We start from the raw sequence: 105,044 nt of genomic DNA, 5'->3' as shown, positions 1-105,044 counted from the left end.
ACACCATTAGAGTCTGGAGTTAGCACCTGAAAATCTTTAGCAAGGATCTAGCTGAATGTATTCTTATATTTGCACACAAGTTCAGTTTCTGGAATGTCACAGCCATGCCTCTATTTTGCTATAGCTAAGTATAATTCTCTAAATCCAGGAAAGTATACTGATGGGAAAAAAATTTTTTTAACAGACATTGGTTTGTCCGAGGAACATAGGATGAATTAAAGGAGGAAGATCCTGGAGATGAGAATCTCCAAGGTAGCTTGTTTAAAATCCTAGGCACCTAGATTGCATAGATGGTTGATGGTTTGGACTCTTTATCAGCAGCTGCAAAGATCCATGTACATATTTCTAATTTTGATGAGGCAGAACTTTAAAACTCCCACCTTAGAGGCTAGTGTGCAAGAGAATGTCATCCAGCTTGAATATAAGCCCAGCCAACCCCTAGGAGTTTCTGTTCAATATGACCTTGATATTCTCTACTGTTTGTGTTTATGTATCTTATAGGGACAATATTATGCTATCCTTGTATTTCAGAATTACTCATCAGTGGACCTATTCTTCATAAATGCCAAAAGTTGGAATTTGGGTATGTAGCCTGTATAGTGAAACATCCAAATAGAAATGACCCATGGTTGAAAACATTAGATCAAGAGGGGAGGGTAGAGCTGGAGAAATTGAAACCTTGTAGATAAATGAGGACTTTGAGGAAGGAAGAATATAGACAGAACAGAGGCCCTCACTGTCCCATCTCAGCCCTTTAGCTTACTACCCTGACTGACTAGTTTCTCTGAGCCACAAACCTGCTGCTTCACCTCTGAGTCTAGGATTGTCTGCCCACTCCTGGCATTTCATCTTCTGAGATTCCTCAGCCTGCCCTGAGCCAGTGCTAGTTCAATTAGGGAATCATCCCAATCTCTTGGTTCCCTCCCTAGAGGCTTGAACTCTGGGCTTCCATCCAAGATTTTCCCCTCTATTTCACTGTCAAAGGCTCAAGATTCAAGTTTTCACCTCAGCAGAATTACAGTCATTACCTGTGATTGAACTTTCAGGTAGCAAAGAAATAGTGAAATGTTAAATTCCAGTATCAGTACAGTACGTCAGTGGTCTGAACCCTATAGCCCCCAGTTCAGTTCAGTCACTCAATCATGTTCGACTCTTTGCGACCACATGGACTGCAGCAGGCCAGGCTTCCCTGTTCATCACCAACTCCCGGAGCTTACTCAGACTCATGTCCATCGAGTCAGCGATGCCATCCAATCACCTCATCCTCTGCTGTCCCCTTCTCCTCCCACCTTCAATCTTTCCCGGCATCGGGGTCTTTTCAAATGAGTCAGTTTTTCACATCAGGTGACCAAAGTATTGGAGTTTATAGCCTCTAAGCTCAGTTTTAAGAAAAATCTAAAGATAGGATAAAATGATCTGCACTTTTCAAAGGTTCATCACAAATGCTCCCTGAAATAGCAAAGATAATTAGTACAGCCCTAAAGAATTCAATTTACAAAAAAGAAAAAAAAAAAAGGTAGAGGACAAGCATGTGCAGAACTTTTAGAAAACACTACTGCAAGGCCCCACATCTTGTAGTTAGGAAGGTGCCGGGGGCAGAGGTAAGACCCTCGGGGCAGCAGAGGGTCCTGGGAGCCAAGGCCCATGGACCACAAACAAACACAAGAGCCCAGAGAGGCAGAAGTGGGACAGTGGTCGGCAGCACCGAGCCAGAGCAGAATGAGAATGAGATTGGGAGGCAGAAGCAGTTGGGGAACAAGGAAGGCCTGTGAGCTGCGCTTGGGGCAGGGTGTCTGTATGTATTGGGCTATCTTGAAGGACTAACAAAGGCAGCAGTGGTTATTGTGTTTGCCTACAACACTGCCACTCTTATTTTCTTTCAGAGCAAAGTGACTGAAACTGGCTTGAATAAAAAAGAAAAGAGTTATTTTAAGCATTTCGTCCTTACTGATGACTTCTTTTTTGTTTTGTTTTGATGACTTCTTTGTATTTTATAGTTTTCTTTTGTTGATTTCTGACACAGATCTTTTTCCTTGCTTTCTTTCAAGTTTTTACTGGGTTATAACATATGGACGTTACCTGTATAGGGCTTGGGAAATTTTCACTAACTGACCACATCCTTGTAACCAGCACTCTGATCAAGAAACAAAACATGGTCCTTGGCTAAGAGGAGACTCTGCCTTGGGCCCGCCGGTGTAATAAACTGCACTCCACTATCTGCATTGTCCTTCTGAGTGAGTCTGTTTCCCGGAAAGCGTGGCTATAACATTTGGTGCATGGGCCGGGAAACTCTTCACTTTGAGGAGACAGGTCTCATTTGAGGCCACCCCGAGGCTTTGTGGCTTGAATCTCCTAGAAGGGGGAAGGCGCCTCGCCCCTCTGGAAGAATTCAGCCTTTCAAAGTCCGGTTTCTTCGCTTTGGCAGGTAGTGGACGGCAGCAGGGGAACTGAGCGCTCAGAGCGAAGAAGGCATACCACGCTGACCCGGAAGACGCTGAGTGGACCACCCAGAAGGACCCCACCGACCCACGGGGAACCAAGATCATTCTGAAGAGGAAGAAGAGAAAGAGATCCCGGACGAGCCCTCTACAGGATGGAGCTGGGTAAACGACTCCTGCTGCTCGGCCTCTTCAACGCAATTCTGAACCTGACCAGTGTTCCTGCACAGGACAACGTCTTCATCTCGTGGGCACATTCTTACGCGAACTTCCACAACTCCTCCAACTGTTGGGTATGTGGGGCCATGCCCCTGTCAGTAATGGACGGACTCCCCTTGTGGGTATCGCCACTCCGTTATGGGGACTTTATACCACTGTGTTCCTTCTTAGAGCAACAGAAAGGAACTTTTCTCTCTCTCACCAACCATAACCTTTCTTTGCTCTCCTGGTGTAAAAAGAAGCCATCAATGGGCCAGGGACATAGGGTTACATTTAACATGAACACCAGCCTTATGGAGATAACAAAGGCTTATACCTCATATATGAAAATTAAAGAGGAAAAGGGCTCCCTTAACAAAAGGGGGACAGGCCTCCCGGTACCTTGAGCAATACTACCAGGTCTGGGATGAATATTTCTGGATGACTCCTGAGAAAGGACAGTTGATTACCCCTGCTACTATTTGCTGGGAACAAAAAGAACAGAAACTTGTATTTGGAGACCACCCCCTAGACCCAAAAGAATTAAAATATATGGGTTATTTGCCCCCTGAACAATGTAAACAAATCTTGGAAATTACCTATCACCCCAATCAGTCTGTTCAGTGGCCCGGTTCCGACTGGAAATATAATCCTGGAATCCGCTGGGTAGCCCCCAATGGGACCCAGTGGCTCTGTGGGCTTAACTTATGGCCATGGTTACCAGTTGGCTGGGTGGGGCATTGCACATTAGGATTTGCTTTCGCCCATGACAGTATTAAGCCTAGCCTACACCAGCCTCCAGTAAACCTGCCTTATCTGCATGCAAGATGGACACGATCTGTGTTCCAATGGTATGACTATCTTGCTGCCTTGTTTATACCCTCTGTAGGGACAACGGATATCATGGTTAAGGTAGAGGCCTTAACTAATTTCATTAAACAGGCCCTCTTAGACAGTACTAAAGCCACTCAAGCTTTGAACGAAGAACAGATTCAGATGAGGAAGGCAGTAATTCAAAATAGGATGGCATTAGACATACTCACAGCAGCCCAAGGAGGGACTTTGGCAAATGGTGTGTACATCCCTGACCTGTCTGAAGATGTATCTGCTGCCTTGGAGGATATGCAAAATCAAGTGAAAGCCATGTCTAATGAATTGTTGTTATAGTAATCTTGATCATACTGCTTTGTGGACCCTGCTTCCTACAGTGCCTTGTGAATTTTGTAACCCAGAGGTTGATAGCATTCTCTCATGTGGGTGGCAGGAGGGCTAAGGTACACTATATCTCAATAAATGATGCTCGTTATGGAAACTAAGAGCATCAAGAGGGGGGAATGAAGAAGGAATTCATAGGGCCTGGACTCCATCTCAGGCCTGTCTGTGCTGATCATGCGTGGCCACCTCTCCAGTGGACTCTGAACTCTGTGCTTAGCGCCTGTGGGAATGACAATGGAAGGATAAGACCCCCCTCTGGGCAGGGGAATCTTGAAGAACAGACACTAATCACCCCTGCCTCCGGACACTATCTATCAGAATGTAAGCACAGGCTTATCAGTTATTAACTATTTGGAATGTAACTGCGGGCTTATTGATTATTGACTGTTTAAACACATAACACGTGAATGATGGGGTTATTGTAGTTGTATTTACCCTTCCTTTGTTTATGTAAGTCTCAAGGGAATTGGGGTAGTGGGTTTGGACACATGGGGTATAAAAGATTTTCACAAATGCTGGTCGGGGTCCTTGGCTAAGAGGAGACTCTGCCTTGGGCCCGCCGGTGTAATAAACTGCACTCCACTAAAAAAAAATAAAATAAAATAAAAAAAAAAAAAAAAGAAACAAAACATAACTAGGACCGGAGCTGACCTCCAGTCTCTACCTGCCTCAATATAACTGGTGTGGATCTTCCACTGTGTAAAAAAAGAAAAAAGAAACAAGGAGTTTACCCCGAAAGCTAAAGGGGGAATAAGAGCTAACTCACAGATAACCAGGAATTTAATCCACCTACATTGTAACTCAAAAGCCAACTATAAAAATTGGAGGGGAAGGAGACAAAAGGATTTTATTGAGTGGACAAATGCACACAACATTCAGTTTCCAGCTTGACCAGATATACCATTTGTGGATTTTTGTGGGTTTTACCCTTTCATTTAAAATTAAAGAGAGACCTTCTAGACATTCAAACTCTCTTGACTACGTTTCCTTATTTAGCTGTCTCTAAAAAGTCTCTAATTGGGTGGCTCCTGGAATTAACGACAGGGCAGCGCTTTGATTTCAACTCCAGTGAGGAATTAGAAGGGAGAGAAGCTCCTCAGGTTCCCTGTGAAGTGACCTCCAGCTCACCTACATACCAGAACCCTGGAGACTTATTTAAAACACAGATGCCAGGCTAACTGCTCTCCTGAAAGTAGCTTCTTTGGGGGGACCAGAGGAGTGAACACAGGTATGCCATTATTATCTGATTCTCTCCCTCAGACCAGCTGAGATCTGGAGGTTGGGTTCTGCAGGCCCTGCCAGAGGACCTAGGCAGCATTTTAGGAGAAAATGCTTCTTACATGTTCCTCTTTGCGTGATGATAAAGTTATCAGAAATAGCATCCTAAAGGAATGTTAGACAAAGGTCATAAGGAGAGTCAGACTTCTCAGCTGAGCCTGGAAAAGTACAGAGCCCAAGGAGATGGGAACAGGGGAGATAAAATGAGACAGGAGATTTGAGGCAGAACCTGGAATAGCTACAGAGCTTCAGGGCAAATAGTTAGAATCAAGTTTTAGCGATAAGGACCACAGCTTCATCTACTAAGGATTCTTGCCCCTCAAATTGAAACTTAACCTCATTCTCTATGATGCAGTTACTGATTTGCAGGGATGGAAAAATAATGAGGTGTGGGGTTGCAACTGGTAATATTTGGAACATGGGAGAATCTATGAGTGACCAGGTATTTGCAATTACAAGGAAGGAGGTAGGTGGAGAGTAGACAGAGAACCCATAAGACATCTGAGACAAATGAAACTAATCACAGCATGTGGGTGTTATTTAGATCATAATTCAACCTACTTTAAAAATTATAAAAACTAAAAGTGTTTAAATACAATTGTGGGACAATTGGAAGATGGAATATTGAACAGATATTTGAAGATAATCAAGAATAAGAGTTTAAAACTGTATTGGATGATAATTATCTTTTAAAAGATTCAGTCTTTAAGGGTATGCATCAGAATCACCTGGAGGACTTGTGAAAATGCAGATTACTGTGTCTAACCCCCAAAAGTTCCTAATTCTGTAGAACTTTCCTGGGGCCTGAAAATTTCCATTTCTAACAAGCTGGATAATGAATGCACGAGAGTTCTTTATTCCTGTTATCTCTACTCTTGTTATGTGTGTAATTTCTATTTTAAAAAGGGTTTTTTTAAGATAAAGGAAAAGAAAAAAATTGAAAAAGTGTTGACAATATCCAATATCCATTTCTGATTTTTAAAAAAAATCTCTCAATGAACTAGAGAATACAAGGGAGCTTCCTCAACTTAATAACAATCTATAAAAAAAACTTCAGGTAATGTCATACCTGATGAAAGACTGAATACTTGCTCTCTAAGATCAGGAACAAGACAAGGATATCTGCTCTCACCATTTCTATCCAACACTGTACTGGAGGTTCTAGCTGGCACAATGAGGGAAGAAAAGGAAAAAGAATCCAAATTGAAAAAAAATAAATAAAACCATCTTTTTTCTTTTTTTAACAAGTGGAAAGAGGTTTATTATGTACCTAGAAACAAGACCATGTGACACTGTTGAATGGATAGATACGGATCAATGGAACAGAAGATGTATGACTTTGTTGTTATTTGTTTAATTTCCAAAGTCAGCTTTAGTACAAGAGACTTAATTAGCATTTCCCCAACAGTAGCTGGATCTTTCTAGGTAAAGTGCCGAGAAGCATTTCATCTAACAAGTCACTGCAATCATCTTGGAGATTTCAGCAGTCCTTTCTTTGTCCATCACTTTTTTGTTGTTGTTCCTGAAGATTCTGTTTTTTAGCTACCTTTCTGATAACTTCAACCTACTCCAGATATTTCCTTCTTGATAATTTCACTGTTATCTGTATGGCTCTACTTAATTGTATTACAATTATTATATGTAAGTTTTTTCACCTTAGATTGCAAACTCATTGAGTTTGGGGACCATGACTTAGAGAGTAAAACCATCTTTACTTACAGACAACTTGATAACCTATGTAGAAAATTCTATGAGGACTATAAAATAGCTACTAGAACTAATGAGAAAGTTCTGGAATACTGTGGCCAAGGACAGACACTACAGTTGGATAGGAGCTGAATGGCTGTGACGAGGGGCTTTCTATCTTTATTTTCTGAAGCCCCTAGGAGCTTTGGTTCCTTCTGAACTTGCATCCTATTACAACCTGGGGGCATTTCCTGACTAATGTTGACACTGAATGCTTGTTCCTTACCTAATCATATTTCTCCAAGGAGAGACTTCTTACAGCAGCAGTTCTCAAGCTTGCCTGAACATTGGAATCACCTGAGGAGCTTCAAAAACTCCTGATGCCTGGGTTCTACCTCCACAGAGTGTGATTTAATTATGGACTCATGGATTCCTTGTTTATTTAATGAATTATGATCTATTACTGTCATTGTCTTTTTGAAACCAGCTCCTGTATTGTTTCCATATGTCCCCATTAGTTTTGAAATGATGTCTTTATTTTCTGCTACAAGATATTTTAAGCTCATCAAATATATTTGCTTCTCCAGACCCAGAGTTGACCATTTCTCCAAGGAGCACCTATTGCCTTTCATTGGAAATGGTATTTATTATGCCTTTTCTCTTTGATACAAACAGTGAATTTTTTTTAATCTTTGTCTGCCTGACTCTTGCATCTATTTCCAGTTTTCGTCTAGACTCAAGCAGGTTAAAAATAGGTGCTATTATTAACCCCTCTACCCCTCAATGTCTGACCTAGGGTCATATAGAATAGGCTCACAATTTATCACTCACATTACTATATTGAGTCAACAGATATTTTTCGAATGCTTACACTGTGCTAAGCACCCAGGATTAAAATTTGAAGCAAGACAAACAGAGTCATGGCCTTCCTGTGTTACAGTCTAGTGGAGAAGGCACATATGAATCAGAAGATTATATAAACATTTAATTAAAAACACTATAAGTGCTCTAAAAATAGGCACCATGAGTTCTAGGCATACATCAGGGAGTCTGATATATTCTGGGTTGGGAAAGGTTCCCTTAAAATAGGAACGGAGAGGGGCTTCCCCAGCCGTCCAACGGTTAAGACTCTGCTTCCCCTGCAGGGGGCATGAGTTTGACCCCTGGTTGCAGAACTAAGATCCCACATGGTGTGATGCCGACAAAAAAAAAAAAGACAAAAAATAGGAGTTACTCAGTTCAAAGGAAAGAGGATTTTGTGTGTGTTGAGGGCAGTGGTGGTGGGGGCAGAGGGTATGGGAGTAGTGGATCTAGCAGACTTTATAAAGTCTTTCCAGACTTTATCTCTTTATCCAGAGATAAAGAGAGGAACTTGGAATATCTGAGAAACTAAAAAATTGCTGAAGTCTTTGTTCAGTCATTGTTGTTTTTCAGTCGCTAAGTTTTGTTCTACTATTTGCAGCCCCATGGACCATAGCACGCCAGGCTTCCCTGTCCTTCACTGTTTCCTGGAGTTTGCTCAAACCCATGTCCATCAAGTTGGTGATGCCATCCAACCATCTCATCCTCTGTTGCTCCCTTCTCCTCCAGCCTTCAATCTTTCCAAGCATTGGTCTTTTTTAATGACTCGGCTAGGGTAAGGAGCTGTAGGGTAGCTGGTCAGCTGGGCAGACGCTGACTTTGCAGGACCTTGAAAGCATGTTCAGGGTTTCACTTTTTATCTTCCAGGTAACTGAAAGCCACTGAAGGGCTCAAGCAGGAAAGAGACATAACTCGATCTATATTTTAAAATGAATATTGACAAATGCAAAAAAGACTGGCTGAGTCAAGGGCACATATCAGCACTCCAGCTGAGAGGCTCTTTGCAATCATGCAGAGAGCTGACAACTACCATGTACCAGGGTGGTGGCCGTGAAACATCACTGGCACTCCCTTTCCCTAAACCTAGCACATGCCCATTTTGTGGCCCATTTTAAGGATTTCGACAGACAACAAGAAATCGAGTTAATGAGCTCCTCCTTGAGCCCACCCCAACCCTGCTTTGCAGCCCCCACTCTATCTGTTCCCCTTTTTTCTTTGATAAGGGAAAACAGAACTTTCTCCTTTATTTGAGAAGGGAAACACAGAAGTGAAATTGGAGTTGATAATGGTGGGAGTTTAGGAACACATAGATACACGAAGCCAATAAACAAACATTCTCTAAAAGCCTACAAGGCAGGGTAGAGGTCTCTGGAGGAAGGGAAAGAGAAGGATAACAGCTGGAAGCTTGTTTGACTGTTTTGCTAGGAGGAGGAAAAGATGGGTGAGAGGGTAAGGGAGGGAAGTGTCTGAGCACAGGGCTGAACTTCACCATTTCCTTACTCTGAAGGATCTGCCTTTTTGCCCTCATAAATGTAGCACTGCTAAAAACCTGATGTGTCCCAGCCACAGAGAGATGGAGATTTTTACAGTGATCGCTGAAAGGAAGAGAGTTCAGAGAATAACCTGAATGATTCCTTAAAGCTATGTATAATTTGTGAGGCATGTGGAGGTACTCTAAATTTTTTTTTTAAGCTTTCCAACTCCTTCTACAATGTTAGCAGAACTGACAGCAAATCTGATTGACATAGTAATGTAAAGAGGAAGGGGTAACATAATGTTACCATATTAATCATTTTCAAGTCTAGGTTCAAGTAGTGTTAAGTATTATCATTGTTGTGGAACCAATCTCCAGAACTAATTCTGGTGAAATTGAAACTCTGTACCCATTAAACTCCCTACTCCTCTCTTCCCCCAGCCCCTGGCAACCACCTCTACTTTCATCTCTATGAAGTTGACTACTCTATGTACCTCATGTAAGTGGAATCATGCAGTATTTGTCTTTTTGTGTCTGGCTTATTTTACTCATCAAAATGTCTTTAAAGTTGTACCGTGCCTACAGAATTTCCTTCTCCCCCCCCCGCCCCCCCGCCAACTGCATTGCATGGCATGTGGGATCTTAGTTCAATCTTACTTCTCCAACCACAGATTAACTCCTACCCCTTGCATTGGAAGCACAGAGTCTTAACCACTTGACCACCAGGGAAGTTTAAGAAGTCTTCCTTTTTAAGGCTGAATAATATTCCATTGCATGTATATGCCACAGTTTGCTTACCCATTCATGAGTTGCTTCTGTTAGGTAGTTAGAATAGGAAAAAGGAGTCCAAAATGGCAGTGGCTAAAAGACAAAGAAAGAGAAAAGCCCATGAAAAAGGAACAAAAGAAAATCTGCAGACCAGAGTGAGAACTTCAGGCGAAACAAACACACCCCCGTTCTTGGCTAGCCCAATTTGCATAGCGCAGGCTCAGGGGGAGGAGACAAAAATGTATAAAAAGAGGAAGCCAAGACGGATTGAGGCCTCTCCTTTGGGCTTGGCCCACACTCATGCCTCTAGGGTGTATTTTGCTTGTGGAATAAAACTCTGAGCTGTAACAGAGCTGTAACACTGGTCCACCATTTCAAATCTTGGCTGTGGCGAAACAAACCCGAGGAAATTACACACTCCCCTGAAGCTTCTGTCTTTCAGCAAGTGTAAAGAATGCTCTAAAAGAGAACTGACTGTGGTTGCCAAAGTGGAATGAATTGGGGGAGGGATGAAGTGGGATGATGGGGTTTGCAGATGTAAGCCTTTATATATAGAATGGATAAACAACAAGGCCTTACTGTGTAGCAAAGGGACTATATCCAACTTCCTGGAATAAATCATAATGGAAAAGAATATAAAAATCAATGTATATATATATCTAACTGAGTCACTGTGCTGTATAGCAGAAATTAACACAACATGGCAAATAAACTATACTTCAATCAGTCAATAATATGGGAATTAAAAAAAGATTACTATGAACATGAGTATACAAACACCTCTTAGAGACCATGCTTTCAATTCTTCGTGTATATACCCAAAGGTAGAATTGCTGGGTCATGTGGCAAGATCAAACCAGTCAGTCCTAAAGGAAATCAACCCTGAATATTCGTTGAAAGGACTGGTGCTGAAGCTGAAGTTCCAATACTTTGGCCACCTGATGCAAAGAGCTGACTCATTAGAAAAGACCCTGAAGCTGGGAAAAACTGAGGGCAAGAGGAGAAGAGGGTGACAGAGGACAGGATGGTTAGATGCACACGAGCTTGATCAGAATCTGGGAGATAGTGAAGAACAGGGAAACCTGGTGTGCTGCTGTTCACGGGGCGGTAAATAGTTGTACACTACTTAGCTACTGAACAACACCAACAATGGTAATTCTATTTTTAATCTTTTGAGGAACTACCAAACTTTTCTCCATTTCAGCTGCAAAAGGATTTCAATGTCTCTGATTTACCAAACTTTGTTATTTCCTGTTTGTTTTTTTAAAATTAGTGAGGGTGTGTTTATTTAAGTATACATATTTATTGCAGAAATTAGAGATATAGAAAAACATAAATGAAAGAAAAAACAAAAATGCTTTAAAATGTTCCATTTTAAAATGAGGACATATAGGATTGCTATGTAAACAGCTGCTTTAAAAAATGCAAAGAGATTAGAGAACAGAAAGGTGAGCAAAGGACAGGCACAGGAACGTGGCCAGGGATGAAACAGAAGTAGCCAACGTGAAATGTGAAAGGGTTGGTATCTGGTATTGCGGAGACAAGGGCAGGAGCCTGCATGGTTCACTGGCTACTTCTACCTGATGAGGACACAGCTGAAGGGGCTTCATTCAGCTACTACAGGTGGAGGGGGGTCAAAGACACTCTTCTCTCCTGCACAGACTGTAACCCCGACTTGTTTATCCATTGAACACAGGAAAATGGAAGCTAGACAGCCAAAGCAAACACTGCCTTCCCCAACTCTGAAACTAATGATGTATTTGGAATGCTCCACAGAAGATACAGAAATGAACCGAGCCCTTAAAAAGCTCTAAAAACACAAATGATATGGTTAAAGCACACACTTTGTTTTAGAGATAAGAATGCTGGGAAACAATTTTGGAAAAGCGAGAATATAAAGCACTCTGTCCATACTGCGATGCCAGAAAATAGTCTACGCTGCATTCCTTGTCGGTTATCATGCTATCAGCAAAGCACCTCATTGGGGAAAGCTGAAGGTGCAGGGGTTCCTACGGAATCCGAAGCTATGTGGTAGTTTGGAAACAAGCCCTCAAATGCATTGAAGCACCTCCCATAAAGAGGCAGGTTGTCTGTTTCCCTGATGAATCCAGGGGGCTTGTGACTGTTTCAGCAGAGAGAGTATGACAGAAGTGATTCTATATGGCTTCTGGAACTGGGTCCTAAAAGGCCACTCAGTTCCCCTCAGTTTTCTTGGACCACTCGCTCTACAGAAGTTCTTTTACTGGGTCCTCACTCCAGAAACCCAGCCTCCATGCTGTGAAAAGCCAAGCTTGGGAGAGGCTAAGTGTTGGTGCTGGTTGACAGCACAGCTGAGTCCAGCCTTGGGGGCATCTCAGCCCAGGAGCCAGAAGTGTGGCTAAAAAAGCCTCCATGTGATTTCAGCCCTCAGCCTTTCAAGGCATTCCTCACCCTCTGAATCTTCAGAACAAGCGGCCCCAGTCACCATGGAAGGGAGATGAACAAAACATGCTGTGTCCTGCCTAAATTCCTGATCCAAAGAACCTGTGGACTTCTGTCTTTCAATGCCATTGTCACTGTCTTTGGGATTATTTGTTGTGGAACAGTAGATAACCCAACCAACCAGTTAAATTATAGTGCTACAAAGAAAATAATTTGAACTACTGGATGACTATCGATTCACCTGTATCTAATAGAAAAATTAGTGTAGTTATAGATGCCTAAAAATCAGAGAGCACAGACTCTTCAGCTAGCAGTCACTTTCTAGGAATGCTGTCCTCATTCCACAGAGAGATTATCCTTATGGGGGAAAACCCTGATAGGCTGTAGAGATCGGTTATTTTTGGTCTAACGGGTGAGTTTCCCATCAGTGGAAATACCCTATGTCTATGGGATCTTTACAATAATGTTAGATGACAAAGAGGATGTCCTATATGATTCTCCATGTGGGAAAAAGGAGATTTCGTCCAAGTGGCTGTGAGTTTCCCAGAACCTCAGTCTAGAAGAGAGTGTGATGAGCCAGCCCCTCACTGAGGACTTACTTCTTAAATGCAGAAGTGGACAAAGCTAGGTGGGATTAGTGTAGAGTGCCCTTCTGGTCAGACCCCAGGAGTCCTCTTGGGGTTTAACAGAAGAATGGAATGGCTGGTTATAATGCTTATAAGCCCTGGGAATCTATAGAAAATACATAAGATGACAGATGGCCTATAAGTAAAAAAACAGTAGAACTGCTTTGAATTTGATTTGATTATTCCTCCCAGGGGGCAGGAGAGAGAGTGGTGATCCTGGTATATTCATTATTAAGATATTTTCCAGTTTTATCTGGATCTATTTTTGAAAACACACTGAATCAAACAAACACAACAAGTCTGGAGTGTCAATAAAAATTGATGGACCTTTGGAAGGATCTTAAGATCAATTGTTGACCATTACAGGATCATAAGTTAGACACACAGTATTTGCTATAAAGGAATAATAATAATAATATGGTATGCAGGCTTAAAGGATTGGTATTAAAGAATTTTCTAATAGTAAAAACAGTATTTGGATACAAATTTAACTCCTTATTATGTAAAAAATTTAACATATGACTGAATGGAGAGAATAGTATAGCAAACCCAGTTTCAATAATTAGCAACTTACAGCCAGTGCTGTTTCATCTGTAGCCCTACCCACTCTTTATCAGCCTAGCTTATACCCTCTTCATATCATTTTACTGAAAAATTTTAGTGCTGTGTCTTAAGCTGGGGCCCAAAATAAGTCATATGAGATGGATTCAGCCCAGACCTGATGTGTATAGCCCAGCCTAACTGAGTCTAGGCAAAATCAACCCAACCAACCCACAGACCCATGAATTGCAAAATAAATATTAGTTGTTGTAAACCACTGAGATGTTGAGGTTGTTTACGCAGCATTATTTGCCAGTACTTATCCAAAATGTATATAAAAGTGTTAACAGTGGATCTCTTTGGATGGAGGGGAATATAAGTAGATTTTTCATTTTATAATTGTACTTTTTGTGTTTTCCACATTTTCTACTTATTGCTTATACTATTTTTTAAATTAGACTGGGAAAAACAATGTATTTGAAATGAAGAATTAGGAGGGAAAAAAACAATGGAAATAACCAAGCTGTTTCTTCTTTCTAATTCTGTACTTAAACTAGAATAAAATTATTTAATTTCTACAGGAACTGCAAGGGTACAATCAATTAAACATTGAAGTTTCATATTGTAAACATTGTAAAAAAAAATGACATCTTAACAATCAAATCATTATGGACTTGTCCTTGTGCTCTTCTCCTTGAAAGCTTCCCAGTTACAGATACATAGACCCTTCTTTCCGCCACTGCCTCTAAACACATAAACCACACATTTATGTCTTATTTTAACAATCTTTTCCATTTTTCAAGCAATTATAAAAATAAGGAAAGGAGAAACTGAAGAATCAATATGTAATTCAATTACCAACTAATTAGGGGGAAAGATCTGACATGTAGGTTTTACAGTATTGAAGAATCCACCATCTATTTATAAGCCATGGTAACACTGCTACATTTCTTACCTCAGTTATCAGAGCAAACAGTTATTTATCAATGCAGTCCATATCTTTTTCATATCCAAGATTATCTTCAGTTATTAAAAATTGTGTTGAGGTGGGGGGTGGGTCAGAGGGAGGTTCAAGAGAAAGGTTTGAGAGTTATATATGTGGTTATGACTGATTCTCATCATACAACAAACCAATATAACATTGTAAAGCAATTATCCTGCAATTAAAATAAATAAATAAATTAAAAAAAAAAAAACTGTGTCATGTATATTTGCCAGCTGGGAATGTAGGGCCACAAAAACATATCCCTTACAAGGACACATTTGAAAAAATTAGTGACTACATAAATGAGCATGGAAGATATTATGTTAAGTGAAATAAACCAGACTCAAAGTCAAATACTGCATGCTTCCACTAATATGAGGTATCTAAAGTAGCCAAACTCATAGAAGCAGAGAATAGAATGGGGGATGCTTGGGGCTAGTTGGGAGGGGAAAACGGGGAGATACTGGCAAAGAGCACAAAGCTTCAGCTACACATGATGAAAAAGTTCCGGATATCTAAAGTACTATGTGGTAACTACAGTTAGCAACACTGTTATTAAATACTTGATATTTGCTAAAAGAGTAGGTCTTCAATGCTCTTACCAGAAAAAAAGCAAGAAAGAAGGAAGGAAGGAAGGAAAGAGGAAAGAAGAAAATGGCAACTATATAAAGTAATGAATATGTTAATTAGATTGATTATGGTAATCATTTCACAATGTATTGAAAACATCAAGTTGCATACCTTAAATATATACAATTCCTATTTGTTAATTATATCTGAATAAAGCTGAAAACAAAGAAAGAAAACTATGCAGGCATACAACAATGAATTAGGCAAAGATCAAGTTCATTGCAGTACAGGTGTCACAACCCTGAAGTGTTAGAACTTTTAACAAATGGCAAGAAAGACTACTGTACAAAAATGACAATGTGATAGTGAAACACAGATAAAATATTCTAAAAATAATAGCAACATTCACTTTGGGGATTCATGTGTTTGACCCTAGGAGCGAAGACCAACAAGAATCTGTGTAATTAGTCTATGGTAGTCAATAGTAGTCCAGAAAAAAAGAAGTTGGAAAAGTCATGGAAGTGTCAAAGGAAGCCACTAGATATTAAAAACAATCACACATCACAAACTCCATCACCAGCACCACCACCATTACCATCACCCAGCACAATGAATACCACTCCACTATCACCACCATACCACCACACCACCACCACCATCACCACCATCACCACCACACCACTACCACCACCATCACCACCATCACCACCACACCACCAGCACCACCACCATTACCATCACCCAGCACCACGAATACCACTCCACTATCACCACCATCACCACCACACCACTACCACCACCACCACACCACCACCACCATCACCAACGCCCAGACCACCATCACCACCATCACCACCACCACCACCATCACCACGAATACCACTCCACTATCACCACCACACCACCTTCATCACCACCACCACCACACCACCACCACACCACTACCACCACCACCATCACCATCACCAACGCCCAGACTACCATCACCACCATCACCACCAACCAGCAGCAACAGATGCCCCAGAAGAAAAGAAATTAGAAAAAGAAAAATTAGATGTTACTCCTTTAAAGTAACTCTTTTTGATTCAACAAAAAGATGACAAAATATATTGCACTTTTATGCAAAAGTGCTCTCCAGTGAAAGAAGTAAATAATGGCAAAGGAAATAGATTTTAAATGAAGAATTGCCACACTAGGCTAGTTTGTCTATAGGTATGAAATTGATTTATATTCTTAAAAGTCACAGTCTTAGAGCTTCTCTCTTGGGAACTGTGATTAATCTTACAAGGGTAAGAGAATTGTAGAAAGCATTTATCTGGTTTCATTTTGAAAAATGGCACAAAGAAGGAAGCTGGAGAGTTACACAGTATACAAGTGCGGAAAATATACGGAACAGAACCATAATGTAAACAATCAGACCACATGATGCCACATGGATGTCTACTAATGGAAAACAGAAACTGCATAGATCTGTGAATCCGTACTCAGGTTTGGATGCTGATTCAAGGACATCTAAGATGTGAGACCTTAGGCAGTTTATTTCAGTAACATGAATATACACCTCTGTGAGGACTAGAAGTAACTTTTCCTCTTTATATCAGGTATGATTCTTAGCCCCCAAACTCATGACTTCAAGAAATAGAACCTTTTCTGTTTTTTTTATAGTCCAACTTAATTTCTAACCCTGACTATTATTATTACTTGTTTGGTTCTATCTAACAGATAGAAATATACCCTCAGTTCTTTCCACGATTTTCTCAAGGTATGGGTAGGTTGGGTGGGGGAGAATAATTTTTGTCATCTGATCTTAGAGATGGCTCTTGTGATGCCCACTGACCTTCCCTCCCTCTCCCCAAGGATTCAGTAGCTCCTTTCTACATTAGGATCAGCCTCACATCCCAGAAATCTTTACTGGGCTCTCTCTGGAGCTGTCTGATGTCCTGGAGCCATTTCTTTCCAGAGATACTATCAAAGGAAGGTGAAGGTTTCCCCTGCTCTCAGAAGCCTAACGTATCTCTCAGCCTCTTCAGATCCATTTCCTCCCCCACCCCTGTCCCTCAATTTAAATAATGCCACTCCACTGAGGATTACTAAATGTAACCTTGGATGTTTTTGAGGAGAATATGTGGTACATGTGCAGTATATCATTTAACATCGCAGTACAGTTTTGTGCAGCACTACATAATCAAACACATCCATATATCTGCAGTAAAATATATAAATATTCATCCTGTGCGGATGAATAAAAAGATGGTTTCTCATTGCCCAAGTCAGGTTTAGCCACCAAATACATTTACTGCAAACTGTAAAGCTTGTGTTTCATAATCACAGGTAAAGACTGGGGATCTGCAGCCAAATGTGACCAAGTTAGATACAAGTATGATGTCACTCCATTTAGTGCAATGGAAAGTCAAATGAGGAAGGTGTTGATAAGGGCTCATAACGTTTGTAAAGATTTCACAGATGAGAAAGCACTTGAATGAAGGCTGGATAATGTGTGGAAATTTTCAAAAATCAGAAAATAGAAGGCATTCCACATGAGGAATAAAAAGAAATTGATTATACCAAATATTACCTGGGACTGCAAGAGATCCAACCAGTCAATCCTAAAGGAAATCAACCCTGAATATTCATTGGAAGGACTGATGCTGAAGCGGAAGCTCCAATACTTTGGCCACCTAATGCAAAGAACTGACTCATTGGAAAAGACCCTGATGCTGAGAAAGACTGAAGGGAGGAGGAGAAGGGGACGATAGAGGATGAGATGGTTGGATTGCATCACTGATTCGATGGACGTGAGTTTGAGCAAGTTCCGGGAGCTGGTGATGGACAGGGAAGCCTGGCTTGCTGCAGTCCATGGAATCACAAAGAGTTGGACACAACTAAGTGACTGAACTGAACTGAAATATTACCCATCATAAGGAAAGTGGAAATGAACAACTCTGAGATAGCACTATATACTTATTAGACTGTCTAAAACTCAAAAATCTGCAACTATCAAATTCTGAAGAGAATGTGGAACCATAGGAACTCTCATTCATTGCTGGTGGGAATGCAAAGTGGTACAGCCACTTTGGAAGAACTTTTGGCAGTTCTTTTTACAAAGCAACATATGATCTTACTATATAATTGTGCTCTTAGGCATTCACTCACATGATTCAAAAGCCTACATCCTCACAAAAATCAGCATATGAATGTTTATAGCAGCTTTACTCATAATCTTCCCACACTGGAACCAATAAAGATGCCCTTCAACAGGTGAATGAATAAAGAAATGTGGTACATTCAGACAATAAATTATTACTGAGTAATAAAAAGGAACGAGCTCTCAAACCACACAAAGACATGGAGGTATCTTAAATGCATATTTTTAACTTCTATGCAGAGTACATCATGAGAAATGCTGGGCTGGAGGAAGCACAAGCTGGAATCAAGATTGCTGGGAGAAATATCAATAACCTCAGATATGCAGATGACACCACTCTTATGGCAGAAAGTGAAGAGGAACTAAAAAGCCTCTTGATGAAAGTGAAAGAGGAGAATGAAAAAGTTGGCTTCAATCTCAACATTCAGAAAACTAAGATCATGGCATCTGGTCCCATCACTTCATGGCAAATAGATGGGGAAACAGTGGAAACAGTGGTAGGCTTTATTTTTGGGGGCTCCAAAATCACTGCAGATGGTGATCGCAGCCATGAAATTAAAAGATGCTTACTCCTTGGAAGAAAAGTTATGGCCAACCTAGACAGCATATTAAAAAGCAGAGACATTACTTTGCCAACAAAGGTCCGTCTAGTCAAGATTATGGTTTTTCCAGTGGTCATGTATGGATGTGAGAGTTGGACTATAAAGAAAGCTGAGTGCCGAAGAATTTATGCTTTTGAACTGTGGTGTTGGAGAAGACTCTTGAGAGTCCCTTGGACTGCAAGGAGATCCAACCAGTCCATCCTAAAGGAGATCAGTCCTGGGTGTTCATTGGAAGGACTGATGTTGAAGCTGAAACTCCAATACTTTGGCCACCTAATGTGAAGAGCTGACTCATTGGAAAAGACCCTGATGCTGGGAAAGACTGAGGGCAGGAGGAGAAAGTGACGACAGAGGATAAGATGGTTGAATGGCATCACCGATTCAATGGACATGGGTTGGGGTGGATTCCGGAAGTTGGTGATGGACAGGGAGGCCTGGCCGTGCTGCAACTCATGGGGTTGCAGAGTCGGACACGACTGAGTGACTGAACTGAACTGAAGTGAAACTATCTAATCTGGAAAAGGCTACATACTACATGATTGTATTCATATGACATTTTGAAAACAGCAAAGGTATAGAGATGGTAAATAGATTAGTGAATATTAAGGATTCGAAGTGAGGAAAGGTTGAACTGGCAAAACACAGAGGATTTTTTAGGACAACGAAACTATGCTGCATGATAATGGTGGATATTTGACACCACACATTTGTCACAACTCAAAAGAGTTTTGAAGCACAAAGAGTCAACCTAAAAGGATGCAAAACATTTTTAAAATTGTTTAGAAGGTGAGAGGGTTCCAAGATAGAAGGTAGAATGTGACAAAATAATCTAACTGTACTACAAATATATGAAACAGCCTCATCGAAGAGGATGAGGGGCAAAGCTACTGATCTAAGCAATTGTGGAAATGAATGGAGTCTCTAAATTAAAGAGAAAAGGAACTCTAGTTGATTAAGTGGGATGTGGGTTAACAGTTTTGAAACTGTTACATATGTATACTAGAACTGAACTATTAAGTAAATGCATGGTAGATACTGGGGCCAGGTTTCTCATGGAGTTACAGACAAGCAAGGGGCAACGCTAGAATGATCCATTTAGTAATGGATTAGAATTGATGATATTAATATAAACTTATGCTTATCTTAATATAGATACAGATGTTACATATAGAAACATTTATAGACATATGCATATAAATTGGTTAGTGTACACCTATACTTCCTTGCTTTGTCAGCTGGGAGGGTCTAGAAGCAATGACATCCCAGTAGTAATGAGCACACCTGGTGCTTCATCTTGATTTCTAATACCATTCTCCAGCCAAAGAAACCAGGGCCCGTGGAGAATTGGCAGATTCTAGGACTGGGGCAGAAAATACGCAAGATAAGTTTGGAGCATCTTGCAGTGCCAGAAAGTAAGGTAGTAGAGGTATGTCCAAGTGACACAGGAGCCACCTGGGAGAGCTCCCAGTGGCCAAAGCTGGAAGAATTTGAGCAACAAATTAAGTGAGGTAGTATTAGATTAAAACCCGAAGTATACAATAGATATTCATGAATCCACACGATTACGAATAAATGAGAGAATGAATAAATGGGGGAAAATAGGCAACTTACTCAAGCAGAATAATTCCAGATAATTTATGCAGAAGCTTAGCTCTCAAGGGGGTATTGTCAAGTGCTACTATACATAATGACTCTCTTCCAAACAATAAAGTATAAAACGATGAAGAGTAACATTACCTCAATCACGAACGTGATCAGGGTTAATATCAACAGTGAAAAGTCATGTTGATAGTATGTACCCTTGATATGAACGATAATTTACCTCTGTCTTCCTTTTAAAAACTAATAAAACATCTAATCATGAGAAAAACATCAGACAAATTCCAAAGGAGAAAAATTCTAGAAAATACCTGACCAGTACTCTTCAAACTGTCAAGGTCATCAAAAAACAAAGAAAGTCTGAGAAACTATCACAGCCAAGAGGAGCTGAACATAAGGAGACATGACAACTAAATGTAGTGGTATCTTAGATGCAATCCTGGAAGAGAAAAGAACATTAGGTAAAAACTAAGTAAATCTGTATGGATAAAGTGTGGACTGAATAATAATGTATTATTATTGACTCATTAGTTGTAACAAATGTACGTACTTAATACCATGTTAATGATGGGAAAAACTGGGTAAGCATTTATGGGATTCTCTATGCTAACTTGGTGATTTTTCTGTAAGTCTAAAACTATACTAAAGTTTATTTAAAAAAATAACCTAATACAGGTGCATCCCAGATTTTGAGGCTTTTATCACTTTGCTTTTGTCATGGTTGTCATTTATTTTCTTCTTGCCCTTACACCCCTATTCAGAGCTCTTTGACATTTGACTAAACACGGTGCCAAGATTCATCATCCTGAGGCTCTTAGCATTCACGTGGACAACCCATCCAGCGCCATGCCCGACACCTCTTCATCTGTTCCGTTCCAATAACCATCATACACTTCGTGTCACCTCTCACTTCCAGAGCCACACAGTGCTATCTCCACACTGAATTTCTTACTACAGCATATGTCTTCCAACATCCCCACTCACCTTCTTCCATAGTCATAAGATCCCTGGTTTTCACCCCTTTTTTAAAAAAAGTTTTTAAGCTTTTTTAGTTTTCATTTTTTGTGCAGTATGTAGGATCTTAGTTCTCCAGTCAGGAATTGAACCCACGCTCCCTGCAATGGAAGCGTTGAGCCTTAACCACTAGACTGCCAGGGAAGTCCCTAGAATGCCTGGTTTTATCTTGATACAGAGTCACCTAAAATTAATACTACACCTCCCAGATTTCTTTCTGCTACATGTAACCCCTATGACTAAATTCTGGCCAGTGAGTTGTCAGTTTTGTTATGTGTCCTTAAATGGATAGATCAAGTCCTTCTCTTATCCTCTTCCTCCTTCATACTGGCTGAAACATGTATGTATTAATAACGGCTGGAATTCCAACACCCATTTTGGATCATGAGATAACTATGGGAATGGAAGTGACATATGATAGAGCCACCAGACAGAAAGTTTCTAGGTCTCTGATACTCAACTGCAACCAACTCAACTCTGACTGCATATGGCTGGAACTTTACATGAGAAAGAATTTCTATCTTGTTTAAGTAACTGTTATTTTGGGTTTTCGCCATTCCCAGTTGAACTTGCAAATCAGTTCACTCCTTTATTCCATCAACCCCTCCTTGCCCTATAGCACAATGATTAAGAGTAAGAGTAAGAAATCAGATTTGGTTTGATACCAGCTTTATCACTTTATGGGCTTCCCTGGTGGCACAGTGACCAATGCAGGAGATGCAAGAAACACAGATTTGATTCCTGGGTCAGAAAGATTCTCTGGAGTAGGAAAATGGCAATCTGCTCCAGTATTCTTGCCTGGAAAATTCCATGGACAGAGGAGCCTGGCATCAGGAGCCTGGCAGGCTACTACTGTCCATGTGACTGCAGAGTCGGACCTGACTGAGCATGCAGGCATGCTACCACTTAATAACCGCCTGATCTTGGGCAATTTACCTAAATGTTGTAAGTGCTAATTTCTTTATCTGTATTTTCCTTACTGTACCTATCTTGTAGGGATGTTCTGAGGATTTTATTGCATGAGACACATAAGGAACTTAGTAAGCATCACTGTCATTTGAGAGTCCTGATTTCAGCTCCATCACTTCATCTGCTCTTACCGGCATTCTCAATATCCTCCTTTCCTTGTTCTGCTGCATCTTTCTTGCAAACCTCTACCTTGGTCAATGCAAGCCTCTCTGTGCCCACACGATCATGGGCAAACACAATTATGTGCATCAGTACCACTACAAATGTATGCTCTCCAGACTCTGCACAGCCCTGCTAGAGGCTGGGGATTATTTGAAATCTGTCTCTGTCCCTGGGTGCATCCATTCCCCACTGTGTTTATGCAACTTTTCACTCTTCTTCTCAAGCCATCCCTAGAGGAAATAAACATGTGTATGCTTCTTCTTTAAAAAAAATATCCCTCAATCCCACATTTCTTTAGCTACCACCCTTTATTCTTCTCTCCTCACCTCAGTGCCTAGAAAGAATAGTCATCACACTAGTGCCTGAGGGAAAGATTAGATGGAGGGATGCCCCTCAAACCCCACATGTCCAAAATCAACTCACCACATGTTCCTCCTTCCTGCATCCCAATCAGTCTTGGGCCTGGGTCTGCACCCTTGAAGCTGAAACACTGCATTCCCCTTACACATTTCCCTTAAGCTCATGCCAGGCCGTTTCTTTCCTTTTCTCACCTGGAATTGCCTGTTGGGCATACTCTCATCTTCATTTTCTCTTTGACAAACAGCCTCTCATCTTTCATAAGTCAGCTGATACCACTTCTTTCAATCCTTTTCTGAAGTCCTGCCCTCTACCAGGGAGAATTTTCCCTCCTTTGTGTCACTACATCATGCAGATTAAAAATCACTTTCAGCTGGGATACTTGACTTGTTTGCCTACTTGTCTCTCTCTACCCAAGTGTGAATTTCTGTGGGGATTGCTATCATCTGACTTGTTTTTCATACTCAGTGTTCAGCACAGAATCTGATACATACTAGGTGTTTAACAAACTGTTGGATGAATGAATAAGTCAGTAAAAGAATGAGCAGAGGAAGAGGACTTCATATTTTTTGAGCTCCTGTCATATGCCCAGCATTGTTCTAGGAACTTGCAGTGAACAAAACAGACAAAAATGTCTGCCCTCAAGGTTATTTTCTAATGAGCAAGACATTCTAAAAAACAATATAAATGGGGGCTTCCCTGGTGGCTCAGATGGTAAAGAATCTATCTGCAATGCAGGAGACCCAGGTTCAGTTTCTTGGGTTAGGAAGATCCCCTGGAGAAAAGAATGGCTACCCACTTCAGTATTCTTGCCTGGAGAATTCCATAGACAAAGGAGCCCAGCAGGCTACAGTCCATGGGGTTGCAAAGAGTTGGACACAGCTGAGCGACTAACACTTTCATGTTTCACCCTCAAACAATATAAATAATAACTAAGCACGTCGTAGGGCATGTTAGAAGGTAGTAAGAGTTGTATGGAACAAAGAAAGTGCAAGGCAAAGGGAGGTGCTGGTTGCAGTAGTAAATAGGGTAGACCGGGTCTGCCTCATTGAGAAAGCGCCACCTGAGCAAAGATTGGAGGTAGCTGAGGGGTTTAGCCAGGAAGTGACCCTGAGGCAGAGGCAAAAGCTAAACCTTGGGGGCCTAAGATGGGACTGTGCTTAGCACAGGCCAGTGAACACAAGGAAGCCAGTAAGGCTGGGCCAGAGGAAGCCGAGTAGGGAGTCATAGGAGGTGAGGACAGAGCGGCAGCGGCAGTGGAGACAGACCGTGGAAGGCCTTGTAGACCATTGTGAAGACTTTGGCTTTATCTCTGGGTGAAATCATAGGCCATTGCTGGGTTTTGAATAAAAGTGTGATATGCGTCAATTTGCTAATAGATGATTTTGGGTGCTATGTAGACAATGTGTTGTATAGAGACAAGAGCCGAAGCAGTGAGTCAGAGAGGAAGCTATTTGAGAAATCCAGGCCAAGATAACGAGGGTCCAGAAGCGGTCAAATTCTGGTACTACTTGAAGAGGAAGCCTTTGCTGTTGGGTGAGAGGAGTCGTGGATGACTTTGAAGTTTGGGGCCTGAAGTGGAAAGTAGGTGCTGCCCTAAAAGCTTTCCCTGTATTAACTTATCTAGTCTCCACACTGAACTGATGAAGGAAGTAATGCCAAGGCTCCTATTTTTAATGGAGACACTAAGACACAGAGAGGTCACCCAGGTCACACAGCTTGTAAGTATCAGAGCCAAGATCTGACCCGGAGGCTGGCTCCAGACTCAGTGGTCTCAGCTCCTACCCCAAGCTGCCCTCCATGACAGTGGCTTAATTGAATACAAGGTTCTTTTTTTTTTTTCCATTTATTTTTATTAGTTGGAGGCTAATTACTTTACAATATTGTAGTGGTTTTTGTCATACATTGACATGAATCAGCCATGAATTTACATGGAATACGAGGTTCTTATGATGGGTAAAAATGCAAAAAGACCAAGGATAATTCTCTCATCTGGGCAAAACTATCTGGGCCCAAAGTAGGATATTTGGCACGAGAATAAAAAGAAACAGATTCATGAACAAGATAATGAAAAGCAAGTGGAAGACATGCTGGCAAAGGTTCATTCAGCTTTTAAGATAGAAGACAGCAGCTCTGCACCCAGGGCTCACACGCTCAGGTAGTCAGACACACACATCAGGCCTACTGAAGTTGTAAGTCCCCTTGAGCAACCTGGGCACAGAATGTCCCCTTGGGCGGCCTGGACACTTGTAGCCAATAATACCTTGTACCAAACCTTCTGTCTTTAGTAACCAGGCTGTTCCTAAATGAACTGAATCCTGCTGACTTTAGAATATATGCAAAGTACGGTGATGTTTTCAAAATGCTGCAGCTTGAATATAGGTGCTCACTTAGATGATAAGAGTGGTGCTGTTGGTTGGATCATATATGCATGTGCAGCCTGACCTGATGACAGCTGTCAGTGAAAGCCATGACCACACCCAATTAGCCACTAAAAGAAAGACTCCTCTGGTTTCTCTGGGGCAGCCTGGTATAACAGGAAGTGTTGTGAGCCTATTTCATTGTGATTTCATCTGCTGGAAATGTCTAGAGAAACTTCTGTCCTCACCTCCCACCCATTCATCTCCTCTCTAGTCAACAATACACTTACCTCCTGGAGTGGAAGTATCATAACTCTTGGAAGTATCATAACCCAAGGGTCCTTAACCTCTTGGGTAAGGACCCACCTTCTTTTTCTCCCCACTCACATGTGGTAAGTCTTATATTTTCTGTGTTTATGCTATTTCATATTCTCACCAGTTACTCAGTTCAGTTCAGCTCAGTCATTCATTTGTGTCCAACTCTTTGCAACCACATGGACTGCAGCAGGCCAGGCTTCCCTGTCCATCACCAACTCCTGGAGCTTACTCAGACTCATGTCCATTGAGTCAGTGATGCCATCCAACCATCTCAACCTGTTGCCCCTTCTTCTCCCGCCTTCAATCTTTCCCAGCATCAGGGTCTTTTCAAATGAATCAGTTCTTCACATCAGGTGGCCAAAGTACTGGAGTTCCAGCTTCAGCATCAGACCTTCCAATGCATACTCAGGACTGATTTTCTTTAGGATTGACTGGTTGGATCTCCTGTTGTCCAAGGAACTCTCAAGAGTCTTCTCCAACACCACAGTTCAAAAGCATCAATTCTTCAGCACTCAGCTTTCTTTATAGTCCAACTCTCACATCCATACATGACTACTGGAAAAACCACAGCCTTAACTACATGGACCTTTGTTGACAAAGTAATGTCTCTGATTTTTAATATGCTGTCTAGGTTGGTCATAACTTTCCTTCCAAGGAGTAAGCATCTTTTAATTTCACGGCTGCAGTCACCATCTGCAGTGATTTTGGAGCCCCAAAAAATAAAGTCTGACACTGTTTCCACTGTTTCCCCATCTATTTGCCATGAAGTTATGGGACCGGATGTCATGATCTTAGTTTTCTGAATGTTGAGGTTTAAGCCAACTTTTTCACTCTCCTCTTTCACTTTCATCAAGAAGCTCTTTAGTTCTTCTTCACTTTCTGCCATAAGGGTGGTGTCATCTGCATATCTGAGGATGCCTTGCTCTAATTTGGTCTCCTGGCCATTTCCTACACTTTCCTACCTCTGGGCCCCCTTGATTTGTTATATCTTTTTACCTAGAACACCTTTCCCACTAACCCACTTCCCATTTTGATAATCTGTACATGACCCACATTTATATACCTTCATGGAGCCTTCCCTGCTACTAAGTGCCAGAACCTTTACTCATATGACACCAACCATATACTTCCCTGTAACACAATCTCCTCTGACAGCCTGCAAGCTCCAGGGGGTACCAACTATGTGGTAGGCATCTTTGATTTTCGTTTTTCAAGCTGTGCTGTGCAGCATGTGGGATCTTCGTTCCCCAACCAAGGATTGAACCTATGCCCCCATGCAATGGAAGTGTGGAGTCTTAACCACTGGGCCATCCAGAAAGTCCCATGTGGTAGGTAGGCATCTTTGTATTTTGTAACACTCTAACGTCCAGGACTTCCCTGGTGGCTCAGACAATAAAATGTCTGCCTACAATGCGGGAGACCCGGGCTTGATCCTGGAGTCGGGAAGTTCCCATGGAGAAGGAAATGGCAACCCACTCCAGTACTTGTGCTTGGAAAATCCCATGGACAGAGGAGCCTGGTAGGCTACAGTTCATGGGGTGGCAAAGGGTCGGACACGACTGAGCGACTTCACTTTCACTTTCAATGTCCAGCACAGGGCTCTAAACATAGCAAAGGTAGAACAAGTGTGTGAAATGATTTGATTAAATGAATATTTGGATTACAACACCATCTTTCCATGCAAACATATGTAGTTAGATTCCAAAATGAAAAACACACACACATAGACATGCAACACCACGAATTTATTATTATATTTCACACACTGAAAATCAGACCTGAACTTTGACAATTTTCACGGAGTTTTCCACAGTCTTTAAAGTAGTTAACAGAAATAAGGGATAATTGAAGAAATGCAACTTCATAATCTTATAATTTATGTAACAATGCAGTCTGCTCAATTAAGATTGTAAAATGGCAATGTCCCACAGATATTTAAAATTTTATATTTGTATTTATCTATAATGTAGGTATAGGTTCTAAAGAATTCATAGAGCTTTGTATCATAAGCCAGGTTTTGTAGCTGGCCTTTTTATTTGTCAGGTAAGCAAAGCACACCCAAAGGCAAGGAAGTCTTGAAAAGTGGGATGACAGTCCAGCAGAAACTTTATGTGACCCACAGAGCCATTTAATAAAACAATACCCACCCAGTCCTGCATCCAGTGGCACTGATCTGCTGATGTTCATTCATATGGAGGTTGCCTCTGCCAGCTGTGATTTCTTTTCATGTAACATTCTAGCTCTCTACTCCTATTTATAGTGTAGAGTGTGATTCCATCACATGTTGCTATTAGTTCATAAGCACCTCAATCATTTTAACAGCTACAGGAAGAGGAGGGGAGGTTGTACAGTACAAGGCAGAAAGTATGCAAAGATACCAAGTGAGTGAAAGTTGTTCAGTCGTGTCCGACTCTTTGTGACCCCATGGATTATAGCCCACTAGGCTCTTCTCTGTCCATGGGATTCTCCAGGCAAGAACATTGGAGTGGGTTGCCATTCCCTTCTCCAGGGGATCTTCCCAAACCAGGAATCAAACCCAGCTCTCCTGTTTTATCTTCTTTTAGTTTTGCTTCCTTTTGGTCTTTACCCTACTGGGGTCTTTGGGAACTGTGCATATGTGTAACAGCATCTACCATACCTCTTCACTTTAGCTTAGGTTGGATTTGAAGAGCCAAAACAGGAAAACACTTAAGGAGACCTGAGACTCTCATAGAGAGATAAATTAGAGCTGCTGTTTCATTTACCTTTGCGTTCCTGTTCTTTATTATTTATTTTTTTAAAAAAGGTAATCTCTCCTTTTATCAACCTTCATCATTTTATACTGTAAGAAAGTGAAATCACTAAAGGCAAATAACTATGAACCTGCTGAATGTGAAAAGAAAAGACCGTGGTATAGATGAATGGATTAAGAGAGAGACACCTAACTCCAGGGGTTTACAGTTGGTAGAAACTCAGGCTTTGTTGTACAATAAGTATCATTATGTGTTACACAATGACTGGGTACCGATTGCTTGCAGTGACACAAACATAAGCAACCCTTCAAAATCAAGTATAACAGTAAAAAAGCTATACGGAAAAACTCAGAAATATCCAACTATTGTTATTTCTTGGGTGAAACTCTACTGATCAGTAGTTGGGTTCCCTGACAAAATGTGAAAAGAGGATTTTAGAAAGCAGCAATTTTAAAGAAATGAAAGCTATGCAAAATGCATTGCAGTCCTTCATTATATAGTTCATAAATATGAAAAAAAAGAATTCTAGGCTGTTATTTAATTCATAATTCTGGAAAATATTTTTCCATGCAGTGAATTTATAACAATAACTGCTACACAGTCTCTCTCCGTCGCTCTCTTTATGAGAGACCCCTATCACCAAGTCTTCCCTGGATAGTTTCTGTGACACCATTTGCTTCCAGTTGCTTCCAAGCCACTCTTAACCCACCCCTGGAAAACTATGTATAAAGTCATTTAATGTGTGCTAATGATATGAGCATTTACACATCTAACCAATATATATTTAACCAAGAGAATCCTTTAAACCATGATTATATGAGAAAGTGACATTACATCAATACTATAGACAACTATTTATTTTTTCCTTGGACAAATTCACCTCTTCCCAGAAATATGCAAAGTTCAATGCAAAAGAGTTACAGTAAAGTGTTCATTAAGCCATCAGAACAAACCACCTTGTTTTCAAAATATTAACTCCACCTTAGTTTCAAGTGCATTAATGTACTAACATAAAGGATTGTTACCTTTTAAACAGTTTACCAAGCAAAAGTGTTGGGAGGAAGTCTTATAAGCAAAACCGGGGCTGGCTATTTAAGAGATTCATTAAAAATGACTTAGTGATTTTAAATGATAACTTATCAAAAATCATGTTAGCTCTTTAGAATGGGAATTTAAGTTTAAATACAGTGTCTTCTGAATATAGTCAACAAGCAACAAAGCCAGAGCCCATAGTTAAAGGTTTTCAGACTCTGCAGAAGGAATCTACTGTACTGCATGGATCTCTACCCATGCTCAAAATATCAAACGATATTTTTCATGTATAACTGGATTTCTTTGTAGACTACTGTACTGTTTCACATCCTTCTTTCAATCTAAAAAATGTGTTAAATAAGATCTTTAGGTTTAAAAGCAGCTGAAAAACTGGCTACTTTAGGCTCTAATTATCAGAAGACTGTTCTCTGAGAGCTTTGGGCTCTCAAATACTAGCAACCCCAATAACTTATCATAAAAATACAAGCTCTTGGTTTTGAAAAATATACAAAATGCACTGCACATGGAAATATCTCTTGATTGTCAAGGAAGACAAGATATCAATCTTTTTCATAGACCTATGTTGTGCTTGAACTTTAGTGATCTTTGTTTTTGCAGATTCCATGTTTCACAGTTTTGGGTAGCCTCTGACCTTTGGTGTAAGCACGGTACCAAAAATGGAGAAAGAGCAGCAGGAAGATGAAGCCGTAACTCATAATGATGTATAGAAAGACTGGAAACTGGTACTTGCAATCCTCCATGAAAAAGAACTGGCCGATGTGGACGGTGACAAGAACGAACTGGATCTAACAGATGGAAGAATGAAAAGTACTGTTAAGCTACCAAGAGTCACAATGGAGCAATTATTGAACGCATTCTTTGTCTGCTTATATGTAAACACTCTCCAACCACATCTAAGCTACTGTTGAACAGGGAACTTTATCTTTCAATCTAGCCTCCATGGGAGTCAGAGTAGGTGGAACAATGTCAAAATGCAGATGGGAATTTGGAACCACTGTTCAGTGGGGCCAAAGCACACGGCTCCAGGGAGTGCTATGTCAATTCCCTGGAGCTGTGCAGTCACAGTCCAAGGATCCTGACGAGTCCGACACAGCGGAGCACGCACGCGGGCAGCACGCTGCGGCAGCCCTTTAACACGCAGAGAACCATCAGTCTCAACTTGAGCTCTTGTCTGAAGAAATACACTCAGGACCACTACCTTATGGCCTAATTTTCTATGACAGTTTGATTTCAAACATTCCGTCCTGCTGTTAACCTGGATATTTCAGTTCAGTGGGGAGGGGAATAAAAACATTCTAATTAGAGCCCCCTTTACATTACTGGAGCCACACCATCACTGAGTCTTCATATTTGCCAGCAGTCCTCCACTGTCATAGACAAAAATATATCCTATCTGCCAACTATAGCAGAGAATCTTCAAGCAGTAAGAGAGCACTGGTGACCCCCCTCGTATGCCCAAGTGTTCTGTGTTCCAGAACGTTCTACACAGTCTTAAAAGAACGTATTACATGTTCTGGGCTAATGTCCACATTTTTTGGATATCTTTTTTCTCATGACTAAAAGGTAATACGTGTTCTGTGGAAATTTTGGGAAAGTAAAAATCTACATATAAAAATAAATATGATTACCCATAATCTATTCAACCATAGTTAAGATTTTTACATCATTCTTGCTATTATCATCATCAACTTTCCTTGCATTATCTCAAGGAACTTTTAGGACGTTTCTGTGCGGTAGCTACAATTATTCCTCTCATTTTGCAGATGAGAAAATGAAACTTTAGAAAGTCAAAGTAGCATCCTCTGCATTCTATGCAGGTGTGTTTGTGTAAATATTATTAACACACTTGAAAAAATAATGAACAGCATGTATTTTCTCTATATAAGTATTTTTCCATATTATTAAAAAGATTTTTACAACACTTAAGAGTAAGTTAAGTGAAAAAAAAAAGCCTAAGATAAATTCTGTATGCATCATAGATGTTCTAATTTCTCTACAATAAACATATACTACTTTCCATTTATATAAAATGCTTAAAAAGAAAGGACTTGTGAATAATTTTCAGAACTTTGTAATATTTCCAGGCAGGAATTAAAATAATTTGCTTCTCCATTTCATTACGTTTGTTTATTTAGGGTGCTCTCACTTTTGTCAATGTGTATTTTACAGCACCACTCTACTACACCTTTCATTCCCACAGGACTTTTACGAGTTGGAGGAAAGATAAACTTATAAATGTCAGGACTAGGCAGGCAGGCACACAGGAAGGCTCATAATTCTCTGAAAGTTACCTTCCCTCAAGGTCATTTACATCTAGCATATGGAATTTCTAATTTAATATTATGTCTAATGAGGTTCACATAATTTTGAGATTATTTTGATCATAAATATATTTATTTTATATAAATGCATGTTGTGTATGTGTTAGTTGCTCAGTTGTGTCCAACTCTTTGCAACCTGTTTACTGTAATCTGCCAGGCTCCTCTGTCCACGGAATTCTCCAGGCAAGAATATCGCAGTGGGTTACCATTTCCTCCTCATATAAATGCATAAAATAATATAAAGATGGTGTAAAGATACACATGCTAGTTTAACTGTCTGAGCCTCTTGGCTACCAAATATACTTTGTTTTCAATAAAGTTCCTGACAAAAGTTCACAGAAGATATAAAGAGTGATGGTATGCCATGCGTGTGTGTGTGCTCCGTCATGTCTGACTCTGCGATCCCATGGACTGTAGCCTGCCGGGTTCCACTATCCATGGGATTTCCCTGGCAAGAATACTGGAGTGGGTTGCCATTTCCTACTCCAGGGGATCTTGCCTACTCGGGGATGGAACCCGTGTCTCTTGCATCTTCTGCATTGGCAGGTGGATTCTTTACCACTGCGCCACCCGGATGCCTTAGAGGCCAGGCAATTTATATTCCTATGTTTTGTAAACTTTGCTCTTTCGTTAGTATCCTCATTCATAATGAAGTCAAGCGACTCCCAGTTTAGTTTCATATCTGCTTTTAAAGAAAATTAACTACTCACAAGTTGTAATGATGTCAAATACTTTTTCCACCACAAATACTTCTGGTAATCTGGTCCCAATGCACACAGTCCATAGTAGGAATACATGACTACATGTACAGCTGTATTTACAAGGGCGTGGAAGGTTCCCAAACCACCTGGAAAAAAAATATCATAAAATAGGGGCACTGTTCCTTAAGATGAGATATATTTTGGTCTAAACTTTTAGTATATTTCTTTAATTTTAGCGGGAAGAAAAATAAATATGAAATATCATTATTATTAAACATCTATAAAATTAGAGGGATCTGGATACATTTTGTAAAATGCAAAATAACATCTTGGAAAATAAATGAACACAACTTTATTTATTCTATCTTAACATTAAGATTTTCCTGTGATTTGGACTTACCTTAACAAACTAAGTGGAATTACCTTTTAAATATAATCTATTGCTAAATAATAGTAATCAAATTCATTTTTAGTAAGAATTAATATTTATAAAGCACACAAAGTACACTAATCTTAAGTGTACAACTTGATGATTTTTTACATATGTTACCACCACCAAATTCAAGATAGAAGACATTTCTGATGCCACATAAAGTTCCTATGTGCCCCTTCTAATGAATATACTCCTTCCAATGTAACTTTTATTCTGACTTCCATCATCAACTGTTAGTTTTGCCTGTTATAAAACTTCATATAAATAGAATTATACAGGATGTATTCTTTGTGGCTACCTTTTTTTAGTCAACACACTGTTTTTAAGATTCATCCACATAGATTGCCTTTTTATTTCTGTGTAGTATTACCTGATATGAATTCATCACAATGTATTTATCCACCCTCCAATCAAAAGATGTTTGAGTTGTTTCCAATTTGAGGTATTATGAATTAAGCCATTAAGAATCTATATATATATTTCTTACATATTATTGTGTAAAATCTAGTTAACTTTTTTCACTCTTAATAGTTTTCAATAAATACTTTTAGTGCCACAAAATTTTAGCAGTAGAACCACTGGCTTTCATAAGTAAGCTATGTTAAGTTTGCTTTAATCAATCATTGTTTTTCCAAAATAAACATTTATTAATTGTTAGACCATTTTGATGCTGTTTCCATTTGACTATTATCAATTGTGCCTTCCTATCTTGGTTTCCTCTTCTAATCCCACCACATCTCCCACTGATCACCTTCAATTTAGGATAGAAGAAAAGGACCCTGGAGTAAATATAACCCTAGATTCTTTCAATTGTCTTTAACTAAATCAGTGAAATGAAGTGAAAGTGGCTCGGTCATGTCTGACTCTTCACAACCCCATTGGACTATACCCCATTGGAATTCTCTAGCCCAGAATAGTGGAGTGGGTAGCCTTTCCCTTCTCTAGGGGATCTTCCCAAACCAGGGATCAAACCCAGGTCTCTCACATTGCAGGCAGATTCTTTACCAGCTGACCCACCAGGGAAGCCCTAACTGAATCAGTAGTACAGTGGAAAGGGAAAACAAAGTGATTAGCAGATGGTGGGGAAAAAAACCAAAACTCTTCCCCAGTGTCTTTTTCCTAAGATGAACAATTTAGAAGAATCTTCATTCTTTATATAGAGCCTGAATCAGCTTAGTAATGTTGACTTGGAATTTAAATTTTTCTAAAAATATTCTATTTTATTTACTCTAATAATCTTTAATTTCAGAAATAAAATCTCACAAATTTGCCTAATTACATTAGAGAGAGGACTGAATTCATGAACACTGTGATTTATAGAAAGTTTAAAGCAAAACTGAAATTTATTACTTTGACTACAATCTTCTAAGGACAGATGTCATAAAAGCTGCTTCATAGCAGAAATACTTTTTAAAAAATCATCCACAATTGCAACAATGCTAGATACTTCTAAATGTTACCATTGCCAAAGTACTCCTTAAAATAACCTGCTTTAAATAATATTTAAAATTACTTAAAAGTAATTAAGTAGTTTTAAAATAAATATTTGAAAAATTTCATATTTAAATATGAAAAGTCTTTTTCATGCTATACTATATTTCATAAACTTTCCTCTCCTGAATAGAATAAATCAAATTTCAGCTAATCCTTTCATTATCACAAATTTCAAGTAAGAAGAAACTGACCTAATGAAACTTATTAACAAACTCCCAGCTTCTATTATTTACATTTGGATTAGTCTTTTTCCCAAAAGAAATATAAATAAATAAATTAGTGTGGTGTAAAAACACCTTTTCTAGGATAATTTAAAAATAGTATAGTTTATGAGTTAAGCTACTTAAATGGGGACAAGTCAGCTACCTCTCAAATCCACTGTCTCACAATTACAAATACACAGGAAATCTATTTCATGCTTGATATGAATCAGACCAAGCCTTTCTCACTAAGACACCTCTTCCATTTTTTGGTAGAAGAATTCTATTTTCCATTCAGAAACTTTCACCATTTGAATGTCCTAAAATGAGGCTCCTATGGACAGGAATTTAACACGGCAGTAAGTAGCTAAGAGTGTTTATAGTTAGGGTTACTGATTAAAATAAGCTATCAAATCAAATTAGCTTGCTTATTTCCTCTAGTAGTGATTGTTTTCTGATGAGTTACTTTAATGTTTGTTCACAGAACAATCACATTTTAATTAGTAATACTTCTCATATCTCCTTTGGAAGACTTTTCTTATAAAGTACTTTGTAAGCTTGCTTTCTTCTTTACAATAGTTCTGCAAAGAATGAATTATAATTAGTACATCACATTTTACTTCTTTGGTTTGGAAAAAATATAAAGGAACCACCTGGGTAATTATCACAATTCTCCGTATCTCTGAAAGGGAGTATACACATAATTAATATAAAAACCTGCCACAGAAATATTTTTCATCACATTCAAAAGAAAAGCTGGATTGCTGTTATCCCGGGGAGGAGTACAATAGGCAAACAGGAAATTAAATACTAGATAGAGATCAGCTGTGCTCTGGTTTTTGAAAGGACAGATAAAACTGGACAGTTTTATTCTAGGAATGAAAGCCAACACCACACCACATTTCTGGAAACACCCTTGCTCTTGTTGCTACATTTGTCACTGAACAGATATCAGGTATGCTGTTCAAGTGTTTGCTAGTCCACTATAGAATCAACAGATATTCAAACAAGAAAATTTAGAAAATGCAGAGATGGATAAAGAAGGAAAGGGAGACCCCTTGTGTCAATATCTCTTAATCACTGTATTTGGGGGTACTGCTTTCCTATTTATTTTTAATTTATATTTATTCTTCAGTGTTGGAATAGAATCATCTGGTCTTTTGGAAGACATCTGAATAAATAAGTTCTAAGAGTGTGAAAACACCTTGTCTAGCATACTTTAAAAATAGAATAGTAAGAATAGTTATCTATTTCTGATAAATTTAGGAGCCAAGCTGCTTAACAGGAGTTGAAGCTACATGTCTCTCAAAATCATTTGCATTTCACAGTTATAAACACAAGACATCACAACCATTCAATTACTGGATGTTTAGGTATTTTCTAATTTCCGCCAAAAGAAATAGTGTCGAGAAATATCACTGTAAAAAGAACTGAGAGGCGCAATATACGTGCAAGAGAAAACAAAAGCATGGAAAGCAAAGTAAAACAATGGAGATTAAATAATGTAACTACCATCGATTTGTGAAATGGACACAGATGAGACCATCTTGTTATGATGTGAGTTAAATTTTTAAATTCACATATATACATTATAAGAAAAACAACTACATTTCCTTAAAAAAAAATCTTCAACAGATAAATGCCAATTTTTGGCAAGGAGCTACTTTACATACTGGAAAATCGGATACCCTTGGGCCAAAGTAAGGCCAGCCCTTCCAGCTCCCCTAGGTTCTGGCATCCTATTCTAGCCACTGGCTTATCTATGTCCCTTCATGCTCTGAGACATGCAGACTTCCACCCCCTGCCCCCGTTCCCATGTCTAGAGAGTCTAAAACTCAAACAAGAGTTCCTCAATTATAGTTTCTCTTTCCTTTAGTCTTAAAAAGTCAGAATGCCCAAAAGAGGTGAGCTGTTCACAGAAATGTTAAAGCTTTGCCTAGAATGGGCTGCAAGCCTACAGGAAGACTTCTTTTTTTTTTCAGTGAAAATGTTTAATTTGGAGAAATCTCTGTTTTCTCACAGAATCGATACCGATGGAGAAAATAGATTATTCAAAGGATCTTTAGAGTTGCTTCTTAAATTGAAGAAACTAGAACAAATAAATCCCCCAGACAACTTTTGCTAATAAAACTATATCCTTGAGGATATCACTTATTTAAAACTTTATGATAGGTAAAATTACTTACCTTCCTGTTCTCTCATATTCTAGATGTTCAGAAGCCTAAAATCAAAACCAACTAAAGAATCTATTTGCCAAGCTTTTGAGTTAAACTATTTTTGATGTTAAAAAACAATCAAAGCATTCTTTAATATGGTAGGATGTTTAGGGAAGGCGGGACAATTGTAATCTGACACATCTTTAAAGAGTTCTTGGTGTATCAGCTTTTGGAACTTTGAAAGCAAAGAAGACATGGAACTAGAGATAAGCATTCTAACTTCCTGGAAACATATAAGCAATAGTTATCTAATTATATTCCTATAAAATCAAGGATTTTACCATTTTATCATTTATTACTTATTTTAAAATATTTATAGAATTGTATAGGAAAAGAATAAAATCCAAGCAAAACAACTAAAGGATGAGTAGAAGACTATACCAAAGGTCATACATACTAAAGAGTATTGGGGAGTGGGGGAAGATCTAGTTAGGAGTCCTGTGTTTATGTTTCAGATAATTAATGAAAGTCAGAAGTTTGATCAAAGTGATTCTTTGATGTTTTAGGATTCTTTTAAGTCACACTTAAAGATAGAGTTTATGCTTAGAGCATACAGAAATGTCACCAATTATAGCACATAATCCCAACTCTCCCTTGGCTACCTGCAGCAAATTTGACTCCAAACCACCAGGTCCATGGCATGATGGTATGATGGAAGACATGCAGGAAAGTCACTTGACTATTTTTCTTACGCAGAATAAAAAAGATCTGAAATAATTTAAAGAAAATCAAGTTCATATAAAATCATGCAATAATTTTCTAATGTTACAAAAATATCGGCCAAGTGCAAACTATTACTATTCCATTTTGTAATGTGCTTTGAAAGAGTTGCCTTATAGAATCTAAAGAAGCAGCTGATTCTCCAAGAGGCAGCTCAAAAGATAATTAGCATGAGAGAACTTAGGTATGATGCCTAGTCACGGAAGAATCAATAAAAAGGTGAAAAGATACTGAATGCCATATTTAAAAATAAAAAATATAAAGTGAAGGATATGACCAAAAATTATTGAAAAAATGTTACTGGTTCAAAAAAAAAGATAAAAAACACCATGCGAACTTTGAAATATATAGAAAAGCAGACTTTGAAGTCCTAGCACTGAAATTCTACACTGCTCCCTAACATATTCTACCAATTTAGATAAAGGATCAAGCAAATTGAAAAAAGACTTGCAGCAAATCAGAAGTTAGCAAATTATCATTAAAGAAAGATGAAAAGGGAGATAATTGAAGAATTAATTAGGGAAGTAAGGTGGAAACAAGCAAAGCAGCTTAGGAAAAGTGAGAAGGGTGTCAAAGCCCTCATCCAGATTGAACGTATCTAGTCAGAAACGCTATCATTTCTCTAGTAAACAAAGAGGTAGAATAAGAAAGCTGGGGGCAGGGGGATTGGATTTTTTTCTCAAAAAAAATATTCAAAAGCAGAATTAAATGTTCAAAAATATTCAAAACGCAGAAAACCAGAGCTAAGTTAGACTTCTAAGTACAGGACTAAACAGAGTGGCAGAAACAAAAGCATCCCTAAGAGTATTTGAGAAATGTGGTTCAGGGAAGGACACAGAGAAGCAAGTTTCCCATGGAAGCCAAAACTGAGAACATGCAAAGCAGGAACAATGACGTCAAAACACATTTCCTTACGCACATAGAGGAAGGCAACACAGGGCAACAGAAAAAGCCATAAACGAGCAATCTGGGGTCCTAGTCCCAGTCAGTAGCGGCATTTCTCTGGCTAAGTCTTATAACTGTCTGGCTTCCATTTCTTTTCAGATTAAGTGCTCTGGGCTAGATCAATGGTTCTCAACCCTGTCTGCATCTTACAATGTCCAAGAAGGTTTGTCTTTTGTTTTTAAATAACCATGCCTGGTCTCTAACTCCAGACCATCTTGACACCACATCTCTAGAGGTGGGGCCCAGGTTTTTGTTTTCTAAGGCAGTTAGGTCTATAGGGCCATAGGGTTGAGAACCAGTGGACGACAGCCGGGGTTCTTAAAGTGTGGACCCTGGACCAACAGCAGTAACTTCACTTGGGAACTTGATGGAAATGCAAATTCTTAAGCTCCATCTAAGACCCACTGAATTAGAAATTCTGAGGGTGGGGTTGAAGCATGTGTGTTTTCAACGAGTTCTCCAGGTGATTCTGTGCATGGGTACATGCTCAGTCGTGTCCGACTCTTTGCGACCCCATGGATTATAGCCCAGCAGGCTTCCCCGTCTGTGGAATTTACCAGGCAAGAATACTGGAGTGGGTTGCCATTCCCTCCTCCAGAGGATTTTCCCCACCCAGGGATCAAAACCCACATCTCTGATATCCTGCATTGGCAGGTGGATTCTTTACCACTAGGACTACTTGGGAAGCCCAGACAGGTGATTCTAATGCATGCTAAAATTTGAGAACCCCTGGATTCTATGCTTACTAAGTTCTCCTTTCTATTAATAATTCAGGGCTTCCCTGGTGGCTCAGACGGCAAAGAATCTGCCTGCAATGGGGGAGACAGGGTTTGATTCCTGGGTGGGGAAGATCCCCTGGAGAAGGAAATGGTAACCTACTCCAGTATTCCTTCCTGGAGAATTCCATGAACAGAGGAGCCTGCTAAACTACAGTCCATGGGGTCACAAAGAGTCAGACACAACTGAGCGACTAACACACACATCAATAATTCTAACATTACGTGTAGCCAGCTGAGAAGGTAAAGCATGTTTAGATTTGCTACTAGAAATGTAGTGGAATATATTCTGAAGAAAACACATTTGGCAGTCTTAGGCCAGAATGGATTCCAGATAAATAAGGTCCACATGCCACAAAGATACAATAATGGCCAGCTTTCTGTTGTTTCTGGAAACAAAGGTACAAGGTTTTCTCCTCTCATCATGGATCCTAATCCATGGCACTTGCTTTTCACAGGAGCCAGTCAGAGTTCATCCTCAGGAAGGGAGAAGACCCAATAAGACAGATTTCAGAAAGGTGGCTGGAAATAGTTTTGATATTACTGATATCCCAGAGATAACAACATTCTAGTGTGACTTTATGAATTTTGAAGCATTTGTCCTCTTAAAGGAGTATGGATGACACACTGCTTTGATATAAAGAATCAGAGGTAACATATTCTCTGTTCTTTGCTTCCTGAACTTACTTCACAAAACAACCGTCATCCATCTAGATAAAGATGCTCAGTTTTATAGTATATGTGACAGTTACATTTTTATCTTAACCAGATGATAGATACACAAAAAATCTTTTGGCATTTGCAAAAGACTGAAAAATAAGTTTATGCTATCTATTCTCTAAAATAACTGATAATAAAAAATAATAGATAATAGGAGTCTTCCTGAGGAAGAGAGATAACCAAAGTTATCAGACAACTGAACCCTCACAGTTTATCACTTTCATTGAAACATCAAACATTTACCAAATGTGGTGATGATATACTCACAGTATCTAATAGCTCAATAAATTTGGAGAAGTAATAAAGCCAGCAGGTGCGTACCATCTGCAGAAACACACATAGATAGGAATTTATTATTTTTTTTACATGGGAAAAAACTTTATATTTTCTAAATTTGGCAAAGTTTACATTTCATAAAATTTACCATCTTCACCATTTTAAAGTGTATAGTTTGGTGGCATTAAGTATCTTCACATTCTTGTACAACTATCCATAAAGCTCTTCCTCTGACAGGACTGACTCTCTACCCATTAAACAGTAAGTCCCCACCTGGGAATCCAGCCACCGACAACTACCATTTTACTTCCTGTTTCTGAATTTGACTATTCTGTGTACCTCATAAAACAGAATCATACAATATTTCTTTGTCCCTTTGTGCCTAGATTATTTCACTTAGCATAATGTCCTCAAGGTTCAATCACATTGTATCAGGTGTCAGAATTTCCTTCCTGTTAAGGCTGAAAAATATTCCATTGTATGTATATACCACTGTTTATCCATTCATCTGTTGATGGACATGTGTGTTGACTTCCGTCTTTTGGCTAATGTGAAGAATGCTGTGAACACTGGTGTACAAATATCTTTTTTTTTTAATTTGAGTATAATTGCTTTACAATGTGTTAATTTCTGCCGTACAATGAAGTCAGTCAGCTATATGTGTACACGCATATCTTTTCTCTCTTGGACCTCCCTCTCACCACACCCTCATCCCAGCCATCTAGGTCTTCACAGAGTACCGAGCTGGGCTCCCTGCCCTATACAACAACTTCCCACTAGTTATCTATTTCACACATGTATATGTGTCAATTGAATCCTTGCTTTCAATTCTTCTAGGTATACACCCAGAATGGAATTGTTGAAACATATGGTAATTCCATTTTTGAGGAACCAGATACAAATTTACTTTTAAATCCAAGAAATTCAAAAAGAAAAGCACCAATTTGCATTTTACAGAAAACCCAACACCTGAATTTGATTTTTTTCTAGTAATTTTTAGCTTTTTTCACTCAACGTATATGTGATAATTGAGTCATTTACTCCTTCTGATTTCACAGTCAGTATTTAAAAATAGAATCTACAAAGTTTTAACACTGACTTCGAGTTATAAGTTTTTTCTGAAAAGAAACTTACCCTCAGTGCTGTAGGCGACTGTGAATAGTCAACAATATCACATCGAAATGAATACCCTGTACCCCAGCCAGACATTATAAACTGTAAGAGAGCACATGCATATTACAGAAGGAAGTACTTGCTCAAGAGCTACAACAAAGGTAGTTTTGACCATGTCTCTTCATTGCATTTTCAGCTAACTCGGCAGTCAGTGCAGAGGGAAAAGTGGACTAGAACAATTACAAACCAGGAGCTCACTTCATATCAACGCACCAAGAGTTTTAAAAGTTGTAAAGTCACATTTATATAAACTGTGTGCTAATTAAAATGACTATTTCTTGGAATGATTATTCTAATAAACTGGAGAACAAAATACCAGGAATGCTTTGTTTAAACAGCAAATACTGGTAAGTATTTGACCTTATTTATATACATCTCTATGTGCCTGTGCATATGTTTGTGTATTCTCAAAGCGGTGACTGAGTCTGAAATCAGCCTTTTCTGATGATTTCAAATCTTTGCAGTTAGTCAACAAATAAATGAGCAAACCAACCTTCTCAGTGTACTCATCCAATGTCTATAACAGCTAGATTTTTCTTGTTTCAGTTAGTGGATGTAATAGGAAGTGATAGTTCATGGCTTTTAAATTAAGATAGACCAAACACAACACTCACACATTAGTTTTGCTTTGAATTCACATAACAAGTAAGAGACAAAAATATTAACAAGAGAACACAATCTGGCAAGCCTTAATTCCAACACACCCACAAAGTGACTTTAGGCCAGTGGTGAGAAGAAAAGGCCTATTGTTAAGTCTGGACCATAACTCAAAGATTACATTGATATGCTTTCAGTCTAGTGGTAGGAAGGTCTCCTTTTAAAACAGTATCTGAAAATTAAAAGCTAAAGGCTCTAATTTTAAATTAATATCTATATTAAGTGGTTGGCTTAAGTTAGGGCTCTAACAATATGACCAGTTTCTTCTCTGGCATCCTGTTCTCACACAAGCCAGCATCTTCCCTAAGAAAGATGACTTCCTTCCCAGCATAAGGATTATACCATTTTCTATTCCATTACATTTTAAGTCTGTACTTTTAAATACTATTAAAGCTGAAATGACAACTTTACAGTAAGTTAACTTCTACAGGCAAAAGTTTAGGAGGCAATCAGAATGACATTTTAATGGTGAAAAGAAATGAAGGAGAAAGAAAAACCACTTAGACCATAGGATTTAAAAACACTATCCTTTTTTGATAACTAGCTCCTAGCTTGACTTGCAATATAATCACACTATCAACTTGGTAAATTATGAAATCTTAAAAATTAAGATTCAGAAAAGCATAAAAACAGATTTTATGGATGAAAAAATATCTTACAAAGACATGTCAATAAATTTTCTCAAATGAACAAAGCAATGAAGTACTGAAATAGTTAAATCTGTTTTACAAAGTCCTGATCTGTCAGTGAGAGTCTTCATACTCTCTCGCACTCACTTCTGACTGATTCAGGTAACGTGCTAACTCCATTCATTTAGATGGGGTTGACTGATTCGCTACTCCAAACAAGCACTGCGATGAACAGGAGAAGCTCTGTGATGTGACCATCTGTGGGGCCTTTGCTGGTCTCTCTTTATTACTCAACTTTTGCCAAGTAATTAGCACATTCAAGCCATCACTATAAAATGAGGCATGTGGGTTCCTTTAGTCTGATGTACTTCCTTTCACCTTGTTCATATTTGCCCTAACATCCTTCGTGGAGGATGTAGACCAAATGCAATTGTGCTCCACCCAATAAACCATGTGTGTGGATGTGTCCTGGAGCTGACAAACTGCTCAACTGTCAAAACAGAAAGCAGAACTCAATGCTTTCCTGACATTAACTTTAAGAACATCCCAAAAGTCTGCAGAGCTTTTGACATATATGTCTATATTTTAGGCTTCCACAAGGGAAGAGTAACCATTTATATTTGGTAGGTAATAAATCTCCAAACTGGCATAAGTTACTCAGGTATTACTGGTTAACAGGGGATAGAAACTCTCAGATTCAGACATTCTCAGACCTTTTATGTTGTAATTTCTAAAGCTGAAACCAAAACTTACTGGTTATAATTGGATTCCTTCCAGAGAAATATATCTGGACACAATTAGAAACCAGAGCATATAAGGATCTGAGAGACAAGGTAAATCCTGACTCTATATAATGAGAGAACTGAGGCCCACAGAACTTAAATGATTAGTTCAAAATCAGGTAGCTAGTTAGTAGTATAACTGGGACTAACTAGTCCCTGGTCTCCTGGCTTCCAGGTCTGTTCTTAGTACTTCTGGGTATGTCCTATAGTAGGTTATATTCTATCTCTAATAACTTGCCAAAAGCATGTATTTTTCTGCCCCCCCTCCACCCACATCTCTATTCCATTACTCCCTCCCTTTCAGTTGCTTATGCTCCAGAAAGAACAGTAAGATGACCTGTGAGTTAATTCTGGAAATAAAGTAGAAGGCAGCGAAGTAAGTTCAGACTTCAGAAAGGCCTGTGAGAAATGACGCCAGAGCAGATTTAAGGTGAGCTAGTCAGGTCAATCCACAGCAAGAATCAGGCTGGAGAAATGCATGTGCACCCACTGCAACATTGTGAAGTAATTAGCCTCCAACTAATTAAAAAAAAAAAAAAAGAAATGCATGTGCAGAGGCCATGATGTCTGCAGAGGATGGAGAGGCAAGCTAGGTCCTCCTGGGTCCTGGGAATGAGGAAGCACAGGCTGTGCTGCAGAGAAAGTGGATAAGGAGTAGAAGATGAGGAAGCCAGACAGCATTGAAAGAGAAGCAAGGAATCCCAAAAAAGCAGAGAAGGGAGCGTGGCTGAAATTTGCAATTAGCAGAAGGAAGAAAGAGAGAATTCATGAGTCTGCTTTTGGTCCTGGAAATTCCCCACCTCTCTTATTGACAGGGAAGGGACAGCTTGCCTCACCTACTGCCTTGTAGGAGTCTAAGTTCTCTGTCCCCCACGAAACCCAGCTAAACCAAACCAGTCTATCACCTAACAGGTCATCAGGGTGTGTATACATTCTGAATCCCAAATTCCTACCATGATGATGACAACTCATTAGAATCAGAATGAGCTCTGCTGTCAGACAGACCTGGACTCAAATATCAGCCCTCCACTTACCAGCTACACTATCTTTGTTGTTGTTGTTGTTTAGTCACTAAGTTGTGTCCGACTCTCTTGTGACCCCCTGGCCTGTAGCCTGCCAGGCTCCTCTATCCATGGAGTTTTCCAGGCAATACACTATCTTGACTGTATCTAATTTCTCCAATGATGAGTTTCCTTAAAGTTGAACATTTATGGATTCAATCATCTTTTATGGCTAATTGCATGTGAGTCCCTGGACTTAATGTTAATTTTTTTCACTATCTGCGAGGTAGCCTATACCAAGATCCTTTAAAGAGTTCAATATCTGGTCTATAGAAAACAATATTTTTGGGGAGGGTGAAAATACCTGCTCTAGTGAGCTAAGTTTCTGAAATTTCTTAAATCTTGGAGAGTTACCCTTAAAGTCATATCAAGAAACATCATGACAGACAAACATAAAGACTCAGGTAAAATTCTCCCATTAGGAATACTGAAGATACTTGCCTCATAAAACATATACACAGAAAAGAGTACTAGGAAAAAATTGTACGTTATCATCGTTTTCTTGAGTTCAAAAGGCTTTCGATTCTCCATGAGCTTTGGTCCCAGGGACGTGACAAAATAGACATAGAATCCTAGGATGATGGTTTGTGGCAGAGGTGAGGACATGAGGAGCCAGTCTTCAACTCTAGGATCTAAGAGAAAAACAAGATGTAAGCACACAGCCATTTAGCTACGTGGTAACTGACAGTAACTGGCATTTTAATGAGCACCTAGATCCTAATGCTGTCAGGGAACTGTTTGGTCAGTGATGACTACTATCTCCAGGATGTGTCAAGGGAAATCACGAGGGACTGGGACGGAGCTATAAACAGTGAGGCTCGAGGGGCAAAGGGAGGTAGTGGTCACCAGAGCTCAGGAGAGGGTCACATGGAGAAGCCCTTCTGCTGAGGAGCCATGTCCTGCAGTGGAGGGATTCAGCAATCCTGCAAATAAGGGGTCAGGGAAATCAATACTCTAGCCTCACCCTCCTCCCTATCTATTAGCTGAACCCAACCAGAAGCCACAGGGCAGGGGAGCAAGTCCATGGAAAAATCGTTATCATCCATCTATAACCACTAGTAACACAGTAGAGTTTCTCCACCCAGACATTCTTTCATATATATAAATATGTTTGGGTTTGCTGTTTGTTAACTTTCTCCATTCCCCCAAGAAAATGGGAAAAGTTTTCTGTGTACTGTATTATTCAATTGAAAGGGACTTTAGCATCATTTAAGTATCTGAACTGTGGGTTCTAGGTGTCCAGAATGTGGGCTAACCCATCCGATATTTTAAACAGAAAAACAGAAAAGTATTAGCTTCACAATCATGTAAAGAAGAAATTCACATGATTACTGCTAGTTCCAGGCTATGAGAATTAGATTAATTAAAAAGCTGCAACTCAAGATGAAATGTGATTAATTCCATAATCTTAAGTAGTTTGGGTGTAATTTTACAAAATTGCTTCATGAAGCCAGAATATTACAAAGGAAAATATGTGTGGACAAATTCCCAAGTGTGTCTGATTCAAAATTGAGTCTTTAACACTAGGTTGCTAAATACCACTTTTGTTAATTGGAAAGGACGGGTGGGGGGAACACAGCCCTTGCCCATTGAAACTGCTGATGGTGTAGCTAATTACCAAAAAAAGTTGACTATCCCTTCAAGTCTGACTTCTTACCCAATGCAAAAATTTCTTCAATGGACTCCATGATTGATGACTCACTCGGCCTCAGTTTTATTGCTGGAAGGCTCACATTTGATACTCAGATATACTGGGGCATGTCTGTAGTAATTAAAGATGATTTATTCTACACTCAAATGGGCTTCCTTCAGAAAAACTGACAGATGCCTTATCTCAAAATAATAAGCTAAAAGTCAGCTCTAAGATGGACCTCAGATAGTTAGGAATTTAATATACGATAAAGAAAGCCACGTAAGCAAGAAGAAAGGGAGAGATAATTCATTAAAAAGGAAAACTGACTACTTGGGAGAAAAATGAGTTTGTGCCTTACCTTGTATCCTACCGAAGCATGTCCCAAACTATGAAATACAAGCAAGATATTAAAGAATTCTTTAAATTCAGCGGTAAAGAAATTGCCTGCAATGCAGACATTCGGGTTTGATTCCTGGGTCAGGAAGATCTCCTGGAGCAGGAATTGGCAAGCCACTCTAGTACTCTTGCCTGAGAAATCCCATGGACAGAACAGCCTGGCAGGCTACAGTCCATGGGGTTACAACATGACTTAGCGACTAAACTACCACCCCAAAAAGTAGGAAAAGTCTACTAGAAATGCTAAGTTAAGCAAACAAAATACTTTTCAGCAGAATTTCTTAATGGTTCATGTTTGTTTTGAATTGCCAAGATGAGAATGGTGGTAGGCAGCATTCCTCAAACTTACTTGGCCATGGAGCCCTGATTTTTTGCATCAATAGGATACTATTTAACATCTTGTGGAATCAACACTGTGTGGAACACCATTTAGGAAAGACAGCCCTTTGTGAAAATGAATTCATAAGTGAAACTACTAAAAATTAGGTAGTAATAGGAGAATATCAATAGGATCAATCATTTTGACATATAGTAAGGAGGTAGAAAACATAAAATTTCATAAATCATTTAATCATGGGGAATGAGAGGTGGAAGTGAAGAAAAACATTTGAGTTTTTTGTTGTTGTTGCTCAGATACTGGCTTAGGAAAAGTGAGCAGAGTAAGTAGAGCAAGTGGCCAAAGTCAGACTCTGGAGGACTCAACATTCAAAGGAGGAGAGGACTGAGAAGGAGCAGGCAAAAAGGGAGAAGGAAAACCCCAAGAGTGTGATATCCTGAAGCCAGAGGAAGAGTGAACTTCTGGAAGGAATCAAGGTAACAAACGCGACAGGCAAGGAAAGTAAAATGTGGGCTTAACAGTACCCCTGGATTGATGCTCTTAGTAGGAACAATTTCAGTGAAGTATCGTGTGCAAAACAAACGTTCAACAAACGTTGCCCAAAGACATTCAAAAGAACACAAAAAACATAAAGTTCTCAAAATAAAAAAAATTTTTTTTCATAGTAAGATGTCACCATTTTAAATCAGGAAAAGCTGTGAAATCAGCGATGCAGTTAGCACACATCCCTGTGTACTTCAATTTATTCCCTGCCTTTCCTATAACAAGTTTCCCAGGATATCTGGGTGCTATATGCAATTAAAAAGGCTATAAGGAATGCCAGCCACAGTCTAGCAACTCACCAGGAAAGTTTCAGTAAGGAAAATTGTCATAGAACTGGGGACCAAAGGACAGAACTGGAACAGATCACACTTTTTTTAAAAACACAACTTTTAAAGGTTAAGGTCCATCTACAATTACTACAAAATACTGGCCACACTCCCTGCACCCTACATCTTTGTCGTTGATCTTACACTGAGTAATTTGTACCTCTGACTCTCCCACCCCATGTTCCCCCTCTCCCTCCTCTTCACTGGCAACCACCAGTTTGTTCTCTGTATCTGTGAATCTGCTTCTTTTTTGTTATACTCACTAGTTTGTTGTATTTTTTGATTCCACATATGCTATATCATACAGTATTTGTCTTTCTCTGACATTTCATTTATCATAATGCCTTTAAAGTTCACCCATGTTACTGCAAATGGCAAAAATGTGATTTTTTTTTAATAGCTGAGTAGTATTCCAGTGTGTGTGCGTGTATATGTGTGTGTGTACATACCACATCTTCTTTATCCATTCATCTGTTGATGAGCACTTATGTTATTTCCATAACTTGGCAATTATAAATAATCCTGCTGTGAACATGTACCTTTTTGAATTAAGTGTTTTTGTTTTTTTTTTTTTCCCAGATATATACCCAGGAGTAGAATTGCTGGGTCAAATAGTAATTCTATTTTTAGGTTTTGGAAAACCTCCATACTGTTTTCCGTAGTGGCTGCATTTACACTCCCTCCAACTATGCATGAGGGTTCCCTTTTCTCCACATTCTCGCCAACATTTGTTACTTTTGTTCTTTTTTATGAGTTCCATTCTGACAAGTGTGAGATGATATCTCATTGTGGTTTTAGAAATGATCAAAACTTTGATGGATTTTTTTTTCCATCAGTGAGTAATCTAAACCTTAAATATATGAATATAAACCATATTAATATGTCTAGCTTTTATCTCCAATGAAATAAACACATAAAACCAGCACGAAAAGAAGGCTTCTAGAAGAATGTTAACATTATTACTTTTGGATGGTGACAACACGGGTGATTTTTATTTTTCTTTTTAAGAAATTTTAAATGTTTCTGTTATGAATGGACATCATAGGCATGGTTGAAAACTAGTTTTTTGATTTTTGTTTTTGTCAGTAAAGGAATTTCTGAATTAGAGATATTTTATTTCATCCTTTTATTAGTTCAGTGACAGTAGGGTGATGGTGAAGGTAGTGAGATGGGGGTATCAAATGATACCATATTTCTGTTCTTCCGCTGGTAGCAGTAGGAAAAACAAAAAGCCAGGAAAAGCATGCTGGGCTGGCTCAGGAAGCAGAAGGAAATAATATTTAAATAAATCATGTTTCCTGCAATTTAACATTATAAGCATGTACTTTAAAAAAAAAAAAAAAATCCTGAATGTGCCTTTCAAGTTCTGCAGATTTTTAAAAAAATCTTATCTTTGAGGAAAAGCTAGTTCATTTAATTTCATACTATTTTCAAAGCAAACAACAGAACAAACCACCCAGCTTTTCAATCCTTTCTCAGCCTGCACTGATCCTGGCCCTCCAATGGACTCATTGTGTGACCTGGGGTCACTGACTTCACTTCTCTGTGCTTAGTTTCCTCATCTGTGAACTGGGTGCAAAACAACATGTGTCTCAGAGAGGATTCAGTGAGTTACTACAAATATGGAGCGTGGTACAACTTAAATGCTCAGTAAGCATTGCTACTATTATTTCAGCAGATCTCGGTTGTGTACCCCTGCAGTGGAATCAGAGTCCTAACCACTGGACCTCCAAAGGAATTCCCCAGGCATTCATATTTTGAAACAAGCTGCTGAGATGACCATGATGAACGTTCCATCAATGTTATAAACCAAGAGTTCAATGCTTCCTTCAGCAACACTAAGGCCCTCAGTACCCCACTGCTAGGTGCTCTGTGGTAATTTCATGGGGTTTCTTTGTCTCCTGATCCAGTCTGCCACCATCTTATCTTCTATATAACTACCAAATTTACTTTCTAGAAGTAAAGCTTTGCTCAGATTATTCCTTTGCTTAAATTAGCTCTCCCTACTAAGCAAATAGTCTTTAATATGTCCATGACTCTGATGACTGCTCATTTTTCCTGCCTTCTCTCTTGGCAGATACCTTTCCAAATAGGGAGCCCACTTTCATGTTGAGGCAGGGGGCTCCCACTGATGAGACATCTAGAAGTCAGATGGGGCTGGTGGCTCGATAAAGGGGTGTAGAGAGAGCTGCTAGACAATATTTAAAGGTAATTCTGCCTCAGTCTATGATCTCACAAGTTGCAAAAGGTTCTGGGGTGAAGTGTGTTCTATTTTCTTTAGAGACAAACGGCGGATAAGGGAGGGAGAATTTCATGTACCTTCTATTTAGCATCAGAGTTGGGTTTAAGTACTATCAACAGATAAAGGCAGAGGATGGAGGGGCAGGCTGTCTGAGAGTCCATACCTCAGTTCTGAAGTTCTGACTTATTCCTAGCCCGGTAATGCTTTTCTAAGAGCCTTCTGGAGAGTGAGTACCGGGGAGTACAAGGGTCACATACATAGAATATTAATGAGCTTTTCCATCAACCACTTTTAAGAGTGTGTTCTCTTCTTAAGTAGCAGTACTAGCTCAAAGGGTACACCCTTTAAAATTCTAAGTGCCAATAAGATGAAGAAGCTGGAAGGAGAAGCAAACATGTACCTCTGGTACTTTGTGAAGTACTAGAGATTCAGAGTGGCAGCAGATTTTCTGTCTTCTTGCAAAAAGATCACTCTGAGTCTGAAAGGTCATCATCATTACTATTCAAACACAAGGAAAGTTGCCTTTTAAACATCAAAACATTATAAATCCTCTTGTAGCTTAAGTATTCATTAAAGCATTTTAAAATTCTGTAGCTGTGGAATTTTCCACATGAAATAACTATGCCTGCCTCCTACTTCTCGAACAATCAGAAAGCCAACGAGTATCAGTAAGTTTCCCGAAGTCTATTCAGAATTAGGGCCAAAGCCAAGAATACACTTGAAATTCTTGGCACTTGATCATGGCCTTAGGCCTTTGAAGGGTAGGCAAAGTAAAACAGAACTAAGATGGCCAAAAATGATTCCTAATGGTTCTCAGAGATCAATACCACACTACACAGAGCAAAAAAAAACCCCTCTTGTTATACCCAATAGTGTTCTCATAAAGTTATACATCTCAACACAAACCATTTTAAACCTTCTAGATTTCGACAGGAAAAAGAATGAAAAAACTTAAAAAAAAAAAAAGATATGCTATATTAAAAGTATTTGAACAAGGAAATGCACTATAAGTCATCAACCACCACCACTGTTTCTGTTGGGATACTTCCTAAATAACATAGCACTTTCATGCATATTGGGGAATGGCAATCTACCCTAGCATTATTGCCTAGACAATTCCATGGACAGAGGAACCTGGCAGGCTACAGAGTCACAAAGAGTCAGACTGAGTGACTAACACTTTCATGTGTATTACCTGGTAGCCTGCGGACACTAGTCTCAACTCTCTTTTGCTAACAAGGAAACTGAGGCTCACAGACAGTAAATAATTTGTGTAAGATCACCAAGCTGGTTCACAATAGTGGCAGAACTTAAATCTAGGTCTCCATACGTTCCCTCCTCTCTCAAGACTTTAAATTAGCATAGCTTCAGATCAGTAGCATCACCTGCCTCTTCCTCTCATCCTCCTCGCACTGTTTGCAACACTGCTTCCATGCCTTGCCTTGTCTATCCCAAACCACTTCTCACCTTTCTCATTCCCTTTTCTGAACTAATACTACTGATATTTTCAATGTAAGTATTCATAATAAAAATAAAGAGTTGACCCATGAATAAAATTGGAAGTGGAATTCAGAAGTAGTTCATCTTAAAACATTTTATACTTTGAGCACTATATAGATATTCATCATCACCTAAATCTATTTGGCTCTTGAATTAGGATATTGATTAATTGAATCTCTTGGGTTCTTTTTTTTTTTTTTCTTGGGTTCTTACAATGGGGATAATGAGTAGCAAGAGTTGGATAGCAAGTGATCTGTTCTTCCAAACATGTCTATTTCAAAACATTACCCAAATCTACTTGGTTCCCAAGGTTAAATCATGAGAGTTCAGGTAGCAAGTTACACATCTACCTTGAAAATAAATTAAAATATTCATATTTTTAAATAAATAAATAAAACCCATTACAATAGACAAAAATAGTATTTAAATTAAATACTGAATTTATGAGAACTACTGTAAATCTTCAGAGAAAGATGATCTTTAAAAAAATCTATTCTCTGTATCATTACATAAGCTGAAAAATAAGAAAAAATTAAATATATATATAAAAATTCCCTTCACTCTCCATTCACCAGAGTGAAACTTCTCTATTTATGGGATCCTTTATAGTTAGGTCCTTTGCATTCTTCAGGGGCAAAACTATAGGACCTTTTTCAGTGAAATGAGATTGGTTTTTAGTAATCTACTGAGAAAGATTTGTTGTTGTTGAATTGCTAAGTTGTGCCTGACTCTTAAGACCCCAAGGACTGTAGCCTGCCCATCTCTTCTTTCAGTGGGATTTCCCAGGCAAGAATACTGGAGTGGGTTGCTACTTCCTTCTCCAGGGGACTTTCCCAACCCAGGGATCAAACCTGGGTCTCCGGCATTACTGGTGGGTTCTTCACCACTGAATCATTTAGGAAGCCCACTGAGAAAGATAGCAACCATGAAACACTGTATCTTTGCTGATACAACAGAAATATAATTTCAACTGTGCTAGGTAGCAAGAAGTGATACTTTTTCCTCCTGAATTTTGTGAATATGTGACTTCTAAGTGATAGGTAACAAAGTAATCTAAAGTGGTGATGGTGGTGAATATGTGGAAAGGAATTCAAATGTGAAATACCGGAGCACCAATCATAACCAGAAAAATGTATGTTCTGATCTTTCTGCCGACAAATGATCATAATGTTGGGAAGGTCCATACAGCCAAAGCTATGGTTTTTCCAGTAGTCATGTGCAGATGTGAGAGTTGGACCACAAAGAAGGCTGAGTGCTGAAGAACTGATAATTTCAAACTATGGTGTTGGAGAAGACTCTTGAGAGTCCCTTGGACAGCAAGGAGATCAAACCAGTCAATCCTAAAGGAAATCAACCCTGAATATTCATTGGAAGGACTGATGCTGAAGTCGAAGCTCCAATACTTTGGCCACCTGATGCAAAGAGCTGACTCATTTGAAAAGACCCTGATGCTGGGAGGGATTGGGGGCAGGAGGAGAAGGAGCAACAGAGGATGAGATGGTTGGATGGCGTCACTGACTCAATGGACATGAGTTTGAGCAAATTCTGGGAGTTAGTGAAGGACAGGGAAGCCTAGCTTGCTCCAGTTTATGGGGTCACTGAGCAACAACAACATAAGGAGGTAGCTTTGATGATATCTAAGTCCATTTCAGCTCTGAAATGTTCTGATTCTTTGTCTATTCTTTTAAAAATGCTACGTTTAAAACATTTTATAACAGCTATAAAAGCAACACATATTGATGTGGTTTAAAAACATCTAGACAGGGACTTCCCTTGCAGTCTAGTGGTTAAGACTTCACACTTGCACTGCAGAAGGCGAGGGTTCAATTCCTGGTCTGAGAACTAAGATCCCTCATACTGCACACTGTGGCCAAACAAACAAAAGACAAAACAAGAAACCCCCAAACATCTAGTAGACAGACACAGAAAAGTAAACAGAAATTACCCATAATCCTACCACACAAATGGAATAGGAAATGGCAATCCATTCCAGTATGTTTGCCTGGAAAAGTCCATGGACAGAGGAACCTGGCAGGCTACAGTCCACGGGGTTGAAAAAGAGTTGGACATGACTGAGCCACTGAGTATGCACACATGAAATACAGGTAGTCTTTTATAACCTGCTTGCATTTAATAATTTTAAACCACTCACTATGGCATTAAATGTCTTTCAATAACATTGATTTTTTTATTTAATGGGCAATGGGAGAAGATGGGCATTTCAGAATTACTCAGGGGTTACCCCAGCAAGTGCCCCCTCTTTCTGATACACTCCTGGGGGCTGTGGCCCTTCCCACTCAAGAGTTATTACTGGACAGAGAGTCACTATTGGTGATAACTGTTATTTCCCTTAAGAGCATTAGGGCAGAATCAAGCCTAAGAGCATAGTACCTCCAAAATCACTTCTAATGGCTACTGAGTTGCAATGATGTACCACCATGTATTGACTAATTCCTTTCCCTGGATATAAAGCTATTTTCACAATTACAAACATCATATTATAACATCATCTATGTATTAATACCTCTATCTTTATACTCATCTTCAATGAAATTTTTGATACTTCTTCACTAATTAAAATGAAAATCAGGGGGATTTCCCTGGTGGTCCAGTGGCTAAGACTCCTCATTCCCAATGTGGGTGCCCGGGTTCAATTGCTGGTCAGAGATCTAGATCCCACACGCCACAACTAAGACCCAGTGTGGCCAAATAAATAAAAATTTGAAAAAATCAATATATGGGGTGTCTGTAAGGGAGTGTTAAGTTGCAAAGTCTCTCATTCTGTTTCAGTGAAATCCTACTAAGTACGAGAATCTGACCAAAAGAGGAAGGATGAGCCACAGTTAGGAAATCTGGTTACTTACCAGCATCTTTGATCCAGTTATCATAAAGACGCACGGTCCTCGATGTAAGATCACTGAAGGCCATTTTCCACAGGATTTACTGACAAACAACAACAAAAAAAATGGGTTTATGATCTATGGATGCAAATAAAGCCAAGTTTCTAGTAATATAATATTAAATATGCTAAAAATTTAATAGGAATAACTGGCGAAACAACAAACCTACTGAGGGTAAATGCATTAGTGAACCACATTAAACCCTGATGCAGCTGCAATCACTTAAGACTTTTCATCATAAAGACAATGCTTAATTCACTTAAAAAGGCTGATATTCTATGTACCAGATGATACAAAAGGAGTAAGCGATTCTAAGAACTGTCATAGAAGCATCCATCTTCCTTTTATGGCAGCAAAATAGGTCAGGAATGGACTGTGCCTCCCATGGCAATGTTGAAGTAAAAACCCAGAACAAAGTCAAGAAGATAAACTTTCAGGAAAGATACCCTGATCCAGACTTTTAGCTGATCTTCAGGTGTAAGAAGTTCTTCTGCATTCAAGTTTATGTAATTTACATGAAACAGAGGTACATAGAGGGAGGAAAAGAAGATCTACAAGAACCAAAGAGAAGGTGCCTAGTTTATCTGGACAGATAGACAAAAACAGTTGGAAAAGGATGTCTTCTGAAAAAGAAGACCAGTGAGGGAAAACTAGCTCTATTGTGTATTTAAAGATACTTTGAATCTTCAGTAATTAAAATAGTGTGACATTAGTACATGAAGAGGCAAACCAGTGGCACAGAATATAACGTCTAAGAAACATACCAAAAACGTTTGGGAATTTAGTACCACATTTCATAAATTCTAAGATATACACTTTCCCAAACTTTAACATCTCTGAAAACAGCATACACCGTACAAAGGAATGGGGCATCATAAAATGACCAGTATGTTTGATTTCAAGTCATATGGTGGGAAGATGAAAAAGTTCTGAAGGTAGATGGTGGTGATGGTTGCACAAAACATGCAAATATACTTAATGCCACTGAACTTTATATGGTTTAAGTTAAAAATGGTTAAAATGGTAAATTTCACATTATGTATATTTTACAAAAAAAAAATAAATCCTCTAGGTCTGCAACAGAAAAATTTAGACTTTATTCTGGTATTCTAAGATAAAGCCATTCTATATTATATATATAATATATATGTATATTTTTAAAGACATTTTGTATATGATATATGTGCACCTCAAACCAGTAGGCACTTGAATTACCAGCAGTTGTTGAGTAAATGGTGTGGTACAACTAGAGAGTCATCTGAAAATAAAAAGTTGGATACAAAAATTATACTATAAACCAAGATAAACTCCAAGTATTAATAGATCAAAGATTTAAATAAAATTTTGAAAGAACCATGAAAGTACTGGATGACAACAGGGAGGACACTTTTATAATCTTGGAGTAGGAAAAAACTTTTTAAATTTGACTTAAAAGTTCATAAGACATAAAAGAAGACTAATAAATTTAAGCATATGAAAATCAAGAAGAAAAAAGGAAAAAGGCAAATGACAAAGAGAAAGAAATATGTTCAATTCATAATACAAACAAGTGCTACTCTCCCTAATATATTAAGGATGCTTAGAAACTGATAAGAAAAACACCTATAAGCCAAGAATAAAGCAGACAAATTTCACAGAAATGTAAGTGCAAACGGCTCTTAAGCATATAGAAAGTGCTTAACTTTAACCATAGTAAGAAAAATCTATAATACTGCATTTTATTGCATTGGATGGGTTAAAGTCCAAACATTTTATCAGTCAGATTAGCCAAAGTTTGCACCACCACCAGCAATGTATGAGTTTTCCACAGTTCAAAAATGTGTTCCCTCTGTTGGAAGGATTGTGGAAAACTCACATATTGCTGGTGGCCGAGCAAATTAGTATTACCCTTGGTGAGGGCAATTTGGCATTATCGGTAAAAAAAAAATATATATATATATATATATACATATATATATATAAACCCATATTTTTAAGGCAAAAATCCTATTTCTAGAAACTTCTCCTATAGAGATATATGCACATATGCACAACGACATATATTCAAGCTTATTCATTGTATCAGTCAGTAAGAGGAAAAGACTGGAAACAAGCCAAATGTCTATTAAAGAGGGCATGCTAAGTTGCTTCAGTTGTGTCCAACTCTTTGCAACCCTGTGGACTGCAGCCAGCCAGGCTCTTCTGTCCGTGGGATTCTCCAGGCAAGAGTACTGGAGTGGGTTGCCATTTCCTCCTCCAGGGCATCTTCCCTGACTCAGGGACCGAACCTGTGTTTCCTGCCTTGTCAGGTGGATTCTTTACCCTTGTGCCACCTGGGAAGCCCACTTCAGAGGAGCTCTCCAAATGCAGGATGGTATCTCAGCATGACCTCTGATCTGATACATCCTCTGTCCTCAAGCTGAGTTCAGACCCAAGATTGGCTGTGGGGATGCCAGGATTTTGCCAGAGTCAGCCTGGACTGTGTTCCTGTGGATTGTTTCTATACTAAAGGTATGATATAGGAGTAGGAGCAGAAACTTTGGGATCACAAAGACCTTGGTTTGAATCTCACCACTGACTAGCTGTGTGACCTGGGCAAAATTAAAGTTCAACTTCCTTATCTGAAAAATGGCAATTTACAACCTACCAAGATTTTTTTAAAAAAGGAAAAAAAAAACTCATAGAATTGTTTGGAAGAATTTATGAGATAATATATAAAATTTATGAAATTTATATGATAATATATATGAAATTTAGAGCACAGAATCTGATAAGGAATGAACATTCAATCAAAGTCAGATATTATCGTTTGTAGAGATAAGTTGTACCGATTTAAATGGAAAGCATCTGGCCAAGCTGAATGGCAGTGTATGGAACAAATCTAGAGAAAACGCTACTGCTTTCATTTTTAGAGCTGGTATGTCACAAATTATACATGATTCTTCCCTTGATGTTTTTCAGTGGTTTTGATAGAAATGTTTTAGACACTGATAAAAGCTCCTTTCCCGCTCACCTTAACCACTGATGTAACAGACCTCGACCCACTGTTCTCCTAATTAAACTGCCAAAATAACGCTGTTTAAATTATTCAGAATCAGAGTGAAAGATTCTAATTTTATAGGGCATATGGTGGACTTACATTTCAAAGTATTAAGCTGTTTTTCTGGGCAAGCCCTGCCTCCTCTTCTTCCCCTACTCACTCCACACAGGCCATCTTCCTCTCCCCAGCGCTCATTAAAGCATGAAGCCTCAAAGAGACCACAGCAGCCTAATGCAGGTCAGTAATACTCACAGGCAGCAAACGGAGCTGGTTTCTCTAATCTAAAAGACAATGCAAGATTGAGATGGAGGAAGAGGGAGAAGGTCATCAGAGGAGTAACTCACACTGGAAAGGTCTGTGAGGGGGAATTTGCAGAAGTAGATACCCACCACCAAGTGAGGGAGGACCGGAGAGACAGAAAAGGGACCTGGTGGCTCAAGCTCACCGCAGTGGAACTCTCTCACTGATCCTTTGCTTGGAGATAACCTGCTATCCAACAGTCCTTAACCCTTGTGGACTCACCAGACGAAAAGGAACGTGGATCATTGTATAAAAATGGGGCATGAAAAGAAAACCTGATCCCTTTAGCCTGTTGGAACTAAATAAACTGCTGAGAATTTCCTTTTAAGCTGACACAGTGATGGACTTGGTGCTAATATTACATTGTGGGGTCTAGTCTAGAAAGTTATTAGTAAATGAATTGGGGGCAGCCTGAGTTGTCCTGTAAATACAGTGCAACCCCCAGACTAGAGCCAAGCATACCTTCCCCCTCTTAACCCAGACACCCTCCTCACCCGCCCTTTAATACAGACTTTTGATTTTTAGTGAATGTACCATTCAGATGGGGAGAAACGTATTCTATGTGGTGAAGGTATAGCTGATAGCAGATCTAGGGCCTTAATAACTGATTTAAAATACTCAGTGGCATAAAATTTCAGGTCTAGAGACGCTAGAATAGTCAGGGTTCTCATGCATGTAAAGCAGAGACTTAAAACTCAGAAACAATAGACAGATGACCACACCTCCATAATAGGTGGAAAAGACAGGCAGGTGCTATCAGGGAAGAGAAAAAGCCTCCTTGCCAGAGCTCAGCCCTTCTCCAAAGGCCTTGGATATGTGTGTCAGGATGAGAGTAAACAGGAGCTCACTGATAGGGAACTGGTGCTTCTATTTCATTGGCCAGCACCTGCAACAAACCGTAAATTTCACTCTTTGTTGTGGACAGTATCACTTCATGACTGGATCATTTGGTGAAGTAAAGATTTAATCTGCCTAGACTAGCTCCTTTGTTGTCGTTTAGTCACTAAGTCCTGTCTGACTCTGCAACCCCAGGGACTGCAGCACGCCAGGCCTCCCTGTCCTTCACTATGCCCTGGAGCTTGTTCAAACTCATGTCCATTGAGTCGGTGGTGCCACCCAACCATCTCATCCTCTGTCATCCCCTTCTCCTCCTGCCTTCAATCTTTCCCAGCATCGGGGTCTTTTCTAATGAGTTGGCTCTTCACATCAGGTGGCCAAAGTATCAGAGCGTCAACTTCAGCATCAGTTCTTCCAATGAACAGTTAGGGTTGATTTCCTTTAGGATTAATAGGTTTGATCTCTGTGCTGTCCAAGGGACTCTTAAGAGTCTTCTCTAGCACCACAATTCGAAAACATCAGTTTTCCTCACAGCCAATCCCTCCCATCATGAAGCTTACACAACTCTCTTATCCTCATGCACCAGAGGGCAGAGAGAAGAAGTAAGGACTACAATCCCACAGTCTTGAGAATGAAAACCACAATCACAGAAAACTAACTAAAATGATCACACAGATCACAGCCTTGTGTAACTCAATGAAGCTATGAGCCATGCCGTGCAGGGCCACCCAAGACAATGTGTCACGGTGGAGATTTCTGACAAAACAGTGGTCTGCTGGAGAAGGGAAAGGCAAACCACTTCAGTATTCTTGCCTTGAGAACCCCATGAACAGTATGAAAAGGCAAAAAGACTAGCCTCTTTAGACCTGAAGTTAAAGATTTCAAGTTCAAATGTGATATATGTACCTGCTGCCAAGAGCTTACCTGGAGACTCTTTGAAGCCACATAAATATGAACACCAGGGCACATAATGAATTTGAGGGATCTGATCACTTTGCGATCTGCCAATAGGACTCACAAGGCAGCACTCTGCTGAGGACTTCTTTCTGAAATTCACTTAGATGGGGCTGTGACCTTAGGGTTGCCTATGGTGGGAAGCACCTGGCAGGAGTCCAGAAATTGAAAACCTTTGCCAACCACTTCCAGGTGAACCTGAATGTATAGGGATTTATCCAAACCTTGCAAAATATATTGGGACATTCTCCCTGAGGGAAAGGAGGGTGAAGTCAGCATCTGGCTTTCCCAGGGCACGCTTGTCATCCCAGAAAGGATATATGGTTTTCCCTTTCTCTTTTGATATTTGGGAGGTACTGGGCTCCCCACTGATCTCTGCTTTAGAAGTCAGACATCAGGGACAAACCTGCAGGAACAGATCTGGCTAGCTGCAGACCCTGCTCAGGGACACATAAACTGAAATGACCTGTAGGAAGGTACAAGCAGAGAGATGGTCTGTAATAGAAATAGGGCAGCAGGGTGAAAACAAAACATCTGACCTGCCTGAGGCTGGGGTAAGGGGATCAGAAACTTTTAAGTGTATTAAAATGTGAGAAAGACTATAAAGTTATCATTTGTTTCTTTAAACCAGGTTTTTCAACCTCAGCTTTATTGACATTTTTGCCAAACAAGTTATGGGGAGCTGTCCTGAGCAATGAAGGATCCTCAGCATCAACCCTGGCCTCCACTCACCAAATGCCAAGAACACTCCTTCTCTAGCTGAGACAATCAAAAGGTTTCCAGAAGTTATCAAATGTCCCCGAGCGTGTAAAGTCATCTGACTGGTTTAAAGTAAACTACCAAAAAAAAAAATAAATAAAGTAAACTACCAATATTTTTTCATTGAAATAAAATGCTTCAGGGTAATCACTTCAGCAATTATATATTCATTTCAGTGATACTGCTGTTCAAAGCAGCTTTTGAGCTTTTCTTTACAATTCATGGGGTTGCAAAGAGTCAGACACGACTGAGCGACTGAACTGAACTGAACTGAACTGAACTTACAAATCAACATCAGAGTTTTTCAGAATTTCATTTAATTGGCTTTAAAAGAAAAAAGTCATTGTCTACTGCTTTAAAAATCATGCCCAAAACTAATCATAAGTTAAGAATGGTTTCAAAAGTCAGTGGATTAAGCTGAGGTACGTCTTGATAAGTGGAGTTAGAATGGGGGAAGTGGAGGTGGGATTAATCATAATTTACTAACATTTTCAACTTATAGTTTGTAAACTGCAAAGGAATAAATCCAAAATGTTTAGGACTATGGTAATATTAGTGGAATATATGTATAGTAGCCTGAGGTGACTATGTGGGATGTGTATTTTCCAGCATATATTTTTTTAAGATTGATTGATTTATTTATTTTTGCCTGGGCTAGGCCTTTGATGGTGCATGTGGGTTTTGTCTAGTTGCAGCAAGCTAGGGCTACTCTTTGTTGTGGTGCCTGGGCTCTGCATGGCAATGGCTTCTCTTGTTGCAGAGCATGGGTTCTAGGTACGTAGGCTTCAGTAGTTGCAGTACACAGGCTGAGCAGTTGTGGCAGCACACGGGCTTACTTGCTCCACGGCATGTGGGAACTTCCTGGACCAGGGATCAAACCCTTGGCCCCTGCATTGGGGAATCCCAGATTCTTAACCACTGGACCATCAGGAAAGCCCCCAGCGTATTATTTTAAATCCTTTTTCTCTTCGTCATCTATTATGAATTCAAATTTAAATAAAGTAAATTGAGAATGTGAACAGACTCAGTGAAAAATTATTTCAAAGGATAGATTTTCAATTTTGCTAATTACTATATATGTGTGTGTACTGCAATTATACGTATATACACACACACACATGGAGCAGAAGCAAAAAGCACATCATACTCCTTACGCTTACCATACAGGGTTTGTTTTTTATTTTAATGTTTCATATATAGATTTGTGTTTCTCTTTGGCATTTCCTTAATCAGCTAGATTATGCAAATTGCCTTGGGAATGAAACACAACAGAGAAGGCAAAAAACCAGAAAGTTTAATCCTAGATTCTGAGTTATAAAATCTTAGATACATAGCCATACAGAAGAACTCAAGGGCCTAAACAAGAGATTTGGAAGGAAACCTTGGGAGTTTCCATGCCTCCTAGCACAGAAAGAGCATGTTTCAGGCTTGGGAAAGGGGAGAGTCAGAGGGAAAGCAATTCATGCAGATCTCAGGGGAAAAGGCAATAAGCCCTGGTGAGATGCCAAGTAGGATTAAAGAAACAGAGGTGAGGGATCAGGCTCAGCTGCCTGGGGAGAGAGGGAACAGGTAGGTGGCTGACATGGCCTTAGGCAGCTATGGAGAGTGTCTTCTGTGTGGTGAAAGGGCAGCATAAAGTCTTCTGAGTGCCCTCAGTGGACGTGGAAGTGTTGCAGAAGAGTTGGAGAAAATGACAGAGTCGTGTTAGCTAGCAACAACGCAGATCTACACGGACTAGTGCTCAAAGACCTGAAGGACCCTGGACATCTCAGGAGATGGCCATGTAGACAAAGGATACGGAGACCAAAGGACTCCTTCTTCCAACTCGCTTGATATACAAGTTTTCTATAACTTGCTGAGAGATTTTGTTCTTACATGGCTGTCTTTGTCAAAAGAGATTTGAAACCATTTATGTATGGGATCAGGTCAGTACAAACTTCCTCTCTTCTCTACCCCTTAAAGTAGCGGTTGCCAGACCTGGTTGATTGTCATAATTACCTAGAGAAAGATTAGTATGTCTGGGGAGACGCTGAAGATGGGCCAGGTTTGGGAACATTTTTTTTCCTTTTATTTCTTTTTAATTGAAAGATAATTGCTTTATACTACTGTGTTGGTTTCTTCCATACATCAACATGAATCAGCCATAGATATACATATCTCCCTTTCTCTTGAATTTCCCTCCCACCAAGAACTCCTTTTTTTTTTGTAAAGAGCTTCTTCTTTATACTGCATAAACCATTCTCTGACATGACAATATCCACAGTATGAGAAATACATGATTCACCATAAAAGATTCAATAATGAATGTCACTTGGATATGATAATATATCTGGGTCAAGAAGGGCAGGAACAGGAAGCGCAATCAACAATGGAAACAATTTCTCTGATGATTCAAAATAATTGCGACAGATGTGAAATCTGAAACATCTTACAGTCAGCATATACACCCAAAATGTAAGGTGTTTAAACTATGTCAAGGATGAAATAAGTTTCTTAAGCATTTGTGTAAAGAGAAATTATTGCTACATCTTAGGTCTTAGTAACTTACAGAAAATTAGAATATAAGCCTTGTCTTTTAGGCAAACAAAACTGATCAACACAAATACCAAATATACTAAGCACCTAATTTCTGTTTTTCAAATGGGAATGTTATAGTATCAAGGATCATGCTTTCACTTGGAAATAACACAACTCGAAGTGCTAAGCAGTAAGAGCTGTTACATAGAAACATAGAAAAAGAAGTCCAAAGGTAAGAAAATTTCTTCTGACTTAGTTCATTTCTACTTTGTCATTTTTGTGGAAAAAGATGGTGATTGTCCTTCCAAATATCACATTCTCATACACCTTCTTCCAGAGTAGTAGAAGAGTCTTTTCTTTGTGTCTCTTTAGGAGATTTAAAAGCTTTCCCAATGCTCTCAGAGGCCCCTTAAACACCTCCTCCCAGAACTGTATCACATTTCCATATTTAAATAAAGCATTGAAAAAGGTTTGGGTGTGTAGTGGTTTCTAAAGGGTAATTGATATTGTTTATCCTGACCCTGCACATTTGGGGAAGCACATGGCTGTCTCCTCTGAAACCTGTATGCAGGTCAAGAATCAACAGTCAGAACTGGACATGGAACAATGCACTGATGCAAAATTGGGGAAGGAGCACGGCAAGGCTGTATATTGTTATCCTGTTGATTTAACTTATATGCAGAGTACATCATGTGAAATACCAGGCTAGATGAATCCCAAGCTGGAATCAAGATTGCTGGGAGAAGTATCATCAACCTCAGATATACAGATGACACCACTCTAACGGTAGAGAGAGAAGAGGAACTAAAGAGCCTCTTGATGAGGGGCAAAGAGGAAAGTGAAAAAGCTGGCTTAAAACTCAATGTTCAAAACACTTAGATCATGGCATCTGGTCTCGTCACTTGATGTCAAGTTGATGGGGAAAAAGTGGAAGCAGTGACAGATTTTATTTTCTTGGGCTCTAAAATCACTCTGGGTGGTAACTGTAGCCATGATATTAAGATGCTTGCTCCTTGGAAGGAAAGCTATGACAAGCCTAGACAGCTTATTAAACAGCAAAGACATCATTTTGCCAACAAAGGTCTGTATAGTAAAGCTATGGTTTTTTCAGTAGTCATGAATGGATGTGAGAGTTGGACCATAAAGAAGGCTGAATACCAAAGAATTGATGCCTTTGAGTTATGGTGCTGGAGAAGACTCAAGAGTCCCTAGTACAGAAAGTGAAGGACTGATGCTGAAGCTGAAGCTCCAATACTGTGGCCACCTGATGTGAAGAGTTGACTCATTGGAAAAGACTCTGATGCTGGGAAAGATTGAGGGCAGGAGAAGAGGGGACAACAGAGGATGAAATGGTTGGGAAGGACAGGGAGCCTGGCGTGCTGCAGTCCATGGCGTCACAAAGAGTTGGACATGACTAAGTGACTGAACAACAATGGCTTGAGGGAGGAAGGATGAGGCTGAAAAAGGCAAAAGACTTGTTAACCTACAAGGAAAAAAGAGGGGTTAGCTTTGAGAAACAATATCTGCTGAAATTGTGACTTGAAGAGGTCACTCTTCAGTGGCATTTCAAGTAGGAACCGAAGCTCCAACAGGGAGCCCATCCATCGAAGTGCCCTCTGCTCATCCTGGTGTTCAGGATAGACTAATCTTGATTTTTTATTTGTTTTTTTAAGCAAACATGATTGATAAGTTAAGCATGTTTTCCAACACCATATAAGACTTTCTAGTGACTCTTACATGTCTGCTATTTGGGGCTATCTTCTGCCACAGTCTGATGATACAGATAACACACTATAAATCCATAAATATAGACAGTATAGAGCTGGACACACACTTGTTATTTTTATGATTGCAAAGAGTCAAATACAACTGAGTGATAACACTTTATACATTATTACTCAGCTGGATCCATTGTGGAATTATCCAGATTATATGCACTCCTACAGCACAGTATACATAACCAATACTGATATTTGACTCTGGTGCATTGGGATAGCCAGGTCAGTTTTCATGGGTGGTTTTCTGTCTGGTAGACTGGACATTCATGCTTCACTGTTGTCAGTTATTCTGCTTCTCAATCTTGCTTGTACTGTACCTCTATATTTGGTAGTTATCACACTACATTTTATCTGTAGACATGTATTGCATCACTTAAAACTCTAGCAAGTTCTCGTGGAGTAGTGAGAGGGGTGTCATGTACAAATTTACATCTCACACAGAACTAAACCAGGGGAGGGAAGGCAAGAAATAAATGTCCATGGTATGAATCAATCAATCAATCAATCAAGTAAATGATCACAGCTAATGTTGACACTTTGTTGCACTGGCTAGCAGGAAGGTCCAGGGTTCTTAACTTCAAATTAAGTTCAATTATAAGGAAATGAGGCATATTTATCTGTAAATAACTCACATGACAAGGTCAACTTCTCAGTTACTTACAGTTTAATTGGATTTACTTGTGCCTTTTGCCTTTTTCTGAGAGGTTATACTTGATCTTTCAAAAGATTTCCTTTAATGGAATTTGATTCTGAAAAACTTGAGGAATGTTATTTTCATTAAAGGTCAATTGTACTTTTTTTTCTCTTTTTAACTCTAGAAATAAGATTACTTGTATTTCACTCATTTGAATTGTGACCATTTAATGAAATTCTCATGGCTTAAAGGAAGACAGGAACATTTAAATTATAGTATAATATATATGTATATATTCTATATTTATATTATATATGTTTAAAAATATTATTATTTGGGCTTCCCAGGTGGCTCAGTGGTAAAGAATCCACCTGCAATGCAGGAACGCGGGTTTGATCCCTGGGTCAGGAAGATCCCCTGGAGAAGGAAATAGCAACCCACTCCAGTATTCTTGCCTAGGAAATCCATGGACAAAGCAGCCTGGCAGGCTATAGTCCATGGGGTCACACACAACTGAGCAATTAAACAACAATAATATTATGTATTGTATAGTATGTATATTTAGTATATATACAATATGCTAAATTAGCTTTAGCTAATTTTGAGGTGGAGAGTTTGTGATTCCTCCAAATAAAATTTAGGAATATAACCTTAACTTATGTAAGAGCAACCCACTCCAGTGTTCTTGCCTGGAGAATCCCAGGGACGGGGGAGCTTGGTGGCTGCCGTCTATGGGGTCGCACAGAATCAGACATGACTGAAGCGACTTAGCAGCAGCAGCAGCAGCATGTAAGATCAAGTGTGTTGATCTTACATCTCAGTCAAACCTCATTCATGGAGTTCTTGGAAAGCTGAGGACAGTAACAATGCAGTCTCTTTTCATTAGTCTGAAAATCCCTTCCCAGTCATGACTGTCATCCTACCCTTTGAACGACCCTAGCTCTCCTTTACTCTCTTCTGGTTATGCTTCTCTATTTAACTAATCTCAATATTAATCTCACACAAGTTCTAGAAAAAAGGAAAAATGAGAAATATAAACAATAAAAACTTGAAAGGGAGGAGCACAGAGAAGCAAAATGAGCCTTGCCACTAAGTTTGACAATACAGCCAAACTTATTATCTGGTATACATTTAATTTTCATCATAAGACATGTGTTGTGATTTAACTGGTTGAAGCCTCTGTTGGTAAATCAATAACCACAGCAACAAGCCCCTGGCCATGCTGGACCATAAGCCAAATGGAAAAAATAAGGGCTGGGTATATGATAAGAAAGAGGGACTGTTCCTGAGTAGATCTGACATACTGTAATTCATCATGGTGAAGATTCTGGATCCTACTGTCTCTAAAGGGTGCTTCATGGACTAAAGGATGTGACTATCCTCAGTTAACTGTCCCTCTTGCTTAAAGGTGTCCTCACTCACAGGTGCAATGCAAAAAGGTAAGAGAGTCCCCTTTTGCTAAACCCAAAGGCTTTTCATGAGTTCTTACCTATACTCATTTCCTTGCCATCCCACAATTCTGGCTTCTTCCTGAAACCCTGACCTTGGTTTTCAGAACACAGCATGCCTTTCTACCGCCTCATGCCTTTCTACCAGTCAGTTCTTTTTCATTTGGTTCTGCAGGTTCCTTTCTTTACATTCCTGCAGTGGGGCAATCTGTCTTGTTTTCCACCTGCTCTTCTTCCTACTGTAAGTCATTTGGTAATGACTTCCAAATCTACATTCTGCTCTAACCTTTCACGCATGCCAGGAGCCACTATTTTGCAACTGCCCATAAACATTATAACTTGGACGTTCCACTGTGTTAACTAATCCCAAAAGAAACTCACCTTGTCCAACTTCTATGTTCTACCAATTGGCTTCTTTATCCAATGTTAATGTTAATGGCTTGATTTTTCTCTGGTATAAAACACCAGACTCATCTTTGACTGTGTTCTTTCACCTCTAACTTGCAAACTGCTACAGGTTACTGTGAGTTTTCTTTTTAGATGAAAGCTTTCTCCGCCTTTTTCACACTAATAACCCAAACTCCACTTCACCTTGTGTTACTGCAGTTGTGTGAGGACAACTCCTGCCTCCACTTTTAATTCCTTTAGATTCATGTTTAGGGTAGAATTAGTACCAGAAAAAAAAATCAGCCTATTATTGATATATTTTCTCCCTTCTGAAGAACCTATAGTGACTCCTCATTATAAATCATATCAAGTCCCACGTTCTCAGCTCCATTATCTGATTCCGCCCTCCCCATTCAAATTCACTTCTCATCACTCCCTACTACTCTAAAGGTTAAAATCTCTCTCTTTCTCTCTCTCTTTCCAGAAAGCTATTTTCCACCTGTCCTCTCTCCTCCCTCTTAACCTCAGAAGTGGTCAACTGTTTGGTTTTGCTCCTATCACATGTTTTCTGCTAACAGAAATGCGGACTTAGAAACTTAGCGGATGCTTGTTAAAAGACCATTAGTCTAGGTGTACAGCACACAAGGATTTGTAAAGTGGGGGAAGAGGCAGATACAACTTGACAAAGTTAGGACTTCCCTGGTGATCCGGTGGTTAAGAATGCACCTTGCAATGCAAGGGACACTAGTTTGACCCTTTGTCCAGGAAGACCCCACACACTGTGGAGCAGCTGAGCCCAAGTGCCACAGCTACTGAGCCTGCACCCTGGCGTCCGTGAGCCGCAGCCGCTGAGCCCGCGCGCCCCATCACTGAAGCCCGCGTGCCCTAGAGCTGTGATCTGCAACGATAGAAGACACCGCGGTAAGAAGCCCAGGCACCACAGCTGGAGAGTAGTCCCAGCTCATCACACCTAGAGAAAGCTCCATGTGCAACAAAGAAGACCCAGTGCAGCCAAAATAAACAAACAAATGAAAAAAAAAAACTTAAATGCCTGGACAGATTGAGGCTGAATAATGAATATCCTTAAGGGCAAGTGTGTCACATTTACTTACTGTACAGACTTACTCTCAGGTGAAAACACTGAACCAATCATGAAATCACCATAAAGCACAAACAAGTAAGACAAAATACCAAGGTCTCCCTTGTAACCACTAAGTATGAGATTTGTAAGGACAAACGCTTCCTGCCGAGTGAACTCTGCCACGGAGCGTCTCAGATGAAAGCAGTTCCTTTGCTTTCATAAATTAACCTAGAGGTTCAGAAGCAAGGTGGCAACAAGTTCTGTTAAAACAACTTCTCTGACAAAGGTCAGAAACACTTTTGTCCTAATCAACTCATGCCAAACTGGAATCCTCATTATCAGGGATTTTTGCAATTAAAAAGCTGCTTTTATTAAAGTTTTTAAAACCGGTGCTTCTGAAAGGAATGCCCTTTTAACAATGAGTTGATAGAAGCAAGCAAATCTAGAAATGGGTCGGTTAAAGATTAAGGAGAAATTCCCAAGGAAGAAGCAAAACCACAAATGACAATCAACTATCTCATCAGACCTCAGTTGTTTTTGCTCAAAAACTGAAGAAGTGTTAACAGATTCTGAGAGTAGATTTGTAGGGAGTTTTTAATAAAGAAGGGGAGCTGACCCAGCTTACCACTAGCAGTACAATTAGGTGTATCTGAAATCAACTGTTGCTTCTATTTCTTGAGGCACAGGAGTAGGGTAAGCTGCTACCCATGTTATCCAAGAGAATAACAATTGCCCACTTATCAAGGGCTCTGGGTCAAGTCCTATGCTAGGTATCTCACTCACATTATCTATTCAATACTTAACCCTCATATCAACTCTAGGGAAAAGGTATCATTATCTAAACGGGGAGGCAGAGAGTGAGATGGCTAGAAAGCATCACCAACCCAATGGTGAATTTAAGCAAATTCGTAAATCACCGACGAATTTAAGCAAACTCCAGGAGAGAGTGAAGGACAGAGAAACGTGGTGGGCTACAGTGCGCAGGGTCACAAAGAGTTGGACATGACTTAGGGACTGGACAACAACAGCAATCTTAATGTCACAGATAAGGAAACTGAGGCTTAAGAGACTTGTCCCTAATCACACAGTTATTATGTTACAGAGCAGGTATTCAAAGTTCAACAGGACTCTGGTCTGTGCCTATTCACCGCAGCACACAGCTTTCCAGTGTCGTAAGAGACACAAGATGTCAAAACAAACTTAGCCAGTCAACCAACATTTACTAAGACCATAAGCAGGTCCAGGATTATCCTGGGGATACATAAGTGGACCAGAGAATCACTTTATAGCCACTAGGATGGCGGTCATCAAAAAGACCAACAATAACCAGGGAAGAAGAGGAATGATCATACATTGTTGCTGGAATTGTAAAACGGTGCAGCTACTGTGGAAAAAAGTCTAGCAGTTCATCAAAATACAGGTATACCTTGTCACATCATCATAAATTCTATCTTGCTTCACAGATATTGTGTTTTTCACAAAAAGTTTTGTGGCAATCCTGCATTAAGCAAGTCTGTTGGTGCCATTTTTCCAACAGTGTTGGTTCACTCTGTGTCTCTATGCCACTTTTGGCAATTCTTGCAATATTTCAAATTTTTGAGTTATTATTGTATTTTTTTTTACAGTGATCTGAGATCAGTGATCTATGATGTTACCTAATTTTTATATATACTGGGAAACAAAAATATTTATGTGACTTATTTCCATACTCACTTTATTGGGGTAGTCTGGATCCAAACCTTTGATATCTCCAAAGTATGTATGCCTGAAGGTTGTGATAGTTCTGTTTAAATTAGTGAAGGTGATGTAAAACTGAATGCAAACTGAACAACAGAGGTACCCTCAAAGTCTCAACAACACAGTTGGTAAAGCATTCACTAGGTTTCTCAGCCCTACAAAGAAGGGTCTTGTGAATGAAGGATTTAAAAGAAAGAATCATCTCTAGAGAGGAGAATGGAATCGGACATATTTGCTCTAATTCTAGCAATCTTCTCACGTAGACCTGGATCTCCTGAGCAGGATTATCCACTTGCACATTTACTCAATATTGGTTTTGTCTATATATATGACCAATTTTAAATGAATGACTTGGAATTCTAGTTTATGAACCAGTTTCTTAGGTATGGCTAGCCTTGGGTATGGCTCACTAGACCCTAAGAATATACTCTCCACTACCAAACACATGAAATGACTTCTGTATCTAGATATCAAAATTAGCCAGCGTGAGGACCATCCATAGAGCCCACACACAGACACGACTTCGAAGAGAACTGGGCCGTTCTGGAAGTTCTCATCATCTGGAAGACCTTACTTTGCTACAGTGATAATTCTTAACAGTAGGAGGAAAATTCAGAGCTGGAGACTCACCTGCTTTACCTCTCCTTAAAGCTCTATCCCATGGAAAGCATCTCAAGCATTACACTGAAACTAACAGAAATTTTAAGTGGACCATATAGGGTGTGTGAATTGATAACTTTGAACTCAAAGCACATAGAGAATTTTAAGTGGTGGCCTTTTAAAAGTTGGCTTGAAACTCCAACATTAAAAAACTAAGATCAAGGCATCCGGTCCCAGCACTTCATGGCAAATAGAGGGGGGAAAAGTGGAAGCAGTGACAGATTTCCTTTTCTTGGGTTCCAAAATCACTGCGGATGGTGACTGCAGCCATGAAATTAAAAGATGCTTGCTTCTTGGAAGGAAAGCTTTGACAAACCTGTACCGTGCCAAGTCGCTTCAGTCATGTCCGACTGTGTGCGACCCAGTGAACTACAGCCCACCGGGCTCCTCTGTCCACGGTATTCTCCAGGCAAGAATACTGGAATGAACTGCTATTTCCTTCTCCAGGGATCTTCCCGACCGAGGGATCAAACCTATGTGTTTTATGTCTAATCTGTATTGGCAGGCAGGTTCTTTACCTGCGAAGCCAAAGTATATTAAAAAGCAGAGACATCACTTTGCCAACAAAGGTCCACATAGTCAAAGCTATGGTTTTTCCAGTAGTCATGTACAGATGTGAGAGTTGGACCATAAAGAAGACTGAATGCCAAAGAATTGATGCTTTCAAAAGTGGTGCCAGAGAAGACACTTGAGAGTCCCTTGGACAGCAAGGAGATCAAATCAGTCAATCCTAAAGGAAACCCATCCTCAATATTCATTGGAAGGACAGTTGCTGATGCTGAAGCTCCAATATTTTGGCCAACTTATTCAAAGAGCCAACTCATAGGAAAAGATCCTGAACCTGGGCAAGATTGAAGGCAAAAGGAAAAAGGGCAATAGAGGATGAGATGGTTAGATAGCATCACTGACTCAATGGACATGAATGTGAGCAAATTCCAGGAGATAGTAGAGGGCATAGGAGACTGGCGTGCTACCGTCCATGAGGTTCCAACGAGTCAGACATAACTTAGCAACTGAACAACTTAAAATATATCCTGGCAAGCTAATGTAATGAACTGAAATCAAGACTGCTATTGGAGAAGGAAATGGCAACCCACTCCAGTATTCTTGCCTGGAGAATCCTTAGGACAAAGGAGACTGGTAGGCTGACGTCTATGGGGTCGCACAGAGTCGGACATGACTGAAGCAACTTAGCAGCAGTAGCAGCAGCAGCAGCATTATATTACACAATAATCAGCCTATGGGACTTCCCCTAACAGACGTGATTTTAATCAGATTAAAGAATTTCTAGCATGTTTTGCCTCTAAATAACCCACATATAAATACTTGTCATTCTTTAAATGCTTTTGTTCACTCTCTCCTATATAGGCACATAAAACTATGGAAAACAAGTAGCAAGATAAAAAACATATATCTAGAATCACAGAACTGGGAAATAATTTAAGAATTATCTAAATCTACTCCTTAAATTCAGATAACTCAATAAGCAGATGAGTATTTTGTTTTTCCTTTAGCATTGTTCAGAGTGAAACCAGAAAAACCTTGGAAAAGTTATCTGTCTTTGCTTAGCCTTTTCATTGGAAAGCAAGAACTAAAAATGGTGACTTAGGTTTGCTAAGGTAAGAGGGAACAATGGAATTATGTTGCAGCCTAGAAGTGATGTCAGTTTTGTTTTTTTTTTTATTAGTTGGAGGCTAATTACTTCACAACATTTCAGTGGGTTTTGTCATACACTGATATGAATCAGCCATAGAGTTACACGTATTCCCCATCCCGATCCCCCCTCCCACCTCCCTCTCCACCCGATTCCTCTGGGTCTTCCCAGTGCACCAGGCCCAAGCACTTGTCTCATGCATCCCACCTGGGCTGGTCATCTGTTTCACTATAGATAATATACATGCTGTTCTTTCAAAACATCCCACCCTCACCTTCTCCCACAGAGTTCAAAAGTCTGTTCTGTACTTCTGTGTCTCTTTTTCTGTTTTGCATATAGGGTTATCGTTACCATCATTCTAAATTCCATATATATGTGTTAGTATGCTGTAATGTTCTTTATCTTTCTGGCTTACTTCACTCTATATAATGGGCCCCAGTTTCATCCATCTCATTAGAACTGATTCAAATGAATTCTTTTTAACGGCTGAGTAAAATTCCATGGTGTATATGTACCACAGCTTCCTTATCCATTCATCTGCTGATGGGCATCTAGGTTGCTTCCATGTCCTGGCTATTATAAACAGTGCTGCAATGAACATTGGGGTGCACGTGTCTCTTTCAGATCTGGTTTCCTCAGTGTATATGCCCAGAAGTGGGATTGCTGGGTCATATGGCAGTTCTATTTCCAGTTTTTTAAGGAATCTCCACACTGTTCTCCATAGTGGCTGGACTAGTTTGCATTCCCACCAACAGTGTAAGAGGGTTCCCTTTTCTCCACACCCTCTCCAGCATTTATTGCTTGTAGACTTTTGGATAGCAGCCATCCTGACTGGCGTGTAATGGTACCTCATTGTGGTTTTGATTTGCATTTCTCTAATAATGAGTGATGTTGAGCATCTTTTCATGTGTTTGTTAGCCATCTGTATGTCTTCTTTGGAGAAATGTCTGTTTAGTTCTTTGGCCCATTTTTTGATTGGGTCATTTATTTTTCTGGAATTGAGCTTCAGGAGTTGCTTGTATATTTTTGAGATTAATCCTTTGTCTGTTTCTTCATTTGCTGTTATTTTCTCCCAATCTGAGGGCTGTCTTGTCACCTTACTTATAGTTTCCTATGTAGTGCAAAAGCTTTTAAGTTTCATTAGGTCCTATTTGTTTAGTTTTGCTTTTATTTCCAATATTCTGGGAGGTGGGTCATAGAGGATCTTGCTGTGATTTATGTCGGAGAGTGTTTTGCCTATGTTCTCCTCTAGGAGTTTTATAGTTTCTGGTCTTACATTTAGATCTTTAATCCATTTTGAATTTATTTTTGTGTATGGTGTTAGAAAGTGTTCTAGTTTCATTCTTTTACAAGTGGTTGACCAGTTTTCCCAGCACCACTTGTTAAAGAGGTTGTCTTTTTTCCATTGTATATCCTTGCCTCCTTTGTCAAAGATAAGGTGTCCATAGATTCGTGGATTTATCTCTGGGCTTTCTATTCTGTTCCATTGATCTATATTTCTGTCTTTGTGCCAGTACCATACTGTCTTGATGACTGTGGCTTTGTAGTAGAGTCTGAAGTCAGGCAGGTTGATTCCTCCAGTTCCATTCTTCTTTCTCAAGATTACTTTGGCTATTCGAGGTTTTTTGTATTTCCATACAAATTGTGAAATTATTTGTTCTAGTTCTGTGAAAAACACCGTTGGTAGCTTGATAGGGATTGATTGAATCTATAGATTGCTTTGGGTAGAATAGCCATTTTGACAATATTGATTCTTCCAATCCATGAACACGGTATGTTTCTCCATCTGTTTGTGTCCTCTTTGATTTCTTTCATCAGTGTTTTATAGTTTTCTATGTATAGGTCTTTTGTTTCTTTAGGTAGACATACTCCTAAGTATTTTATTCTTTTTGTTGCAGTGGTGAATGGTATTGTTTCCTTAATTTCTCTTTCTGTTTTCTCATTGTTAGTATATAGGAATGCAAGGGATTTCTGTGTGTTAATTTTATATCCTGCAACTTTACTAAATTCATTGATTAGCTCTCGCAATACTCATATCAGATAAAATAGACTTTCAAATAAAGGATGTGAAAAGAGACAAAGAAGGACACTACATAATGATCAAAGGGTCAATCCAAGAAGAAGATATAACAATTATAAATATATATGCACCCAACATAGGAGCACCGCAATATGTACGGCAAACGCTAACGAGTGTGAAAAAGGAAATTAATAATAACACAATAATAGTGGGAGACTTTAATACCCCACTCACAACTATGGATAGATCAACTAAACAGAAAATTAACAAGGAAATACAAACCTTAAATGACACAATGGACCAGCTAGACCTAATTGATATCTATAGGACATTTCACCCCAAAACAATCAACTTCACCTTTTTCTCAAGTGCACACGGAACATTCTCCAGAATAGATCACATCCTGGGCCATAAATCTGGTCTTGGAAAATTCAAAAAAATTGAAATCATTCCAGTCATCTTTTCTAACCACAGTGCAGTAAGATTAGATCTCAATTACAGGAAAAAAATTGTTAAAACTTCAAACATATGGAGGCTAAATAACACGCTTCTGAATAACCAACAAATCATAAAAGAAATCAAAAAAGAAATCAAAATATGTATAGAAATGAGTGAAAATGAAAACACAACAACCCAAAACCTATGGGACACTGTAAAAGCAGTGCTAAGGGGAAGGTTCATAGCATTACAAGCTTACATCAAGAAACAAGAAAAAAGCCAAATAAATAACCTAACTCTACACCTAAAGCAATTAGAGAAGGAAGAAATGAAGAATCCCAGAGTGAGCAGAAGGAAAGAAATCTTAAAAATTAGGGCAGAAATAAATGCAAAAGAAACTAAAGAGACCATAGCAAAAATCAACAAAGCTAAAAGCTGGTTTTTTGAAAAAATAAACAAAATTGACAAACCATTAGCAAGACTCATTAAGAAACAAAGAGAGAAGAACCAAATTAACAAAATTAGAAATGAAAATGGAGAGATCACAACAGACAACACTGAAATACAAAGGATCATAAGAGACTACTACCAGCAGCTCTATGCCAATAAAATGGACAACTTGGATGAAGTGGACAAATTCTTAGAAAAGTATAACTTTCCAAAACTGAACCAGGAAGAAATAGAAGATCTTAACAGACCCATCACAAGCAAGGAAATCGAAACTGTCATCAAAAATCTTCCAGCAAACAAAAGCCCATGACCAGATGGCTTCACAGCTGAATTCTACCAAAAATTTAGAGAAGAGCTAACACTTATCTTACTCAAACTCTTCCAGAAAATTGCAGATGAAGGTAAACTTCCAAACTCATTCTATGAGGCCACCATCACCTTAATTCCAAAACCAGACAAAGATGCCACAAGAAAAGAAAACTACAGGCCAATATCACTGATGAACATAGATGCAAAAATCCTTAACAAAATTCTAGCAAACAGAATCCAACAACATATTAAAAAAATCATACACCATGACCAAGTGGGCTTTATCCCAGGAATGCAAGGATTCTTTAATATCCGCAAATCAATCAGTGTAATACACCACATTAACAAATTGAAAGATAAAAACCATATGATTATCTCAATAGATGCAGAGAAAGCCTTTGACAAAATTCAACACTCATTTATGATTAAAACTCTCCGGAAAGCAGGAATAGAAGGAACATACCTCAACATAATAAAAGCTATATATGACAAACCCACAGCAAGCATCACCCTCAATGGTGAAAAATTGAAAGCATTTCCCCTGAAATCAGGAACAAGACAAGGGTGCCCACTCTCACCACTACTATTCAACATAGTGTTGGAAGTTTTGGCCACGGCAATCAGAGCAGAAAAAGAAGTAAAAGGAATCCAGATAGGAAAAGAAGAAGTAAAACTCTCACTGTTTGCAGATGACATGATCCTCTATATAGAAAACCCTAAAGACTCTACCAGAAAATTACTAGAGCTAATCAATGAATATAGTAAAGTTGCAGGATATAAAATTAACACACAGAAATCCCTTGCATTCCTATACACTAACAATGAGAAAACAGAAAGAGAAATTAAGGAAACAATACCATTCACCACTGCAACAAAAAGAATAAAATACTTAGGAGTATATCTACCTAAAGAAACAAAAGACCTATACATAGAAAACTATAAAACACTGATGAAAGAAATCAAAGAGGACACAAACAGATGGAGAAACATACCGTGTTCATGGATTGGAAGAATCAATATTGTCAAAATGGCTATTCTACCCAAAGCAATCTATAGATTCAATCAATCCCTATCAAGCTACCAACGGTGTTTTTCACAGAACTAGAACAAATAATTTCACAATTTGTATGGAAATACAAAAAACCTCGAATAGCCAAAGTAATCTTGAGAAAGAAGAATGGAACTGGAGGAATCAACCTGCCTGACTTCAGACTCTACTACAAAGCCACAGTCATCAAGACAGTATGGTACTGGCACAAAGACAGAAATATAGATCAATGGAACAGAATAGAAAGCCCAGAGATAAATCCACGAATCTATGGACACCTTATCTTTGACAAAGGAGGCAAGGATATACAATGGAAAAAAGACAACCTCTTTAACAAGTGGTGCTGGGAAAACTGGTCAACCACTTGTAAAAGAATGAAACTAGAACACTTTCTAACACCATACACAAAAATAAATTCAAAATGGATTAAAGATCTAAATGTAAGACCAGAAACTATAAAACTCCTAGAGGAGAACATAGGCAAAACACTCTCCGACATAAATCACAGCAAGATCCTCTATGACCCACCTCCCAGAATATTGGAAATAAAAGCAAAACTAAACAAATAGGACCTAATGAAACTTAAAAGCTTTTGCACTACATAGGAAACTATAAGTAAGGTGACAAGACAGCCCTCAGATTGGGAGAAAATAACAGCAAATGAAGAAACAGACAAAGGATTAATCTCAAAAATATACAAGCAACTCCTGAAGCTCAATTCCAGAAAAATAAATGACCCAATCAAAAAATGGGCCAAAGAACTAAACAGACATTTCTCCAAAGAAGACATACAGATGGCTAACAAACACATGAAAAGATGCTCAACATCACTCATTATTAGAGAAATGCAAATCAAAACCACAATGAGGTACCATTACACGCCAGTCAGGATGGCTGCTATCCAAAAGTCTACAAGCAATAAATGCTGGAGAGGGTGTGGAGAAAAGGGAACCCTCTTACACTGTTGGTGGGAATGCAAACTAGTCCAGCCACTATGGAGAACAGTGTGGAGATTCCTTAAAAAACTGGAAATAGAACTGCCATATGACCCAGCAATCCCACTTCTGGGCATATACACTGAGGAAACCAGATCTGAAAGAGACACGTGCACCCCAATGTTCATTGCAGCACTGTTTATAATAGCCAGGACATGGAAGCAACCTAGATGCCCATCAGCAGATGAATGGATAAGGAAGCTGTGGTACATATACACCATGGAATTTTACTCAGCCGTTAAAAAGAATTCATTTGAATCAGTTCTAATGAGATGGATGAAACTGGGGCCCATTATATAGAGTGAAGTAAGCCAGAAAGATAAAGAACATTACAGCATACTAACACATATATATGGAATTTAGAATGATGGTAACGATAACCCTATATGCAAAACAGAAAAAGAGACACAGAAGTACAGAACAGACTTTTGAACTCTGTGGGAGAAGGTGAGGGTGGGATGTTTTGAAAGAACAGCATGTATATTATCTATAGTGAAACAGATGACCAGCCCAGGTGGGATGCATGAGACAAGTGCTTGGGCCTGGTGCACTGGGAAGACCCAGAGGAATCGGGTGGAGAGGGAGGTGGGAGGGGGGATCGGGATGGGGAATACGTGTAACTCTATGGCTGATTCATATCAGTGTATGACAAAACCCACTGAAATGTTGTGAAGTAATTAGCCTCCAACTAATAAAAAAAAAAAAAAATTAAAAAAAAAAAAGCATCAATTCTTTGGCACTCAACTTTCTTCACAGTCCAACTCTCACATCCATTCATGACCACTGGAAAAACCATAGCCTTGACCAGACGGACCTTAGTTGGCAAAGTAATGTCTCTGCTTTTTAATATGCTATCTAGGTTGGTCATCACTTTCATTCCAAGGAGTGAGCGTCTTTTAATTTCATGGCTGCAATCACCATCTGCAGTGATTTTGGAGCCCAAAAAAATAAAGTCTGACCCTGTTTCCACTGTCTCCCCATCTATTTCCCATGAGGTGATGGGACCAGATGCCATGATCTTAGTTTTCTGAATGTTGAGCTTTAAGCCAACTTTTTCACTCTCCTCTTTCACTTTCATCAAGAGGCTTTTCAGTTCCTCTTCACTCTCTGCCATAAGGGCGGTGTCATCTGCATATCTGAGGTTATTGATACTTCTCCCAGCAATCTTGATTCCGGCCTGTGCTTCTTCCAGCCCAGCGTTTCTCATGATGTACTCTGCATATAGTTAAATAAGCAGGGTGACAATATACAGCCTTGACGTACTCCTTTTCCTATTTGGAACCAGTCTGTTGTTCCATGTCCAATTCTGACTGTTGCTTCCTGACCTGCATACAGGTTTCTCAAGAGGCAGGTCAGGTGGTCTGGTATTCCCATCTCTTTCAGAATTTTCCACAGTTTATTGTGATCCACACAGTTGAAGGCTTTGGCTTAGTCAATAATGCAGAAATAGATGTTTTTCTGGAACTCTCTTGCTTTTCCGATGATCCAGCGGATATTGGCAATTTGATCTCTGGTTCCTTCCGCCTTTTCTAAAACCAGCTTGAATATCTGGAAGTTCTCGGTTCACCTATTGCTGAAGCCTGGCTTGGAGAATTTTGAGCATTACTTTACTAGTGTGTGAGATGAGTGCAATTGTGCGGTAGTTTGAGCATTCTTTGGGATTGCCTTTCTCTACTTAGCACTCCTCTAATCCCTTCCCCTTCCTCTGTATCCACAGTTCAGTTCAGTCGCTCAGTGGTGTCCAACTCTTTGTGATCCCGTGGACTGCAGCACAGCAGGCCTCCCTGTCCATCACCAACTCCCGGAGTTTTATTGAAAGTCATGTCCATTGAGTCGGGGATGCCATTCAACCATCTCAACCTCTGTCGGACCCTTTTCCTCCCACCTTCAATCTTTGCCAGCATCAGGGTCTTTTCAAATGAGTCAGTTCTTTGCATGAGGTGGCCAAAGTATTGGAGTTTCAGCTTCAACATCAGTCCTTCCAATGAATACTCAGGACTGATTTTCTTTAGGATGGACTGGTTGGATCTCCTTGCAGTCCAAGGGACTCTCAAGAGTCTTCTCCAACACCACAGTTCAAAAGCATCAATTCATCAGCACTCAGCTTTCTTTATGGTCCAACTCTCACATCCATACATGACTACTGGAAAAACCATCGCTTTGACTAGACGGACCTGTGTTGGAAAAGTAATGTTGCTGCTTTTTAATATGCTGTCTAGGTTGGCCATAACTTTTCTTCCAAGGAGCAAGCGTCTTTTAATTTCATGGCTGCAGTCACCATCTGCAGTGATTTTGGAGCCCCCAAAAATAAAGTCTGTCACTGTTTCCACTGTTTCCCCATCTATTTGCCATGAAGTGATGGGACCAGATTCCATGATCTTAGTTTTCTGAATGTTGAGTTTTAAGCAATTTTTTCACTCTCCTCTTTCACTTTCATCAAGAGGCTCTTTAGTTCTTCTTCACTTTCTGCCATAAGGGTGGTATCATCTGCATATCTGAGGTTATTGATATTTTCCCCAGCAATCTTGATTCCAGCTTGTGCTTCATTGTACCCTCTTCCAATGAATTCATTGGATCATCAGCCTTAATCATCTGGCTTCCCTAGTGGCCAGCAGTAAAGAAACTGCCTGCCAATGCAAGAGACCCAGGTTTGATCCCTGGGTCAGGAAAAACCCTGGAGAAGGAAATGGAAACCCACTCTAATATTCTTGTCTGGTAAATCCCATGGACAGAGGAGCCTTACGGTTACAGTCCACGGGGTCGCAAAAGAGTGGGACATGATTCAGCGACTGAACAGCAACCTAATCATCAGAAACTGAAAGTCATCCTAAACTCCACTGACCCTTCAAGACCTCTAATTTATATCACCCCAGTGATTTTTCTCCTAAAAGTCTCTTTCCCTCACCTTCATTTCTTCCCCAAACCACTGACTGCTACTTTCTGATCTTTATCATCTCTTCTCTCAATTACTGTAATCACCTCTAAACTTTGCCAATTCATTAGCTATCCATTTCCCCAAATCCATTTTTTTCAATTCACCAGGGTTGTTTTCCCAAGGATTAAATTGAGCATGCCACGTTCCAGCTCAAAACGTTTCAAAGACTGCTTGCAGTTAAAGCAAGCAAAGAGTCTTCTCCAGCACCATAATTCAAAAGCATCAGTTCTTTGACATTCAGCCTTCTCTGTGGTCCACCTCTCATATCCGTACATGACTACTGGTAAAACCATAGATTTGACTAGATGGACCTTTGTCCGCAAAGTGATGTCTCTGCTTTTAAATACTCTGTCTAGGTTTGTCATAGCTTTCCTTCCAAGGAGCAAACGTCTTTTAATTTCATGGCTGCAGCCACTGTCTACAGTGATTTTGGAGCCCAAAAAAAGAAAATCTGTCACTGTTTCCACCTTTTCCCCTTTTATTTGCCATGAAGTGATGGGACAAGATGCCATGATCTTAGTTTTTTGAATGTTGTTTTAAGCCAGCTTTTCCACCCTCATCAAGAAGATCTTTAGTTCCTCTTCACTTTCTGCCATTAGAGTGATATCATCTGCATATCTAAGGTTGTTGACATTTCTTGCGCCAATCTTCATTCCAGCTTGTGCTTCATCCAGCCTGGCATTTCACATGATATACTCTGCATGTAAGTTAAATAAGCAGGGTGACAACACACAGTCTTGTCATACTCCTTTCCCAATTTGGAACCAATAAGTTGTTTCATGTCTGGTTCTAACTGGTGTCCTTAACCTGCATACAAGTTTCTCAGGGGAGAGGTAAAGTGGTCAGGTACTCTCATTTCTGTAAGAATTTTCCACAGTTTGTTGTGATCCACACAGTCAAAGGCTTTAGTCAATGAAGCAGAAGTAGATGCTTTTCTGGAATTCCCTTGCCTTCTCTGTGATCCAATAGACGTTGGCAATTTTGATCTCTGCTTCCACTGCTTTTTCTAAACCTAGTTTTTACACCTGGAAGTTCTCGGTTCACATACTGCTGAATCCTAGCTTGATGGATTTTCAGCATAAACTTACCAGCATGTGAAATGAGTACAACTGTACAGTGGTTTGAACATTCTTTGGCATTGCCCTTCTTTGGAATTGAAATGAAAACTGACCTTTTCCAGTCCTACGGCTACTGCTGAGTTTTCCAAATTTGCTGATATGTTGAGTGCAGCACTTTATCAGCATCATTGGATAGGGGAGGCTGTTGTGCTGCAGTCCACAGTGTTGCAAAGAGTCAGATAGGACTTAGCAACTGAACAAAAACAACAATCCTAGTCTTTGTAGTCCCAGCCTACTCCACCTTCCCTTTCTCTATGCTCCAATTTCTCCTTGTGGCTAAAATGACTTGTTCTCCTAACTGGTAAGCATATCTTTAAAAAAAAATTTTGCCCTTCTCTAACAGGGTTCTGCCCCCCTTGTAGCTCTACTCTGTCTAGTCTCTTGAGTTCCTGGTGTAACTGTCTTCTCTCCTACCATAGCATCTACAGCCAACTCTCTAGTACATTGCTACTCAAAACTGGCCAGTGGACTGGTGCTGATGTCCAAATGGCTTATTACCATTCTGGTCCGAGGTCAGTCCGGAAATCAAGTGCAAGTATTTGGAAATGTTTATGGCAACTTAACACTTCAGTGACATTTAAGTATGTGATACTTGTTGAACAAGGTATAGACCAGTTTGGGTGTTGTTGAATTAATCTGGTGAGTCACATGTGGTGCAAACTGCATTTTATCATGTGCAACAGGACTACTTATTGTTCCATGATAGAGCCAAAACAAAGAACAATTCAATTGGTCTATCACCACAGGTAATCTAAGGAGCACTGCTCTAATAATGCACTCAGGAATGCTGTTGGATGCTGTTGGCTGCCTGAGACAATGCAGATGTCCCATGAATCTAAGCAAATAAAAAATAAGGATGTGAATGATAAGAAGACCTCCTAAAAGACATGAGATCTGAGCTACTTCTTAATGATTGGCAGGAATTGAGCACTTTGGGTGTAATGTATGCACTGAATAAGAAGTGCAATTGAGAAAGAGCAAGAAAAGATGGTGTACAGGCAATGGGAAGCTTTCAAAAGGCAAAATATTATGCTGAAGCACAATGATATAAAAGAACTTAACCACACAGTTCTGCTGGAGCCCTATCCTCTAGACCCCTGCCCTCAAGAAGCGCCCTCACCCCAGAAGCACCCTCTCAGTACAGTGTGCAAGCCTTAGCAAAGGCAGAGACATCCTCTGAAGGATGTCTCTCAAACAAGTCTTGGGACCTGATGAAGGATGAATGTCAGGGTGTGAGCCTTAAAGGTAGGGAGACCAGTTAGGATTTAACTGCAATCATCCCAATGAGAAATGCTGGAAGGCCTAAACAAGGACAGAGATGATCTGCTGACATGCCTCAGCGGTAGAAACAAAGCCAAGAAGAATTTGTGAGGCAATTCAGGAAGGGCTTGGTGATTCGCCAGACAGGATATAGACATAGGGTAGTGTGAGTAAAGTTACTGGTTTGGTTGGGGTGACTATGTGCATGACAGTGTCACCAGAGGAGATAAGGAACACAGAAAGAGGAATAGGTTTAAGAGGCAGGGAATTAATAAATTCCAATGTGACAAGCCTGTGGGACATTCAGGTCGAGATGGCCGCAGGCATTCGGGAGGAAGGTCAAGGCTGAAGATAGATACAGATTTGGGAAGCTTTCCTTCCCAGGTGGTGCTAGTGGTAAAGAACCCACCTGCCAATGCAGGAGACGTAAGAAATGTGGGTTCGATCCCTGGGTTGGGAAGACCCTGGAGAAGGGCATGGCAATCCACTCCAGTATTCTTGCCTGGAGAATCCCCATGGACAGAGGATCTTGGTGAGCTATAGTGCATGGGGTCGCAAAGAGCTGGACACGACTGAAGTGACTTAGCACACAGCACATATGTCTAGATGGTGATTAAAATCAGTTATGGATGAATGAGAGAAATAGTGGAGGAAACCATCATTTAACGGGTAAGCTGAGGGAAGAAATCTCACAAAGAAGATGAAAAAGGAAGAGTCAAAAAGGACAGCTTGTGAAGGCTAGAGAAGAGGAAAGAGATGCAAGACCAAGCTTTATCATTCTGGTAAAACCTTAAGAATTTTTACAGTGGGAGGAAGAAACAATAGAAAGAAACAGGGAGGGACAACCGAGGAATGTGTGGAGGAGAAATAGAAGGGATGGAGACAGAGGCCAGCATGATGGTGAGTCTGGCAGACCATCCTCCAGGAAGGGCAAGAGAAAGGAGGACAGGTCATAGATGCATTAATGAGGGGGAAGGAAGCCTTCCTGGCACAAGTCTAAATTAGGGCCTTTCCTGTGTGCCCCAGTGACACCGGATTGCCTCACCATGTGCCAATATTGCCTAGTTCACCTGCCTGCCTGCGGCACTGTACTGAAAGCTCCAGGATGGACTGGACTGTTCTGATCCTGCCCACCACTCTATGCCCAATGCCCAGCACAACACCTGGCACTAACCATGCCCCAATTCAAAGCCTAGCTGACTGGGACTTCCTAGTGGTCCTTAACCACTGGTAGTCCAGTGGTTAAGAATCCACTTGCCAATGCAGGGGACATGGGTTTGATCCCTGGTCTGGGAAGATTCCATGTGCTGCGGGACAACTATGCCTGTACATCACCGTTACTAAAGCCCGCATACCTAGAGCCTGTGCTCTGCAACAAGAGAAGCCACAGCAATGAGAAACCTGTGCACCTCAAGGAAGAGTAGCCTCCCGTTTGTCGCAACTAGAGAAAGCCCATATGCATTAACGAAGACCCAACTCAGCCAAAAATAAATAAACTGCTTAAAAAGTTCAGTTGACTAAATGGGGACCAAAAATTGAAAGATTCACCAACAAAAGCTTCAATTTTTCTAGCAAGGTAGGAGGTGAGGTTGATTAGTGAGATAAAATAGGGTTAGGGAGGAGGGTTTTGGGGGGTAGTGAAAGAAAGAGATTTTGTGGGGAGTAGATTTTGTTTAAGGACAAGTTGAAAGCAGTGCTTCTCAATCTCAGTTGCATACCAGAATCACCCAGAGGACATTAAGAGTGCTGGAGACCCACCCTGAAATTTCAGATTTAATTGGCCTAGACAGCCCAGGTGTTGAGATTTTTCAAAAGTTCCAAGAAGATTCTGTTATGCAGCCAAGGTTGAGAGTCACTGAGTGAAAAGATTAAATAATGTTGCTCAGAGTATAACTGAGTCTGGAAACTATACATTAATAGATTATCAGTTTACCTTTTTACCCAGCTTTCTGCAATACTGTTCAGCTGCCTGGTATATGTTCAGAAGAAGACTATGGGGTTAATTTGGAGTTAGGGATTTGCCAGACAAACACAGAAGTAGAGAGCTGAAAGACTAAGGGAAAATGAAGGTCTTTCTGAGAGTAAAAGGGCTTCTCAGGTGGTGCTAGTGGTAAAGAACCCGTCTGCCAATTCAGGAGACATAAGAGATGCAGGTTCGATCCCTGAGCCAGGAAGATACCCTGGAGGAAGGTGTGGCAGCCCACTCCAGTATTCTTGCCTGGAGAATCCCAGGGACAGAGGAGCCTGGTGGGTTACAGTCTATAGGGTTCCTAAGAGTCAAACAAGACTGAAGCGACTTAGCACTCACACTATGAGTACCGAAGGGGAAGGGTGAGGGGAGGAGAGAAATAGGTAAAGGAGGTTAAGAGGTTAACTTGCAGTTACAAAATAAATGAGTGATGGGTATGAAAGATACTCTGTGAGGGAAATTGTCAGTAATTCTTTACATGATAATAGATAATAGATGGTAACTAGACTTACCACAGTGATCATTTTGAAATGTATGGAAATATCAAATCACTATGCTGTACCAGGAACTAACATAGTGTTGCAGGTCAATTGTATTTCAAAAACAAAGTCATAGAAAAAGAGATCATATTTGTGGTTACCAGAGGCAAGGGATGTAAGGAGAGGGTATTGGATAAAGGCAATCAAAGGTACAAACATCTGGTTATAAGATAGATAAGAACTAGGGATGTAACACAACATGATAAATATAGTTAACACTGCTGTATGTTATATATATAGGAAAGTTGTCACAAGAGTAAACCCTAAGAGTTCTCATCACAAGGTAAAACAATTTATTTTTTTAATTTTGTAACTATGAGATGATGGAGAACATTAAGAACTACTGATGCCGGAGTCTCACCTCCAAATTTCAGATTTGTTCTGCAAAGTTTACTAAAGTTCACTGAAAAGCTCCCTAAACTTACTGAGGTCGTCATTTCAGGATGTATAAGTCAAATAATTATACTGTAAACTTATACAGAGTTTATGTACATCAATTGTATCTCAATAAAACTGGAAGGAAAAAATAAAGAAGGGGAGGTGTAAGAGAGCTGATAAACCAGAGACTATGGTTTGAAGGAGGGCTTTTAGAACTGATAATGTTTTTCTCGGCACATATCCAGGTTAAAAGTCCCAGAGATAGGCTATGAAAGCAGGCAGTTTCAGTGTGGTAGAGCTTATCTCAGTTGGGTCAATGAACTTTTCTGAGAAGGCTACTCCTAAGTTGGCTTCTGAAAGGGTTCTGAAGTTTCCCAGAGCAACAGCTGATGGGGAGATGCCAAACAAGTCAGATGCCAAAGTCCAAAGCATGTGAGACTCAGGAGGGGAAGTGATGGACAAAGTGGGTTAAGAACAGCAGAGACAGTAAAGCTGGAGGGGGAAGCATCCAAAAAAGGAGCATTGTGTTCTATTCACACATGAAAATGAAAAAGGTAGTCTGCTTCAGATGTGGCAATGGCAAGAGAGTGGAATTCTGGCCAGTTCATCCAAACACGGAGTAATTCAGAGTACAAAAAAAAAAAAAAAATCCTCCATTCCTCTTACCCCTACATCAAATCCACCAGCAAATCCTGACAACACCCTTCTAAATAAATTCTGGAATCCAAGTCACTTTTCATTTAATAGTGGTCCTCCCTTATCTAAATGACTGCAATAGTTTCTCAGCTGGTCTCCCTTATTTCACCTTTGTTCCTCTTCAACGTACTTAACACACTGAAGAAAAAAACAAAATTAAATGAAAACCCTCAAGTCACTTCTCTGCTTAAAATGCACCAACGTCTTCTACCTCACTCGCACTGAGTCAAAGTTCCTATAATGGCCTCCAAGGTCCGAAGTGGCCTTGACTACCTCTCTGACCTCTTCTTTTCTCACCTATCCTCTCACACGGAGGGCATCAGCCACACTGGGCTGCTGGTCCTTTCTTGAACACTCCAAGAACATCTGAAACCACTATCCCAACAGTGTGGAACTCTCTTCTTGCAGACACTTGCCACGGCTACGCCTTTGCTTCTTTTGGATCTCTGCTAAAATGTCACCTTCATCACCCCACCAACATGGACTACCCTGTCTTTGTTGCTTTATTTTCCCCTGTAGCACTTGTTGTCATTATTTTTACATATTTCACCAATGTTCTATATTTATTTGTTATCTGATTCCCCCTCACTCCCTAATAACACTCTGGAATATAAGCTCCTCAAGGTAAACAGGATCTTTTTCTGTTTTGTGTGTTGCTCCTTCTCCAGCACCTGAGATGATATCTGGAGTATGTCAGACATGAAAGTATTTGTTGAATGGCTCGATGGATGAACTTTCTTATAACGGATATACAGGCATGGGATGGGGAAGAGCCATGACTCAGTTAGTTTTGGCAGGTGAAGGCATGAGGATATGATAGAGTTTGAACACAGTGGAAGAGGGCTTCAAAGAATAAAAGACAGAGCGGAAGTGCAGTTAACAGGAGGAGGAGACAACAGAAAGGCTGGGATGCCTAGAAAGGCATTTCTCTTATAGGCAGTAACCAAGAATCATAAGAGCAAGTGTCGGAAATCAACTGACCTCAAATACCTCATCTTTGAGACAAGCCAGAATTAGCAGTAACAGGTTCAGTCTGGTTGGGGATGGGAATAGAGTATGGTGTCTTATCAGGGAAAGGAGATAGTACCCAGAGTAGGTGGGTAGGTCATGTGGATTAACAACTCCTGGAGAGAACAAAAACCGTACTGGTCTTTTCCATTACAAATCAGAACATAATTAAGAGCACACACCCACAAAATATACAGATAAGCCCATAAAAGGAAAAAAAACAAATGATCCTCAAAAAAAAAGTGTGTATAAGAAAAGTAACCAACAGTAAGATTAAATTAAATCATTGTGCTTTCTATTTCTGGATTTTGTTGTTGTTCAGTCACTAAGTTGTCTCCAATTCTTTGCAACCCCAAGGACTGCAGCATGCTACACTTTGCTGTCCTTCACCATCTCCCAGAATTGTTCAAACTCAGCAATACCATCCAACCATCTCATTCTCTGTCATCCCCGTACAATTTATTTATCCAGCCTAATCCAGGATTGCAGTGTTCCACAGAAATGAATATGAATAACCTCAGATATGCAGATGACACCACCCTTATGGCAGAAAGCAAAGAACTGAAGAGCCTCTTGATGAAAATGAAAGAGGAGAGTGAAAAAGTTGGCTTAAAACTCAACATTCAGAAAACTAAGATCATGGAATCTGGTCCCATCACTTCATGGCAAATAGATGGGGAAACAGTGGAAAGAGTGGCTGACTTTATTTTTGGGGGGCCCCAAAATCACTGCAGATGGTGACTGCAGCCATGAAATTAAAAGACGCTTGCTCCTTGGAAGAAAAGTTATGACCAACCTAGACAGCATATTAAAAAGCAGAGACATTACTTTGCCAACAAAGGTCCATCTAGTCAAAGGGATGGTTTTTCCATTAGTCATGTATGGATGTGAGAGTTGGACTATAAAGAAAGCTGAGCGCCAAAGAATTGATGCTTTTGACCTGTGGTGTTGGAGAAGACTCTTGAGAGTCCCTTGGACTGCAAGGAGATCCAACCAGTCCATCCTAAAGGAAATCAGTCCTGAATATTCACCGGAAGGATTGATGCTAAAGCTGAAACTCCAATATTTTGGCCACCTGATGGGAAGAAATGACTCATCTGAAAAGACCCTGATACTGGAAAAGATTGAAGGCGGGAGGAGAAGGGTTCGACAGAGGATGAGATGGTTGGATGGCATCACCGATTCGATGGACATGAGTTTGAGTAAACTCCGGGAGTCAGTGACGGAGAGGGAAGCCTGGCGTGCTGTGGTTGATGGGGTCACAAAGAGTTGGACACGACTGAGTGACTGAACTGAACTGTTTATGACACTTTGGAGTGTACACCAGGCTCCTCTGACATGGGATTTTCCAGGCAAGAATACTGGAGTGGATTGCCATTTCCTTCTCCAGGGGATCTTCCCAACCCAGGGATTGAACCCATGTCCCCTGTGTCTCCTGCATTGCAGGTGGACTCATTACTTGTGGAGCCATCAGGGAAGCTCAAAACAAAGATTAGCCAAACTTAAATGTGGCAAAAGTTATGAAGAAATGAAACATGACAGACTGATATCATTGGGTCAACAGAGGCAGAGGACAGCAACACTAGGAGGGGAGTCAGAAAGTTCTAGAACATATGAGAGGATCTGAGGGGCGAACAGTCCTGGAGGAGACAAAGGCAAGGGCAAAGGCCAGAGGCAGGGACAAACAGTATGTTGGAGTAATAGCAAGCAGAGCCAAGGAAGAGACTGATGCTAGATAACTCAGAGAAATGGTACACAGGGTCTCGAGGCCTCAGTGAAAGAGTCAGGATTTTTATTCTAGGTACAAAGGGAAACCATCAAAGACTTTTTGTTGTTGTATGATTATTTTTAATTATAAATAATAAAATACACATAAAATTTACCAACTAACTATTTTTAAGGGCATTGTTCAGTGGTATTAAGTACATTCATATTGTTGAGCAACCATTACCTCCATCCATCTTTGGAACTCTTTACATCTTATAAAACTGAAACTCTCATCAGAGGCTTTTAAGCAAAGCAGTGACATGATCTGATTTATGTGTTTAAAAATTAACTTGCTTGCTTGGTAGAGAATTGATGGTAGGGAGGCAGCAGGATTAGGAGTTTATTGAAGCAGATGGATTCAGGATACACTTTGGGGACGTACCTGACATGATGGTCACTAAGTCGGATGTGAGCATGAGATACAGAAAGAAATGAGGAGAGGGGTTGACTTCCAGATTTCTGCATCTCCAGTGTCTAACACACAGAAGATAGTCAAGGTTTATTTCATAAACTAGTGAATATTGATTTAACACTTAAAGCAGAAGTCGTTTTTCCTAGAGAACCGGTAAAACAGAAATGAAAACTACCATGGATGAAGGTAATCTCTCTGTTCAGAGGCCTCCCTATTAGTGCTAACTTTGTCTTTGCAACTTGGATAAATTCTACACAGTTGGTTCATGTAGACATTATATGCTTAATTCTAACATTAACATTAAAAGCTAATCCTTGTACATGTTTATAAGTGAAACTTTATTAAGCATTTTACATATTTTATTTCATGTATCTCCTAAATCTATAGCCTTTGAGACTATGAGACTTTGAAACTATGGTGCTGTGTGCTACTACTCTAGAAACAATAATGTATACATAAATTTGATGTTTTTGAGATAGTATGAACCCTCTAATGCCCATCCTTAGACTAATCTTAGGTCTAAAAAACCTGCTTTACTTAGGATGAGTTGTTACTGTAATCATTATAAGAACCTAAACTTTATTAATTTAAGTCTTAATTTTGCAATAAGGAGCTCATGATCTGAGCCACTGTCAGCTCCAGGTCTTGTTTTTGCTGACTGTATAGAGCTTCTCCCTTGTCTGCTGCAAAGAATATAACCAATCTGATTTTGGTATTGACCATCTGGTGATGTCCATGTGTAAAGTCATCTCCTGTGTTTTTGGAAGAGAGTGTTTGCTATGACCAGTGCATTCTCTTGGCAAAACTCTGTTAGCCTTTGCCCTGCTTCATTTTGTCCTCCAAGGTCAAATGTGCCTAGTACTCCAGGTATCTCTTGACTTCCTACTTTTGCATTCCAATTCTCTATGAGGAAAAGGACATCTTTTTTGGTGTTAGTTCTAGAAGGTCTTGTAGGTCTTCATAGAACCGTTCAACTTCAACTTCAGCTTCTTTAGCATTCGTGGTTGGGGCATAGACTTGAATTATTGTGATGTTGAATGGTTAAAAGGACAGAAACGGTGAGGATCTAACAGAAGCAAAAGATATTAAGAAGAGGCAAGAATACACAGAAGAACTGCACAAAAAAGGTCTTAATAACTGGGATAACCACAATGGTGTGGTCACTCACCTAGAGCCAGACATCCTAGAGTGGGAAGTCAAGTGGGCCTTAGGAAGCATTGCTCCGAACAAAGCTAGTAGAGGTAATGGAATTTCAGCTGAGCTATTTAAAATCCTGAAAGATGATGCTATTAAAGTGCTACACTCAATATGCTAGCAAATTGGAAAACTCAGCAGTGGCCAAAGGACTGGAAAAGGTCAGTTTTCATCCCAATCCCAGAGAAGGGCAATGCCAAAGAATGTTCAAATGTGAAAGTGTTAGTCACTCAGTTGTGTCTGACACATGGACTGTAGCCTGCAACACAAGGACTGTAGCCCACCAGTCTCCTCTGTCCATGGGATTTACCAGACAAGGACACTGGAGTGGGTAGCCATTTCTTTCTCCAGGGGATCTTCCTGACCCAAGGATTGAACCTGGGTCTCCTGCACTGCAGGCAGACTCTTTACCATCTGAGTCACCAGGAAAGTCTATAAGAATGTTCAAACTACCACACAACTGCGTTCATTTCACATGCTAGCAAAGTAAAGCTCAAAGTCCTTCCAGCTCGGCTTCAGCAGTACATGAACTGAGAAATTTCACATGTACAAGCTGGATATAGAAAGGGCAGAGGAACCAGAGGTCAAATACTGTTTCAGTGACTATGTGAAAGCCTTTGATGGTGTGGATCACAACTAAGATTGCCATGAGAAAACCTTAGATATGCAGATGATACCAGCCTAATGGCAGAAAGCAAACAGAAACTAAAGAGTCTCTTGATGAAGGTGAAAGAGGAGAGTGAAAAAGCTGGCTTAAACCTCAACAGTCAAAAAACTAAGATCATGGCATCCAGTCCCACCACTTCATGGCATATAAATGGGGAAACAATGGAAACAGTGACAGATTTTATTTTCTTGGGCTCCAAAATCACTGCAGATGGTGGCTGCAGCCATGAAATTAAAAGACGATTGCTCCTTGAAAGGAAAGCTATGGTGAACCTAGACAACATATTAAAAAGTCAAGACATCACTTTGCTGACAAAGGTCCGTATAGTCAAAGCTATGGTTTTTCCAGTAGCCATGTACAAATGTGAGAGTTGGACCATAAAGAAGTTGAGCGTCAAAGAACTGATGTTTTTGAACTGTGGTCCTGGAGAATATTCTTGAAAGTCCCTTGGACTGCAAGATCAAACCAGTCACTGTAAAGGAAACCAATCCTGAATATTCATTGGAAGGACTGATGCTGAAGCTCCAATACTTTGGCCATCTGATGGGACGAACTGACTCATTGGAAAAGACTCTGATGCTGGGGAAAATTGAAGGTGGGAGAAGGGGACAACAGAGGATGAGATGGTTGGATGGCATCATGCAACTCAATGGACATGAGTTTGAACAAACTCAGGGAGATGGTGAAGGACAGGGAAACGCCATGGGGCTGCAAAGAGTTGGACATGACTTAGCAACTGAACAATAAAACTTTATTAGCCTAACCCTGATGCCTCTGAAGAGGTGCTTCAGAGTTTACCTTCATTACTGTCCATAATAAGTTAGTTACCAAGACCCAATATTAATATATGGGACTTTCCTAGTGGTCTAGTTGTTAAGATTCTATGCTTCCACTGCTGGGGGCACAGGTTCAATCCCTGATCAGGGAACTAAGATGCCACATGCCACATGGTTGGGCCAAAATGAAATAATAAACAAATGAATAAACTGGGCCAAATGAATAAACAACTGAATAAACTGGGCCAATGAACAAACAAACAATGAATAAACTGGGCCAAATGAATAAACAAATGAATAAACTGGGCCAAATGAATAAACAATGAAATAATAAACAAATGAACAAACTGGGCCAATAAACAAAATGAATAAACTGGGCCAAAATGAAATAAACAGGGAAATAAGACGCCACATGCCACATGGCTGGGCCAAAATGAAATAAACACAGGTTCAATCCCTGATCAGGCAACTAAGACGCCACATGCCACATGGCTGGGCCAAAATGAAATAATAATTAAAGAATATTTTTCCATCTTTACCAAAACTATTATTGAAAGCATTATATTTACATGAAGTGATTTAAGATCCTTTTTATAAGAACCTACTTGATAAATAAATTCCTCCTATAATTCATTTCTAGGGGAAAAAAATTACCTTAAAAATTGATCTTTTATGTGAAAAAAACCAAACCATTAGAGTTGTGGTAATACCATCTTACTCTTTCATCTACTCCCAGCTAGTAGTTAAAACTCAGTGTTCCATTTATCATAATTCTATCACCTAGATTTCCCCCTTCTGTGCTTGGATCTTAATATATTTATTGTGAGCATTTCAAATATATTTTTTAATGTGGAATGTAAATTATATATTATCATGCACAAACTTTGTAACTGTCCTATTTCATAAGCATATTATCTGCTATCCTCCATGACTCTACTAAAGGTGAAGAAATAGATTTTAAGGTTACACAGAATAAGTGGCAGGCTGTGTAATCGGAATATCTGCATTCTAGACCCAGGTCTGGGCTTCCCTGGTGGCTCAGATGGTAAAGAATCCGGCTGCAATGCGAGAGACCTGGGTTCGATCCCTGGGTTGGGAAGATCCCCTGGAGGAGGGTATGGCAACCCACTGCAGTATTCTTGCCTGGAAAATCCCCATGGACAGAGGAGCCTGATGGGCTACAGTCCATGGGGTCAAAAAGAGTCAGACACAACCTGCCACCCACCCTGCAGTGACCTTAGCAGAAATAACCTAAATTTCTTGGAGTCTCAAATTTTTGTCTCTAAAATTGAGTTGAGACACACATCACTCAGGGTTACACTAAGAACTGAGGTGATGTATGCAAAGAATTTCATGGCATGTACAGGCAAAGAAGGACAAGGAGGAAAAACAGCAGCACATACTTGTTTGGTAGTAAGGAAACGGTTAACAAGCCATCCTTGCTCTACTGATGAAATAGTGAAAGATTGTGGGTTGACAGATTTTTTAGGGGGTGCCGAGAAAAGCAGTGGGCACCAACTCTCCTCTGACCTCACCCCATCCAGCCCCACAGATGCTACTTCCATGAGATTCTCAGGCAGTCACCTAAAGGTGATGAACTATAACTAAGGACAGAGAGTGAGTGTTAGGGGCTGTTAGATGAGCTAGCATGGGTTGGGCTGGATGGTTTAGCTGTGTTGGCTAAGATAATGTATTTTTCTTCTTTTACACTTTCAGTCATGGTTCAGGGTTAGGTTCTATAATTCGTGGGCCTTAGAATGAGAAACATCGCATTGCTTTGCGTTTCCCACTCATCACACAGGGGAAACGTAATCCTTGTCCTGGCCATGATGTACAGTAAAATCTACAGGACTAATTAATGTTGTTACTTATAGACAAGGATGGGTGGGGCAATTTAGGGGCTTTAAACATTCGGTAGGGGGACTTCCCTGGCGGTGATTATGACTTTGCCTCCCAGTGCAGGGGATGTGGGAATGATCCCTGGTTGCGAGCTAAGATCCCACACGCCTTTGGGCCAAAAAAACAAATCATAAAACAGAAGCAATATTATGACAAATTCAATAAAGAATTTTAAGATGGTCCACATTAAAAAAAATCTTAAAAAAACAGATTCAGTAGTGAAGTCATATTCAGAGTTAAGGTTAATGAAGACAAAATAATTAGCAAGTCAGAAAACCATTTAGACTCTAATCAGAACTCGTTTCTAGTCCCCACATTTTTGTTTTATTTCCTAACTAAAAACAATTTTTTAAAAATTGAAGTATAGTTGATTTACAGTGTTACATTAGTTTCAGGTGTACGGCGAAGTGAATTAGTCATACATATACATATATCTACTCATTTTAAAATTCTTTTCCCACATAGGTCATTACATACTATTGAGTAGAGTTCCCTGTGCTATATAGAAAGGTCCTTATTAGTTATCTATTTTATATATAGTAGTGTGTATATGTCAATCCCTATCTCCCAGTTTATACCTTCCCACTCTTCCTCCTGGTAACCATGTTTTTTTTTTACATATGTGACTCTGATCCCCACATTTTAAATAGGCTTACGACCTTAATTGGACTTCCCTGGTGGCTCTGACGGTAAAGAATCTGCCTGCAATGCAGGAGACCCAGGTTCGATCCCTGGGTCGGGAAGATCCTCTGGAGGAAGAAATGACAACCCATTCCAGGATTCCTGCCTGGAGAATTCCATGGACGGAGGAGCCTGGCGGGCTACAGTCCCTGGGATCACAAAGAGTCGGAGATGACTGAGTGACTAACACACACACAGCCTTGGCCAAATGACCTGTCCTTGCTGGGCCTCGGTTTTCTCATCTGTAAAAGAAGTTGATCTAAAGGATCTCTAAGGTCCTTTCCAAGTGTAAAACACTCTAACGTGTCTTTTAAAAGGCATGCACATGTCCCAACAAAGTTTTCACTTCTTTGCCGCTTGGATAGATAAGTCTGAGGAGTATCCCAGTGGGAGGGAGGCCTAGGCACCCACAGTAGTAGTAGTACCACCTTCATTAACACTCTTTGTACTGGCTGCCTCCCTTCCCCTGTGCCTGCTATTACTGCCTAGGACCACCTCTCAAATAAACTGCTTACAAAAGGAAAAGAAATCTATACTACAAATTCAGATTAAGAGTACTTACATTATGAAGTGGTAAGAGCATGGGCATGTGGGCATTGGAGCACAGACTGAACTGGATCTGATTTCCAATGCTGTCTCTAACCACATGACCTTGGACAAGTCACTCAACTTCTATATGCATCAGTTTTCTTGTCTATACAATAGAAACACTACCATCCTCCTAGTAGGGCTTCTGTGAAGATTAAATAAGATAAGGCACATTAGAATTTAGCAAAGTGCCTGGCATACAGCAAGTGTTCAATAAATGCTATTATTATAAAGTGTATTTTTATTTTTCACATTTTATGTTTGGTCTTCTTCACTAGCCTGTTATAATGTTTCAGAAAATAATTATCATACCACTATAACAAACAGTTGAATCTAGAATAAATTATACCTTGTCTAATTCAACTTACCAACTTAATAACACTAAGAAACTGATCAAGTTTAACTGATTCTAGCTAATGCTAGCCTTTGTATTTTTGCTTTCAATCTTTATGGAAGTTATTTAAGGGAGGTAGGAACCAGCTCTAGGTTCTATGTATTTGTTCACATTATTAAAATAAGCTTAAATATTATATGGATACTAAAGGCCTAATTTAAAATAAGAAGTAGAGTTAAATATGTACCATTAGTATGGTACGCTAGGCAAAGGAAAAAAAAAATCTACATGTACTCTGCTTTTTACAATCTAAATGGCAAAGTTTCACTTGTCTTTATTAATGAGGTGCATAAAATACCTAGAGGCAAAGGTTCTGACAACCTACTATGAAACAGCATAAATGATTACAGTCTAACAGCTGTAATTAAAAAAAAAAAATACTGCTGCAATTTTGACTGGTTCTGGTTGGTTAATCAAAAAAAATTGTTTGAAAAATCAACAAATTATATACATACCATAAACATGTACTTTACCTTAAGACATATTAATAAGCACTAAGTTCCCAGTTTTCCAAATTAGTTTTAAGATTTCCTTTGAGGAAGAATTCCTGCCCAATATTTTTCTCACATAAACCATAGCCAAAATTTATTTTCTACAATTCTCACTTATAGTGTTCTATATGGACTGAAAACTAAAAAACAAAAAGAAAACAAACAGAAAAAATTGCAAAGCAAGCTTAGGATATTATCTTTCAAGCTTTCAAAATCTTCTCTCCAATTCTTTACAGTTCTCCTGCCTACTTTTTAAGTCACTCGCTTTAAAGGAAACTTTCCAAAGAATATAACATTCTCTTCCCAGGAATTCTCTTTCCTTTTGTACTTTTATAGATTTATACACATTTAAACTACCTAATCATAATAACAAGCATAACTGACACCAATAGGCTTGCAATAAAGACAGTCACTGACCCAGTCGTAGGAGCAGGGAACAGGATGCTAGAAGCCCATATTCATCATATCTGGGCAGCATTTGGTCTGTTTTATGGAGAAATGAACACGGGCTCGTAGGGTCAACCAGTTAGATGTCAAGAGGATTATCTTTACGTTAGGATGTGTGCATGCTAAGTCGCTTCAGTTGTGTCTGACTCTTTGTGATGCTATGGACTGTAGCCCACCAGGCTCCTCTGTCCATGGGATTCTCCAGGCAGGAATAATGGAGGGGGTTGCCATGCCCTCCTCCACGGGACCTTCCTGACCCAGGGATCGAATTCCCATCTCTTATGTCTCCTGCATTGGCAGGCAGGCTCTTTACCACTATTGCCACCTCGGAAGCCCCATATTAGGATGAATCATATGTAACTGCCAATATCCAAATGTTTAGAGAAATGTCAACTGAATGTGTTCAACCTAATATATTTCTATTTTTTAATTGTAAAAATATTGACTATACTTAATGTTTAGTATTATATCTATTACCCCCTTTCTCCTCCCTTTGGACAATGAATAGTGGTCCTGACACTCCACTTTTTAAATTCCACATTTCCTCAGCAATAAGTTATTCTATAAGCAGTCACTTGACTTTGGTTTCCTAAGAATGTGACTTCTATCTTCTTGCTTTCTTCAGGTTAAAGTCTCACTTGTTAGAATTTCAAAGAAATTTTTCAAAGGCTGAAGGTATAAGAATGTGCCTTGTAGCGAATCGCAGGATAAAAGCAGACGGACTAATGTGTGAGGTCAGCATTTGTTTGTTAGCTTCTCAGACATACATCTTTGGGCTTGCAGGATCCAGCACAGTACTGTCTGCCTAGAGAAGGCAGGAAACAGGAAGAAGAGGATTGGGCAGAGAAGCCCTGGACAGACTAAGGGTAAGACCCCGTGAGATACAAGCAGCCTTTCCTTCTGATCTGTCCATGTTACACCATGTAACTACAATAAGCAAACAAGTACATCATAAATGTGCTATTAAGACAAAAATCCCACAATTTAGGATGGAAAGGAAGGAGACAAAGGAACGGGGGGCTGTATTTAGATGAGGGACAACCTGCCAAACCCTCTTTTTCTAGTTCTCATATTTCTACCACTGACCCTAAAAGTCTAAAATCAGGTTTATGTTTATGGTTGTCCTTAAGAATTATTACATATTAGTTGCTCAGTCCTGCCTGACTCTTTACGATCCTGTGGACCGTAGCCAGCCAGGCTCCTCTGTTCATGGGATTCTCCAGGCAAGAATACTGAGTGGGTGGCCATTCCCTTTTCCAGAGGATCTTTCCGACCCAGGGATCGAACTAAGGTCTCCGGCATTGCAGGCAGATTTTTCACCATTTTAGCTACTTGGGACCTCACAAAACTAGTACTGGATATCAGAACCCTAGTGTCTTAAGAGACACCCTCTAAATTATCAACCCACAAAGTTAGTATACTAAGGCAGAAGAGCCTGAATACTGTAACTATACTTGGGTTTAAATCCTGGCTTCACACTTGTAACCCTGGACCCTTGCTGAGCACACTTTCTGCTTCTTTGCCTGAGCACCTTTCTTCACTTTTCTGTACCCATATGCGCTGTGAGGATTCTGGTGCAGACCTTGCTGTCTTCAGACAATTCGTGAGAAAAATGCACAGAAAGTGCCTGACTGCAACTATTGACTGATACCTAAAAGATGCTCCTTTCCCCCTCGTAATCGTTAGCAAGAGCGTGCATTCTATAAACATTTGGCACAAGCTCATTTTCTATTCCCAAATCGCTATGTACACTGAGCATAATCAAGATATCTCATGTAAACAGTGAAGGGAGCTGTCCTTTCCAGGGTCAGATCAAGAAAAGAGATAAAGCTCCACAGGAGAGGGAGAGGTTCCAGAATGATGAAGTTGCAAGTGCAGAGGTGTGCTTTCAAAATACAAATCTGAACAGGTCCCTTCCCTTCTTAAAGGGCTCCAAAGACCACCCCCCTGCCCAACATTGCCTGTAGGATAAAATCCAAAATCTTTACTAGGTGAAATGCAGCCCTCAATAAGCTGAGCATGCTTAGCAACCTATAACACGCTGCTCTCCAATGATTTTTACAGTGTTTCCAGTTCTCTGAATGTACCACAGCCTGAATTTGACTTCCAGCCCTCAGACCATTTCTCTACTTTCAGTATTCCTTCTTTCAGCTCAGGAGGACAGTTTGGCCTGCCTTCCCCTTTTTGGCTTCCCCCATGCTCTGTCTGTGTTAATCACAGTTTTTCACACTGTACTGTATTTACCTCCCTTGAACCCACACAGACCTGGATGAGCTTCAGCATCCTGCCAACCACTTTGCCTGATGCAAGCCTGACACTCAGATGTTTATTGAATTTGAACTTCTGCAATTTCCAAATTTTGGCTGAGTTTGACTCTATACTTAATGTTGGAGGAAACAAAGGAGCTGGGCTGCTGGTGGTCAAGGCCTGTGGCTGCTTCTCCAAGTGGATGCAGATTTGTCTTTAACATGGCAGTCTTACAAGTTACATGTTATATGGTAACTTCGTTCATCTGAATGATGGAAATATCCATCTCTTTGAACATATTTATCACCAACAAAAACGATAGTTTTACTTGTCAAGGCAATAGCATGTGCTTTTGATATATCTAAATCAGTTCAATTCAGTCACTCAGTTGTGTCTGACTCTTTGTGATTCCATGGACTGCAGCACACCAGGCTTCCCTGTCCATCATTAACTCCCAGAGCTTCCTCAAACTCATGTCCATTGAGTTGGTGATGCCATCCAACCATCTCATCCTCTGTCAGCCCCTTCTCCTATCTAAATCAATTAGGAGTAATTAAAAATCTCAATTTTTTTAAAAAAAAGACTGATCCTATAAACTCCATGAGTGTTCAGCTTTTTATAATGTGAGCAGTCCAAATTGGTGGAGAAGGCAATGGCACCCCACTCCAGTGTTCTTGCCTGGAGAATCCCAGGGATGGGGGAGCCTGGTGGGCTGCCGTCTATGGGATTACACAGAGTCGGACACAACTGAAGTGACTTAGCGGCAGCAGCAGCAGTCCAAAGTGGATGAGTCCAATTTGTATTTATGGGATGCTTCTTCCCCTATTTTATGATGTATTTTACTGAAATTCAAGATTAGCTCTCAATTTAACATGCTACTATTTATCAGTTCAGTTCAGTTCAGTTGCTCAGTCGTGTCCGACTCTTTGCGACCCCATGAACCGCAGTACGCCAGGCCTCCCTGTCCATCACCAACTCCTGGATATTACCCAACTATATATACAAAGGCTCCAAAATTCTTTCATATTCTAAAGCTGATGTTTGCACATGTAGTACACCAAGAAGAATAAACAATTAAACAAATTAGAAAAAGTCTTATTTCTTCAACTCAAATAGTAATTATCTGAAGACAGGGGCTTTCTTTTACATACATTCCATTGCCTAGCATAAAGAAACAAATCCCAATTTGTACAATGACATATCTGCAAAGGTAAGCATTACTGCAATGTGAGTTGTTTATGATTAATCCTAATACACCTATCCAACAACAGAGGATTAGTTAAGGAAATCATATTACAATTATTGGAATAAATGCAAATAATAGGAGTTTTAGAAATTATATGAAAAATGCTTACTATATATTACAAGGAAATATAAAATATTAAAACTCTATATGTAGTATGATAGAGGAAAACATGCATTTAAAAAAATGAGAAAGACAAAGGTAAAATGGCAAAATGTTTACTGTGGTAGAATCATGCTCGTGGAAACTCTCTTCTTGGCTCCCCAGTCTCACCACTTTGACACCTTCCAGTTTTCTTTTCCCCTCACCTCAGACCTCCCCAAGCACAGCCAGTTCTTCTTTGACAACGCCTTTCAGGATCAATCCAGACCCACATCACCTTACACAGAGGTTTTGAGAAAAGACTCCCATTTAGCCTGTCTTCAGTCTCATCCAACTATCATATCTACTGTCAGAATAAGACAGTTATTCTACTTCTAAATTATCTACTGTGGTAATCTCTTCATTTATGTTTTCTGCATTTTTATGTATGTGTTATTTTTGTCAGTAAAATTGGGGTTTTCATGTAACTCACTGTGGTTTCATATCTTGTTTTGCTAGGATAAGATTAGGATTCATGATTCTCTGTTGATGTGGTCCTTATTCATTACACTTCTAAGTGGAATGTTTAGCCAGGATAGGCGGGTTTCTGTCTGCAGCAATGTAGCTGACAGAGGCCAACTCCTCTTCTTCTGCATTGTCTGCCAGCTCCCGCATGTTTACCAAAACAAACTCCTTAACATCCTCTAAAATCCAGCTTAAAAATTTTTAAATTTTCTATCATCATCCAACCCACCCAATATATGCTACCTTAATTCATCTTGCATCATATTCTGCAAACATTTATCAAGCAGATCCTAGTTGCAAGGCTTGAAAAGTTAGCCTTACTTTGTTTACAATCTTTCTATGAACCATGACTATTGATGAAAGAAGCTAACCAACAACAAAAAATGACATAAGTGATAAACAAATGTTCAGGAGTGGGGAAGAAGGAGACTGGTAAAGAGAAGGGAACAGAGGTGAGAATGAGGAAGGCTAGAAGGAAGAGACAAGGTAAAGTTGAACAGAAGAGGTTTCATGATTGGGAAAAGTGTGATATGAGACACGACCTCTGAGTTTTGCACTTGGGTGACTATGATAAAGGGGAGGGAGGCTAACATAACTGATGTTAACTAGAAATGCTTTGGGGCAAAGCAAGACAAATCCAAATGAAATACAGTAAGTCCCCTACGTACGACCAAGTTCTATTCTAAGAGTGTAAGTTTGTAAGCCCAACAGAGTTAGTACTATATTGTAATAGGTTTGTAATACTTCTCACACAAATAATTCATAAAAAACAAACACAAAAAATAAAGAAAATGTGTACAGTTGTACAATAGCTGGCATCAAGTGAACAGGCAAGAAGAGTCACTGACTGGAGGAGGGAGGAGAGATGGGAGATGATAGAAATGAAGGGTCATCAGCAAAAGGAAATGGAGAGCAAGCTGCTGTTTCATTCACACCTGACATTGAGGGCGCAGATTGTGGTTTCTTGCTGGAACCAGATGCACACTTGCACCTTTGAAAGTTCACAATCGGGAAGGTTCTTCATATGAGGGGGACTTGCTGTGATACAATATGCACTGATAGATGTTACATGAAAACTGAATAAGATCCATGGAAACCACAGAATTCAGGTGAGTAAGTAGCAGTGATAACCTAAGGAACGAAATGCTATGAAAAGGAAACCTAAATGAGTGCAAAGTTACACAAGAAGGAAAATAGGAACCAGAGAAGGAGAGCCTGGCCAGTGAAGCATGAAACAGCACAAGGACGTCAGGCAAGTCAGGGAGGAAAGAAAGGAACTAACTCTAGGTGAGTGGGTACCCACAGTGGTTGTTGCCAGCCTCAGCCCTGGACCAGAGACCCTGAGTTGGAATCTCAGTTGGAATCTCCTCCTGCTACTTGTGTGCCTTTTGGCAAGTTCAGTGTCTCAGTTCTCTTATCTGAAAAAGGATCATGTTTTCATTTATTTACTCCATAGGGCTGCTGCAAGAATTAACAGATTTGATACAAGTTCTTAGAACAAATAGTGCCAGGCCAAGAAGCATTCAATAAGTGTCTGCCACTGGGGGTGGAGGGAATTTTTTTTTTTTTTTTAATCCTCAGTGACCTAGAGGGGAACAATTTCAAGCCAGTAGTAGAAACAAAAACTACAAAGTAAGGGAATTAACAGTCAAGAGAATTGACAGTAAGGGAATTAACAGTCAAGTGATGGGCAAGAAGACTGGGGACAATCAAAAGCATGATGACTCTTTCAAGGCAGTAAAACAGTAAGAGCAAGAAAGAGTAACCTGAGAATATAGGGTTAAGTGAAAAAGCTTTTTGAGGGAATAGATCAGTAAGAGGAAAAAGGTTTGGTCGCCAAAACTATCCTTCAGTCGTGGTGGGGCTTGTTTTCCCCAAGCTGGACAGGGGTAGAGACCAGATCCTTCCTGTCCCAGCCTTCCCCAGGGAGCTCTAAAGAACGCTCCCTTGGCATCCGGTAAGTTTGAATCAGCGCTGGTTGATTAGGGGGGAAGGCCCATTTTCTAACCAACGACACCTCCGAAGATGAAACAACAGGCTTTCCGATTTCCATCTCCGGCACGACCTGTTCTACCGCTCTGTACTCATCACTCTCCTCAGCCAGCAGCCGCTGCCGGGACAGGATGCAGTTCAGGCAGCCAGAAAGGCAGCGCCCGCTGCAACAGCAGCGCCCCCGAGTTCATTCTGGCCTCGAGGACACAAAAGCACCCCAGAGGGGAAAGAAGCAGAAAGAAAGGGGCTCGGGCAGGCGAGGTAGGGGTAGGCTGTGGCGAGCAAGGCCAGATCCCGGAGCTGGGAAAATGACCTCGGCGGTCAAGGTCGAGGAGGTCCCTCTTCCTCCCCGTCCCAGCAGCAAGCACCTTTGTCCTCCCGCCTGGAACAGCGGGGCCCGGTCCCCCGGGAAAGCTCGGGGAGGGCTCAAAACCCAGGGACGGCGGGGACCACCGTCCCTGTGGGATGCTGGGGGGTGGGGGGCTGGGGGGCTCCCAGGGAGGGCGCAGGTGAGCTCCGCGGCCCCGCCCGCCGGCGGAAAGGGCTTTGACCCTGGGCACTCGCCGGCGTCGCGGCCACAACTTCCGAAGCGCCCCCCAGAGTCCAGGCAGGGCCTGGCCGGGCTCCTGAGTCTTCCGGACCCGGATCCCACTCCTCGCGCGCCGCGCCCAAGTTCCTTCCACTAGGCTGCCCTCGATCCCCCGGTGTCGGGGTCCCCTTCCTCTCCTCCCTCCATCTCTCCTCCTCTGCGCCCCGGAAAAGTTAGGCCCCGGTTCCCCGGCTGGGAGCCCCGCACTCACCCCGCGAGGAGCGGAGCCGAAGCGCCCGGGCGCGCGAGCAGAGGGCGGCGGCGGGCGGCGGCGGGCGGCGGCGCGAACGCGGAGCTCCTCACAGCGGCCCCTGCTGCCCTGGCCGCCGACCAAGCTGGAAAAGGGGCGGAGGCGGCCGGGGTGTCACCTGCCCGCTCTCCCACCCTGCCGCGTGACGCCGCGCAGCGCCGCCCCCTGCCCGCCCTCCGCGGCCGCCAGGTACCCGCGAGGGGGCGCGAGGAGGAGCCGCCCGCTGGGAAGGACCCGCTGGGAGGTGCGCGCGGCCTCGGGCGCCCCTCCTCCGCCTGGCTCCGCGCCCCGCCGCTCGCATCGCGGCTGGGACCGGGGACCCAGGGCTGCTCAGGAAGATCGGTTCTGGCCTCTGGACTAATTACATTTCTTTCTGAGCACAGATGTCATCACCTGAGGTCATCTTGAGGCTTAAATAATAAAGGCTTAAATAATGTGAAAACTGTTGTCAAGCATGACTCAGGATTAAGTTGCAGAAAAATCTGAAATGAGGAAAAGCTGGCTGAGGATGAGGCTGGCGGCGGAGCGGTAGGAAAAAAAGGGAGTTCTCGCTCCTGAAAAGGCTCGTTCGGAGGGTTAATTCACTGTCTAAAATGGAGACCAGACCCAACGGCCGTGAGAGGCCCAGTGCAGGTCAGCCCCACCCCTACTTATTAACAACTACAGAGTTGCGGGGAATATTGGGATGCGAAGGGGGCTATTAGAGCAATGAAGAGGAAATCGTATATAATCTCAGTTAACTTCCTTGTCCTCATTCGTAACCGCAGCTGCTGCAGCCAGCACACCCCAGCACATTGACATCTCCTTATCCGGGGCTGGACTGAGTGGTGGGGTGAGGATGAAAGCCAGGTGTTGCCTTGCTTTGTGTCTGATCTTGATCCTCCTCACCGCTGTCATGTTTGGAAATCCTGGCGTCAATCTGGAAGGTAAAATAAGAATCCTAAGAAGTTAATTACTGTGGAGGCAAAAACCCAAGAACGAGAATTGAGTTGTCTTCTAGAAGCCGGAAAGTAGCTGGAGGGGCTACAGTCCTGACCCCCCGCAATTCACAGACACGGTCTGTGAGTTTCTGCTGTGAGCTTTAAGCATGAAATCACTGCCGGAAGGTCCAGACTACCCAGGAGGAAGGGGAGGGAGAAGAAGCATGTTTCAAGTACCGGTGTGGCCTTCCACCACCTAATCCTACTGCGTCAACAGGAGATTTTAAAGGTTTTGTACAAAATGTTGAGGGCCCCCATAGTAGCCACTGGGGAGGGGGAGAGCAACAAACAGGACAGCTCAAATTTAAGAGAATTCCAGCTTCAGCGAAACTAAAGGCAATGGAAATAAAATATTATTAATCATTTAGATATTTTTTTTTGTTTTTTGTTAGGTACATCCATATTTTATTTTTTTCCCAATTATTTTTATCAGTTGGAGGCTAATTGCTTTACAATATTGTAGTGGTTTTTGCCATACATTGACATGAATCAGCCATGGATTTACATGTGTTCCCCATCCTGAACCCCCCTCCCACCTCCC

At 40.1% G+C, this 105,044-nt stretch overlaps 1 protein-coding gene across 2 annotated transcripts; it reads right to left on the bottom strand.

The window, feature by feature from the left end:
• Positions 1-27,312: 27,312 nt before the first annotated feature.
• On the bottom strand, positions 27,313-103,655 carry ELOVL7 (ELOVL fatty acid elongase 7). 2 transcript variants are annotated; one of them, XM_043887752.1, is made up of 9 exons: positions 103,485-103,655; positions 57,471-57,652; positions 54,317-54,395; positions 44,917-45,107; positions 41,308-41,388; positions 40,165-40,221; positions 37,339-37,444; positions 32,403-32,539; positions 27,313-30,156 (listed from the first exon to the last, which is right to left on the bottom strand). In XM_043887752.1, the coding sequence occupies exons 3-9, from the start codon at positions 54,378-54,380 to the stop codon at positions 29,947-29,949; spliced, it is 846 nt and encodes a 281-aa protein (XP_043743687.1). In that variant the 5' UTR covers positions 54,381-54,395; positions 57,471-57,652; positions 103,485-103,655; the 3' UTR covers positions 27,313-29,946. The 2 variants fall into 2 exon arrangements, with proteins under 2 accessions (XP_043743687.1, XP_043743684.1); XM_043887749.1 differs by lacking the exon at positions 57,471-57,652.
• Positions 103,656-105,044: the final 1,389 nt, after the last annotated feature.

Source organism: Cervus elaphus, chromosome 25 (genome assembly GCF_910594005.1).
Source record: "Cervus elaphus chromosome 25, mCerEla1.1, whole genome shotgun sequence".
NCBI classification, from domain to species: domain Eukaryota; kingdom Metazoa; phylum Chordata; class Mammalia; order Artiodactyla; family Cervidae; genus Cervus; species Cervus elaphus.
The sequence above is the reverse complement of the archived record's forward strand: the minus strand, read 5'-3'. Positions and strand labels throughout refer to the sequence as shown.

What these genes read in the sequence shown, in the direction of transcription:
- ELOVL7 (XM_043887752.1), bottom strand. Translation starts at nt 54,380, where the DNA reads ATGGCCTTCAGTGATCTTACATCGAGGACCGTGCGTCTTTATGATAAC. An exon ending in TTATTGAGCTATTAGATACT is followed by an intron (nt 37,445 to 40,164) that starts GTGAGTATATCA and finishes AAATTATTTCAG; the next exon opens with ATCTTTTTTATTCTGCGTAA. An exon ending in ATTTGACATCATTACAACTT is followed by an intron (nt 30,157 to 32,402) that starts GTGAGTAGTTAA and finishes TCCATCTGTTAG; the next exon opens with ATCCAGTTCGTTCTTGTCAC.